The 140657-nt window shown below is 40.9% G+C and overlaps 11 protein-coding genes across 19 annotated transcripts in view; 6 read left to right on the top strand and 5 right to left on the bottom strand.

Annotated features, from left to right (window-relative positions):
• Window positions 1-2837, top strand: part of LOC122966576 (hydroxyacylglutathione hydrolase, mitochondrial-like) — a 6347-nt gene extending 3510 nt beyond the window's left edge. For all 4 annotated transcript variants that reach the window (XM_044330802.1, XM_044330804.1, XM_044330803.1 and 1 more), the window contains exons 3-9: window positions 363-427; window positions 636-753; window positions 874-982; window positions 1170-1273; window positions 1519-1620; window positions 1732-1811; window positions 1956-2837. In XM_044330802.1, the coding sequence (XP_044186737.1) occupies window positions 363-427; window positions 636-753; window positions 874-982; window positions 1170-1273; window positions 1519-1620; window positions 1732-1811; window positions 1956-2055 (678 nt within the window). In that variant the 3' untranslated portion in view covers window positions 2056-2837. The remainder of the gene's footprint in view (window positions 1-362; window positions 428-635; window positions 754-873; window positions 983-1169; window positions 1274-1518; window positions 1621-1731; window positions 1812-1955) is intronic.
• Window positions 2838-3351: 514 nt separating this feature from the next.
• LOC122967420 (hydroxyacylglutathione hydrolase-like protein) lies at window positions 3352-7737 on the top strand. 2 transcript variants are annotated; one of them, XM_044332072.1, is made up of 9 exons: window positions 3352-3478; window positions 3711-3865; window positions 4499-4563; window positions 4664-4781; window positions 4934-5042; window positions 5284-5387; window positions 5635-5736; window positions 6290-6369; window positions 6753-7737. In XM_044332072.1, the coding sequence occupies exons 2-9, from the start codon at window positions 3761-3763 to the stop codon at window positions 6901-6903; spliced, it is 834 nt and encodes a 277-aa protein (XP_044188007.1). In that variant the 5' UTR covers window positions 3352-3478; window positions 3711-3760; the 3' UTR covers window positions 6904-7737. The 2 variants fall into 2 exon arrangements, with proteins under 2 accessions (XP_044188007.1, XP_044188006.1); XM_044332071.1 differs by having other exon boundaries at window positions 3722-3865.
• A 56-nt stretch (window positions 7738-7793) lies between these two features.
• narfl (nuclear prelamin A recognition factor-like) lies at window positions 7794-12207 on the bottom strand. The gene is made up of 11 exons (XM_044332069.1): window positions 12101-12207; window positions 11239-11334; window positions 11012-11155; window positions 10775-10904; window positions 10465-10599; window positions 9971-10089; window positions 9475-9604; window positions 9315-9387; window positions 8958-9095; window positions 8611-8768; window positions 7794-8491 (listed from the first exon to the last, which is right to left on the bottom strand). The coding sequence occupies exons 1-11, from the start codon at window positions 12164-12166 to the stop codon at window positions 8250-8252; spliced, it is 1431 nt and encodes a 476-aa protein (XP_044188004.1). The 5' UTR covers window positions 12167-12207; the 3' UTR covers window positions 7794-8249.
• Window positions 12208-15283: 3076 nt separating this feature from the next.
• On the top strand, window positions 15284-21769 carry e4f1 (E4F transcription factor 1). Its single transcript, XM_044332321.1, has 14 exons — window positions 15284-15458; window positions 15716-15837; window positions 16726-16813; window positions 16898-17079; window positions 17262-17382; window positions 17483-17635; window positions 17741-17928; window positions 18082-18318; window positions 18763-18874; window positions 19027-19244; window positions 19379-19577; window positions 19684-19856; window positions 20355-20417; window positions 20584-21769. Exons 1-14 carry the CDS (start codon window positions 15362-15364, stop codon window positions 20956-20958), a joined length of 2328 nt encoding a protein of 775 aa, XP_044188256.1. The 5' UTR covers window positions 15284-15361; the 3' UTR covers window positions 20959-21769.
• A 444-nt stretch (window positions 21770-22213) lies between these two features.
• Window positions 22214-53400, top strand: grid2ipa (glutamate receptor, ionotropic, delta 2 (Grid2) interacting protein, a). The gene is made up of 23 exons (XM_044330331.1): window positions 22214-23444; window positions 25105-25358; window positions 25445-25777; window positions 25899-26053; window positions 35186-35461; window positions 36488-36573; window positions 37875-37944; window positions 40489-40785; window positions 41119-41270; window positions 41530-41691; window positions 42202-42308; window positions 42439-42586; window positions 43759-44090; window positions 44748-47192; window positions 47306-47393; window positions 47955-48044; window positions 48326-48522; window positions 48649-48804; window positions 49206-49292; window positions 49375-49504; window positions 50451-50569; window positions 50689-50853; window positions 51612-53400. Exons 1-23 carry the CDS (start codon window positions 23363-23365, stop codon window positions 51690-51692), a joined length of 6012 nt encoding a protein of 2003 aa, XP_044186266.1. The 5' UTR covers window positions 22214-23362; the 3' UTR covers window positions 51693-53400.
• A 187-nt stretch (window positions 53401-53587) lies between these two features.
• On the top strand, window positions 53588-63081 carry slc5a11 (solute carrier family 5 member 11). The gene is made up of 16 exons (XM_044330336.1): window positions 53588-53980; window positions 54628-54774; window positions 55618-55689; window positions 55926-56030; window positions 56124-56183; window positions 56265-56369; window positions 56526-56631; window positions 56754-56834; window positions 56913-57118; window positions 57605-57740; window positions 57945-58052; window positions 59476-59626; window positions 60100-60268; window positions 60484-60699; window positions 61258-61432; window positions 61551-63081. Exons 2-16 carry the CDS (start codon window positions 54628-54630, stop codon window positions 61781-61783), a joined length of 2070 nt encoding a protein of 689 aa, XP_044186271.1. The 5' UTR covers window positions 53588-53980; the 3' UTR covers window positions 61784-63081.
• arhgap17b (Rho GTPase activating protein 17b) lies at window positions 62555-88860 on the bottom strand. 4 transcript variants are annotated; one of them, XM_044330333.1, is made up of 22 exons: window positions 88688-88859; window positions 88128-88567; window positions 83682-83721; window positions 75331-75435; window positions 74490-74566; window positions 74145-74256; window positions 73752-73828; window positions 73365-73467; window positions 72874-72942; window positions 72634-72715; window positions 71876-72003; window positions 71206-71317; window positions 71023-71104; window positions 70770-70850; window positions 70053-70166; window positions 69846-69937; window positions 68999-69137; window positions 67893-68177; window positions 67169-67290; window positions 66673-67083; window positions 64358-64409; window positions 62555-63729 (listed from the first exon to the last, which is right to left on the bottom strand). In XM_044330333.1, exons 2-21 carry the CDS (start codon window positions 88178-88180, stop codon window positions 64402-64404), a joined length of 2292 nt encoding a protein of 763 aa, XP_044186268.1. In that variant the 5' UTR covers window positions 88181-88567; window positions 88688-88859; the 3' UTR covers window positions 62555-63729; window positions 64358-64401. The 4 variants fall into 4 exon arrangements, with proteins under 4 accessions (XP_044186268.1, XP_044186267.1, XP_044186270.1 ...); XM_044330334.1 differs by having other exon boundaries at window positions 63587-63729; window positions 64364-64409; XM_044330332.1 differs by lacking the exon at window positions 64358-64409 and having other exon boundaries at window positions 88688-88860.
• A 2941-nt stretch (window positions 88861-91801) lies between these two features.
• On the top strand, window positions 91802-94371 carry aqp8b (aquaporin 8b). Its single transcript, XM_044331553.1, has 5 exons — window positions 91802-92154; window positions 92501-92627; window positions 92719-92933; window positions 93123-93257; window positions 93622-94371. The coding sequence occupies exons 1-5, from the start codon at window positions 91895-91897 to the stop codon at window positions 93662-93664; spliced, it is 780 nt and encodes a 259-aa protein (XP_044187488.1). The 5' UTR covers window positions 91802-91894; the 3' UTR covers window positions 93665-94371.
• Window positions 94372-96581: 2210 nt separating this feature from the next.
• LOC122966957 (meteorin-like protein) lies at window positions 96582-104441 on the bottom strand. The gene is made up of 4 exons (XM_044331305.1): window positions 101704-104441; window positions 100782-101185; window positions 98756-98815; window positions 96582-97737 (listed from the first exon to the last, which is right to left on the bottom strand). The coding sequence occupies exons 1-4, from the start codon at window positions 101787-101789 to the stop codon at window positions 97400-97402; spliced, it is 888 nt and encodes a 295-aa protein (XP_044187240.1). The 5' UTR covers window positions 101790-104441; the 3' UTR covers window positions 96582-97399.
• Window positions 104442-104535: 94 nt separating this feature from the next.
• Window positions 104536-107457, bottom strand: cbx8a (chromobox homolog 8a (Pc class homolog, Drosophila)). Its single transcript, XM_044331304.1, has 5 exons — window positions 107178-107457; window positions 107013-107056; window positions 106529-106594; window positions 106033-106099; window positions 104536-105568 (listed from the first exon to the last, which is right to left on the bottom strand). The coding sequence occupies exons 1-5, from the start codon at window positions 107244-107246 to the stop codon at window positions 104711-104713; spliced, it is 1104 nt and encodes a 367-aa protein (XP_044187239.1). The 5' UTR covers window positions 107247-107457; the 3' UTR covers window positions 104536-104710.
• A 5471-nt stretch (window positions 107458-112928) lies between these two features.
• On the bottom strand, window positions 112929-120995 carry cbx4 (chromobox homolog 4 (Pc class homolog, Drosophila)). 2 transcript variants are annotated; one of them, XM_044331963.1, is made up of 5 exons: window positions 120605-120995; window positions 120461-120504; window positions 119676-119741; window positions 117507-117573; window positions 112929-116007 (listed from the first exon to the last, which is right to left on the bottom strand). In XM_044331963.1, exons 1-5 carry the CDS (start codon window positions 120671-120673, stop codon window positions 114550-114552), a joined length of 1704 nt encoding a protein of 567 aa, XP_044187898.1. In that variant the 5' UTR covers window positions 120674-120995; the 3' UTR covers window positions 112929-114549. The 2 variants fall into 2 exon arrangements, with proteins under 2 accessions (XP_044187898.1, XP_044187899.1); XM_044331964.1 differs by lacking the exons at window positions 120461-120504; window positions 120605-120995 and adding an exon at window positions 120186-120397.
• Between the last annotated feature and the right edge of the window lie 19662 nt (window positions 120996-140657).

The raw sequence follows: 140657 nt of genomic DNA on the forward strand, positions 1-140657 counted from the left end.
ATGTTGTATTATGTCCATGCTTCAGTTTAGGGCTGCAACAAATTATTATTTTCAGTAACCACTAATCTAGCCTACATATTATTTTTTCATCTATTTCATCCTTTTTTTAGTCTGTAAAATGCCAGAATACGTCAGATGTCAAGATATTCAATTTGCAATCATATAAAACAGAAAAAAGTACAAATCCTCACATATGAAATGCTGTAACAACAAATGTTTGCCATTTTTGCTTGAAAAATGACAACAAATAAAAACGATCATCAAAATTGTGGGTGAATAATTTTCTTTTAGTCCGACTAATTGATTAATCGACTAATCATTTCAGCACAACTTCAATTAGACCCTTTTTGTGCTTTTTACAGGTTGTGGAGGCCGTCAGAAAACATGGCGTAAAACTCACAACTATTCTGACCACCCATCACCACTGGTAAGCTACAAGTTAAATTATGCTGTTTTTAAAAATGTAGCCGAGGTGTTACAGTGGCTACCATATGCATGTTACATGCACAATAGCATTTTAAATTCACTGTCTAAACAGCCAAAAATGCCAATATGCTAAGAAACCATTATGCCTGCATGAAACTACCTTTAGTAGTAAATAACAATATCTTACACTGATCATTTTCTCTCTGTAGGGATCATGCCAGTGGAAATGAGAAGATGGTGAAGCTAATGCCGGGGCTGAAGGTCTATGGAGGAGATGACAGAGTTGATGCGTTAACAAAGAAAGTTTCTCACTCCAACAGTTTCAAAGTAAGACCATCAAACCGTGTATCCTACAATCCAAATGTGCTTTTTTTTAGATTCTACATCAGTGTTACAGAATCTGATACAAGCTTACATGTTTGCTCACTGGTGTCGTTCTTTCCTCAGATCGGATCTCTCAGTGTCAAATGCCTGTTTACACCATGTCACACAACTGGTCACATCTGCTACTATGTGACCAAAGAAAACAGCACTGAGCCTCCAGCTGTTTTCACAGGTATATATCTAATTACATTAGCCCTCTAGATCAGATGACCAGTAGAAATAAATAAGGGGTGATATCATAGCAAAACCCTTAAATCTGTCAAGCTTGACCTATCAGTATTGATGCAGCTCCTAAACAAGTCAGCACATCAGTCATGTGTGACCTTTTTAATACCCTAAGGACACTTATCTCTGTGCAGGGGACACACTGTTTGTGGCCGGTTGTGGTAAATTCTTCGAGGGAACCGCCGAGCAGATGTATAAAGCCTTGATAGAAATTCTGGGACGCCTGCCTCCTGAAACAGTAAATATGATGCAATGTGGTTAACACTCGATCTGTAGTGTCAGTGTAACTGGTATTATTGATTGTGAATCATTCTTTAAGTAACTAGTAAGAGTTAAATGTATGTTTTTGCAGTTTTTAAGATAGAAAAATCATCATCAGAGATATAAGATACATTTTTCTTTTTGGGGTTTTGAAAGTCTCTAATATTGATGAAATATATTTAGCTTGAATGATCTACTAACTGTGGTGTGTTTGTGTTTCAGCGTGTTTACTGTGGTCATGAGTACACCGTCAGCAATCTGAAATTTGCACGTCATGTGGAACCAGACAATGAAGTCATTCAGAAGAAGCTAGCGTGGGCAAAGGTATTTGATTGATGTGTCACATCCAAGCAATTATTGCCTCAGTCAGATAACTAGCAATTCACTAATGAAAATAAAAACACCTTTTGCATGCGTGTATTTATGTTTCTGCAGGAGAAATGCAGCAGCGGAGAACCTACCATCCCATCCACTTTGGCAGATGAATTCACATTTAATCCTTTTATGAGAGTAAAGTAAGTAGAACGTGATTAATACTTATTATTTCATCTATTTTGTTTCAGACTTACAACATGTACTGTAAGTGTCCAGATAGTTTGTTTAGAGATAATTACAGTTAATGTGCAGCCTGACTTACTCATTTTTTCTGTTTAATTTAGAGAGAAGTCTGTGCAAGATCATGCAAAACAAACCAATCCAATTGAAACCATGAGAAGTCTCCGGAAAGAAAAGGACGGCTTCCGCGTGCCGAAGGAGTGATGCATTCATGCCGCAACAGCTTACTGTTTCTGACCAACTGCTTACAACAACGCAAGATGTCAATTAATAGCATAGTGAAGGAAATATCTGCAAATCGTCTTCAAAGCCACTTGAAATAGATCTACTACATGCACTCTCAGTCAAGGCACAAACTTTTTATCACCATGTTCAGCCCTAATATGGCTATAAACTTATCTGTCATTATTTTAGTTGTGTTGAGCAAATGTTTGGCTGATGTTGGTGTGATAGTTTGAGGAATTTATGGCCATTAACTGAATGTTTTAAATGAGAAATCAGTTTGTTAATCTGTACATGGGGAAAGTTCTAGAATCTATTTAGTATTATGTTGTAATATATTGATGTACAAACTACTGTTTCATTCAGTGTTTCAATTTGAAAAAAGACAAGGATTCGCTGAAGTGACATATGTTGGAAAATATGTAAAAATGTAAATTGATCAAGTAATTTCTTTATCTGCAAAGAATTGTTTTATTCTGACCTGGAATGTTTCCTCGTAACATTTCTTCTAATAATTGTTTGGAAGCTGTTAATTTGTTTTTTCATTGCGTAGAATTTAGCACAAATGCTTTTTATTTTGTCCTTTTATTTAAAAGCATTCTGTGAGCAAAGCATTGCCTACTTATTAGGTGAGGTTAAATGTTATATAAATGTTAAACGTTGCATACACCTAAAGCTCTTTTGCATGTTAAGTACGATCTTACAAAGAATGTTGCATGTTCTTTGGGAAAAAGCAATAAATACATTTATTGTAAGTAAAAGTACAAGTCCTGCATTTAATTTGTACATAATCACTATCAACGAAATGAAGCAAAAGTACTCATTATTCAAAATGTTTGCAGAATCATTGGATCACTACAAAAGCACCAACATGTTACCAACATTTTAATGTTGTAGGAGATTGAGGTGGAGCAAATTTTAACTACTTTATATAGTGTTGGGTAGATCAATCTGTAACAAAGCATCATCTTTTATAAAATTATTAAATCTTTTATATGAAAAAAACATTACCTGTAAAGTTAACTAATATCTAGTTGTCAAATATGATGGAGTAAAAAGTACATTTGTCTCTGAAATATAGTGAAGTATAGAGAAATAGAAAATGGAAATATTCAAGTAAAATACCTCAAAATTGTACAATATTTGAGTAACAAGAGCATTTGGTTTATGAAGTTATTTTACACCAACAATTTTATTTATATCATTTTGTAAATCATTTTATTTTTAAAAAATAAAAAAATAAATGTCGGATGTTTCCGGCTCGATTAAAACGTCTGAGTTTTGACTTGTTGGCTCGATGATGTCGCGATAACTTGTCTGAATGCAGAAATGTAATATAAACATTTTCCAGAGCATCACAGCCGGACAAGAATATAACAATATAGTCGTTACCAGTAAACCCGAGGTAACTGTGCTTATATTTGACTTGTGTAGATTGTTTAATTTGACATTAACGTAAAGCAACAAGGTGACAAGTTAGTTTATGACACATCACCGATGGATGTTTGAAAAGAAGTGTACATTATCGTGCTTGTATTGGGTAACGTAATGCTTAGCTTACTGTTAGTCATACGGTAAGAACTGATACAGATTCTGGTTAAATAACTGACGATTTAAGTTCATATTTGCTGATAAAGCCTCTTCCTAGAGTGTCGCGCAACCTAGTGCGCATGCGTGTGTGGGTGCCATGAAGGTAAAGGTGATCTCCATCCTGGAGGACAACTACATGTACCTGGTGATTGAAGAGCAGAGTAAACAGGCCATAGCTGTGGACCCTGCCGTACCACATCGGGTGAGAGAGACATATTGTTCAGTCTGTGTGATGCACATTGAAAATTGGTCTTTTTTAAAAAAAATATTTGCACAAATAACAAAACAATAAAACATGATAAAATCATGGATAAAGTGCTGGTTAGATTAAAAGAAAAAACAAGTATGTTTAGGATGGCATTTTACCCACCCCAAAAATAAATAATAAATACATTTAGATATGATGATGAAAAGATGAAAAAAGCAAACAAAAACACACAAATAATTGTGAAACACATACTCTATGAATAACAAAAAGACAAAAGTAGAGAAAAATCAATAATTGTATGTACTGACAATGAAATAACTGTGAGATTGTTTTCATTTTTAATTAATCTGACAATTACCCAATAAATAAATTGGTATATAAAAATCTCAGAAAAATAGTGAACATCACTATTACCATAACCCCAAAGTGATGTCATCAAATTGCTTGTGTTGTCCAACCAAGAGTCCAAAACCCAAAGATATTTAGATTACTATCACATAAGAATAGAAAAGCAGAAACTAGGTAATATTTGGCACTTTTGCTTGAAAAATTACTTAGATGATTAATCAGTTCTCAAAATTGTTTCTGATTATTTTTCTGTTGATTCACTGACTTTTTTTTTAACAGCTGCTAGAAATAGTGAAGCGAGAGGGCTTGTCTTTGGTGGCTGTTCTCACCACACACCATCACTGGTAGGAGTGTTTACTTCAAGAATTATAAGAACATATCAGTGACAGAACACCCAAACTAATCACTGCTAATGTTAATGAATAACCTGTTGTCGCTGGTCAGGGACCATGCTCGGGGGAATGAGGCTCTGGTGAAGGAGGTTCCTGGACTGAGGGTGTACGGGGGAGATGATCGGATCGGGGCTCTGACTGATAAAGTCACCGATGCTCAGGAACTGAAGGTGCCCACAAAGTAAAAGGAGTAAAATGTCTTTACTTAGTCTGTGCTCCAATTATAAATTCCAAATGTAAATTGTACCAAAAAACTTCAGATTTTCTTGTTATGTCTGTTATGCCATATTGTCTTTTGATATTGTGTTTTCTCCATTCGCAGTTTAACTCCATCAATGTGAGGTGCCTATTTACTCCCTGCCATACCTCTGGTCACATGTGCTACTTTGTTTGGGAGGATGAGTGCACTGACGCCCCTGCTGTGTTCACAGGTCTTTGTTTGTAAACATAAAAGAGCTGGTGAACCAGTTGAAATCTGAGAAGTATATTTCTCCATACAGCTCATACCTATAGAGTACACCATGACATATGCTAAATTACCTCAGTTTTAAGTGGCTAGAGATATGAATCCTTGTTGACCAGCACACTATCCATTGTTCTTGTTGTATGGGAAGACATTAACTGACCAATGCCCTTTGTAAGATCCCAATTGTCCCTTCTTTTGGTTGTCAGGGGATACGCTGTTTATCGGTGGATGTGGACGGTTTCTTGAGGGTACGGCACAACAGATGTACCACAATCTCACCCAGGTGCTGGGCTCCCTACCTCAAGACACGGTACGTGGAAGCAAAGATGTTGTGTGCAGCCCTCGCGTGGTTAACGAGGGCTAACATGACATCAGATAAGAGCTGGCGCAAGACTGAGTCACAGTGATGAATAAACACACACACAATGAGGGGATTCAGTGCAGCTGGCCGGTCCTCTCTCCCTTTGTTGTACAAAGCATCACACAAATGGCCAAAAAGATACTCCACTATGTGATCTAAGTGTGAACTTTAAATAATGCTGTTTTTTCATCTATAGAAGGTGTTCTGTGGACATGAGTACACCATTAAGAACCTGAAGTTTGCCATGCTGGTGGAGCCAGAGAATGAGAAGGTTAAAGAGATGCTGAGCTGGGCCAGGGTGAGAAATATACTGAAAACTGCTCTTTCTTACTGTCCACAAATCCCATGAAAAGACCAACATCCATCTCTTAATACCTGTCGTTCCTACTGAAGCTACGTCACAAATATGTACTTTCATTTTTTAAAAATCTAAATACAGTAATTACCTAAAACAGCTGGGCATTGTAGTTTTTAGCAAGCTTTACTCAAACAGGAGTAAACAGTGCATTTGCTTGGGACTATTTTCAGCAGTGGATTAATACACATTTGGTGCTCTACTGCAGTGAGTATTTACAGTAGCAGCAGGAAGATGTATGTGGGATTGATTCAAAATAAACTACAATGCCCATGTTCATTGAAATAAAGGAGCATATCATGTGACTCACTGACACGTATTTAGGACAGCGGTGGAGTTAGCTATGTTATGACAATACTTGAATCGTTGTTGTTTTTGGTCTTTTCATGGGATTTATTTGCTATAACAAAAACATAGATAACGCCAGTCTTATCCCATAAACACAGGTGATACATATTTATTTTGCCCAGTTGTCTGAAAGTCCTTGTGTTGACAGGCAAGAGATGATGATGACAAACCCACAGTGCCATCCACCCTAATGGAGGAGTTTGAATACAACCCTTTCCTTCGCCTCTCGTGAGTTTGGATACATACAGTTACGTATGAAACATGAAAGGCTGTTCCAAGTGCAAAATTAAACAGCTGATATTGTTAATGGTTCTAACAGGCAGATTAAAGACTAAAGGGCACCTAAAAATCTCTCTTAACCACTTTTTAAATTCAGATGATCTTGTTTTATATTTATTTGCTGCTTCTTGTAGTGTTTCCAGTGCACAACTTATGTCTGTACTGGTTCGCTCTTAAAAACTCTGTATGTTACACTGGTGGAATATAAGTACGTATTTAAGTTTAAACTAGTTCATTTGGTGAGCTAATGTTTCAAGATTCTTGCCACAATTCTGTATCTCACTTTGCCTCAGTATGTGACATTTCTGTGGAATCTTTTTCCTTTACTTTAGGGAGGAAGGAGTGCAAAAGTTCACAGGGAAGACAGATCCGGTAGAGGTGCTGAGGGTCCTGCGGAAGGAGAAGGACAAATTCAAGAAGCCCAAGGAGAGACTTCCTCCCCATGCCATGTTGGCTTTAGAGTGGGGGCTCCTTAGACCCTGAAATCCAGTTTCAAAGCTCTGAACACCGGACGTGCTCAGCCAACGAGTAGGAATGGTGTGAATGAATAACTGAATGCAGCAAGACACAAAACTGCATTTTGTTGCTTTTACCCTAAATTTAACTCATTTATACTGTTGGGGGGCCTCATTGACCTTCATGGGCATATATATTATTTTAGAAATGTCTGCACAAAAGGCCAGTATAAAGCTGCTTCCATTAAATATAAACTACATTCATTTAAGGGCTGGTCTCCCAGTCTGTTATGCACAAACTAACCATGACACTAAACACCATGTCACATCTGCTAATACAGATTCCTAATGAAAAAACTTGTAAACTGTCTGTCTCACTGTGTCTAGTTTATTTATGGTAACTGGTGTTGGGAGAAAGATAAGCTTCATTTCTTTATGAATTGTTTATATCAGAATGTTTCTTTTCCCTGATATAATATGCACCTTTTTCTCTCAGTGCTGTATTGCTGTAATGTTTTATTTCCTGTCACTGCCAGTGCATTTTACCTACGTTGTAAGTTCATGCTAACGCTCTCATATAACTTTTTGACTCATTTTAGGTTGGACATACTATTTTCTACAATGGCTCTCTTGCTTGCTTTTGCAGTCAAAAGCTACAAATTTACCATCAAAACAATTCAAGTGAATTTGTCACATACTGTTGACTGCACTATTTTGGAGCAGGAATCTGATATGTTATTGCTCATAAACTGCACATGGGAGGAGAAAACATGCAGTGTACATCATTATGAATGTAAATTGCTGCTTTTCAAGTTTGCGAGAGCTTATAACTGTACAGCAATAAAACATGATTCTGAATCTATATTCTGTCAGACATGTTCTTCACATATTTTAAAAAGAGCTGACGAGTCAAACAACTACAATTAAATAATGTTTTTATTTTTCAAAAAATATATATAATCATTAGGTTAAATAAACAAGGAATGATCGTAATTTGATATTATTTCAAGTCACACTTGCAAACTGTAACAGGTGCCATACAAATTAATTACATAATATTTATGCACTTGAGTGGAAAATCAGCAGTGGTGAGGAAAATTATCAGGCCGTACACATAATTTGGTTTGGCAACAGAATTGTGTGTATTATCTATTACTTAGTAATTAAAATACCAGGACCAGAGCTTTGGATTAGCAGATAATTAGAGTGAAGGCATGTTGGCCTACATCAAACCTTATAATTTGACTTTGCCTACATCATTTTTTTTTCTGATGTAGAAAAAAAAAATTCACATTTATTTGGACGGTTCTGTAGTCAGTGTCTGACAAAAAACCTTTACAAAATAAAACTGCAAAAACATGCTGTCAAAAAAAATCACCACTTCATAACGAGTCCGTTGGTCATCTTCTCCACAGTGTGGTACTGCGTGTGCAGCAGCTCTCTGGCTCTCTCCTCGCCTACACTGTGGAGCCATGACTGGTACAGCTCGGACACGCGTGTGTCGTCTTCTGGTGCTTGGGAGAGCTCTGCTTTGTAGAGCTCCTCAACTTTCTGGAGAAGCTCTTTTTGGTTCTCACCGGGTAAGGCCTTTATCTGTCCACCACCATTTAGACAACCTGGATATAAACAAGAGGTTAGGTGAAACACGCTGGGTTTTAATTTCCTTCTAAACAATCAAAGTGTGAAGTTTAGTCTCTGGTGTGGCAAACATATGCTTAAGTGTTTCTCTCCTTACCCGAGGGACAGGCCATAACTTCCACAAAGTGATAAGGTGACTTCCCCCTCTTAAGCTTCTGCACCAGGTTCTGGATATTGCGGAAGCCGTATGTGGAGGCAAAGCAAAGTACAACTACACCATCTTTCTCCAGAGTCACCTCCTGGAAGTCTTTATTCCTGTGGCAGAGGTGTTAAGGTGGGAAAACAGGGCTTTCATTTATGCAGTGCTCCTTAACACATGTGGTACAAGAAAAGTAAGACAGTGTATTTAAACATTTTATGAACAGAGGTTTGGTCCTACATCTGTGAGCCTGCAAATGAAGAGCCTCTAATCCTCTGACATTAAAGTAGTTGAGACCGACTCACCTGAGGGTCTTGTAGGTGAGTTCCTTTACCTCCTCTCCAAACAGCTGCTTGGCAGTGTTGGTGAAAACATGATGGAGGTAACCCCCCGAACCACTACCAGCATGGCTGAGGAACTCATCCCCAATCACATTGCTGAACCTGGGTCAAGAATAATATTCAGTTAGGTCCTGATTCACCTGTTATTCTGTATATTTATGCAATGGCTTACTTTTAGGGAGGTGCTGTGCTAAACAGTGTTATTATTTTAACTGTAATATTTTAATTTCCTCGAAAGATTATGGTTATTTTCTGCTACTTTTGCTTTGCTTTTTCTCACACTGACGTTGTAAAACATTAAAACAAGGGCACAGAACTTACATTGTATCTAGGGGTGCAGGCTGCACATCATTAAGAGACATCTTCTCCTCCTCAAGCATTTTCATAACCTCTCCTATATGAGACAGAAAAACATAATAAAAAAAGAGAAGATGCAGCACATTCATGCATACTAAGAACATCATAGGAGTAGATACTGTACCGGAGGTAAGGACACAGTCCACTTCTCTGGTCTCAGCTTTGTTCAGGTAGAAGTCTGACCTTGAGGCCTCAAGTTTCTTGTCAGGACAGGGCATTACTGCCACATGGTAGATCTGCTGTGGATTCAGCCCCTAACAACACAAACAAACACAGCTAAATGGCAACTCGTTATAACTTTTCATCCATTCCTCAAGGAAACAAGTATGAAGGCAACAAGACAAGCAAATGTAGGTATTCTACACGTGCAAAAAGGTTCTGAGGAATGTTGCATGTATCAGCAAGAAAAATGCCATGAGTTAATACTTTAAAGATAATCAAAACTTCAAAGTCATATTTTTTTATTTGGTAGAATATTCAGTATTTTTGTCAATACTCCTTATTTGCTTTCATACAAAAAACTATTTTGGTAACACTAATTGGAAAAATCATAGTACTACTATTACGTTGCAGGTTAAAAAAAAGTTAAACTCTCAGATGTAAGAAAGTTGTTTTCATACCTGTTGTTCAGCAAAATAGCCTTTAACCAGAGAACCCATCATCTGCTGAGGGGAGCGGGTGGTGCTAATGTATGGGAGAATAAACTCTCCATGAGTCTTCTCTGCATAGCAGATCCAACCTGAACAGAACACACAAACACATGCACACAATGAGAAACGTCTTTGAGCAAACAGAAATTACAAGAAATGTTAACTCAAGCAACTGAACCTGCCTTAAAAGCTTGTAATGTCTAAGAATGGAAAAGATGATTAATATACTCACAATACTTTGTTATAATACTGTAGTCAGTAAAATTAACATTTTTTTCTCCTCAAGTAGTCATGGGATTTTTTATTAGAGAGTGGACAGTAGAGGGCTGACAGGAAATGATGAGAGAGAAATGGGGATGACATGTAACGAAGGTTCCTGCCCACACTGTTGTGATTTTGTGCTCAGCATCTTGAACCACTAAGACAGTTCTATGTTAGACTGATAAAGGTTTTTAATGGAATACCTGGACAGGCAGATGTCAGCATGGGAAGGGCCTTTCTGTCCTGCTCCTTCCTCTGGAAACGCTCCACAAACTCTCGCTGGCTCTCCAGCAGGCTGAAGGTCCGACTAAAGCTTGTGTCAAACACATGGTGAACCCCTGCAAAACAAGCATCATGTTTGCACGTCCCTTTGATCAGTATCTAAATTACATCAGTAATCATCTTCAAAGGTGACTGTGTCCGGCTCATCCAACCTGTCTTGTTGTCATTTCCTGCATCACTATGAGCAATATGGTTTGAACGGAAGAGAAAACAAGTGTTATTTCCACTTACCAAGACCTTTGAAGAAAGAAGTAAGCCTCCTCCCAGCCTCGCTGCTGCTGACGCCATAGCGTGCTGCCAGGGAGGCTCTGGACTGCGGTGACACCGACACCACCACCACCTTCTGCTCTGTCTCACTGGCCTGTGGACAGAGTGCAAAATTATTACTAACACATTCCAAAGGCTGCAAAACCAAATACGACCAGACACAGAAAACATATGCATTCAAACAAAGATATTCATCTCTACCTTGTTATCACGCAGCACTTTGTAGAGCTCCTCATGGCTCTGCTGTGTGATGAGGACACTCTCAGCAGAGGTTATACAACCACTACAGGCCAAGCAGTCATTCAGTGTGATCTTTGCTTTCTCCAGCTTCTGCTTCCCACCATCCTACAAAAAAAAAAAAAAACATGAGATGTAAAATTGTGCTACAATTATTCAACACACAGGTTTGGATTAGCCTCTGTACACACCTGGTTGACTTGAAAATAACTGCCATCATCTTCTATCTGGATTTTGGCCACAGATTTGCCTTGTTTCTTCTCGACTTTGACAGGTTTGATACATTCCTGCAAAACAGAGACTACAAACATGAGCCAAAGTACAACATACTACTGAGCGTGAAAGTTTATTCTTGACTTAGGAAACAGTTGTTTGACTTAGATCAAGGTCCATTAATGAGCTTTTACCAGAGCTTTCAACTGCATCACACAGCTATTAATATCAATAAATTCACATAAAAAACAAACAATAACACTGATGTAGAGGTGAACAGACTGAGGTGTATGGCCAGATTCAAAGATATTTTGCGTTTTCTTCTTTCCATAAAGCTCAAGAACGTCAGATGACAAGATTCTACATGAAATGTAAGAAATGAGAGTTCAAAATGCAAATGAACATCAGTGTCACATCATTCAAATAAGCGAATAGTAGGCCTAAATACAAATGATATAAAGTAGCAAAAACACCAGGACCTTAAACTTGATAACTCGGACACTAACTCGAGTGTTACAGCTATTTCTGCTCAGTTGCATCATTGCTAACATTAGCGGTAAGCTAACTACGTAACACACTTTCGACGGTTTAACATGAGCTGGTTTTACACTTTGCAGTCAGTAACAAAATTCCCGTTGCTTACTGACGACTGTCAGTGAAGATGGATTCATTATTTGCGGGTATTTTTTAACCGTTAGCTCAAACAACAGCGCTGACACGAGCAGTTAGTTTAACATCGTCGCTACTTAAATAGCTTTGCGGTAATAGTTACTGAAATAGTTACTTATGTCCTTTTAGAATAAATCCTGACTTGTAACACATTACAGTATGTTTCGGTACCTGAGACGGGGTGATAAAATCATCGAGATCTGTCAACTGCAGAACACCGCTAAACTGAGCAGCCATATTTACTGCCGTAAAGTGTTCGTTGTTTACTTTTGGTGTCGTGAATAGCTAACACTTTACTATAACACTTACTCGAGTCAACCATGGATGTATAATAACAGCTCTTATTATACATCCATGGTGTCAACATTCACAAACACGCCAGTTTGACTAAAGGTTGTAATAAACAATAATAATGTAAAAAGTTAAATAAATATATTGTAAAGCTTACAGTGGTTATACGATTTAACAGCTTTTTTGTTTGTACATTCAGATATTGAAGAAATGTATTATTTGATATGGACAGTCAGCTCTGAATTTGGCTTTTTGGATTTGTGAATATAAAATTTGGTCAAAATAGTAAGCAAATTAAAACAGAACTATGAACAGAGTCATATTCAGTGAATCCAAACAATACATGTTTTTCCAAAGTAATAAATGAATAGCTATCCTTGCTTTAACTTCAGCAGAGAGAAAACTCACTATCTGTTGCCTCCCTTTTCTATTCTCCACTGTATATTTATTTATTTTTTTTATCTTGTCTTTTTTGCATCTTATGTTATTTATCTTTAACTGGTTATATAATGAAGGAAGGCTGACAGTCTAAAAATGCTGATAATGACTCTTGATAATCCAAAAGAAGGATAGATACAGCTTTATAGCTTTATCTCTATAAAATGAATAAACATAATCACAGGTTTATACAGCTACACCCCATCACCCAGTTAATTGTTCTATCTAAACTGGGACTGTTTTGATTTTTATATATATGTTTCATCTCTTCTTTTTAATTATTTCATATCTATTGTAAATCGCTGCATAAATGAATGCAGAATAAGGATTTCATGGTACAGTTTGTACACTTTGACAAGCAAATAGTGTCAATATTAAGTATATTTCTGAATGGCTGAATATGCAAAAGTGCTGCCCAGACTGGCCTTCAATTGATGCCTCTCTGTGTTGTCTGTGTTGATTAATGATACCTCCTCATCATTGAATACATGCCCTCAACAATTAGAGGCCCTTTGGATGGAAAAATGCATCATGGGTCCCTAATCCCCCTCCAACCTCTGTCAGTGTTGCCAAATTTTTGACAGACCCTGTGTCAGTATGAAATGACTGGACCTATAATTGTGCAGTGGTCACTGGGTGTTTCCGGTCTTTCAACATCAGACATCCTCACCCAGGCGACCCAGCTGTGGTTGATCAGGCCACAGCTTGTGTTCAGGTGGCACTTGCTTGTCCCCATGGACCTCCTCTCTGGATCCAAAGCCACCTTGAGGCTTTCTCAGCTGTTTCGGTGGTGTTCTTGATGGCTCTGCTCCTTACTACTCCTGTGATGCCCAGTGCACTTAAAGCTTTGTGGAGTGAGTGCCCAACAAATCCTCTGCAGCCTACCTTAATGGCCATGCATCTAGCCTTCCAACCCTGCATGTGACAGTTGATGACCAGCTGTTCATAATTAGTCCTCTTCCTTTTGTGAGCCTCCACCATGGCACTATCAGCTCCAAGATGATGATGATATCCAGGAGGATATCCTGGTCCCTGTCACCTTGATTTCCTCTTCCGAAGACTTTGAGGGCAACCAGAGCTTTGTGTTGTTCCTGTAGAGGGCAATGTTTCAGCCATCCCCTGAGACAGCCACTGACCTTCCTCTCCAAGGTTTCTACAGTGGAGATGGGGACTTTGCAGACAAGTATCGGCCAGAGTATCCTTGGAAATACACCATGCTGGTCTGTCCATGCCTTGAACATGCCTGGGAGCCCTGACCGTTTGGCTGATCTCAGCCAGCTGTCCAGTTCCTGGCAAGTTGACTGAACAGGTGTGGAGTCCTTGAGGCTGCTGCCAAAGACCTTGCCCAGGCTCTTCATTGGCTTCTCTGAGATAGTTGGGATCAGTGACCTGTTCATGACTTGGCCTTTCTTCAGCCCAAGTACTTGACTTTTCCAGCTTGAAGCCCATCCAAGCCCACCGGATAGGTTTTTCCAGCCCTTGAAGGATCCACCTGCATCCTGGCACTGACTGTCTGTCAGCCAGCTTGCTACGATACTGAAGAATATCTTTCCTTCCATGCTCAGTAGTGAGATTATCCTGAATTGGATGATTTGATGGCCAGCTGTTCATACGTAATAGGTCCTCTTCCAACAATACATTGAAATACTGTAAACATTTTTTTTTATCAAGCAACAAGGTGGGTAGCTGCAGGAGGGAAGCTCACATCAGTATATATTACAGTGATAACTTCTGATTTACAAATATGTAGGTTACACTGCCTCTGCCTGCCCATTATCTTGGATCCCTGTTCGAAAGTAAAGATAGCTGGACCCTGAAAGTTTGAATGTTTTAAGGAATGCCTGTTTGTGTCTGGGACTGACTGAGATTAATTTATAATTAATCTCAGTCAATTAATTCTGCACATTCTGATTTGTATTTAAGTGTACAAAATCAATCTTCATATGAAAATGTGGATTATGGGGCCTGTATCGGTCGCTGTGAGACCCTAGATCTGTCCCACATTTATATAATATGGCTACTCCAGGTTGGCTATGCTTTAAAAACTTTAATAATTTCTGCCTTCAGTCTAATATCTAATGTCTTAAAAAAAATCTCTATGTTAAAACATAATCTTAGGCCTATTACAACTGCTGCATATATCTGAACATGCAGACTATGTTTGATAAAATAGTTTTAGCTCTGAGAGAAACACAGACATGCAATGCCACTGTCATAAAAAACAGTAAATAATAAAGTAAATAAAAGTTATTAATGGACGCCAAACTGTATATATCATGTATGAGTATAAATAAAAACCTTTCTGTTTGGAAAGGCCTTTTCATCTTAACTCTTCTTATAATAATAATAATAATCATGATAATAATAATAATCATTTATTTATGTTGTGTATTGTATGTTATTAATACTGTAGCACTTTGAGTTTCAATTATTTTAAAATTAAATTAAATGTATTATTGTTGTTATTTTTGTTATTTCAGATCGATTTTTGCATATTTTAAAAACATATTTCCAATACAGTTAATGAGCTACTGCATAAAGTTGCAGGACAAAATAGCAGGCAAGGTAAAATCACGTGTGCATTTTTCCCCTTTATAATGACAAGACACACGCACGCGCCCTATTGTTGTTATGACTACGAGGTCGTAAATCCGCCATGTTTTCCCTCCCTGTAGTGGCGTTGCGACAGAGACGGAGAACGACATGAATGTAGAAAATAATCATACGGCAGAAACAGAGACGGAGGAAACGAAGAACGGCAACGAGACGATCACCATTCAGACCACTCTCGGAGACGAAGGTTGGTCCACTCACTGACCAAAACAAGCGTGAAATGTTCATCAGTTATTGCGTTTGGGCCTAGCTAACTTCCTCCATCGTGAAATGTTGCTAGCAGCTAGCTGCCATTAGCAACATTAGCTTGTTTGCGTCCTCAGTGCAGCCTTTAGAAAATGCAGGATTATGAAATGTTTACATAGGTGAAGCTAGTAGGTAGCTTGCAGCGCCAACACGTTCAAGTTATTTATATAGTGAAAGGTGTTGTCTCTGTGCTGTCAGATGAAGATGTGCACAAGTGTGGACGCTGTCAGTCTGAGTTTTCTACGCTGGAAGCTTTCATCCAGCACAAGCTGCATCACAGCTGCAGACGAGAGGCGAGCAGCCAGGATGTCCAAAAACAGGTAGGAGCTGTGATGTGCACTTCAAATGTGTGTACATTACCATTAGGCAAGGTCATTTTTAAAAAAACAAAAAAAAAAAAACAACAAGACACAACTAAATATCTATTTTATGAATGTCAGCATACAGGATTCTTGTAAAACAATTGATCATTTTGACACTCAAACCATTCAGTTAAGCTGGAAGCCAAGGATGTAATACTGGACTATGGAAAAAGAAAATAAAAACAAAACAAAGTTCAATGGTCTGTCCATTTTATTATATTTACTGGTAAAAATTCACATCCATCAATCCAAGTTCTCAGAATCTTGTTTGATGTTTGTTTGGATTGAATTTAGAAAGTACGTACTTTGAGTCTATCCAGTTTATAAACAAAAGGAAATGTGCACATACACTTCAAATGCTCCAAGAATCTTTTAAAGAAATCGTATTTTATTGCCTACCTTTTCTGTGAAGTTATTTTTCCATTTTATATTGTTATTGTTATTGTTATTATCATTTGTAACCTTTGTCCTGTTACCATGTTGACTGTATCAATAAATAGAGAGTGAAGTCATGTAATTTATTTATAATAGTATACAGACGTTAAGTAAATTTAACTACATTTTGCTGAAAATACTGCTCTTTAACTCTTCACTTATAAGTAAAAATTTTAATGCAAGACTTTTACAATATTTTTACTGTGTGGTATTAATAGATTTACTTAAGAAAAAGTTTTGAGTACTTCTTTTAACAACATTCCCAGTTAGAGAAATGGTGAAAATAAAGCAGAGTTTGCTTGCCCCCAAATCACTAAATCCGCCCCTGTGTATACATCCAGTAATTACTATAAACAGCAAGTTTACAAAAGTTGCAGAGCAAATGTAAGTTGGATATCTCTATTTTGTCAGGTTGCTGCAGCCAACGGAAGCTCTTCTACAGAGGTGAAAACAGTGGAAGGTGCATCATCAGATGAGCCTGTGAAGACCAACACTAACGGTGGGTCTACATTTCAGCTTGGTGAATTAAATCTCCAAACGACAAGGTAATTGAATTGTTGTTGTCACTTTGTTTTCCACACAGATGAAAGCAGTGGTCTGCTGGGTCGAGGCCGCAGGAAGAAAATCACTGCATTAAAAGTCACTGAGCAGTCAGATGGAACTGAAGGATCCATATCTGACAATGCTGACAATGACAAACTCATCTACAAAGTCAACCAAGAGGGACGCTATATTTGTCAGCTCTGTGAAAAGACATTTAAAACGGCGAGTCATACAGTTCATTTTATTACATGAATATATGAATATATGAGATGGGTAACATTAGATTTTCAAATTCTTTGAAATCCATTTTAACAGTGATAACATAACATATCAAGCAGGGTAGTTATTACACTTTATGTTGCCAATCTTGTCTCTCTAATGCTTTTTTTTTTGTCTCTGAACAGACCAACATCTTGAGAACTCACATGAAAACTCATAGCGACCAGAAGAATTTCACATGTGACCTGTGTGAGACCTCCTTTCGCACTAAAGGTTCCCTGATTCGTCACAACCGTCGTCACACTGGTACGGAAGCTAGACTTAGGGGCTGTTATTGTCTTGAATTCATTGTCCTCTAATAAAGCCGACCTAATGATAACTCTACTTTCTTCCCGTCGTCTTGCAGATGAGCGGCCGTATCGCTGCACCCTGTGTGGCCAGTCCTTTAGAGAGTCAGGTGCCCTCACCAGACACCTTAAGGCTCTCACACCCTGCACGGAAAAGATCCGCTTCGTTCAGTACAAGGAGATCCTGGTCAGCAAGGACGGAGTACAGAAAGGTGACGTTTTTTCTTGTTTTTTAGCACTGGATTCAAAGTAAATTTCGAATACTTAATGAAATGATAATCCACTGAGTTACTGACAGGTCTGTGTGAATTTTTCAGGGGTCGAAGCTGATCATGCTACCGTGGCTGGCCAGCAAGAGGTGGTGGTTGTGGAGCAGCAGCCAGAGCAGCAGGAGGTGGTGGAGGCTCAGACTGCTGTCGTCAGTGTGGTAGAGGCTGGTTCCCAAGAGGTCCTCCATCAGGTCCACTTTACTATGGAGGTGGATGGCACAACACAGGAACAACAGGTGAGTGGAGAAAAGATGCAAGTTACATTACACAGATATCTTACCTGAAAGTGCTTTTTGATACATGTTTGTTATATTACAAAAATGTGGCATGGTGGAGGTGTAACTCTTGCCCAAACTCTTCTGTTGACCTGTTGCTCGTCCTCTGGCCAGGTGGTGGTGGAACAGTCTCAGGCAGAAGCCCTGGCGGCAGCTGCAGCAGCGGGTGACAGTCTCATCTGCCAGGCCATCATCAATTCTGGCATTGCACTGGAGACAGAGGAAGCGGTGGTTGAGGAGACCTCACAGGCAACTGAGGAGATAAATAAAGTGGTCACCGAGTGTCCTGATGCTGATGAGAATATCACAGAGATCCAGGTTAAAGAAGAATTTGTGGAGATGGAGGCAGAGGTGAGGGTGAGGGGAACTGCATTGTGTTTGAAGACATGTTTTGCAGTCCGTTGAAAGTGTCAGTGTGGGTTCCTTAACAGTTTTTATTGTTAATATTCTGAAATGTTTCCCGTATCTGTTTGTCCTTTCAAAAATAGTAGAATGCATTATTGTAAATGTGCTAAACATGTAATCTGAGTCTTTTAGTTATTCTTCAAGCAAAAATGACTAATACTGACTGGTTGCTGCCTCTCAAATTTGATGGGTTTTTTCCCCCATCATATATGATAATATACTGAATATCTTTTGGATTTTTGACTGTTGGTCAGATAAAACAGGCAATTTGAAATTATATAACGGGCATTTTTCACTGCTTCCTGACATTTCATAGACCTTGACTAGGCAATGACTATTTGCACACATTACATTATTTTTCAAGCAGCCTGTACATTGTTTGTTTTGCAGGAAGCAGGTGATGGAGATGAACAGACATGCTCAAAATTGTACTCATGTCCACACTGTAATCGCTCTTTCAAGGGCCTGAACTATTTCCGATTTCATGTCAAGGGTCATTTTGGTAAGTATGAATACTCAAAGAATCACTGAACTCTTCCTTCTTGATCAACTATTGTTAAAAAGTGTGGACTAAGTGACAGAAAACGAATCATTAAGGAACTTTCTGGATTCTTTTGTTTAACAATTAATTATCTTTGTGTATTCTTTATGCAGGTTACAAGCCCTTTAAGTGCACTCTGTGCCAAAGAGAGTTTCTGAGTGGTTATCTGCTTAAGAAACACATGGAACTCCATGTCAGTGAGAGGAGGTACAAGTGTGGTGAGTGTGGCAAGCTGTACAAAACCATCGGGCATGTGCGCGAGCACATGAGGGCCCACTCGGATGAAAGACCTTACCACTGTATCAGATGCAACAAGGGGTACAAGACTAAGGTGATTTGGATGTAATTTACCAGTCCTAATTATAGATATAACTCTTTGTTGTATTGAACTCTTAACTTTTAACTAATTTGTCGTTTAGAGATTTCCAGGGCCATTTCTTTACAGTACCTCTTTGTCTTGTTCAGAATGCTTTGCAGGTGCATCAGCGGACCCATGGTGATGAGAAACCTTACGTGTGTCAGTTCTGCTTGAGAGGTTTCAGAGAGAAAGGTTCTCTGGTGCGACATATCCGCCATCACACAGGAGAAAAGCCTTTCAAGTGCACTAACTGTGGACGGGGTTTCGCTGAGCACGGGACCCTCAATCGACACAGGCGTGCAAAAGGTAAGGGAGATGGACAGACAACAAAACAAAATGTTAAGAAATACACGTATTTGCAGCAGTTATACAAACAGGCCTGATGATAGATGCTTGTTTTGATTTCCACAAGGAGGCTGCCACAAGGAAGAATCCAGCGAGCAGCAGGATGAACAGGTAACAGAGGAGCAGGCGTCAGTGGACAGCCTCGCTACAGCAGCCATCATCTCATCTCATGAGGATCCTCATGCTGTCCTGGTGGAGTTCTCCTCCGTGGTGGCAGATACACAGGAGTATATCATCAAGGTGAGAGTCACAGGGGAGCTGGGCAAAGAGAAAGTGTGTACATCACAGCTTCACAGTGCATATGAGGTTAAAACACTTGTGGGTTCCAACTCCTTTATCCACACCCCAATCAGTTACAGAAGAGCAATATTAAACAGATCAAAAATAACATCTACCTTATTTATATATTTTTAGAGCCAAGGAGGAACTAGTAGTTTATAGAATTACCACAATTCAGTTTAGCTTAACACAATTTAAATACAGACACAACATAATGTGCTTTTCTTTCTTATTTGAATACATATTTAAGCATTTTCAGGCTTGGATGAAAAGGTAACTAATTCTGAAAAAATGGGTTAATGTTGGATTTTGCTAAATTTAGTAGGGCAATGTCTTATTAGCGCTTTGATTCATGCGTATATTTATTATGTTGTTAATTAAATGTTCTGTATTAACGTTTGGTGTAACATGCTGCTAGCTATTGTTATTCATTTGATCTGCTTCTGTTGTTTCCTCCAGACTCAAACAGAGGAGCAAGTGCAGGAAGAGGAGGTTACACTTATTCAAGACAGCCAAAATGAGGTCAGTATACGCAACCATAAATGAGATCATCTGTATGATCGACAGTAGTTGCAGAATGTGAGAATCACACTGTTTTCTAAAATTCAGGTTAATGAACAAGTTTTACATTGTTACATGAAAGGCTTTGCATTGTCCTGTAACCCTGTTTCTAACCTCTCCCTCCCAGATGGGCAACCACATCATGAAAGTGGTGCAGAGAATTGTCAGCCAGTCACATGGCGCCGGCGGCACGGGCAGCCACCAGATCATTGTGCGCAACGTGGCGGTGAACGAGGAGGGCGCGTCCATCTCAGACTGCGGCGACACCATCACCATCGCTACACCCGAGAGCCTGACAGAGCAGGTGGCCATGACACTGGCCTCCGCCATCAGTGACGGCACGCTCCTGGCCACAGCTGGCACCGTGGAGACGGCAGACGGAACAGTTACTATGGTTACGACAGAGGAAGTGGTGCAGGAGGGAATACAGATGGTGCAGCAACAAGAGGAATACGTCATCACCTCCCCGGAGGAGGTGGAGATTCAGACTGTCATTGTGTGATTGTAGAGGATACGAACTATGGACTGTGATGACTTTGGCTCGACTGTACCTGCGTAGTGGATTACCGTCGAGTTCGTATGAGCTTCTTGTGGGGCTGATTGAATTACAAAACTAAGGCCAAAGTGTTTATAGAGTTTAAAGTTACAGAAATAGAAAAACTTCCAAGTCATTTTTGTATGAAATGTAAAGACTGAGTGTGCATGAGGACTAGTTTTGTTTATTGATTGACTGAAATGAAGCACTGCTTTCAGATTTCAAGGTAATGTTGTAGCTTTTAAGTGCATCCGGCTTAAAAGACTAGATTATTAGTTTCATTTTATAAGGTATTAATTTAGAAGGCCCTTTTGAAGACAGATGTGATTTCTTTTACGATGTACAAACTGAACATGTTTGTCTCTGCACTGTGTTTTAGGCTTTTTCCAACTAAACCGTTTGTCTTTGCCTTCATCTGTTAGCCTCTCTTCTTTTCTACTGACAAAAAGTGAAATCCCGTCTTTCTCGTACTACCTAAAATGGTATTATTTCATTGCAGTTTTCACTTGCGCTCTCTGAAGTCCAGGTCGGCAACGGTCATATCTTGAAAGTCTTCTCTTCTTTAAAGACAGATCCAGAATTGTGCGTGTGTGTGTGCCTGCCTGCCTGAGACTATTCAGGGACACTATAAATTCCCCCGATGGTACAGTGTTGCTGTTCTGAGCTGGTCAATCATATGCATCTCTAAGCATGACAGATTCACCAGTACACAGACATAAAAATGTGGCCAGTTTACTCAAGCAGAATTTGCATCAAATAAATGCTATTTTCGTATACAGTGGACTTTTATTCGTCTGTGTTTATACCTTGTTTTTCTGATCGAGAAGATTGTCCAATCTTTCAGAATGTCATGATAGAGTGTGCCTGACATTGCTATTATATTATCATACATTGTTTTTAGTTTGCGTGTGTTTGAAAAATATTTTTTGCTGGGTTGAGGCTGATCTTGACATTGAGAAGAAACAACCACATACCAAGTATTTCTCTGTACCATTCAATGTTCGTATCTTAAGTAAGAAAAAATCTTCCTTAGTCAAAAACTCAGCTAATCTGCTTCATCAGGACTGTGTGTGTGATTTGATCAGATTTAATCAAAGGTATTCACACAACTGTCATATTTAGTGTATTTACGTGTATGTGACAGCAGCTTTTTTTCCATCTGAACTCCTCTGACCAGTGAGAAGAGCGAACCAGAGACAAAAGAGTACAGACAGTTGAATTGATTAATTCAACACTGAAACAACTGCTTTTAGCCAGTTTTGCACCACTGAGGGAAAATATGTTCCCTCTCCCTGTCACACAATGAGTTGACTGTGGCCTGTTGGTATCTGGTTGTTTCAAATCTTACAAATTCATAATGTTGTTCCAGCAAAGTCCCCTCAACATCAGTGAAAAACACCAGAATATCAGCACATTTTTTTTCCTGTGTTGCCATAGATCATGTAGTATTGTTAGTCTTTTGTCTTTGTGTTTAGCTTATTTATTTCATTTCTTTTTCCAGAAGTGTGTGGCTATAGAGTGAATGTCATCCACCATCTCATCATGGGAATACCACCTGCTTTGAAAGCACACACACCTACCAGGTAAAACACTGCTGCATCCTCTGAGATGAGAGCCCAGGCCACAAGGGTTGTACTGATTGATGTGCTGAGAGACTTAGTTAAGCTGCTAAACCCAGTATTTGCAATCTTATGCCAAATTTACTATGGCTGATTGGCTTAGTTGAAACACGGCTGTATTGGGTTCGTGTAACCTTGAGCATATCTGCAGGCTACATCTCTATCTGGTGCTGAGGTTAACACAGACGCTATAATCAGAGAAGTGTCCCTGGCTGGTACACCACACAGTTTCTGGGTCATTCCTCAGCCCTCTGAGAGGGCCCCATGCACATGAGCAACAGAGGGAGACAGAGAGAGAGGTTGGGAGAGAGAGAGAGAGGGAAAGGTATTTATAGAAAAATGGGGCTTCGCAGTACCTTTTCTTGCAAAGAACCATTTCAGGACCAAGTGTCCCAGTTTTCTGATCATCGCTCAGCCATAGGGCTTGGACTGAGGCTGAGGCTGGATCGCCTCACCCAGGATGGAGAGCCTGACTTACAGACGCTCTCCCCTCTCCTCCGGCCTCCCTCTCCTCAGCTCCAGTCCGCTGGTTCTCTGATTGAGAACAGGGGGAGGCACTGGCCTACATAATCTACAGATGTGACCCTTTAGGTGTACTCGATTTGCCTAGCTGGGTAGAAGCTTTTGGAGGCAGTGAGCTCAGGTGAGGAGCAGCAAGAGGGTGTCCGTGGACACTCTTTGGCTGCAACAACCCCCAGGTTGGGGGTGTAGGGAGGCTGGCTGGAACGTGCCCCGCTGCAAGCCGGGCAAGGATGAGGCGTTTCCTGAGCAGAAAGGGCCGCTTCTCCCTGCGCCAGAGCAAGTCTGGGACCCGGAGTGCCTCCAAAGATTTCTGTAAGTCTAATTCTCTGAATCATAATTTTTACATGATGTTCCTGAACTGTCTCATCTGCTGGAGGTAAGATAAGGAGAACTAAAAGGAGCTAAAGCTGAGATTGTGTATCTGGGTCGCAGGCTGGAGAGAATAGGACAAAAAGAAGTGACAGTCATCTGAGCGCTGCTTGTGTTCTGCTGGGGAGAAAAGATGCTGATCCACAGCTCCATGTCAGTGATTTCCCAATCTATTTTAGATCAATAATCAGCTACAGATTGATGTTTCCTTTCAGTAGACTGACACCAAGTTCTGTGTCTCTTTGAGTCTTTGGATATGTTTTATTCACTCAGCCACATCTCGCCCTGAACATTAAGCCGTGTGCTCCAGAAAGATCCCTCGCAGATTTGTCTTTCTTTGCATTGAAGCAGATCTGACATTTCTTTGAAAAGTCTTGTGCTGACCTTTATTTTTTCACTTCTTGTGTGCAGTTTTTTGTTGCTTTTCTTACTTTCTAATTTAGTCTTTCCTCTTCTCTCTTACTTTGCCCTCTTTTTCCATCTTTCTATGCCTCTGATCAATTACAAAAAGTAAAACAGTGGTTTGTTTGTTGCTGGTGGTTTGATGGATGACTGTGAAGTTGTTCATGTACCTGCAGTTATAAAATGTTTCACAGAGTGTTGTGCTATGTAATATTTTCCAATGTTTTACCTTCCATTTTTATACCTCAGGGTTAAACTGTCATATGATAAGACTTGATTAAGATCATTGTCGATGAGAGTAGCAGGGCTGCTTTGACTTGAGGCAAACATGTTTTTCAAATTACTGACACGGAATTCCAACCTAAATACGAACTAGATTCAGCGTAGTTTTTAATACTGTCATATGCAAGTATCCTTGTAACACAAATGTGAAATGTACAAAGGACAGGAGGACAGGGCAAAGAGATTGGACAATAAAACTAAAATATACAATGCTAAGGGCAAGTGCAAGTACTCAAAGATGTTTATTTTCAGTTTATGATCCAGAATAAGAAAGGGGTTTGGGGTGAGAACATCACAGAGTGGATTTACCAATCCATATAATGTCCTACATATATCTTTGACATATCAAATTGGCTGTAAATGAGAGGACATGAAATCGAGTGAGCCTGTTGGGAGACTTTGTGCAGCAGAAGAATGAGGCCAGTGACCAGGGGAAGGCCAGCAGTTCAACGTGGGCTAGATACCAGCAGTCAGAAATAACCTCCTTCACTCTATTTCCTAAAACTGTCAATCAGCTTACAGAAAAAAAAACACATCTGTTAATGTAAAAATGCAATTTGACATGAGTTCTGTCTATATATATTTATGGCTTCATTAAATGGACCAGTGTCCCTGCCGCAACAACGAGGCAGTTCCATCACTAAGGTGCCCTATTTAAACCAACGGACAATTTGACCTCCATTTCACAGCTCACAACCTGCTCGTCTGTATGAGCAGCATGCACCAGATCATAAATGTTCCTACAGGCTGACATGACATACATATCCTACAAGCAGTAAAACTGAAGGTGCAGATTTCACATCCTTGTGGAGAACAGTGTGTAAACCAATAGACCAAACTCATGCCTTCCAAAAAAACATGCAGATTTGGTTTGAACCTCTCTACATTTTCCAAGATTCACCTTCTGTCCATCCTCCAGACCTCGGCCTGCCAGCCACCAATCAGAACTGGCCTGAGGCTTTTGGCTTCCGACTGGGGGGCACTGGGCCCAGCTACATCCTGTCCGTGGTGGAGGGCAGTAGCGCCTACCTGGCAGGTCTGCAGCCAGGGGACCAAGTGGTGGACATTGAGGGCCAGGACGTGACCAACCTCAGCACTCCGGCACTCATCGCCCTGGCTCAGACCCTCAAGACGGTGCCACCCAGCATTGGAGTGGTGTCACGGATCGAACAGGTCAGCGGACACCTAACGAACCTACAGTAGATACATAACATTAACAGCATAGAGTTGGCAATTAACACACTTTTCCCCTTCTTCAGCTTGACATCACTCCTGGCCCAGATGGCCGTTTTGGCTTCACCATAGTGGGAGACAGCCCTCTCATGGTGGAGGACTGCATGCCCAACGGTCCGGCTGGTCGCACTGGCCTCAAGGCTGGGGACTATGTCATGGAGGTCAACGGCATCCCGGTGAAGCATCACGAAACAGCAGCGGCCATGATCAAAGCAGCCCAGGGTCGCCCTCTGCGTCTGGGCGTGCTCAGTATGGCCCGGCGGCCCAAGCGGCTGAGCAGCAGCATGAGAGTGCTGTCACAGAGTGGTGATAGCGTGAGGGAGAGTCGCGCCCACAAGGCCATGGAGTTCAATAAGAAGGTGGGTGTATGTGTCGAATAGATGAAGATGTTTGTTCATCAAAGTAATGTTTAATGTACATATAATCTCTTAATTAATTTGGTTATATTAAGCCATGTCTGTGCATGCATTTATCCATCAGGTGGAGGAAGTGCTCGGAGAGGAGCCAGATGTGAAGGAACAGCTGTTTGAGGTGCTGAAGCAGTATGCTGCTGAGAGGGATGTGGAGAGTCTGGCTGAGGCCCTGCCTGACATCCTGATCACAGAGGAACATCAACAGCTAATTGACAGCGTCAGGTACCCAATTAGTTGCTAAGATACATATTCAGAGACAGATTTATAAGTTAAACACTCCCATGTCAATGTTGAGTGTGTGTCTTTGAGAGTCTTTTTGCACTCCCTACGTGCTGATGAAAGACGCCTTGACACATACAAGGGAATTTCTTAAAATGATCTTTCTGCACTGAAACAAACTTTTGCCATACACGGATAAAAATAAATGAGTTCTGTTACAGTGGCAGTATTACACTTGGTTGTAATATCTGTCGCTGCCAGTGATGTAATCAGGACAGTGCATTCATGTTTTAGCTAGTAGTGCTGTTTCCAGTCCAAACTCTCAAAGGTATATGTGCTTGTGAATTTAGAGTTGCATTAAAGTCCCTTCAGGCAGTGTTGGGGAGTAACTGAGATGTTTGTTTGTAAGGGAAGTTGCTGACTGATGACCAAACAGCTGAAACTGCTCCAATTATGTCTGCAGATTTGTTTTGGTTGTGGGATGTTACGTAAGTGGTGGAATCCTTCTGTAAATGACTAGATTTCACTAACACATAATAGTAAAACATTAACAAAACAGCTCAACTACACATTACAGCTTATCCAAACAAATAACATTTTTTGACTCACAGAAAAACTTCAACTGATTGGAGATATTTATATTTAACTAACTAAACTCACCAAAATCCTTGCAATTCTTGGTTTTGTTGCACACTTCCATATCTTTTCTCATAATCTCTGTTCCTGAGAATGCTTGTAAAGTTGCACCAGGGAGTGTTATAGTCTATAGTGTCAACTGTAGAGTTCACTGTATATCACAACCTTACACAACAATAGGAGTGCAGTGAGGGGACCACAAACTCCTTAATTACCCTATTAAATCAATATTTTAGTAAATCCACTTTTCGGCACTTTACTCTAAAAGGTGGGAGAGATGTACATCAAGAGCACATATGAATGACTTTGATGTGATGTCAAGCACTTACTGCTGCCCTTAAGGCGATCTGTCACTTTGTTCTGTTCATCCAATCAGAAGTACAGCACACAAGAGTATAGTAGAAATTCACTGCTGAATATTGCATTTCTTCCTCCTCAGCATTGATCGGAAAATCAAAACCAAAAACACAATACCGCTGCACACACTTGCATTTTTTTTCGTCACTTATCCCCTCTGTCTTTTCCTCTCAGTCTGACTTTCTCTCTGTTGGTTTCTTTCTTTCCCATTTCTCTCTGTCAGCTGTGATGCACTCTTTGATATACGCACCAATTTTTTTTTTTTTTTTTTTTTGGTGGATCACATCACTGGGTCCTCTTTATTCCCTCCTCTTCATACAGCTCGTAGCTGCTACAGCCAGTTTACTGCTGGTGGTTGAAATATGCACACATGCGAAAACAAAGAAACATGCACACAGCACTTACTCTCTCACACATACACAGGGTCCTTGCTTTGAAGCTCTATGCTGGGAGAAATTATGAGCTGCTGCCTCAGGTGAGTACTGAAAAAACAATTTGTCATTGCACATTTGCAGACATTTGTAGGATGTGACTGGTCATCAAGTTTGGTGTCAAAGCGTTCACTGGTGTCTGTCTTACATAGATGAAGTAAGATACAGTACAGCTGAAGCTTTTTATAGTAACAGTCTTGTTATAATTAATTAGCATTTTTCCATTGACTCATTTTTGGTGAGTAATACTTTCTCTCTCCAGCTAAAAAACAAAGCTGTTGTCCAGCCATCTCAATTTCCTCTGACACAGCTGTCTATAACACAGCTTTGATTGCACATTTCCTTTCTTAAAAAGCTGCCTGTAAAAATGCTTTGTAATGTTTGTTTTGCACAGGAGTCCCTTTAATTATGCATTAACTGTATCCATAGAGGACTGAGAACTGTTTTCCTCACCTTTAGGCGTTAAGAAAGTTCAGTAACTCCCCAAATAAGAGTCTGAATCTGTCTTTAGATAAAATCTAACTTCAGTTAGCTGTCGTTACCCATAATTCCATCCGGGTTTGTTTTGTTCAGGTGCACTGTGACCTCAAGAGACTTTGATATGCAAAGTTGTCCCTCTTCTCTCTGCTGTGTCATTGTGTTTTTGTCATTATCAGCGCTGTTTTGTGCACCATCTTCCTTTATGCCAATTAGGCTGTGCAAATCTTACAACATATTGTTGGGTTTTCATTCTGAAGAAAGGGCTAAAAATATTATGTATATTCCACATTTGGAATAGTTTTTGATGTTTTCAGCAGTATCCGGTGATCATGTTTTTGTAGTAGGAGCCTGAGGGTGTATTGCTTCCAGATTGTTCATGAGCTATGCCTCAGGGTGGTATGGTGTAAATGGCTGCTGGTGAAAATATGTAATGTGGAAGTAGTCTCTTAGGGAAATTTGTTGCTGATGATATTTTGTGACAATCATGGTTTATAGGTGGCTCTTGAGATTTTTAGCCATGCTAGCAGGGTGGCTTTAGTAGGGATGGCAATATTGGTCTGTCAGTTGGTTGATTAGTCCACCAATTTGATCCACATTAAAAGATCTCAACAATTATTGGATGAATTGCCAAGAAATTCTGTGTTTCCCAGATGATGAATCTAAACAACTTTGGTGATCACCTGTCTTTTCCTCTCCTGCTAGCATTAACAGTACAGCCTCAAGGAGCTGCTAGCAAGGCTGTAGACTCTTTTGTTTTGTTGAAGTTAAAGGTCCAGTGTGTAGAATTTGGTGGCATATTTTTTCTTTTCGCGTTTTTTTGCAAGTTTGGCGGAGGGAAGGGGGTGAGGGGGAGGGATATTCAGTTAGTTGCAATCAACAACCTCACCACTAGATGCTACTAAATCCTACACACTGGTCCTTTAAGATACAGAGTGAGACATATTCTGAATATGTCGATATTGATTGTCTATTTTCTCTATTTAGTTTGGTTGCTCTAAAGCTCCTAATCACAGTGATTTGAACAGTTGTGCGTTGAACCACACAGCAGGAATACCAGCCACTGACTAAGATTAACAAACCAGACCACAAAATATGATATGAGAGATCTTATCTGATGTGCTTGGTCATGATCTGGGTGCCACTCTCATCAGTTGAGGTGTGGAGAATCAATGTGTCTGCCGCTGACACTGGATCTACCTCTTTTATTCACTTGCTGTCTCCTCCCACAGTTTCTGCCTGCCAATCTGTCAGTCTCTCCCTCCACCTCAACCACTGTCACTTCCTCTGCCAGTCACTCACGCGCACACAAACACATGCACACTCATACTCTCCACCAACCCTACCACAGTGCGATAATTAGAGGTCTTGTGTCAGAGGATGTGAGGTGTGCTTAACAGTGTGCGAAGTTATTTCTTCTGGGTGCCGTGTAAAACTTGACCAGCTGGGCCATGCTCGGCTCAGTCTGCCTCTGTCCCCTCTCCGATTTGCCTCTCCTTCCCACAGGATGTGTTCTATTTTTAAGCAGCCTACTTCTTTTAATAAATTCTCTCTTAGGTTTCTGACGCACTCGCCAGTGTCGATTCTTAAATGACTCTAAAACCCAGGGGTTAGGGAGTGCTTGAAACACTTGAAAGTTATGCAAAAGATTGTATATCTGGAGTGTCATTAGAGAAAAGCTTGAAACACCTATTAGCTCTTTTGTTCATTTAGTTTTGTAGAGTTATGGTAATTAAATGTAATTATTGTGAACTGTCAGCCTTTGTCTGATAATGTATCTGTACATAGACTTCAAAGCTGCAAATTAATTAGACTGATGTGTTCTCAACCCAAGATTAAGGATGTAGCGCAATTTCTTTTCATTTCTTTAGTGTGTGAATACCAGAGTGTTTCTGTCTTTGAGAAACGAGTGATTGATTGTCAAGTTGTTGAAACACGAGCACATGTCGCACAGATATGACTGTCAAAGTGTCTGTATATTCACTTATACACATTATTGCACACAGTCATTGTACTGACCTGCCTATGAAATTCCACCGGGACTCTCCTCTCTTCTCCACTTCTCTCCTCTCTCCCTCCTCACTTACTCCTCTGTTCATCGCATTCTTTCCTTCCTCCTCCACTGAGGGAAGAGAAGATTTGTCACTCACTACCTCTTGCTGCCAAATGATGAACGACTCGACAAGGATTATCCTTTAACCATGACCGACAAGACTACCTTGTGGTGACCTTGACCCTGACTTCTTTGGCAACCTGAGGAAGATAGGGATACAAGATGGGGACAAGAGAAGAGTGTGGCCCCAAAGATGAAGTTGGAGAACAGCTAATGATGTTGCCTGAGGATGTTTTGGAGGTGTGGAGGGATGTAAACCACAGCCACTCTTCTAGTTTGCTCCCTCCCTCTCTTTCATTCTCCCTCTTTCTTCATCTGGCTGCTTCCCGAGCCTGCAGCAAGCGCTTTTGAGATCCAGGACACCTTCCTACTTCTCATCTTTCTCTTCTTTCCCCTTTGTCCGGGAGAGTTGCTTGTTCACACTAGATGGAGACTCACCGAGATAGAGAGGAGGTATTTGAATTGCTTAACTGAGCTCAGGCACTTCCTCAAAGCCCCCGAAGAGCCATGGGAAGGGATAGGAGCCTTTCCAGACACTTTCGGTATGGCACTTTTCCTTTGATCTCAGCAGTGTTCGCTGTGCTTTGTGTTATTTGTGCTGACTTGCATGTGAAGTTGCTGAAGTATTGTTGTGCAACTTTTTTCTGTGTGTTAGTTATTGAGGTGTGTATTGATGATTATTTTACACTTTCTGTCAGCATACTGTATGAAAATATGAAAATGTGTTCTGTCCCTAAATTTGACTCCAGCATCTGAAACATGATGAGCAAACTTCTTGATTATAGCAAAACTCAGAGTTTGACATTTCGAACAGCTGCTAATGAGTTTTTCTTCATTTTGTTTTCTGTCTTCTCTCTGACTGATGTGTCTCAAGCTATTTTTTTGTGTTTGCAAATTCATACTTGGCCCAGCTGTCAAACTGGCTGATCAGAAGTGGGTCTGATAATAATGGTTCTTGCAATGAGTTTCCCAGCTGATTGCAGTTGTCATTCATCCCTCTGTGCGCTGTGTCCTTGATCCACCCCTCCTCCAGACCTAATTATAGACTCCTCTCGCCCTCCTTCTAATTGAGGGCATCCCAAGGCCTACATCCAACTTCAATGGAGGGAACTATGAAGTTCCAGCTCACTTGTTTTGGCCAGGTTACAAAATTTGACAAGTGAAATTTTCTTTGATTGAGATCAGAATAGGGCAGTGGTGTGAAGATGGTAGAGAGCAGTGGAAAAGATGGAAAATCAATAGTTGATTGAACGAAATAGAGCAAGAGACTGTTAAAAAAACACAACGAATGGCCTTGTTCTGTTTAGTTTTCCCTATCTGTCGATTGTCTGAGTGACCATGGTGATGTATGAGTGTTGTTTGGGAAAGTTCTGTGGCCTACATAGCCTGTAAGCACAGACTACCGCACTACATTCCCAATAGTTATATGACCCTGGCCTAGAAAGAGCTCTAGTTCTCCACTTTCTTGTCTCTGGTTATGTCATTTTTCAATGCATAAGTCTTTCTATCTATGTCTGCAACTTTCTCTGCCATTTTTCATATTATTTATCCACTTTCAGCTGTTTGCCTGCTTGTCAGTCTGTCTTTTACCAACTTCTGTCCCTTTTATTTCTCTGTTGCTCACTCTGGTTTCTGTGGTGTAGGTTTACTGACTGTGGATCTTTTTTTTCCTCTTATTTTATGTTGTCATGATATTTCTCTTGCTAGAATCACTTCAGTTTACCTCTTGCTATACAAAACTGACCCTCAAGATAGCAGTGCAGAGCAGCCTGTTGTCGCACACAAGTACATCAGAACCCTCGGGGGGAGCGTTGACTTCTTGCTGCATGAATACACTATGCACTTAATCACTGTCACCTACATACACTACTTCCCTTGGTTTTTAATTCACCATAGTACCTGGGTTGTATTGATTTGTTCTCCAAACACAAATGTAGGTCTACAGCTAACAACTATCTCCATTATTGATTTATCTTCTGATTATTTTCTTGATTAATTTTTTGGTCTATAAAATATCAGAAAATACTGAAAAATGCCAATTATAACTGCAATAACGAAGTCCAAGTTTTCGTCTTTAAATCGCTTGTTTTGTCTGATTAGTTGAAAAATGATTTACGTGATTTATCTATTATCAGCATAGTTGCTTGTTAATTTTATGTCGATTGACTAGTCAATGAATTGATCAATTGTTTCAGCTTTACACAGATGCACATGCACCTATTCCCTTAAACACACATGGATTTACATTGATTGGATTGAACTCAAGTCTAGTTAAAGCAATCTCTGCAGCTCTAGCAAAGGAGGAACTCCCATACTTCTACTACTACTATACTATTGTATAGTTTTAAGAGATAATGAATTAAGATTAGCCATCATTTTTCACTCTGGCACCAAATTCATAACCTTTGTTGCTTCATTTAGCAGTTAAAATAAAAGGCACATGTACTTGTGTATGTCCACAATATACTGAGAGAGATATATATGGTTGTATATTATGATAATGAAGTGTTTCTGTTTGATGGGTCTGAGTTTAACATAGATGTGAAATAAAAGAGGACCGACGATTGATCCCTGTGGAACGCCATATGATGAGTTAAATGTTTTTGACAAATGCACTGTAGTTGTTGAAACAATGTAACATACTACGAGAGAAACGCAGTCTGAGGCAGTAAGATGATTACAGGGTTGACCATAAAGAACTTATTCTATTATCTGTCTAAGAAAGCGGGGATTGGAAAAAGGTCTACAGTTACGATAACAGTACTTCTATCTTTATGCGTTCACATTTTGCTTCATTAAATGTGGCTTAGTTAGAACCTTTTTAATGCTGAAATTGATTTAACATTATTTTAGACACAGCCTGTTGTTGTTGTTGGCTTATGACACAGGCAGTGCTTACACAGATGGGTTAGCACACACACGTACAGTGGATCAGCAATCAGCTCAGGGATCCCGTTATGTGATTGTGGGTTGTGGTACGATTCCACAGGGTAGCCGACCAGGTTTTTTTTTTCGTAAAAGCCTGATTTGTTTTGAATGACATGGTAACTGTTTTGACTCCATTATATTTATGTATGATGAACATATAAAGCACACTAGGTGTTAACATGTTAGCTGTGTGTTAATGTGCAATATTTATCTAGAGTCTATGACTTGATGTATAGAAGAAAAGGGTTAGGGTTAGGGTACAGAGGAGCTCAACATTTCTTGTTGACTTTTAATTATAAGACTATGTCAAATAGATTGGGTTGTGATATGGTCTCAGTTTTTATTGGCTCAGTGTAAGGGAGTGTCTGGGATAGCTTATGCTTTCTTTTAGTGTCTGTGTGCTTGCAAATGCCTGTGAACTTTAGTGAGTCATAATCTTGTCTGGGAAAGAAATCTCCAGTGCAGATAAATTTCTAAGCTTCCTTCAACTTTGGATTTTTAAAATATGGTGTGGAGGCAGCTCAACATTTGCATGTCGCTCTTAATTCAAATCCAAAACTCACTGTACGTTTTTATGAAACTACTGAATGGAATATTGAATATACCGAATACGGAATATCTAATCCTTGCCTCCCTAACAGTGCTCTCAAATGTACCAGCAAAGGGACTGGGACAGCTTTGAAAACCAAACTGCACCGCTGAGCCTTCTCAAGCATTCTCAACAGTGGCGTTTGATTAAGGAGTTGTGCTGTATATCTGTATGCTCATCGGAACTGGTGCACTCTGAAAAACCCAAAGCACTCTTCTCTCCTCTGCACAGTGAAACCACCTAGGAGATTCATAATGAAGACAGGATTCAAAAAGAGAGAGGGAGGTTTGTGTTGAGGATTGAAGCAGAATCATTTTGTAGGAGGGATGCGGTGGTAGATATGCAAAAGAGAAAAGAGACAAATTAGGTGTGTGAGATGGATTTGCTTCTGTATGTATGTGCATGTCTTTAAAGAACCACAGATAAAAGAGAGAGAAACGAGGAGAAAGCGTCCTAGATTTAAAGGAAAAATACTTTATTGGCAGTGTTTCTTGCATTTCTGGGTCATTTCTGTTGTTTTGTTGCCTGTTTTTCTTGTTCTTACAGATAATTGGTGAAATATAAACCATATGCAGCAGACAGCACAGCTACAAGGGAGAAGACATATTCAGCAGTCTAAAACATCTGTGGTTTTTGTCAGGTTTCAGTGTTTGTCCTGGGAAACAAAGAGAAGAGGCTTTTTTCTTTTCTATCTGGTGCTGATTATGAACAGTCTTAAAGGGAGAATTCTGTTATTTACACCAACAAACATTATTAACTAACACTACTTGTTTCAATCTTCATTTTATTGACTATATTTTCATCTACATGTACAGTATTCCACCATCACTGGAATGCACTAAATATCACAAACTGATATCTTAGAGTGTCTAAGGGCGTGTTTTTTCCTTTAAGAAGAAAAAGGCAATAGAAGTTGATTATGGGAGGGGGAAATAACACTAGTGGGGGGAGTGGAGCGTTTTCTCCCAGAGGTGGCTTTGGTGGTTCTTCCTTTTCGCATATTAGCTGTGAGCTGTCACTGATACTGAGCACTCGTACCTGCAGCTGTCAATGTGACAGCAGCACACAAAAAAGACAAAAGCTTTACTCGTGTACTTCTCTCTCTCTCTTGCTCACACACATGCATACACTCTGAAAAATACACACACACATACTAATGTTGGACCAATCCCTTCTACCTGCCTCTCCCCTCCCATGAGACGATATGGACTGAACTATTTTTGAACCAATTAAGTGGATTCTGCTGCTGGAACAATACATATTCAGAAGAAGAATCCCTCTACATTTTTTTTTTTTTGGATACTCTGGACAATGGATGCTTTGAGAGATCAGGATAAAACATTTTGGATTTGGGGGGGGATTTTGGCTGAGATGCTTCACATCTTGTTCTGATTTGAGACTTTGTGTTAAGCTTTAGAACATTCACAGCAAAGCATGTCTGTATTTGTGATGTTGCTCTTTGTGCAAAAGTAGAAATGGTCTTTTCATTGACAGCACACAAGAGAAGCTGAACTGGATGCCTACTTTGCCTCTCCACCTCTGCTTTCATCCAGAGCTTTTCTAGTTAAAGCTGAATTTGTCTCCGATTCCATAATGTTTGCCAGGATCTTCATCCCCAAGAAGCACCGGGAGCGCTTTGACGAGGTGGTTTCCCAGAGCCTGATGAGCCGCATCAAGGGGCGTAGCTTTAGTGACCCTAGCCGTAATCGCCTTCGCCGCAGCCGGAGTGAGGATCACCCAGAACGACTTCTGGTCTCCACCCGCGCCAGCTCAGTTCCACGCACACACGCGGAAGAAGGCGTGGCCCCACCAACCCGCGGCATGCGCAAGACCACCTCACTGATCGCTGGCCACTCCAGTGGCTCCACAACCAACTGCAGGTCTGTATGAAGTGTCAATGATCCAGCCTTTAACCAGTGATAAATGGTATCACAGATTTTGATTGGGCAATATTTTCTCTGCTCATCCTGTCTTCTCATTTCCTGTGTTATTTTGCCTTTCATCAGCAGGAATGACAGATTTTCTTATTTCGCATTTCATGTCATTTTTAGATTTCAAAGAAAAGCATTTTTCCATTTTTCCTTAAATAACATCCCCCCCGCACCCATGTCTGATCACATTTAAAAAAAACACTTCAGCAGAAACATGATAACTGCTGTGACAGGTCCTCCTGTGTAAGCAATGCATGGAATTTAGGTGAATTAAGATGTATAGGAGTTTATGTGGAAAATAGACCTGTCAGTGGTGAAGCCAGTGGGAACATCAACCTGTTTAGACTGTCATGCCTGTCCTCCTGCTCGTCTCCCCTGTGTTGTTTCCTGTCATGTCTTTATGAACTGATGGCAGTTTGTTCTCTTTTTAAATATTTAAAACAAGAAATGCCATGATTGTAAAACTTGAAATTTTAGGAAGAAAGTGCCCCAAAAAACTGCTTATGTCCTCTATGGCTGTGTCTTATGAGGATGTTATGCAGCTCCCTGGGGATATACTGTCCATATTTAAGTGGGGCTGTTCAAGCAGGATGTGAATTCAAAGTAGTCTGCTGAATATGGAAATCTGTAGAAGGACCACAGTTTGACTCAAGTTGCTTCTGGATGGGCAGAAGGGCTTTTCAGTTTAATTGCAGGGGACTTTTTGAATACATTTCAGCCACAAAACTGTGCAATGAACTACACAAAGTAAACTTTGTGTGGACAGTGACCTGTTTATTAAATCTAATAGGGTGTCTATGGTAATCCATGCATTATAAACATAATCTCAATCATTAAATGTAAATTAAGCGATCACTTGAAATACATTTATAATACATAAAATACATATTTTTGAACACCTGCTTTTCATAAAACTACTTTTACTTCAGACGGCCTCAAACCAGCCATTAATAAATGCTCAATCCCTCTCTTTAGGACAGTGAGAGTGTGCAAGGGCAACATGAGCTTTGGCTTCACTCTTAGAGGCCATGCTCCAGTGTGGATTGACTCTGTCATCCCAGGTGAGTTTAAAATGAGTGCACACTTGTGTTTTATATATATATATATATATATATATATATATATATATATATGTATATGTGTGTGTGTGTGTGTATATGTACTGATCAGCCAAAACATTAAAACCACTGACAGGTGAAGTGAATAATGATTATCTCGTTAAAATGGCACCGGTGAAGGGGTGGGATCTATTAGGCAGCAAGTGAACAGCCAGTTCTTGAAGTTGATGTGTTGGAGGCAGGAAAAATGGGCAAGTGTAAGGATCTGAGCGACTTTGACAAGGGCCAAATTGTGATGGCTAGATGTCTGGGTCAGAGCATCTCCAAAATGTCAGGTCTTTTCAGGTCTTCCTGGTATGCAGTGGTCAGTACCTACCCAGTACCTAGCCCATCTGGTCCAATCCCTCAGAGGAGCTACTGTGGCACAAATTGCTGAAAAAATTGGGCATGATAGACAGGTGTCAGAACATACAGTGCATTGCAGCTTGATGCGTATGGGGCTGCGTAGCCGCAGACCAGTCAGAGTGCCCATGCTGACCACTGTCCACCACGGAAAGTGCCTACAATGAGCATGTGAGCCTCAGGACTGGACCATGGAGCAATAGAAGAAGGTGGCCTGGTCTGATGAATCACATTTTCTTTTACATCATGTGAACATCCAGGTGTTTGAATTGTTTACCTGGGGAAGAGATGGCACCAGGATGCACTATGGGAAGAGGGCAAGCCAGTGGAGGCAGTGTTATGCTCTGAGCAATATTCTTCTGGGAAACCTTGGGTCCTGGCATTCATGTTGATGTTATTTTGACCACCATGTACCACCTACCTAAACATTGCTGCAGACCAACGACCCCTTCATGGCAATGCTATTCCCTGATGGCAGTGGCCTCCTTCAGCAGGATAATGCAGCCTGTTACACTGCAATTATTGTTCAGGAATGGTTTGAGGGACATGAAAAAGAGTTCAAGTGTTGCCTTGGTCTCCAAGTTCCCCAGAACTCAATCCGATCAAGCATCTGTGGGATGTGTTGGAAAAACAAGTCAGATCCATGGAGGCCCCACCTCGCAACTTACAGGACTTAAAGGATCTGCTGCTAACGTTTTGGAGACAGATACCAGAGGACACCTTCAGAGGTCTTTTGGAGTCCATGCATCAACAGGTCACACCTGTTTTGGTGGCACAAGGGGAACCTACACAATATTAGGTTTTAATGTTATGGCTGATCAAACTCCACCGCTGTGCTGTTCCTTTAATAAGGAAATGGTCAAATTAGACACCTTTTTTCTCTGATTCTCTTTGTTCTACAGGAAGCCCAGCAGACAAGGCAGGTCTAAAACCAGGAGACCGCATCCTGTTTCTTAATGGACTGGACATGAGGTTGAATTAACTTTACAAAGTCTGTGTATATTTGTACTTAAGCTTTGCCATGTTGTTTCAAAGCAAATGGAATTAGTAAGAAACGGTTAAAAATGCAAGTAAACATAAATATGGTAATGCTGATGATGTTTCATTGTTTGTTGAGCTCACACACCTGGTTGGGAAAATCTTATTTCAGATTGTTTGATTTGATTGATTGATAGAAAAACAACTTTCTTGAAAATAGCTCAAGTTTAAAGAAAAACATTGATATGGATGTTCTCCAAAGAATTAATAAAAGTGTTGTTTACACTGTAGTAAATGTAATGACTACTGCAGAAATTGTTTTCTTTTTTATGCAGTAAAGTGAAATGACTAATTAATACATCAGAATCATCTTTATTGGCCAAGTATGTTTACAAATAAAAGGAATTTGACTCCGGTTTAGTGGCTCTCGGTGTACTTACACAGAATAACAACACAAAAATCTTTAGAAATATATACAAGGAATGACTATATACAGGTGACGCTGTTACTGTAAATGGTAAACAGGATACAAATAGTGCAAAGACGTAAAGAGTGCAAAAGAAAGAGTGAAAAAAAAGACGTTACTTTATAAACATACTGTATAGTAGGTGGTTATGTACAGCCTGTTAAGATATACAGTAGTAAGTGAAATGTATTGCACATTTTGTATTTTAGACTAAAATCAATATATATATAATTTGTAGGTACAGTGGGTATTATAGTGTTCCAGGATTATTGCACAGTGCCACAGTGAATTAAAGGGAAATTCCAACATATTCCAGTATTGAGCAAGAGCACTAGTTCATGTGTTTACTTTCTTTGACTTATAATAACAGCCTGAACCTGTCAGTGGCAAAAACAAGCACTTTTAGTAGACGTACTTTGACAGGTGCAATTGCCCCCAAGGATTATATTTTGCAGCCCGTGTCCTAGCTGAAGCTCGCTCAATACTGGAACAATTCCAAAGATGTTTGTTCCCATTAGTAACTTATACTCAAAAAGATGGGAAAATAGGGTCCAGGTTGAAAAATATGGAATTTCTCTTAAACTGTTTATAAGCGTGATGGTGAGGGGGAAGAAATTTTTCCTGTGTCCGGTGGTTTTGGTGGAACAGGTTATGTGTAGGGTATGAGTGGTCTGCAGTGATTTTCCCTGCCTGTTTCCTGACACTAGAGGTGTACAGATCCTGGATGGTGGGCAGGTCAGCACTGATAAGCTTTTCTGCAGACCTGTCCATTGTAGTCAGTGATGGAAGTGTAGAGAACAGATTCGATGACTGCAGTGTAGAACTGGATCAGCAGATCCTGAGGCAGGTTGTATTTCCTGAGCTGGTGCAAGAAGTACATCCTCTGCTGGGCCTTTTTGATGACCTTGTCGATGTTGGACTCCCACTTCAGGTCCTGGGAGATCGTAGATCCCAGAAACCTTAAGGATTCCACAGCCAACACAGTGTGGTTGAGTATGGTGAGGGAGGGCAGTGATGGGGGACCCCTCCTGAAGTCCACTGTCATCTCCAATTTTGAACGTGTTCACCTCCAGGCTGTTTTGACCACACCACAGGGTCAACTGTTCGACATCCCATCTGTATGCAGATTCCTCTCCAACTCAGATTTGGCTGTGGACTGTTGTGTCATCTGCAAAGTTGAACAGATGGGTCTCCTGAGGCGCAGTCGTTGGTGTAGAGGGGGAAGAGCAGTGGGGAGAGCACACATCCCCTAGGGGCACCAATGCTGACTGTTTGGGTGCTATATGTGATTTTTCACAACCTCACCTGCTGCTCCCTGTCTGTCAGGAAGTTTGTAATCCACTGACAGGTGGAGGCAGGCACAGAGAGCTGTGTGAGTTTGGTGAGGATGACTTCTGGAATGATGGTGTTAAATGTCAAACTGAAGTCCACAAACAGGATCCTTGCATGCCTCCCTGGGGAGTCGAGGTGATGCAGGATGTAGTGCAGTCCCATGATGATTGCATCATCCACTGACCTGTTTGCCTGGTAGGCAAACTACAGGTGGTCCAGCAGGGGGCCTGTGATGTCCTTCAGGTGGGTCAACACCAGTCTCTTGAAGGACTTCATGACCACAGATGTCAGGGTGACAGGCCTGTAGTCATTCAGTCCAGTGATGGAGGATTTCTTGGGGAACGGGACAATAGTGGAGTGTTTGACGCAGGAGGGGACTTTACACAGCTCCAGTGATCTGTTGAAAATCTGTGTGAAGAGGGCCAGCTGGTCAACGCAGACTTTCAGACAGATGCTTTCCTGAAAGAAGATGAACCAGACAGTGATCAGAGAGTGTTAAAGCTGCACGGGGAACAGAGCCATATGCATCCTTTAATATTGTGTAGCAGTGGTCTAGTGTGTTTTTATCCCTGGTGGGACACTTAATATGCTTATATATTATGCTTAATACATATTAGAAATGTATTTAAGGGATGCAGTTGTTTTTTCTACAAAATAACCAGCTCTGGTAGATGCAGTAAAAAGGCTATCATGCAGTGTGTTGGCATATGTCTTCATGCATACCATGTGTCTGCCTGTAGGACCTCCTCCCACGAGAAGGTGGTATCCATGCTCCAAGGCAGTGGTGCCATGCCCACCCTGGTAGTGGAGGACGGCCCGCCTACTTTCAGCCTATCAGAGCAGGACCTCACAGGGGGTGGCGTTCCCACAGAACGTGCCCGCTCTCCTATGCTCAGCTCCCTGCAGTGGGTGGCAGAGATTCTGCCTCCCAGTATCAGGGTGCAGGGCCGTACCTTTGGACAGCAGCTGGAGCACCTGCTGACTATCCAAGAGAGATATACCATCTGCAAGGCTCTGGAGAACTTCTTCCAGCACAGGTGAGCAGGAGGCACAGAAGAAGAGATGAATGGACAAAATCTATTGAAAAGAATTAATGAACATATTGTGTTATGTGATAACTCATTAAATTTGACTCTTTCTGTAGATAATTCAGTTAAGTGTCACAAATAACCACATGGATCAGTTGAGCACGGGGATAACAAAACTGTGTCCTATGGTAATTTTAAATGTATATATATATTATATTTGGTCACCTACAAAGTTGGCAATACCCCAGAGCTCAACTTTCCCTGTTAGCCACTAATTCCCATGACTTCTGATTAGACAACCAGGCGATCTCTGTCACCTTGCCTGTGTTTCCATGGCAACAGGAATGTTGACACTCTGATCGTGGATGTGTTCCCGGTGCTGGATACCCCAGCCAAACAGGTGATCTGGCAATTTGTCTACCAGCTGCTGACGTATGAAGAGCAGGAGCACTGCCAGAGCAAGATCTCGCGCTTCCTTGGATACAAAGCACCAGGTGAGTGCACACATTTGTCCTTTTAAATTCTTTGGGCATATGTGGCTTTTGGAGTTTATACGTGTATCAATGAAAAGGAGTTTGTGTGTGAGATTGGGAAAAGTATCACATGAATAAAAGTAACTGTCATGAGAATGTATCGTCATGGGGATCTTGAATGAATTCCCCTGTCCAGTAAAGTGCAATCAACTCCGGTGCTGCAGCCCTTCATACACCTCTGCCTCTTCCTGTGCGTTGCCACTATGTGTGTTTGTTCCAGTTCCACCACCACCACCACCTCCTCCCCCTCCTCCAGAGCCTGAGGTTGTCCCTGAGCCCCATCGCCGTAGCAGCTCCATGAGGGTGACAGGGACCACGTACAGGAGCAGTGTGAGGGGACGTAGCTCTGATGACCTGGTCATCGGCACACACTTGGGCATGGGTACAGAACCTGACTTCATTATTTTTTATCATCCTTTCTGTTTTTATCCGTAGCAGTAGTGACATTAATATTCTCATCACCATCATCAGTATTGTTATCTTCAGCATAATCCTCATTGTGGTCATAAACACAGTTAGATTATTTTTGTTTGCTCTTTTGTTTCCAGCTTTTGACTTCTTTTTACATGACCAGTGTGGCTGACATAAATTCATACTGTATATTTCACCGTATTTTATTTATTTAATAATAGTTTATTATAATCCAATACAACCAAAAGGCTTAGCACCACCCTGGACTAAATCTGGTACAACTGGATTTCAGACTAATGCCAGATTCTGACGTCACTGGTTCAAAGATAGCCTTCGTTAACCACCCTAGCCTCAGCACAAATCATCCCACAGCCTAAAACCAAATCTGACAACCATATATAAGCCAGAGCTGGCTCCCATTTAGTCCTCTGGAGTGCAATTGTGTTGTATTTAAGTTATTCTAATGCGTGGATTATCATAGGCGTCCGTGCAGAGCCAGTACTGGAGACAGGGATGAGGTTGGCTCCAGGGGAAAGACAGTCAGGAGATGGTACCTCACTTCCTGAGACTCCCAACAACCTCACCAATGTATGTACCGGCCCATCTTCATAGGAAAAAATCAATATCACAGTAGAATTCACCAATAATTGCAGCAGTTATTATGAAATTAGGGCAAGAAGTCTTACTTTGGTCTCTTTGTACATTTCCACCATACAAGCTGTCAGCAGTGTATGCTGAACTGGAGAACATGTACTCAGCCAAGAGGTCCAAGTCCCTGAAGAGTCGCCCTCCTCCTGCCCCTGAGAGTTTGCTGGATCTGGAACCTCCTTCCGGCACAGCTTCCCCTACAATACATGCTAACACAGGTAGCCAAAAGTATACATTTATACTAAACCCGTAGCAGCTGGAATGAACTAATATACAACATAAAATAACAACCTTTCTTATTTATTGTGTTTGAGTGAGTGTGTGTGTTTCAAGTGGAATGGTGAGAGAGAGGGAGGATAACAAAATATTTTTAGTACTGCAGTGCAACAATGATAAATCCCAAGGTAGCCAACCTATTTCTGACTCTGCTGACTATCCCTGAATTTTACATTGACAGAGATTTTTATGATTTCACACAAATGTACCTAAATAAGCACAGAAACAACCCTCTGCTTTCATTATTTTTCCAGTCAGGCTGTAATAATTAGTCTTTTAATAGTTTTAAATTGTGTGCATGAAGGCAGTACAGAGTCAGAGCTAACATTACACATGGGGAATAAGTTGCCATCTTTGACCTGATTCACCCATGACTTCTCTTCCAGACCTGCTCCCCCCAGATTAGGGATAGGTTGAATCTGCATCACGCAGGGTCAGACTCTCAGTTTACGGGTACATTAGATGCAAAGTGGGCTTTCAGTAGTCTTGAAACTCTTATTCTCATAAGGAGGCTATGGTGATGGTGGAAGTGGAACTAGAAAACACACAGTAAAAGACTCCCTTCAGTCAAAAATCTGTTTTCTGGTATGGTTAGTTCCTCTGGGAGACATCTTCAGCTTGGCTTTTGTGCACAGCCCTTTCTCCAAATGTGGAACTTTTCAAAATTTTTTATCATAGAGGGAAACGTCTCCTTGATTGCCCACAACTGCTATTTAAAACATCTACAAGAAATCTAGTGCAATATTGGTATTGTTTGCTTGAGATTGAATGGGGTTGGTGAGGGACTTGGGGAATTTCCTACAAATTCTCGAGAAGCGAAAGTGTGTTGATATTTAAAGTGGTCTAATGAAGATTTTGTTGAAAAAAAAAACAATATTGAACAATTTATAAAAGATAAACTGAGTCTGGATAGGACTTATGAGTATACAAACACAGAGTGAGAAGAACTGACCACACTGTCACTGACAGGAAGCCTTTTTATGTATTTCTTCTATTTATTCATAGACCTCTGAAAGTCAGCAGAAAGACATTTCTATCAGGCACCGCACACAACATGATGCTTCAGAGATTTAGCCTTCATTAAATAACTTTGTATGTCTCTTCCTAATCTTAGGTAGCCGTAAAGCCCCCCCTCCTCCTGCATCCTGGTCAGAGCCTCTTCCCAGCCCTCCTCCATCCCAGTTCTACTCATCAGGGCTGACAAGTCAGACCAGTGGGGAGTCCAACCCCTACATTAGCCTGGACAGCCCCCCACCTTCACCACCGGAGCCCCCTGACTACCCATCGAGTCCCCCCGCCCACCGCAGCAGCAAGCGCCGATACACTTTCTCCAAACCGCCTCGGTCTGAAGACACAGATCGTTTTCTGGACGCACTGAGTGAGCAGCTGGGACAGAGGGTGGCCATCGTTGATGACTTCCTGACACCTGAAAATGACTACGAGGAGGTAGATTCACATTCCTGGTCACAGGCCTGGGAAAAACAGCCTTGTAATGAAGTCTGTATTAAAAAATAATTAGCTGATCATTTGACTACTAATAATCTTTATTCAGTTTATCACATATATTGTACTGTATATAGTCAGATGTTATTGGTTTTTGTGTATTTTAAGTTAACAATCATTAATTTTAAATTATTATATTAGTCCTCAGCATCAAATAGACACCCGTAGCAGTGGAACAATTAAGTTTCAAACAGTCTGTTAACCCATTTGTGACCATAAAGCATAAAATTGGACTTAAAGGTCATTCTGTTTGGTGAATAAAGATTATTTTTTGTACAAATATGCTAGAGGCTTATAAATTGAATGATCAACTATAGTTTTTGGAAAATTTCTCTTTATCATGCTTTAAATTGTAGCTTTAAATGGTTGAAAGTAATGTTGTAGAAACACTTACATTAAATTCAAGTCCAACATTACAAATCAAGTGATTATTAAGCCGAAATGTCTGAGGTTTGGTTTAGTGTTACAGTGAAGAAAGCCAATTAAAAGAATGTAAACAAATTTTTGATCAACTCGTCCGGCTTGACAACTGTACCAAAAGAATTTCAAAGGTTTTTTGACATTGATGAGCTAATGAAGTGTAATTGGTGTTAATGCCAGGATGTTGTGCAGATGGGATTCCCAGATGAGGAGGATGAGGACAATGAAGAAGAGTTGGGGGTGGACGAAGAAGAAAATGGAGGATTTGTGGCCCCAGAACTCAGCAGCCCAAGTGATGTTCAAAGCAGCAGTGGAGAGGAGAATGCCTCTTCCCTCACCTACTCCTCATCCTCTGACCACATCCCTCCGCCCCCCATGACCCCTCCTCCACCCCCACCTGTTCAGTTCAATGATCCGCCTCCTCCCTCTCCTGTACCTGCTCAGACTCAGCCTCAGCAGCAACAGCAGCAACAGCTTAACTACACCCCTGAACACTCCCCGAGAGCATATGTGCCCATCCGCCGGAAATCTGGCCCACCTCCCCCACCTCCACCCCGCAGTAATCTGCCAACTAAACGCCACTCCCTACATAAAATGATGCCCACAAGAGAGGACATACAGGTTCATGCTACCATACAAGAGCTAAAGGCCTTCCAAGAACAACAAGTCTACCAGGAAAGACAAGCTTACGAGGAACAACAAGCATATAAAGAGAGGCAAGCATATGAAGAGCAGAAAGCCTATGAAGAACAACAACTGTTCCAAGAGCAGCAGGCCTACCAGGAGAAAATTTTCAAAGAGAGACAAGCCTATGAGGAGCAGAAGGCGTATGAGGAGCAAAAAACTTTTGAGGAGCAACAAATGTACCAAGAGCAACAAGTCTACCAAGAAAGACAAGTATATGAACAGCGTCAAGCCTACCAGGAACAAAAAGTGTATGAACAGCGTCAAGCCTACAAAGAGCAAAAAGCATTTGAGGAGCTTCAAGCCTACCAGGAGCAAAAAGCATATGAGGAACGTAAAGCTTATGAGGAGCAAAAAGCATATGAGGAACGTAAAGCTTATGAGGAGCAAAAAGCATACGAGGAACGTAAAGCTTATGAGGAGCAAAAAGCTTTCGAAGAGCGCCAAGCCTTCGAGGAGCAACAAATGCAACTGATCTACCAGAGCCACCACTCGATGCCTGCCCAGCCCACACAACAGAAATCCCACTCTCCACTCCCTCTCCAACAACTGCACCAGTCCTTACCCCCCCTCCCCTCACCAGACTCCACCCACCAACACGTTAACCATCCTCTCTACATGATACGCCAAGCACAGCAGCAACAGGTCCACCACAGTCATTACCACCGACGTCAGTCTCGCTCAGCCCCACCCCCACACCAGCCGTCACCCCAACCAACAGTCCATCCCAGCCAGCAGGGTCAGTATGCTGAAGGTATCTACCAAAGTCATCAGGGCCTAAGAACCCAGCCCCACCATTCTTCAGCGGAAATGCTTAACCAGATGCACCAAGCCCCAGCTCACCATTCCTCTGCCGAGGTGCTCCACCAGTTGCAACAATCGCAAGCCCACCACTCATCTGCTGAGATGCTGCAACAGATGCAACAAGCCCACTACTCGTCATCAGAAATGCTCCACCAAATGCATAAATCCAAGGCCCATCATTCTTCATCTGAACTCCTGCACCAAGCACACCAGATGCAGCAAATGCAGCCTCACCACTCCTCGACCGAACTTCTCCATCAAGCTCACCAGATGCATCGGGGACAAGCCCACCATTCGTCCACCGAGCTGCTCCATCAAATACACAAACCCCAGGCCCACCACTCCTCGACAGAGCTTCTCCATCAAGCTCATCAGATGCACCAACCGAAGCCCCATCACTCCTCCACAGAGCTTCTGCATCAAGTCCAGCAAGAGCCTGCCCCCCTCCAAGTTCAGCTAAACCGGGAGAGCCACTCACACCAGAGCCGCAGAAGTCTGAAAGGTCATCATCAAACCCAAGTGTCACCGCAGGGAAGACACCAAGAGCAGCAGATCCACCAAACCCATCACCCCCAGCCCACCAAACCCTCTCCCCAGAGACCCCACTCAATCCAGCAGACCCACCACCACTCCAGCACTCCTCAGATCCACCACATCCACCACATGACCCCACAGCCCCCACCGCAGGACTTCCAACACCAGATTCAAGTCATCCACCCTCCCCAGCAGCCCCACAGACCCCAGCCCCTTCTTTCTACCTTCCAGCCCCTCCAGCCGCACCAGCCCACCCTCTCCACGTTCCAGCCCCTGCCCCAACACCACCAATCCCAGCACCAAGTCCAATCCTCCACCCAAGCCACCCGTCCACAGTCCCAACCCTCCCACCACCTGCTGCAGTCCCAACACCAGCCCCAAACCCAGGCCCACCACAAACCGAGTCAGCCCCAGTCCCTCCCCCACTCTCTATCTGACCCCTCAGAGCACGTGGAGCCCCCTCCGCCTCCACCCCTGCCCCCACCTTGCTCCCCTCCACCCCTGCCAAGGCCCAGTCTCTCCAGGATGGACTCCAACCACATGAGTGTGAAGAGGTTGCGCTGGGAGCAGGTGGAAAATTCAGAGGGCACCATCTGGGGACAGGTGAGTTGTGTGAGGTTTGGAATTTCAAATTCTAAATTGGAAATTATCTATAAAACTACAAATTTTAGTGTTGAAAATGTTATTGATGTACGATTTTTGCATGTCTTTGGTAGTTGGGAGCAAATTCTGACTATGAAAAACTGCATGACATGGTGAAGTATCTGGATCTGGAGCTGCACTTTGGGACACAGAAGAGCTCCCGTGAGTACAAGTGGCTGTATGCATATCTGCACTACTTTAAATTTAAGCACAGCTAAAGATCATTAGCCAACGTGTAAAGAATTCTGGATTAATCAGTGAGTTAGCCCCATTTATGCATACATAGAGACATGGAGAAATCATTTTTAGTGCTTTAACTGGTGGTCGATTTGACATTTGATTATGCGTCATTATTTCTTAGCACATCATCATCCTGGTGCTTTGATCTCTGTATCCCCGGATTGTGATGGTTAGTCAATGGATCTATTTAAACCCCCAGTCATGTTCCCTATTCTATGTGTAACTGATCTAAAAAAATCATCTTATATTATTATTTTTCCCAGTCTTTATCTAATTTTTCCCCTTGCGTTTGTGGACTGTAAGTGTGTGTTCTAAACCTATTCTGTTGTTGTGCTCCTTGTAGTCCGCCCTTTACAAACCCTTGCCAAAAATGTCATGTAAAATGTCTTAATTTATGTTATCTTTCTCTTCCTTTATCTATATACCGTATACCATGTGCATGGTTAACATTTGAGTTTGTACTAACACTGATCCCATTTTCAGTGCCTGCTCCAGAGCCATCTCCACAGCCAGAAACTTTCAAGAAGAAAGATGTGATTGAAATTCTGTCCCATAAGAAGGCCTACAATGCCTGTTAGTATACAATTACTTAAAATTTTATTATGTGTTGTCATATGCAGTACCAGTCAAAAATTTGGACACTCATTCAAGGGAAGGGGAAGGTGTGTCCAAACTTTTGACCATTTTATTTAATTATGCTGTTTTGAAAAATTCAGTAGTAGCTCAGAAGTCAAGATGAAAGTGAAGATGATAATGCTTCATCCTTTTTCTTAGTAACCCAGATTTATGGGCTCTTTTATGGTTCAGAATTAATCATTTCAATCCTACTGGCCTTTGTTTTTTTTAACCTCTAGCCATCCTGATAGCCCACCTGAAGCTGTCCCCTGGGGAGCTGCGTCAGGTGCTGATGAACATGGCCACCGATAGGCTGGAGCAAACTCACATCAAACAGCTGCTGCTGTATGCCCCTGATGCAGAGGAGGTGAAAAAGTATGAAGAGTACAGACAGGACCCGAGCAAACTCAGCGAGCCAGACCAGTTTGTGTTGCAGGTACAGTCCTGGCAGAGTGTGGATGAGTGGGTTGGTTACCTGAGGTTGTGTCATTGTACATTTACTGCATTTTCATCATCACTCACTTCTCTTTGTGTTGCGTGATTTGTTTGTGTTTCCCACAAGATGTTATCGGTACCAGAGTACAAGGTCCGTCTGCAGAGCCTCCTCTTCAAGTGTTCTCTACAGGAGAAGACAGAGGAGCTGAGGGGAGCGTACGACTGTATATACAAGGCCTCCTTAGAGCTGAAGACAAGCAAGAAGCTGGCCAAGATACTAGAGGTAGAATACAGCTAAGTACATTAAAATTAAAAAATATCATCTTTATATAAATAAACCCCTGCTGTTATGATAATGACATAAAAATGCTGCTTTTACAGCTGTGAGATTTTGATAAGACACATAGCAACAAACCACCTCCCACTGCACTGTGGGACATGGTGTTTGTTATCAGATTAGTTATCAGAACAGTTAAGTATGTTTTCTTTTTCAAAGAACTGGAACTAGACATACAGTTTATCTTAATTTTTTACTTTGAATGTCATAAAAGAGGACTTTAATTTTAGGACAAAAATTAATACATTTAAGAGATCAAAGAATGTGTTGCAATTGTATCAAGATAAGTTTAAAGATTAGTTATTTGACAGAGCTTCAGTTCCGCTTACTGAGTTGTCTTTCTTTAGTTTGTGTTGGCGATGGGGAACTACTTGAATAACAGCCAGCCTAAAACCAGTAAGACAACAGGATTCAAGATCAACTTCCTTACAGAGGTACATCACACACCAATAGAAATGTCTGTTTTTTTTCAACCTGTTTTATTGCTCATCATGTCCCTTGTTATGTCCTCTGCAGTTAAGCACAACTAAAACAGTGGATGGGAAGTCAACGTTTCTGCATATTCTGGTCAAGTCATTATGCCATCACTTTCCTGAAGTGTTGGATTTTTCCAAAGATCTAACCATGGTTCCTCTTGCAGCCAAAGGTAAATTGACAGGGTTGGGAGGGTTACTTTAAAAATGTATTGCCTATAGACCTACAATGAAAGTGCACAACACATGATGAGCATTACAGAGAACATTCTCAGGGAAATCCTCTGACGAAACAGCGCTTGGCCCACTGGATGTGTGAAGCTATCACACAGGAATACTGTATGGCACAGCGGGGGAAGACTCCCCGCTGGGTATTCGTGCCCACTCTACGAGAGCTTCGTCCTCCTCCACAGCTCTTCTCAGAGGAATGGCAGAGGCAGACATATGTGCCGCAGTATCATGGGCTTCACTGTGTCCTTTTATTCAGTTCTATCTGCATGATACATCTGAGTTTCCTCTAACTCATTCAGTATTGAACGTACTCGACGACCAATGACACACTGTCAGCTCTGGGCATGTTAAACACACACGATCATCTCAGTGGAGAGCCGTTATGTGCACTACAAGCTGTCATATACTCAAGCTCTCTTTTAACTTATTTGTACGAGTCTTTGGGACTGCCACAGTGCATAATGACCATCCCCACGTACTCTCCCAACATAAGTTCACTGTGTGTGAAGTGTGTGTATGTGCACCCGGTGTGTGCACCTGTGCATGCCTCGTGGTATCATCCTCTACTCACAGCACCGTGGATCACTTATTTAGTTTGCCCTCTCGTTCCTGCTCTGCTTATGTTTGAGACTTTTACAGTGCATGGCAGTATATCGTTCTTTATTTTAAAATGTATTTTAATGTATTTTAAAATTGTAATCCCATAATCTCATTTTTACTAAATGTATTGGTAATCTGACTACGTCTTTTTTTTATCTGTAACAGACTACAGTTACCTTTTTTTTCTATCCTAATTACGTAACATTTGAAAATATACTGAACATTAATTCAAGATGTATTCATTATTGTCATTTTTCATATTTGTTACTGCACAAAAAACGTCTTCAGTAAACCAGAGGACTATCACATCAGATATGAATGACCTCCATACAACCATCCAGGACATTCGCTCAGCCTGTCAGAAGATGCCTGCGACTGCTGAGGACCGTTTTGCTGTTGTCATGAGTGTATCCTTCACAAATTTGCCAGAGAAACAGACCAGTGAGAAATAAATAGAAAGATGTAGATGTAGTAGATGAGATGTACTGCGTGAAAAGTTTGTCTCTCTTAACTCCAGTTTGTGTAGAACTACCTGGAAAACAGCCATCCAGCAGTCCAGTCTCTGGAGTCCCTCCAACAGAGAGCAATGGAAGAATTTTCCAAAACTGCTTCCTACTTTGGAGAGGATGGCAAAAACGCCAACACTGAGGCCTTCTTTGGTATCTTTTCTGAATTCATCAGCAAGTTTGAGGTGAGGAATAAAGATTCAACCATTCATTTATTCAAATAATCCCTTGTGTCATCTCTACAGTATGACAGTCAAAACTTCATGCATGTTATGCTCTGTTGTTCCTTCTCAGCTTTCCCCCAAACTATGAATATTATGGTCCCGAGATAACCTTCATTTTTCTTCAAATAGCTTGAAATGGTTGTAGGTAAACAATTTCACTGTGACTGTTAATGTCTAATAATTACCTCATTGCCTACTGGATTTTCCTCTCTGCCAGTGTTTTGTTTTCAGAGAGGGAGGTGGAGTGTGTTTAGTAATGAGCACAGCCTACGTTGAATAAGAAATGTGGAGAGAAAGTCTGCAAGGTCACATTACTAATAATGAGCTACTGTACATACAGCAGCAGGATCAGTATGTTGTTGTTTCTGAATGTTATTCTCAGGGAGCTTGATCTGTATAAGGAATCTAATTTGTTCATAAATGCAATTCACATTCAGTTTCTACAAAGATGATTGTTTTCGATGTAAATGTAGATGGGATGAAATTCAAAGGACATCAGTTTAAGAGCAGTTGTAATAATAAGGAATTTTAATCTCACTGTCATACTGTAAGTTTCATTAACTGTAAGTTTTTAAGGTTTTATAAAAACTATAAAATAGCTATAAAGAAAAGATACATGCAACATTACAATATATTCCACAAACTATAAAAGAACCACAGTAATAAGAAAATCATGTTTCTTTGTTTTTGTTTTTGTTTTGTTTTGTTTTTTACCACAGAGAGCTCTCAGTGATCAGCAAATTGCAGAAAACCCGAAGAGCCCCAGAAGTCCACGAATGGCCTCACCGCTGGCCTGGTAACACACACACACACATAAAGAGATGATCACATAGTTCATACAGCATGCACACATGTACACAGATACATCTACAGACGTACTGTACACATATTCTGTATATACACACACCCACATACACAGATACACACTTTTGAGCAAAAAAAAACAAGTTTGTATGTACAGTATTTATGTGTTTTTGGCCAAATTAAGGGCAATGAAGAAGTTTTGGAAAGAGGCAAAATATAAAGTCTCTTGCATCAAAGATGGATAATTTAGCTTTATGCCAGTGGTGTACTATATGTATCCTCCTGTATCGAAAACTTTAATGGCTAAGAAGACCAGTAATAGAACAACACCTTGTTTGGCCGTCAAGGTATCTCTGCTGTTTGAAAGATAGTTACTCAGCAACCTCCTATAGTTTAAGTTTTCTTTATCTAAGACTGAGTTTAGGTCATTGAATACCTCTGTAAGGGTGGTATATAATTCTACAATAAAATCTTTGTGATATATAAGAAGTAGCTTTACAAATGAAAATTTATCCTGAAATAGATGTTTAATTAAAATACCCTCACATACAGTACAGTTGGAGGTTTGGAAGAAAACCACAAAAGCAGTTTTCCTCTTAGTTTACATGTTGTGTATTTTTGTAAGCCGCCCACCACACTGAATGTAATATGAGTTCTTTACTAAGTGTAGCTTATTTTCTTGAGTAAACACTCAAATACTCAGCTGTCCTGATGGTACTTTGTAAAAATGGATTGTTTCATTTGCTGCATTGTGTCAATGAGTTTTCCAAAACTTACCATGTCAATCATAGCTGTATGAATTGTTTTCTAAATGGTAATGTATGATACTTAACTTTGAATGCTACCTACTTGTACATATGAGACAATGTCAGTGGGAGTTGGAACTTACTACTTGTTTTATAAAAGACAATTTAAACTGTTGCAAGGATCATTTTTAACCCAGCTAAAGTCATTAACACGCAATAACAGATAGTAGATTTGGGATCATGTGGAGATTACAGCGGGCAGTGTGCAATATGTGGATGTTTAGCTGTGTTCCACTTTAGATATTATACTCATTTTACTGTAACAGAGATATCTTGTGTTTGTACTGTACAGAAGGAGAGTGAATATAAAGAATACAGTCGCTACAAATACTGTATGAAGCACTTTGTTACCTTCATTTATTGCCAAAATATTTCTTTTATTGATCATATCATATGTCTGAACAGGAAGTTATACCACTGAGAGGACAGCAGTGTTGTTAAGTTTAGTGCAGCAGATGCAGTATTTTACATAATTGTCAATCTAATAATACAGCATACCAGCTTTTCAGATATGCCATTGCTTTGTGAAGCATAAAGCTTAGTCTTCAAGTGATATTTTTAAATGGTAAAGCAAATTATTATGACAAGAATAATATGTGCAGCTACAGTGGTAAATGCTTTGTTTTCTAAACTTATGAATTGTTTGATTCTGCTTGAATTATAGAATTTAAACTTCTGAAGTGTTGCTGTCTGTTTAAGGCCTATAAAGTGTTAAGTCTGTATTTTGTATTGTATCCTTACAATGCTGACAAATATAAAGAGTCATATGAAGTCTACTTTCACCTGAATGTCTGTGTTTTATGACTTCTGATGGAAAAAAAAACATCTGTAATGGTTGCTGATATGCTCATGGAAATGTGTTGTCTTACAGAGAAATAAAACCATATGAAGCATTGTATTATTGACAGTACAAAGGGAACCACATCTAAGGCTTCTTGTGCCTACATTTCCTGCATCTTTTATGCTGTAAATGCTGTCATATGTCTTTACAATTTGTTTACAACCACAGCTGAAACACTTGCTATTACTGCAACCACTTTATTTTTCCTGCTGTAGTACAATCTCAGATTAAGATGAGTTTTTGTGAGATAAGCTTGAATCTATCTGTATGTCTCTCTTCTGGACACAAACACGCAGACACACACTGGCCCTCCCTTCACCTTGCTGTGATATCACGCTGCCCATTTTATTTCAATTTAAAACTCATTCAGCAGTCTTCTAGCTCCCATTGGCTGGAGTGTGTTATGCAAACACTCTGTGAGGAGTAATAAAACCTTTACATTTTAACTAAACCTTGTAGTGCACGTGTTGGAAAGTGGAGTTTGATCCTCTGGCGAGTGGAGGAAGCTTCTAGACAAACATGAGATTCCTGGGATCGTCCTCAGGTAAATTGTGATATGCTGTATTGTTTTGGATAGACAATTCAGCTCAAAGACAGTCCGCCTGGAATGATACAAAGTGTGACAAGTTACTAAAAGGTGAGTTTATTTACTAGATAATGCTATCAAACACACAGCCTGAAGACAGTGAGAAACTTTTTGAAGTTGTAGCTTTTACTGATATCTGAAATCCTTTAATTGTTTGATTCATAATTTAAGATGTAAGTAAGTGAAGTTTATTTTTGTTTTTTAACACTAGGTGTCACAAAGTGTTTCACAAGTTAATAGTTGTGTTAAAGTGCAAATTCTGTAAGCTCAAATTAAATTATTAACAGGGTTGGACAGTTTAATGCTAACAACAATACAGCAAGTTTATTGAAAATGTCTCTAGTAACTAACAAATTTTAAAATATTTGTTAAATTCATTCAAAGTTATAGAAGACTGAAAGTTATCAAATTGTTATCTACAAAGTAGATGTCATATAAATGTGGTAGAGAAGTAGAAAGTTGCATATCAAGTACCTCAAACTGGTGCTTAAGTACTGCACACAAGTACATGTACTTTTTTTCTTATCACTTTTATCACTATACAGTAATACTTTTGTCATGACTTTGCAAAATACAACTTGATTAGGGTGTCAAGAGCCAAGATGTTCAATGTGCATGATTCAAGTGCAACTACATGTCTTTAAGTGTTGTGCTTCCAAGTTGAAAATAACAGAGTTTATTAATTTTGTGGTTTCCAGATGACTGTTGACCTCACAGTGGGGCCCCCGGGGGCCAGTATGCCCCCTTCTCCATCTCCCTCTCCAGTGGGGAAAACCACTCTGGTTACTGTGGACATAGTGGTCCTGGTAATCTACTTTTTGGTGGTGCTGGCTGTGGGCTTTTGGGTAAGCATTTTTTTTACATTTTTACCTCGTAAGACAATTGTAAACAATTCTTCTAAGTTGTTTTGAATTTAGAGGCTTCATGGCTTAAAATGTTGTGCACAGTATTTAGCACAAGTCCCTTCCTCTTTGGCATGTTGCCCCTCTCCTATCAAGCAATGCAACAAATGTCCCTCAACAAGAACAGAACAGACTTGTATCACACTCATTTTATCAGAAGTTGCTTTTTACTTTTTCATCTCACCTCTTTCAAGCCCTACTGTCTCGAGAGGCCTCTGTTAACTTCTTATTGTTTAATGACCTGTATTCTTTATACTGTAATGCACATTTTCTCCATGCTGCATGAAAAAAATCTGCACTATTCTGCTGTACATTTTCAAAATAACTGTTAAGAATGTAATTGTACATAATTGTACAGGAACTGGATGTAACCACAGTTCTCTAGAGGCAGACACACTCATGCAGTGTAGGTAGAAGATACCAGGAGCAACAAAACAGAGATGTGGCAATATGACTTTCTCTTCTTCCGCCTGTAATAGAGAAGAATGCTTGTGGTTATCATTGTGTGTGTTGCGGGTATGTGAGCTTACACGCTCATTGTGCCCTAAATGCCATCTGTCAGTCAGTGGAGCAGCTACATCAGCACAGCAACAGGAAAGCTATCAGGCTTTTTCATAAAAATCAAAATTTTGGTACATGACACAATACCTGATGGAGGTGTTCCTCCATGTAGTCAGGGATCTTGTTCATGATGCTGATAAATATCTTCTCAGGTGTTCTGAACAGACATTTCATCTTCATTTGTACCTTCAACATGTTTTCTAACATTTCTCATATTTATACCAGTCCATGTGGAGGACAAAGCGCAGCACGGTGGATGGATACTTCCTGGCAGGGAAGAGCATGACCTGGTGGCCAGTGAGTAATTTTATAAATTTCTTGTTTCCTGATCATTTCAGAAGCTCCACTGGTTTGAATTCAAGTGTGTTATTTTAACTGTCATACTGAATGACAGCCTTTATAAAAGTAGCAAGACTAAACTGGAGCTGCTATTTTGAATACTTCAGACATAAGACAGATGGAAGTAAAATGTTGCAGTTCTGTTCAAAGTGAATGCTGAGTTGATTCTGATTTTGACTCTTATCTATATTTAGGTGGGTGCTTCGCTGTTTGCCAGTAATATTGGCAGTGGACATTTCATTGGCTTGGCAGGGTCAGGAGCTGCAGCAGGAATCGGGGCTATTGCATATGAATGGAATGTAAGATATTGCATATAATTTCTTGGAACAAATGAATGAAAAAACAATTCTGGTATTAAATATTACTCATAGTTGATATTTGGTATTTGACAGGGTATGCTGATGGTGCTGCTGCTTGGATGGCTCTTCCTGCCCATTTATATTGCCTCTGGGGTGAGTTGTCTTCACATGAAATGCCACACAGACACACATATGAACATGCAGGTCATCATCTTGAATGTCTTTCTTCTCCAGGTCACAACAATGCCAGAATATTTGCAGAGGCGATTTGGTGGGAGAAGAACGCAGCTATTTATAGCCATCTTGTCCTTATTTATTTACATCTTCACAAAGATATCGGTATGACACAAATTATGCTTTCTGTGCTGTGAAAAATAAGTATTTTTGTGCCTGCATATGTGCATGTTTTTGAAGCTGGTTAGTGTAGAACAAATCCCTTATGCGAGACAACATTTGTGTTTGTATTTTCTATCTTGTATCTATCATTCTGGTCAGGTGGACATGTATGCTGGTGCTATATTTATTCAGCTAGCCTTACAATGGAACATCTACCTGGCTGTGGTGCTGCTGCTGTCAGTCACTGCTCTCTACACTGTAGCAGGTGACCTTCCTCCTTGCTGCAACACTTAAAAAATCTCTTGCTTAGACACTGTAAACATTTAGACATTAGGGTGTTCTGTGTGTAACTGGCTGTTAGACTACAGCGTGTGTTGTATGTCTCAGGTGGTCTGGCTGCAGTTATCTACACAGATGCTGCTCAAACTGCTATCATGCTGGCAGGAGCTCTCACCCTCATGGGCTTCAGTAAGTCAAATCTGACACCCTCCCATGTCTAGCCCTTTACTTTGTCAGTATATCTTACTCTTCTGCCCCCATGTTCAGGCTTTGCAGAGGTGGGAGGCTGGAATGCTCTGCTGGAGGGTTACGCTAACGCCATCCCCTCTATACGTGTGCCAAACTCCACCTGTGGCATCCCTCGAGACGATGCCTTCCACATATTCAGAGACCCAGTGAACTCTGACTTGCCGTGGCCTGGGGTCATCATCGGCATGTCTGTCCCCTCCATGTGGTACTGGTGCTCCGATCAGGTAAGAATAATAAAATTAAACCTTATTTGTTTAGCACTTTTTCAAGTAAATGAGAGAAAATTAAAGAATGCAGCATTAAAAGTACAGGTTTACTGCCTGGTAAAGCTGTAATGCAGTGAAGAAAACTGTCTGAATAGTATAAAATCAGACATTACACATCAGTATAAAAAAGCACTACTGAACCTGAGACAACAGGGGGCACAAATACTTTTAATGAGCATTTTCTGGCTTTTCATAGTTTCATACTGTACGTATTTCATTGTTTAAGTTTCAGTAACTGCATAGTCATCTAATTTGTGAGCACCTTTACCCTATCTGCATGCTCGTGTGTAATAACAGCAAACTATGCTATTTCTTATGTAATATTCATGCCACTGCAAACAGACCCCTATTAAAATTTAATTACTGCTGCAAATCGTAATTACTTATTAACTGACAGTCGCTAGGGGTTAACTGAGGGTCAGCTGTTGTTATGATTCTCTGCAGGTGATAGTGCAGCGCTCATTGGCTGCCAAAAACCTGACCCACGCAAAAGGTGGCTCCCTGCTGGCTGCATACCTCAAGATTCTGCCATTCTTTGCCATCATGTTGCCTGGCATGATCAGCAGGATACTTTATACAGGTGTGAAATGCAGCTGGAAAAAAGTGCTTGATTTACACTTATTGTCCAACTATGTATGACTTTAGATAAAAGTTTGCATTTATACAATGTTGGTGCTTTGTGAGTTTTTATATTTAAAATGATGCTATTGAGAAAACTAAACTGGATGACACTTTGTGGATATTTGAGTTTGAATGTTGTTATGTCTCTTAATGATGCGTGCAGATGATGTGGCGTGTGCAGATCCTGAGCTGTGTAAACAGATCTGTGGCAACGAAGTGGGTTGTTCAGATACTGCCTATGCCAGACTGGTCATGGAGCTGCTGCCTGCAGGTGAGACGTTCTCCCTTGTCAACACTTCCTGTCCTACCTTTGGCTCTATATAAACATACCAGACACAGGGTCGTGTCTAGATGGTAACCCTAGATTTGCTAAACTCTCGTAAGATTAGGTTGGGTGGCAGGTTAGGTCTTAACTTGCAAAAAATAGTAGTTAGCTGGATGTCACTCCAGTTCTATGAGCAATAGTGGTCTTCACTATTGGTTTACCCTACAAGGCTCTGCCTCGGCACCTGAGACAGATCTTTACACTCACCACCCAATCAGGAAGTAGCAACCGCACAGCACCCTCCCACTATAAGACCCCAGTGTCAGTGCTGCTCTTCACCCTTTGAAACTCAGCAACAACAACTGGGGCAAGCTGGGCTTGTGGTTAGAGGGCTACACAGGAACTCATAGAACTGTAGTTACATCCAGGTAACTACAATTTCTATGTCGTACGTGCTCAGCCCTCTAGCAGGCTTGGCTATTGGTGATAACCTAGGCCGGAGGCTGTTAGGGCCCATCTTGGCCCAAACCGACACTAGGCTCAGGGGGTGGGGGAGATCCACTGCCTCATAACCTCTGAAGCCCCTCTGTGCCTCCAAATAGGGAACCATAGATATGGCTCCTTTTTGAAGGAGTGTGGCTATTTCTTCTTCCATGGCCGCCCTCTCTGCAAGGATGGAAAAAGAGGTCTGAAGTAGGCGGAGGTTTGCAGCAGAACTACGGTGCATAGCCCTCCTGTAGAGATCTGTCTAGCCAGGCGGGGAGAGGGCGGCAAAGCTGCACTCACAGGGTGGCAATCTGTGAGTGGCAAAACTATGGGTTCGGCAAGGAGTGTCCCTTCCACTGCGCGAGGGAGCGCATGGGGGGCCCTGGTAGAAAGGGCCAAGAAGTAGCTAAGGCTATCAGTGATGCCGCTGCATGCCTCACTTCGTCCCCTGACGGACCGGTAACAGACAATGCAGAAAATGTATTTTTGGGGCTAGGCCAAGCCCCTGCATCCCGCCTTGGCCTGCTGTCCACAATCGATGAAGAGAAAACACTCACCTTATCGGACTGCGGGGTAGTTGGTCTGGAAAACTGCTCTGCTGCCATCGTGTTTTGGTCGTCATCTTTTCCCTGAGCCGCAAGGCTAGTCACGATAGCCTGCACCTGGCTCTCACCTCCGACATGAAACATAAACATGGAAGTGACCGGCTATCAGTGGGTCCTGGAGGGGATAGCGGCTCCACCTTGAGTCTAAGTGGTTTTTGTGCCTAAACCTAACCAGACCTTAACCACAGTGTTCTGCCATCGCTAATGCGTGCAGAGTCAAGCGCTACTGTGCTGAATCACGTGCGCATGTGCAAGAGTTTTGCAAATCTAGGATTACCATCTAGACATGACCCAAACATACTCTTTTACTTCAATCTGTTTTTTTTTTTACCTCCCAGGACTGCGAGGTCTGATGATGGCAGTGATGATTGCTGCCCTCATGTCTTCTTTGACCTCCATCTTCAACAGCGCCAGCACAATTTTCACCATGGACTTATGGAAGAGTTTCCGATCCAGTGCATCTGAGTGGGAGCTTATGATTGTGGGCAGGTATGTGCAAAAATATATACCATATACTGCAGCACTGGACTAAGTATTTGTGAAAAAGCCTCTCTGTAGAGGACCCACTACTGAGGGCTCAAGTGAATGGTTAAAACATTCTGAAGAATATTTTATTCCTAGTTGGACCAACTAGGCCTACATTTAAAGTAACCACAGATGGCATTATAATGCACTTTGGATGAAATCATCCACCAAATTGCATGTTAAATTATTACATTTTTCTCTCATGCTTACCCAAACCCTGACCCTTCAGTCCCCATATTCCAGAGTAATGACTTTTCCAAATGTTCTTTTCTAGCCTTCAAGCACACTGCTTTAAAACCAAATTGTACAGTGCTGTTCACCTATACACTTCAAAATCTGTAGTTTACTTTGATCAGATGATGAGAATGCCATGTCTTTTCAGAATTGAACTGCTTCATTTTCATTAAAAATAAACTTTTATTTTTTTTGCGCTGCAGGGTGTTTGTGCTTGTACTGGTGGTGGTGTCTGTGCTGTGGATTCCTGTTGTCCAGGCCAGTCAGGGTGGGCAGCTCTTTATCTACATCCAGTCCATCAGCACCTACCTCCAGCCCCCCGTCTCCATCATCTTCCTCATGGGCTGCTTCTGGAGGAGGACTAATGAGAAGGTAAGTTGTATAACTTCAGAGTGTGGAGTGCAAACCGCTCAGAGTGATGACAAAAAAGTGTAATTTTTAATCATTGAAAGAAATGAAAGCAGAATAAAGAGATCCTGCACGGTATCAGTGTTGGGGCATGTTTGTCACATTATAAACAGAGGCAGACAGAAACAAGTGTAACTGAATGCATCTCTAATGTGTTTGTCTTTGTTTCTCCAACACAGGGTGCATTCTGGGGCCTGGCTGTTGGCCTGTTGGTGGGCTGTATCCGCATGTTGCTGGATTTCATCTACCCAGCGCCCCTGTGCTACGAAGAGGATGACAGGCCCGGAGTGTTGAAATACGTCCATTACCTCTACTTCTCCGTCTTGCTGTCCTTCATCACCCTGGTTGTGGTGGTTGTAGTGAGCCTGGCCACAGAGGAGCCCAAACCGGAGCAGGTAAATCCACTTTTATCAGATATATAATGAAGCTGTAGGTTTATTTTTTTATTCTTTAATGTTATTTTCACTCATATTGAACATTAGAAGTTCAGAAGGACTTGTGCTTGGGACATTAATTCAAATGTAGAAAATAAAATGAGTTTTTATTTTAAACATACCCATTTGTTTAGATTCAGTGTTTCTCACCCAAACCCAATGTGTGCATCCTTAAGGCTATGGTCCACTAACACCACTGATATTACCATCCTTTGCAAATCTTCTCATTATAACATCGCTCCACAGCACCACTAGGTGTCAATAACTCCTCAGGGTACATGTTTTTAGTTTGCAGTACAGATTTAAAATTGTGACCTAACTGTTCCATTTGTGTCCTTTAGAAATTTAGTTCTGCTTATTTTAGCTGTAACTGACACAGGACATACACTTTATATAGATTTGTGGTACAGCTGAATAAATACTAATACATTTTTTAAAAATATCCCAGGAAAATAAATTCGATTTTCTCAGTTGAACTTTTCGAATTGCACGTCATGTTTTTTTGTTGTTGTTGAACAGATTAGTCGCCTTACCTGGTTTACAAGGTTTGACCCAGTGGAGCCCAAAGAGCAGGTGTTTACAGTGGAGGGGAGCAGTAAAACCTTACAGGCGGTGACTAGTCAGATGGATGAGATGGGAGTTACAGGAAGAGAACAAGAGGACAGCAATGGAAAAGCATGTCACCACAGGAAAGGTGGGTCTTTATCTTGCTTGTCAGAACACTTTTCCATTTGCCCATTTGTCAGTCATGCTGGCGAACACACCCACTCAGCTATGCTCTGTTTTTGACTTTCCCCTCCTGAATTCTCTAGACTCTACATCCTCTGTGTCCAGTGTTCAGAGCCAGTCCAGGCTGATGTCTGCCCTCTACTGGCTGTGTGGGATGGAGAGACGGGAGGAAGGAGAGAACAATCTTGTGACAGCTCCTGCACCTGAGCAGGCTATCGACTCCCTGAAAGAAAAGCCAAGTCTACGGACAATGGTCAATGTCAACCTCATCATTTGCCTCTCTGTAACTGCCTTTATCATTGGCTACTGGGCTTGATGGGTGGGGTATGACACTCTTAATGGACACATGGTGTTTGGGTTGTGTAAAAGGTGTTGTACAGATTTTAATGTTTGTTTGTATGAGAAGAAATTGAAGTTTCTTCTTGTTTCTGACACAGTAAAACTGACACAGTAAAAGGAGATACGTCCACAGGGTGATATTATTTCCTTCAAATCACATAGTTCCTTGTCATGTTTTATTTGTAAATATGACAAAATCAACTCACTTGTAGTATACTTTTTGCAACTTCTATGTGTGAAGTTAGGTCTTTTGCAGGGTTTCTTTTGGAAATTTGTTATCTGTCTGGAAACAATATTGATGTCATTTTTTTTTGTTAAAAACAGCAGGTGTTTTTTGACATTTATTACAGCTGAAAAACATCCAAACCTACCATAATGACTGAATGCAGGTGACATTTTTCAAGTTTTTTTTTTTAAGATAAATTCTTGTGAATTCAATTTTGACAAAAAGACAAAATAACTTCTGAGAATAAGCTGACAACACAGTAAAATGCTGAACAATCTTTAATCATCAAGAGTAATGATGCAATATGTGCAGAAAAACCACCATAAAAATGCTGCAAAGAAATACAAAAAAACATCATCAAAGAGCTGAAAAAATACCCCAACAAGATAAAGATTGTCAGCATCAGCCGTAGTAAAAATTATACACAAAGAATAATTATTTGGCTATATTTGGTCATAGCTTTCAGCTCGAGTGGGAGTGATCATTTATGAGCTACAGTATGTATTGAAAATACTTTTTAAAAAAATTACAATCAATTTGTTGGAAAACAAATCCCTTTGATAATAAAATGTAATCTTTGAGCTTTAAAGCTATTTTGAGTTTGGTAAATCAGGTCAGGTTGAAATCAAATAAAATGCAGATGGAAAACAAAATGTAATTCTACTGTACCTCACTAGATTATTAGATACAATGAAGTAAAGAGAAACTGCTTGAAATACCCAACACAGGTATGTATGTGCTGTGGAGATGACACCACTGAAAAACTACTGCGTTTTATATTGCACTCTTGCCAAAATATTTGGTCATTATGCAGCTATTGTATAAGCTGAGCAGCACTTAATTTTGTATTAAATTTCCTTTGGCCCAGAGTCTTCTTTGGTCTTTTACAGTGTGGTGCTGAAAAGTGTTGAACATCTAGCTAGTTGAAACTGTCAAATTAGAAAATGATAAAGAAAAATGCCAGAATGTGATTGTGCTTCATGATAAATAGATTAACACTTGCTGGCTAATACACACTCATACTGTAACTGTGCTGCTGATTTTTTTTTTTTTAAAAAAACAAACTAGTTATCAGGTCCATGTAGTCAGACCTGGCGATGGATTCACAGATTTCTGTCTCCAAAAACATTCATATCATTGAATTAATAGTATTGATAGTAAAATTTGGAAGCATGAGACAACTCAGTTCAGCTGTTATATGATTCAGGTTATATGTTAGCCTCGTGTCTCGCAAGCCTCTGCAGTCCAATCTCAAAATACTCAGCAGAATGTGGAGCAAAGAGAGTTCGATGTGAAGTCTAAAATAGAAAATGATAGCTGGAAAGGGATTTTGTGGTTTATACCGCCACTGCAAGATGAGGTTTCTAGTTGGAGTCTCAGCATAGCAGAAGAGAAGGCAGCCATTTTTTTCCAAAAATGTGAGTGGAGGGTGAAGACGTCAGGGTGATCCGTTGCTTTTGGGTTACCTGCCTGATATCGGATTAAAAACATTCAAATCGGCTGAGCGATGGAGGATTTCGATGACAACGAGCGATCCCTCGTTTTTCACAGAGCGGTGCTCTCTGACTGGATCTCAGGGACTAGGGGCGGGGGATGAGTGGCCGCGGGCTCTTGACCAGCAGAGCTCTCCCCTTGTTGGTCCACAATCACCTCAGGGATGAGGGCTCGTCCAATCCCCTTAATGACCAGGCCTCCGTCTATATAGGACAATTAGAGTCAGCGAACACATCAGCTGAGAAATGTCTTGAACTCAAAACATCGATCAAACTTAACCATAGTGACACACATACACACAGACTTTTTCAAACCAACCTGGGGAGACACACACACACACACACCACCTTTACACACTCAGTAAGACACCAAGGATTGCTCTTATTAATAACTGAAGTCAATATGGCGTTATAGTATCAGATGAGTATTTTTTCGAGGTGGATGCAGTTGGAGAGTATCCTTGGTGTGTTAATCTTAACAATTTTTCGACATAGATCTGTTCAAGAAGTGCAAGAGAACACGCAGAATAACAGCACACTGTTGGTTTAAAGTTTGTTTAGTATGTTTAGGGGCGTGTTAGTTATCACAGAAAACAGCCAGCTAGAAGCCATCCAACCTCAGCATCGGGGATGGTGCAAGACTCACAGGCGTGTTAGTTTTAGGGTTAAAGTGCAGGACAAACGCACAAATACATACCATCATACATTCATGTATCCAGTATGTGTACGGCAACAATAACAAACATGGCTGCATTCTTTGTTTCCCCCCAACACAGACACACACACATGCAGTGGACACAGAAGCAACGCCATCAGCCAGTCAGATCCTTACCATTACCTGCCTTGCAAAGCTCATCTTACAGGCAGGCCGGCAGCTCAGACATCTGCAATATTTACACACATCCTGTCATGCTTCAGATCACCACAGTCATATTTAGTGTGTGAGGCACTAAGAGACAGTGAAACCAAAAGCCCGAGAGCTAAATATGCCTTGAAAATGCCCTGAGAGGAAGCTGAGGTCACTCGATTACGGTCAATGTATCAGTAGACGATCAGCAGGTGATTTCAGTCGCTCTACACAAAGAAAATGATGTTTGACAATGAAGATGTGTTCTTGTTGATGCACCTTCATTATGTCATATTATAAGTGTTTTATAACATCTGTAATTATGAATAGTGTTGGGTAACGTTACTTTTAAAAATAACACATTACATTACAACATTACTGCCATTAAAAAGTAGCTAGTTACAGTAAATAGTCAGTAACAATGTTGCCTACTGAGAAAAGTAACATGTTCAAGTACTTTTGTGTTACCAAAAATGAAAAGCCCTTTGCTACTCCTTGCACATGTTGGTTATATATATATTGTGGCAATGCAGTGCATTCAGTGCAGAATGAGAGACAGGAAGTAGTTGTCAGTATTGTCAACCCTTCTTGACATATTACACAGAAGACGGGATCTCAGAAACAGTCACAAACAAAGCTGTGGTCAAGAAATGAAACAGCCACCTCATTCATGGTTAAAACTATAAACCGCCATGTTCTCACACATAACAAACGCTAGAAAAAAGTAACATTTGCATTTTGGAACATAACACTGCAAACTTAAACTACCCAGCCCAGCACTAGGCATTATGGGAAATGAGGGTCATGCTACTGTGCTTTTGAGTTCCTGTCCCCTGTGGTGTATGTCAATAATAACGTTGATGACAGCTGTTTCCTGTCTCTCATTCCGTGCTGCTCGCCACAATTATATAACATAAGTAATGGGTGCTTATTTGAAAAAGTAACTAGGTAACTGATTACTTGGATCACAAAACTAACGCCATACATTACTTTACAACAAAAAAGTAATCTGAGTACTCTGCTCCTACACTGATTACAAATCCTTTTATTAAAATACCTGCTCGCTGCAAAAACAGAGAACTCCTTTATTGTTTGACTGTCTGTCTTGTGTGATGTGTGCACCACAGCAAGTGACCAAATATCATTCTCTATTTGGAGTTAGATGAGTTTCCACTGGAAAAATGCGATCATACAGTACACCTGTTGTGCACACAAACACACACATGTAGAAAGGCTTCTTGCAGCAATATTTTTGTTGGCGTATAAGTACACTGAAATTTTATTATCCTTCTTTCTTGCTGCTTGGCACATTTTAGGATAAGTTCACAGTTTTTCAAGTCTGTCTTAAAACAACAGTCAGGTGCCCATATGAACACTGAAATAGGTTTTGTTCACTGTAATTATTCCTCCTGTTCATACTGACCATGAGAAGATTCCCTCCAAATGTGCTTACAATGTAAGTGATGGGGGAGAAAATCCATAGTCCCATTTCGATTAAAAAAAAGTATTTATTTGAAGATATGAGGCTTCAGCCATCTGAGCTAGTCAAATAAAGCGGATACCTTTCACAGTTATAGTCTTTTTAGTAGAAAAAATCCTTTGTGTCTTGATGTACAGCGTTTTCCTGTTCAACTGCAGTGAAATTTGGCACTAAAAAGACAGTAACTTTGAAAGATATTGACTTACTTTGACTAATCTGGACAGCCGAACCCTCATATTAGCTTCAAATAAACTTTTACAGACATTTTTGCACAGAAGGAGGGCTGTGGATTTTGTCCCCCATCACCTTCATTGGAGGTGCAATTTAAAGGTCAAGTCAAGTCAATTTTATTGTATAGCCCAATATCACAAATCACAAATTTGCCTCTGTACAGCAAAACAACATTCTCTGTCTTTAGACCCTCAATTCAAAAAAAGAAACACTCCCTAAAAAAAAAAAAAAAATTAAGAGGAAAAAATAGAAGAAACCTCAGGAAGAACGACAGAGGAGAAATCCCTCTCCTAGGACAGACAGACATGCAATATGTTGTGTGTACAGAACAGAACAAGAAAGACAAATTACAGAAATACAGCATGGAGTTATCTCTTAATGGCTAGTATGAACAGGAGGAATGATTACAGCAAGAAAAACATTTGTCAATGTTCATTTTGACACTATTGTTTTAGGACAGACTTGAAAAATTGTGAACCTATCCTTTAAATCTGATTTTTAACTACACTTGGCTATCCCTGACAATGTATTACTATAAAAAAAATATTGAAAAACAGGATCTGTAAGGCACAGGGGACAGGCATTTTACCTGTTATGATCTTGGAAGCGGAGCTGCAGATGCCACTATCATTGTCACTTCCTGCAGGTTGCGGGGGCGGCGGCATGCTGGGTCGGGGTCGTGGCCTGGGAGCCGGCCTAGAGGGGCGAGGGAGAGATCCATAGTGGGGGGCAGACAACGGGTTGGAATGGGGTCCATCATGAGGTGGAGTGTCTGGAGGGGTTGGAGTGCTGGGAGGAGAGGGCTCCGACTCCCCCTGGGCCTGGTGGGGTTGAGGAGGCTGCGGGGGTGGGTGGCTCGGGGCGTGGATGGGGTTTTCTTTGACAGTGTAGCGTCGTGGGGTGATGGGTGGGTGATGAGGGGACCCGGGTGCCTGGATACTGGACTGGGATGCGAAGGGGCTGGCCTGTTTGGGCGGGGCTGGGGCTTGCTTCTTGGTGCCTTCAGAGGTATTTTAACATTTAATACATTACATTATCGATATTAATGATACAAAAAATGAATGAAGAAATGTACATTCTCTCACCTCTGCGGACCATGTGTGGACTGGGCCCCCTGGACCCACCCTGAGAGTGCTGGGTTCCTACTGTAAGATTGACTGAACCATTCCTCTGGGGAGGTGGGGTGGACATGAGCTCGCGGGCTGGGCTGTGGAAATACAACAGATCCAAATGTTCATCTGTGATATATATTCAATGAACAAGTGCTACATCGGTGCAAGAGCTCATGCATGACACACAAAACTAATTACACTGGGGCGAGGGAGGTTATCACATGAGGAATGACTCATAAAAACAAAACAATATAAAGAGTAGAGAACAGGATGCAAAATCAGAAAACAAGTTTGTTCAAAGAGGCTGAACTAAGGTTGGTAATGTGCTGCATGCAAGATCAGACGATGCCACAAAGTAGTCAAATATCCAGACAGACACACTGACAGGTGGGCAGGAAGGAAGGCGAGTATATTTTTAAAAATGGTCCGAGTTTGGTCAATCATCACAACAAGCAGGGGGGAGGATAAAGGTCGCCTGTAAACAAAGCATCACATGATTTTTGTTGCATTACAGTCTTAATTTGTTAGAATGAAGCCAAATTTATGATATTATAGACAATGATTTTCATATTTTATGACTTTATAAAAAACAACCAATCAAACACAGGACAAACATAAAGGGCGAGTGAGCTCCGGATTGGCTGATTGGCTGCGAGCAGGCGGTGGAGTATTGTTGCTACCTCAGCTCGCTCCTTACCTGCTCTCCTCTGCGCTGAGCTGGGTTACAACCTGAGGTTGCACAGTGGCTACCTGGACCCCACCACCCAGACCACCAACACCACCACCAGCAGCACCACCAGCACCACTCAGGCCAAGCTGCTCAGCCTCTGTAGCTGGGGACAGAGCCTGGGGCTGGGGCTCAGGCTGGGTAGCTTCCAGAGGGGGCAGTGGGGGTTGGAAGGTGGGTGAGGTTAGCTGTGGCTGCTTTCTATTTACAGTGCTGGCTCTACGTGGGGTGGGCTCCGGCTGTTTGTTAACAGTGCTAGGGAGGGGGGGAGAGGGGAGAGAGTTCAGGAGGGCAAACCACACACCGTCTGACAGAGTGAAAGAGCAAGAGACCGAGAGAGACAGAAAAAGAGACAGAGAGAGAGAGAGATGGTGCGAGAGGCAGAAAGAGACTCACTTCCCGAGTTAAATGAAACCAGTCCAGAAAGAAGAACCCAAAAAAGGACATAAAACCACATGACAGTGACCTTTTAAATAGAACAACTTTGAACTGCGACGTCACTGCAGGGACAGAAGAGACAGACGCCACACCATACAAACAAAATGCAAAAGAGGAAGCCCACACAAAACATAAAACCAGCAACCTACAGGGTGACCTAAGCTTTAATTGGAAATAAAGGAGATAACACAAGAGTACACAAGAGTAACACAAGAGAATTATAAGTCTAGACAAGAAGTGGTATCCCAACAATATTGCAAAATGTTCAAAATGTCTCCTGCTTCATTTTTTCAACATTCTCTGTACCATCCTGGAGGAAAACACACTGTAAGTGATTAGTTTGTGCTGAAATTACCTAAACATGACAGAAATGTGGTGTAAAAATCACACAAAACATCATTCCCTTCTTTTACTTATCAGCAAGTGGATTCATGGGAGCTACATTGGACTACTGCACAGCTTTGAAGTCTGGACTGGGCAGATCTTCAGTGGGCGTTTCAGTGACTGTGATGGACTCGTCGGCCACTACATAGAGGGCCGACACTGCCGGACCCCGCGACTCCTGCCTGCTCAGTGTCTTGGGACGTGACGGGAGGGTGAGGGGCAGGCTGAGGCTGAGGTTGGGCCGGGACAGGTACCTGTCTTTACGGGGGGTGTGACTGTCCCCGTCCTGCCCCACCAGGCTGCCGGGGCGTTTCCTCTCCAGGCCGGGTTCAGGGTCCGGGGTTGCTGGGTGGGTGGGCATGGCAAACATGCCCGACACGTTGAAATCCACCTCTGTACGGAAGAAGGTGGGAAGCAAATAGAGAAGAGATTGATGAAGATTACATTAATGGTAATGATATTCCAATGCTTGCATACATACACTGCTAAATATCATCAGAGCGTCAGAGTTCTGGAGCTTTCAATCACATTATATGACCTTCATCAGCAGATTAGGTTTGGCCAGATGTCATTGAATTGTAGATGTTATGAGAATTTTATAGCCAACATGGATGAGAGGTCATTAAAGTGCTCAAAAAAAAAGGAAAATCAAACATCTACAATTTCATGAAAACTGGGCAAACTTAATCTGATGACGGAGGTCAAGTGAGATGACTGAAAGCTCCTATATGGACCTTGTGGTGAGGTTTGTTTTGTAAAGAATATTTTAATTTACTTTGCATTACTTTGCATTTGGTGGGCAAAAAACATCAAAAATTTAACCATTTTTTAACTTTTTTTTTTTTAATGATTAAAAGATTTTCTGCTTCTAAACTCTGCTGTAGCAGCGCTCAATATATTGAGAAAAAACACCACATACTCTTTGTTTTGGGCAGTTATCAGGAAATACAACACCAAACAACATGTAGATAATAGCTGTATTTCTCCCTAAATCATCTACTTAAGTTGTGTCTCCTTTTCTGCTTAACTTTATTTTCCTTCTTTTATGCAACACATAGAGAAGAAGTGTTATTGCAAATACACCAAACAGATATATTTTACCATCAGGGAAGAACCAATCAGCATGCTGGATAATGGGCTCGATGATGGCGACCACATGGACCGATGTAGCTGCTGCCATCTCTGCCAGAGTCCTGAGTACAACCACAGACGGACAGACAGGGAAGGGAGGAAGGTCAGTCAGCTTGATCAACCCAAGCTTCACTTTGTACTCAGAAATATGAAGTGAAGAGCGTAAAACGTTCTCACCCCTCAGTCTTTGCCCAGAGCAGGTTGGGCCCCAGGACTATGGCGATGTTGCTAGGAGTCATCTTATTAACGTCGCTGTCCTGAGCCAGTTTGGCCAGAAACTTCACCAGATACCTGCAACAGAAACTTTGCTTTACACTCTCCAAGCGTCTGCAGCTGTTTTTCATAACAGGCTAACTGATATTCTAAGCAGAGCTTGTGATCCGTTAAAGCGGAGGGACGGCCTTAGTATGGACACGAGTAGTGTCAGTTAATAAGCTGAAAACTTGAAAACTCTGAAAAAAATTTTAAGCAGCAATGAGTGCTCTAATAAAGCATCGGAATGACCTCTAGTAAGACTGGTTTCTGTTTTTCGACTTGTTAAAAATCTGCTGTATCAATTATGAAAGTGAAAAACAGAACAGAAAGAAACTCTACACATTCAGTTCTGTTTCTGAATTTAGAAACTCAGTCTAACACTGTGTGGCTGTGTAGTAACAGTATTTATGTTAATCAATCCAGCTGTCTACACAGTCCGCGTACTGGCTTGTGCCTCCTGTGTAGACACACAGATGGAGCACTTGCTGCTGCTGCTGCTGCTGCTGCTCTGCTAAATGTGCTGCTCATGCCACGCTTTCTGTGTAGACACTGTATTACTGTAGCAAAAACAGGGTGAAGTATTGCATCATCGGAGTGCCTTATACAACATGTATAGAAAACAATAGAAGATGCTCTTACCTGAGGTTGGCTTTGTGAGTCTTTGGCAAACGGTCACATGTCACCCATAAGGCCTGAAGCCTCTTGTCAGGGTCAGGAACACTGAAACCACACACACACACAAAATATTTGCCTGTTACATAAGTATCAGAATATCTGAAGCAGCCTGTGAGCACATGCTGCTTCAGGTGTGTCTTTAATGCTTATTAGCACTGAGTGAGTGTGTTTTACAGGGTATTAAAAGAGTCGTTTCTATGTGTGTGTACTGTCTTACTTGGAGGCCTGCGTCCACTCGTCGTACAGGCCATAAGTCATTAGAGGTTCAGGAAGTTCCCTGAGGTAGGACTTCAGGGCTCCTGTGTGCAAAAATATACACACACACATGAGAGAAAAGCTATGAGAAAATGATGTGGACCAGATGGTTTCACTTTTTGTAGATTTGTAGAAGAGGTTGTACCAGCAACGGCGTGGGGATCAGAGTAGAACTCTTCGAGCTGCGAGGTGGAACAGTCCAGCGCCGCCTTCAGCTTCTTCAGTTTTGAAGCTCCGGCAGCTATTCGGAAGAGACCCTGCGAGGAGCATGTAGAAAAAACGGCTGAACATTGTTTGTTTTTTTCAACAGGTACGGCAGACTGGTTTCCATCCTAAAATTAAAGAAGTGCGCCTGGGTTGGTAACAGGAAAGGAGAAGTAAAGCATAAAAAGCATGCCATTCACCAAAGTAAAGAGAGGAATTGTTTGTATTACCAATAGAGATGTGGGTCTTTCAGGATGAGTAGCAGACAGACATATAGCCAGAGTTTTGTTTCCATTTATAAAAATGTCTTAAATTGTGCACCTTGGGGAGTCCAGTGATAAGGTTTCATTTGAAGAGTGCAATGTTGAACATGCTAATGGATAACAGATGCCTGCAAACACACACACACACACACAGTGCTTATTCCTGCAGTCCCAAGGCTAACCTTGGCCCTGACCCACATCTCCCTCCAACTCCAACAGAGAGAAGCAGTTAAGTTTTAAGGTTGCAATTTATGCTCTAATCCTGATCAATTAACTTTCAACTCTGCCCTATTTTACCAAAGTTTCTCATCATCTCCCTCTCTCCTCCCTCCATCAGTACACCCGTACCTCCTCCCTCATGCCGGTCTCCAGCAGCATCATGACGCAGGCCTCTATGGGCAGAGCGATCTCACGGTTACTCCTCTTCAGGTGCTCCTCCAGGGCCGTGCCAAACGCCGGCTTCTCCATCCAAGAGTCTAGAGGAGAGGTACTCCATCAGAGTTTTTTTGTGCTAATCTTAGTCGACTTATTCTGCACATCGTAGACAGAAACTGATGTGATTAGATATGATTTCAGTCATTTTTTTCATGTGAAAGTAACTAACTTTGCTCCTCAGTCTGCTGAACAGTATTTGTGCATCTGAGATTTTAGTAATTCACTTATCAGGATCAGAGAAAAAGCAGATGTGGCATCAGATAACTAAGATAAATGAGCTCTCATCCTGATTTCACAGAGCCTGGGAAAAATTTGAGCACTTTTATGATAGAAATAAAAGATTGTCATCTCAGACATATTTAAGAGTTTAAAGCTAAAATATGCAACTTCCTTTCCCACTGCAATTGCGATAAAGGTAGAAAATCTGGAAATTGTGAAATGCTCTGCTTCCATTGTGCTAGATCTGTTTCTGTTTACTTTATTAGTGCAGTAAACCAAAACAGGTACAAACCAACAAGCTATAACAAGCTTGTTGGGTTGTGACACAGATGCATGTCAGCTCTACGACTATATTGGGGTTTAATGAGGAAGTAAAAGGGGAGAGACAATGTTGTGCTTTCTTGTTCTGTTTACAAATTTAATGAATGTCTGATTTATGCTTTGCTGTTTACCTTGCTGTAAGTGGATGGTGGGTATAGCTCCCTCCAGAGCTGCCAGAGACCTCCTGTGGTAGTCTGCCTGGGCCTCTAATAACTGGAATACATGAACACAAATCACACACACAATTCTTTGGCAAACAGGGAAGCAGGTAATCATTCTGTGTCATCAAATATTGCTGTTGTAGTGGAATATTTGCATCACATTTCCATTTTTAGTTGCAGGTCATTTACACAAAACCAAAGCGCACCTACCATGACATAATACTGTGCATACTCTCCCTCTTTGGAGGCAAAGTTGTACAAGTCTGCAGAGAGCTGGTCCTGTGGGATGAAAAAAAAAAAGTTTCCATGATGGCAACTCTAAATCTTCTGCTCCACTTTACAAAGCAACTTTTCATTAAGACACAGATGACCTCCAGATGACAAAGCGATGACCCTTTAATTACATGATCCTAATAATGTGCATAGCATGTTTGCTCTTGATCCACTCCTGTTACAAGGCCTCCTTTGTTCAGCCAGTTCATTAGATATGATCCTAACCTGATGAAGAGACCCTGGCTGGAATGTACAGCTATTAGTTTAAACATGTCTCCATTAAACACTGAACATACAGCATACTGACAACACTGTAATTAGGATTGCATTGTTCTGCTGTGTGACAAAATGTTATTTTATATCATAAATGTCATTTTAAGTAAATCAAAAAGATATGCATTGCAAGAGAAATTTAAATATAAAAATACCTTGCATATTTCTACTTTATTGAGAGCCTCGTCCATCTCATCTTTGAGAGAGTCGGCTTTAGCTGCCATGGCCTGGTTGTTGGACTTTGTTGCCTGGTACCACCTGCAGTCCAAGAAATTATTACACACGTATGTCAACATTGAGCATGAGTTTATCTGATTTGACAAGTTTACTTTTTTTTTTACTAACCCTGCATCACAGATGCAAACTTATGTTTTGTTTGCACTTAGGCTAAGACAACTTTTAAACTCATTTTCAAAAAGTCCAACATGCAAAAAAAAAAGGGCAAGTCTGCACTTAATGTTAAGATTTGTGGGTAACGCAAATCTGATGAAGACGTTACAGACCATAACATTACAAAACTGTGTGAGTATAAGCAAGCATACCTCGTCTTGGCTGAGTCATAGTCCAGAACCAGCTTGGCAAGTTGCTTCCTCTGTTTTAGTATATTGGGAATCTCCACCTGTCAGAGAAACAGTGTGGATCACAGCATGAGTAAACACAGTCAAAATCAGCACAGGGAAATACTTTCCCGTGAGAAAGTTTTCTCATATGAATCATGCAGAATGGTAGTATAACACAAAAAGATGCCAAAGGACATGGAGACTTTGGCACAATCGTGAGATTAAACACAGGATATGACTGTACAAGTGTACTGAATGTAGTTTGTCTCAGACATAAAGCAGGGTGAATTCAAAAAATAGCATCCTTGGCCACAAACAACACAAATTTCCAACAGGCAGTATGAAGGGTAGAAGGTGACAGTGTGTGCGTTTTACCTCTGCCAGCTGGTTGAGAGGATCCAAGATGTCTTTCTCAATCTGCATTTCATGCTGCATCAGTTCGGTGGCTAACCTGGTCTCTGCTTCTCCACACACATCCATCATCTTGCTGTTGGCACATACACACAAACACACATGCAGGGGTGTATATGAATATGACAGTCACCCCTACATTCCTCACAGGGAAAAAAATTATCATGTAAAGATAAAAAAAACATGAGCTCCTTTTTGGACCCTTTGCACTCCTTTCACTCCAATAATTACTTTTAATATATCCTCTTAAATGCTTCTGAAACTGGTTTTGCATGTGTTCATGTCTTGCGGTTAAGTTTTCCATCTCACCCGATCAGACTCTCGTCCCCCAGCTGACCGCCTCCCTCTTGCATTGCCTGGGATAGCATCGTCAGGGGCAGCTTTTTCTGAGGAAGGGCAAACGTAAGCAGACCAGCAAAATGAATATAGCAGATTAAGTAGTTACTGGGATAGAACTAGAGCAAAAAATACTAGAAACACTTTCTATGATATGTCAGCTTGTCTCTTCGTCTTAATATGTTTGCTTTTGTGATTTGGATTTGGCTTAACTGAACAAACAGCGCAAAGACAACCTCATGATCAGCATCTAGGATTCAGGCAATTAAATATTTTCTAAAGAAACATTGCTCATTTATTATTTTATCATATCTGCAGGCATGTCAAGCATGCATTTTGATGATTTAAGTGACAAATCAATATAAACGTGTGATAAAATAGCATATAACAGTCATTCCACAGTAGATTTGTGATTCCCTGCATGTGTGTTTGTGTGGCTGTGGTAGTAACAGAGAAACTGGCAGGTTGCCAGTGCGGAATATTTTTCTCCTGAGTCTCTCTCATATCTATGTGTTACATAAGAGGAGATGTTATGTGCTCATAGCAAAAGATAGCATGGCCTCGCTAATGCTGACAGTGATGTTAGTGATTCATCCTTATTTAATTCCTGTATGAGTTACATTCTGTGCAGACATCTTTCTTAGAACAAATGTAAAAGGTTTTGTTAGAGATCCTGACTCTGTGGCTTGTTGCTGTTGTGCTTCAATAATAAGTTTACAAAAGCACAAAGTATGAAGGTGTGTTCAGTTGTGTGTTTCCACAAAGTGCAGCTGGTGAACAAACAAGTGATAAAGAGAAATGGAGTGCTTCTTACATGTCTCTTCTCAGTGTCTGTGCCCAGTTGACCCTGCAGACAGGACACCAGCCTCTTGTGTGTGTTGTGCGACACCAAACGCACCAGCTCCATCCGCCTCTCAATCTGCGCACACACACACACACACACACACACACACACACAACCCACGCAATGCAATGTCATAAAATCAGAACAAACAAAACAGGCCTACAGTGAGCAGAGTTCAGTTGACTGATTTAAAACAGGATGAAAGAAGCTTGTGTAGTGACAGTTTCATCGTCCGAGCGCACATATTCCTGTTCGAAAGAAACAAACCAGGTGAGAGCAACAAATCAAAACACAGATGCCGCAGTAGCCAACATCCATCTCTAAACTTTCCATCCTGCTCTTGTTATCGAACGATGATGGAAGATGCTGTTTGTCTAGCTCGTGTTGCAGTCTGTTCCTCAGCGTTATTACAACAGGCAGCACTGACAGCCAGATGGAGGGAAACATGGCAGGTAAGTTATACAGACTGATGGATTGTGATCTTTACTGAGAACAGGGAACGTTTGTCTCGACACATAAAGACTCAATGCAGAGATACGATCAAGGATGAACACATCAATCATTCTGACTGCAAGCCTGATGGTGGCCTGATCTACTAGTCATACTTCAAAAAAAAGGTATTATAAGGGCCTTCTTGTGGTTTTGCATATTTAACCCCTTTAACTACAAACAGTGTACATTTTACATTGCTGTATCCCATTCTTCAGGTTGATTTTCTACTTTGAAGGCAGCGAGTGGTTTAAATTCACTTAATTATGGTGAAATTATTCCTTCACCACTTGTAGAGACTTAAAACATTCCTGAGATAGTCAATCCTTCACAAAAAATACTTTAACTCTTTAACAAATAATTTATTTTATTTGTAAAAGTTACATTATCATCACATGGTAATGCAGCAGAAAACTTTGGTGAATTAGTTGACTGCTGAAAAACACTGTATGCTACAAAGCCAAAATACAAACGACAAGGAAACGATGACACTGTAAAAAGAAATTTTTTAGAACTCAAGCTTCATTATTGTCTTTGGAAACAGCTGTTGACAGCATTTGATCAAAATCTCCAAAACAGCTACTTAATGGTCCTTGAGGTGGAATTGTTTTATCAACCACTGTTTCCAAGGTCAAGAATGAACTCTGAAAGTCAACTCTTAAGCCAACTGGGCTAACTCCATCTGCCGATGAAGACCAGGTGATATGATCAAAAGCTTCAAAACAGCTACTAAAAGAACCTTGATGTGAGAGGACCGTTTTGACAAGTACATTTTGTATTGGCTTACATCAAAAACGTTGCTGAGCGGCAACCAACTCTGTGATCTCAGAGTGTTCTTGAATGCACTTACCTTGCTACGCATCACGAGATCAAGCGAGAATCCATCTCGTAAGGCTTCAAGTTACGCGCTTGTGTCCCGACCTATCAGCGTCCTATGAGGATTCTTGTGTGATCGTGTGATCTTGCAAATGCAGCTGCGTCGCAAGGTAAAACTTTGATAGACAGATGGTTCATCCAATCACCTGTCAAGCATTTTTTTGTAAGTGCCTGCCCTTTTCCAAAGACGACTTCTCAGATGGTTCTGTGTAACAAAACATCTGGCGTGTCAGGTTGTAAATACACCACTAGAGAGAGTTTTCTGAACAGTTCTTGCTCCCAGTTGCACAAACATGTGGTGATAACATAACTTTGACAAAAAAATAAGTGAGTGACTAAAAACTGATATATTTTGGAAAAGGGTCTGAAGTAAAGTTTTATAGTTAAACTGTTAAAAACACACACAAACACTGGTGCGGTCTTTAAAACCAAACGGCAGCAAATTAAATAAGTTCAAATTGTCTGTGGTATTTCAAAAAACAGACAGGTTTCGTATGAGGCCAAACAGTGAAAACCCCATGCCTTTATTTCACAATTTGGAACTAAGTGCTGCTGTGGCTGAAGTTTAGTGGTAGCGGGATCCAAGAATAGAACGGACACGCACACACTCTGATTTTGCACCCAGTAAGCTGACTGTCATCTAAGTATTCACTTCCTCTTCCTGTTTCAGTGTAAACATCCAACTGTGTTACTACATCTGAGGGCCCCTCATTTGCTGTCTGATCCCCATCTTGGTCTTCTTCCCTTATCCTTCCCTTTTATCCTCCCTAATTTGCTCTTTACAGCATGTGAGTCTGTCCTCCTCCCTCTCCTCTCTCTTTCCTGCAGCTGTTGCTCCATGCCAGACCACAGCTGGACTTGGCTACCTCGCCTGGATCCAATTGATTCGCTCATCATTCAGCTGATCCCCAACTCTGATTAATGCATGGAAGTCTAGCTCTATCTGGTGACAGCTCGATTGGATCCAGACTTCTAACACTTGTTGCCAAGAAGGAGAGAATGAGGCCCAAGTGACTGCAGTGTGGGCGGCACAGCAGACTGGAGGCACTGGGTGATCGCATTGTCTCTGTTGATTGAAAGCATTTTCAGTGAGTGTACACCAAAAGACCCCGGAGAGTATAAAAAAAATCATGTCTTTGATATTGAAGTCTGTTTTGCACATTTCACATTTGAAATGTCTCAGAGTTTAAATATCCTTCTCGAAGTTGTTTGCTTCTCTTGACCCACATTGTTATGCGGTTGATATAGATTTAATTTAGCCACAGTTAAGGCTCATGAGTCACAGAGCTAAGCATCAGATTTTTCAAAATATAATCACCCAACGATCTTTGAAAAACCCAGAAGGTCGTTCTGCTGTTCTGAAAGTGTCTCAAGAATCCTTGAAGACTATTATAACAACTTTGGGGAAAAAATATTCTGTTTGAAACTGGATAAACAAGACTTTTAGCTAATTTTCCAAGTTGCATCTCTATTTTTCTTTTTCGTAATTTAAACAATTACAACAATTTATGTATTTCAGAAAATCAGACATTCTGTCAGTCAGTCATTTCTGACAGTGTTCCTATTATTATTTGCTATATTCCTATTATGACAAGACTGCTTTGTGGAAAAAATACATTGATGATATCATGGTCATAGAGCTGTCTGATTTTCTGAAATACATAAATTCTACTACTAACTATCTTTCTTTCTTTCTATGGAACAGCATGAAACCTTTGTTTACTTTCTAGACCTAACACTTTACAAGGGAAACAACAGTACTATTGAGTCTACAATCTATCGTAAACCCCTAAGCAGAAACACTCTTCTAAAAGCTGAGAGTAACCATCCAATTCATTCGCAACATTCCTATTGGTCAATTCTCAAGATTGCACAGAAACTGCAGCACTGTTACAGATTTCCAGTCTAAAGCTGTTGAAATGAAAGAGCGTTTCCAGCATAGGGGTTACCCTACATCATATATCTGCTAGGCCTATCATACAGAAAGGAAATCCTTGTTAGTTAAGAAAACTAGTGATACCACTACTTCCTCACAGATCACAGATTTCTCTACCAAGTACTCTATTCTGGCAGGCAGGGTCAGAAATATTATCCTTAAACATTGAAATGTCCTCAAAAGTGACCCATCTCTAAATAATATCAGCTATGTCCCTCCCCTGATCATGTTTAAACATTGCCGCAATGTGAAAGAAAGACTGGTTCATTTTGACACTAGAAAACTACCCAACACTGGTCACATCATCAACTCACTGCTCTGCAGAGAAGCATATTGGATTCACACTGTGAACACATTGGAACCCTTTGGCATAAATGAAGAACTGAATTTGTTGTGTTTCCTCTAATTTGTCACACTTGACGGATGTTTGCACTTGTACTTTTTGAACTTTTATCTTTGTATTTTTAAGAGAGGCCTATGTTCTTTTGTTTCTGACATGGTGTTAGGGGTGTGGCGCTTGGACACTGACTATAGCAACTCCCACCTTTTGATTCATTATCCAATAGATTTAAAACCATATTCAACCAATTATCCAATTGCAATTGTACACCTGGTCTAGGTTGACTATAAATGTTGTTTGCCTCATCTCTTTGTCCACTTCGACTCTGATGAAGACACAGTAGTGTTGAGACATTAGTCTGTTTGCACAATTAAAGGCTGTGAATTAATCGGTATGCTCCAGTCCCCTTTTTCCTCTGGAAATATGATTAGTCATGGTGGTATATATTGATGTTTCTTTCCAATATTTTTACATTTTTCAGGTTGATTTTCTATCTTCCAGGTAGCCAGTGGTTTAAGTTCATTTCAATACTGTGAAATTATTCCTTTATCACTTGTAGTGACTTGAAGCATGCCTGAGAGAGTTCGCCTTCATGATTTTACAAAGATCACCAGGTAAATTCTTTTTAGAAAATCAGAGGCTTAGCTCAATGACTCAAATGCAAACTGGAGCTAGATTTAATAATGAGCATCAATAGGAGATGTTGTTTTTAATCAGTTTGCCACTTTGAAAATAGTTAAACTCATCTTCAATAAAAAATATTCCATCTACAGGAATGTACAGATATTCCACTAAAAAATAAGTCTGGTGATTATTTCTGGCATTTACATCTTCAACGTTCAATTAGTCAGTCTCAATTCTCAAGAAGCCTAATTTACTTTTCTGAGATCTGGCCTCAGGGAGAAACTCAATTAAGGAAACAGACTCACACACACACACACACACACACACACAGAAACACCCTGACAAAATTAAGTCAGAGCTGAAGGGAGAAAAAAACCAGGAAAACTCCCTGATCATGGGCACAGATGAGAACACACTTTGACGATTATCAGAACAGAGACTATCCCTTCCGCCCACCTCTCCAGTTAGGGAGTTGTCCAAAGGTTTACAGGCCAGTTATTGCCATCTTTTTTTCCAGACAGAAATGAAAGCAGCAAACACAACAAGCAGGTGACCTCTGACCTGCCACAGCAGAAAATGTGGAACGTCTAGTGAGTCACAGAGGAACCGAGCGGGCGGATACAGTTTTGTTTTCTGGCTTGGAGCTACTTTGGCTGACTGGATAGCTGGTTGACTGATGGGCTGGCTGGCTGACAGATTACTAGCTGGCTGACCTTGTTGGAAGGATAGCTGAGTTGCTGGTTGGCTGATGACAGAGCAGAAACAGGATTTAAATGTAGCGATGGTCTGAATAGTCATGTTTGCTTGAAAGGGGTAGTTGGACATTTTGGGAAATACACTTATTCTCTTTTTTTATTGAGAGTTAGATAAGATTGATACCACTCTGTCTATCAGTTCATTAAATATGAAGCCATAAAGCCAATTAGTTTAGCTTAGCATAAAAACTGGAATCAGGGGGAAACAGCTGGCCTAGCTAACTAAGCAAAATCAGCCTTCCAGCACCTCTAAAGCTCAAAAATTAGCATGTTATTTATTTAAGCCATACAAAAACCGAATTGTAAAAATGAGAATTTGCCGTTTTATGGGGTTTATGTGCCAGACAATTTCTTGGCTGGGATTATAGTAACTTCTTGCAGTCGTTTTTTTGGTTGGCAAACACAAGTTACTGCCCTGGCCAAGAAATAGTCCAGCACATGAAACCACAGTGTGTCATTTTTACACTTCAATTTTGTTCATTACAAACGAGATATAACGAGTTAATTAGTGAGTTTTGGAGGTGTTGGTAGGTGGATTTTGTTACTGTGAGTCAGGCTCGTTTTCCCCTGTTTTGAGTCTTTATGCTAAGCTAGGCTAACTTTACTTTTATTTACCGTACAGATATGACAGTGGTATCAATCTTCTCATCCAACTCTTGCAAAGAAAGCAAATATGCGTATTTCCCAAAATGTCAGACTGAGCCGATGTTCTCACCGACAATGAAAACCCATTCTTGAGTTTTCTGTTTGGCTCAACAGCTGGTTAGCTAACAGATACCTGTTTAACATACAGTATCAGATATGAGTATGCTTCATTATCCACAACAATAACAGTCTATTGTGTATCCTTGGTTGTATTCAAATACGGAGATGGGCCCAGTTCCAGCCTGACTCTCTCCCCAGTATGAGGCCAGGCAGGCAGCAATACAATCCAGTCTGACAGCCTCCTCAACTCTCCCACTGAGGCAGGACGTGTCCAAACAAGATAAATGCCTTGGCCAATGCAAAAGGACTATGGAAAAATGAAAAAGAGCTACTACGACACCATGGAAATCAAAGTGTCAAATTTCAAGTTGGACTGTATAGAGCAGGGGGCGTGGGGGTGTGCTGGTGGGGGGAACAGGACAAAAAGGGAGAGGAAAAACTATTCTTTCTCTGCTCATGTTTGGAAAGAGTGAAAAACTTTTCCAGCTTGTGTGATTAAATCAAAATGCCAGCACTGATTCACAGGACTATGTCAGTAAACTGTGAGCTGCACATTTTACAGAGATGACTGTAATCAGTGAGCATATCTGAAAATGGACTGTGTGGAGCATGTGTACTGGTAAAACACAGATTCTGACAGGCAACTTGGAGCTCAAGTTGTTTTGCCAAAAGACATCCAAGCCACTTCCACTATGCTGATCGCCTGACAATCACATTCCTCACTGAGAGCTGGAGCTAAAGGAATGTCTAACACAGCACAAAGCTCCTGTCGTTCAGGACACGGACCAAAGACGAGAGAAAGCATTCTCTGGAAGGGTTGGGTCAGTCTGTGCTCTGTGCTTTTGGGACAATAGCACATATATACCTAAATTCAACTATTATCACTGTTAAAGCAAAAACCAAGCCTCAAATGTTTGTCTTGATTACAGCAAAACTGGCAACATGTATTAGTTAATAATATTTATTCAATTTGTTCACTGCTAAGTATTTGTGTTGTGTGTTACTGTATGTGCGCGAACCACCCAGGGTTCATAGTTCACTGCTTGCATGTCATAAAACTATGACTTCTATGACTGAATGAGAGTTGAAGAGGGCTTTTAACTTCACCTTTACTTTCTTTCCACAATAGCTCCTTTCTTCTGCAAAAATGCTCTGTCTTTCTCAGTTTCTCTTGTATTTATTCACACTCTTTTCCAAGCAGTGATCTCACAGTTTCACTAGCCAGAGTGCTCCCATCCCCCCAACACACACACACATACACACACATATGCACATAATGCACAGCATACATCCAGTATGATTTCAAGATAACAGAACATTGCCAGGATTTGCCTTGAGTGGAAAACCTTGAGGCACTTTTCCTACAGTTGCCAAACCCCTGAGCTGGCAAGTCATTACTGAATGAAAGGCCCCCAAGAGGAATGTTGTAATGCCAGCAGTTGTACTCCAAACTGCAGAGAGACTTGGCATCAACAACTGTTAAAGCACGATGGCTTTAACAGAGCCTTTATGGAGAACTTGTAAGTCCTTTGATTACTTCCCTGTTTTACTCTTCCAGAAAACAATTTCTAAAAGAAGAGCAGTTTTTGCACTGAGATACAGTGGTGTAAAATAAGGTGGTGTTAGACACCTGAGGACATAAAACCCTGACAGATACTAAATTACACAGTTACAACAACCTGTTCACATTTAGTGCCAGCTCTAGCTTCTACAGGTGCAATGATACAGTCAGCTCATGATTCAGTATAATACACGTGGTATATGATCATAGTTTGATGCAACAACTCTACTCTACTCTATTATAGTACAGAAAAATCCATACTTAAATGTGTTTTCAACTTTCCCCAACTTTCACCATTTTTAGATTTGTTTTAGATTCCTAATATTTTACATGATTATTTTGCCAACTGATCCCCGTTGGCTTAAAAGTAAATAGAAGAATAAAAATGTCTAAATGAGAATGTCTTCATCAAGATAGAAAAGCAAACCGTTTGAACTTGTTGAACTAACAATCTCATTAGATTGCCACAAATAGACTGTGGTTAATGTGGTTAATGTTGCTGCTCAGTCACATTTTACAAGGTGAAGTGATATTTAGAGGTTTGCAAAAAAGTTAGCAGAAGATGCTATTATGCCTCACTAGGCAGCGCAAATAAAAGAAGTGAGAGAGAACAATGATGGTCTGGCTTTGAAGAAAGGCAGTAAACACCATTACACTTCCACACCACACCACTCATACCTGCTACAGCTGCCAGTTTATGCAATTCTTTTGGAACTGCTGTCCACGATGCATGTCATCATAGCACGAAATATTGTGATGTATCTTAACACCCTAGGTAGTGGCTGAGCATTAAACCCCAGAATAGTATAAGCAGTTGGATACCAATGATGGTCTGATATTGAGGCATAATTTAAAGGCAGTAAACACCATACCAGCACTGTTGATACGATTTTTTGAAACTGCGGCCCACAATACATGTCATCAAGTTTTTATAGCATGAAATATTTCATTGCTTCAACAGACATTCAGACTGTGTCTGAGGCATCCAAACCATTTATGTACATGAACAGTAATAAAAGAGAATATCATATTCACCTGTAGGAGGTCATCACTCAGCACTTCTGTTTTCTCAGCCCTGTTGAGAGAAACACAAATCAAAAACTAAATTTAAAAGACTGAAAATGAATAAAAACCTAAACAAGCCACACATTCAACATACCGGAAATGCATGTGAATTTGAATTGAATGCTTTAAGACTATGTAGTTTTGATCATGTTGGCTAACTCTTCAGCATTGGTGTAGTGCAGTTCCATGACATACTGTGTTTTCTTACGGATCAAATGCACACATTTTATTTCAGCTAAACAAGAGCTAACTTGCTGAACTCAGCTGTAAAAGATGAGGCCATCAAACTAATGTCTATCCAGCCCAACTTGTCTGCAGTTTGCACTGTGTGAGCCTGCAGCAAAAGTTACACAGCGCACAACCTGCTTCAATCCACAATAAAATGTCGTCACATGATATACTTGTTAACAAAGTGAAATTTGATTACAGTTTATGAACCACACAATTGTGCACAAGCCCATCACCACATGTGCCTGTGGCTGTTTTCCATGATGGACCTGTCGGATTCCTCCACCCTGTCCAAAGGCACACTTCCTGTTGTACCATCTCCACCTTGTTTGTTATGGCAACAGGGGGAAGGTGTGTGTATTTGTGTGAGAAGGGGGAGGGTGGGAGTTGCCAAGTGGCTTGTTGCTGTCTGAAATGCACCAAAACACACTGCACATTGTAGCAGAATCTAAGGAAAATAGGATGGTGACATCACTCCAAAACTTGTAGGAAACATTGATAAAATATCATAAACATCTGACATAAGAAACACACTCCCCACTTTAAATATAATCTCAAACTTCCAGTGCATTTCTTCCTGTTTCTTGGTTTAAATCTTGCTGAGCTAGTGAGACCAGCAAGCAAGGCCAACACTCACCCCATCAATATCTAACAAATACACCAACCACATATGCATTACGTCTACACACACAAATCTCTGAAGACCTCTTCCCCTCCCTCTACCAGAGCAGGCATAGCCCACACTATAGATTTACATCTCACAGGGATCAATTAACCCCTCTCCCACACAAGACTTATTACCTAATACTGTTGTAAGACTCAGAAATAAGATCTTCACAAGCTACACCCTCCACATACAGGCTTACCTCACTAATGCCTGAAATGTTCCTCAATGTTAATCGAAAACACCTTTGAATGCACTCTGAAGTATCAAGACTGTACCAAGAGTAGAGATTTTTAGAGCAGTCGAGGTGACAGCAAAGATTTTTCAATTTTGGCACAAAGCTAGAAATCAAAAATTATTCAATAGATAATTTTTAGTTATAAGTAATCAATGATTTGATGTTTGGGTCTCATGTAAGCATAAGCACTGGCCTAACATATTGCAAGGGCTGGGTACTGAACATCAGTACTTTTATTGTACAGACTGTATTTTTATACAGTCACATTTGCATTGAAAACTTACTTACTTTTTCAAAGTATTTAAAGGTATTTAAAGAAGTATAGTTTGGTATCTGTGCCAAAACTCAGGTTAGTATTAAGTATTTTCAAATGATACCCAGCCTAAAGCTGCAACGAGTAATCAATTATCAATCAATCGCTTGAGAGAAATTTGATCAGCAACTATTTTGATAAGTAAATAGTTGTTTAAGCAATTATTTAACCAAAATGGCAACAGTTCACTGGTTCCAGCTTCCCAAACGAGAATATTTTCTGATTTTCATACTCTGATTATAATAAACTGAAACAAAACCACGGGCTCTGAGGACTTAGGGTGGACATTTTACTGACCTGTCTTCTCATATGTACTCTATAGTAACTGCTTTTCTTGCTATATTAAAAGGAATAACCTGCAGCACTTCCGAGCAACAAAGGGTTAATTCAGGGTAAGAGGGGAATCCTCACTAAAGTTTACAAGTATAGAAAAAAACTGTTTTTTCATGTGGTTTCAACACAGACAGAGATAAACTAAAAAAAGGTAGAGATATACTGTAGGTGACAGCCTGAGATACAATCAGCCAGAGCACCTACACACCGATCCACATGATCGCATTACACATTAGGCTGCACTGGCTCGCCAATGAAGGAAAAAGCTACATGCACAACTTTCAGATTCCTATCAATATTGAATTAGCATTGATTTGAGTGGAGTAGAGCTTTGACCTAGCCAGCAGCTATTGTTCTAAGAATAGACTCCCACAATGCTGGAGCCCAGACCCTGAAAGAAAACTGAAAGAAAACATAACAACACAGAAAACTGAAGTAGAGGAGTAACTGTGCAATGTATGATATACTCTGTTATGTACATTGACTTTTAATTCATAGAGGTCAACCACAAACACAATTAAAATGCTAAAACTTTAGCAGTGAAAACATCTGACAACATTTCCATGCGGATGTTTTCATTCCAAATTTGTTTTTTTAAAGAGAACTCTCTAAGCTTATCTCTCCTAAGTGCAGCAGAGGTATGCAAGTATTCATAAACACCGTACCCTCTTAACTCCTACCACGCTGCAACTACGTGTAAATCAAACTGCTTCCTCCTTATTAATCGCATTTACATCAAACTGGTTTCCTCTTTTAGAAAAACACCCCTCTGTGGCTGCGAGACGTCCCCCAGCCCTCCGCTGTGTCCCCGTCAACAACAACCATGGAAATGCTTACTCCACAAAAACTCTCTGTGCCTGGCCCTTCCTGAGCCAAACAGAAAACCACATCATTACAAACTGCCATGGGGGGAGACAAATTCAGCGGTTTGTAAACTAGATAGAAAGGTCTACCAGCTTTAGCTCTGTTCTTTCAAGTTTCATTTGACCTATTTGTGTGGCAGGATGGTGGGTTTAAAGCAGTTCATGGTATTGGATAACTGTTACCAGAGGATATGTGGCAGGTTAAACTCAATGCAGAGTAATCCACAGTCAGTGTGTGGTTGAAAACACTTCGGCCTCCCGGTACGCAGGCTGTCATTCTGCTCAGTTGAGTTTTACTGCTCTTACACAATATATGGAGGAATGTATGTGAGGAATCCAAGACCAGTGGCTACAGGCTATTTGGTTAGAAAAGTCATTTTGAACGAAACATTAAGAAGATGCCGTTAATGCAGTAATAACTGGAGACATCTTCTCAGTGGTGGCTGCTGATGGAGAGCAGGGGCTGGAAACCCCTGTGGGGACGGAGATGAAAGGAAAGGAGGAAAAGGAGATGGTGTAGATTGTATTTTTGTGTGCACGTCCTGCTCTACAATTGCAGAAATACCAGTAACTCCCCTATGCTGTATAGATACCTCTAGGCACTGCAGTCCCTACTGGAGTGAAAGGTGGAGACATTACAGGGGCCCAAAGCTGTAAAGGGCCCACAAATATTCCACTGGACAAGTTTTATTAGAAAGGAGTCGATATTTTTCTGAGGGCTCAAAATTTCTTCCAGATATACTGAAAGATATGATATACTGAAGAAATAATTAATCTAATTAAGACCTGAAACAATGAATCAATTAGTGGATCAACAGAAATATGGCAAATATTCACTGGTTCTCTCTTCTCAAATGTGAGGATTTGCTACTTTTCACAGTTTTATGTAATTTTGAATTAAAGTTCTTTGGGTTTTGGACTGTTGGTCTGATAAAACAAGATTTTTGATTTTTTTCACATTGACTAAGATTAAAGCTGCAGCAATTGGTTGATTCATTAATCAGTTGATAAAAAATATATATATATTCAGCAACTATTTGGACAATCGATTAATCGTTTAGAGAACAATGGTCAAAATTCTCTGGTTCCAATTTTATGAATGTGATATTTTCTGGTTTCTTTTGTCCTCTATGACAGTAAATTGAATATCTTTAGGTTGTGGACTGTTGGTCGGGACAAAACATGACATTTTAGTTCGTATGTTCGGCTTTAGGAAACGGTAATTGACATTTTTAACCATTTTCTAACATTTTATAGATTCAGTGACTAATGATTAATCGTGAAAATAATCAACAGATCAATCGATAATGAAAATATTCATTAGTTGCCGCCCTAGTTAAGATTAATCATTATAAAATAGCTGATAGGTGCAGCCCTAAATGTAATTAAGCCACTAACTTACTACTACTAGACACAATGTAAGTGCATACATTGATATTACAGTGACTTTGGATACATTGAACACATCTGTAATCCCATTTAATTTTTCACACGTTTTTACTGGCCAGCTTCAACTGAAAATTAAACATCAAATTTAATGAAAGATTTCTGCTTGACATCACTAAACTGCTACATGATGCCTCTTAAACTTTCTGAACTATGCAGGTATTGTTAGAGAAAAACGTGGCCCAGCCCTTCCGACACCGCCCACAACAAAAAGACAGATGTCAGTCAAGGGTTAACACCATAATGACAAATTATGAAAAGCAACAATGTTGGCCTACCAGAATATAAACATCAACTTACGACAATGCATGTTGTTGAAATAAACACCCACCTTCCAACTGTCTGGTTGGCAAGCTGCCTCATGCGATTAAACTGTTTCTTCATGTTTTTTTCCCTCCTCGGTGTCTCCTACAAGTCTGTAAAAGTTAGAGGCACCTCGGAGCGCTGTCGTTCATCCACCGCGGATCCAAAAGTTGCGCTACGTCGCAGCCATTGTGGCAGAGTAGGGCTGCGCTCCGACCAGTTTAGTGCGCTACAACTGAATGGTTTTCCTGGTTAAACCCAGTGACACAAGCCGTCGCTCTTACACTCCAGAAAGACGGCAGAGAAGTCAGTTGAAACGGCCTCTGTCGGACCTCTGGAGCCCCATTGTCACGAATATCTGAAGTCCTGTTAAACTGGCTAGTTTGAGTGCAACCAGTGTGGTAGGAAGAAGGAAGTGCCTTTACTTCCCTACTGTATGCTGCATGGGCCAATGGTGACATGTGATACCTTTGCAGAAAAAAAAGGAAAAGAAAAGCATTGACTCAGCTATTGGGTTGTCATGGTCATAGCAAAGTCATACATTTTTTAGTCTGTGAATGAAGAATAGGCTATAGAAAATCATATTACGTTGTTTAAGTGGGCCCATTATTTATAAGAAATTGTTGAACTAATATGGGAAAACAGGGGAAACTGTGACTAAAATCACACATTTAGCCAAAAACAATACTTGTAACAATGCAAATCAGACCCAATAAATCACAGCTGCAAAAAGTAATAAGAAGCCCTTTCAATGTATTTAACTCTCTAAGCACTGACGCAGGGTCAGTCTGGGTCTTCAAAGAGGGATAAGTGCCTCCGGATAATGTGATCTCCGGACTGACTGAGGATCAGTTCGAGATGAAACACTGAAACACTGAAACACTGAAACACTCTGGTGTTCACAGTGGTCTGCTGCCATCTTGTGGCTGCAGATCTGTCATGACATGGGCCTGACCCTCTGAGAATCAATCAGTTGTTCCTGCTAACTTGAATTTACACTACAATACATTTTATTGCCGTGATAAATGAAAAGAAAACATCTTATTGTTTGTAGTATCTGGTCATATAGATAGTTTTGGGTTTGTGTGCTGAGAAATCCACTTCTGAGATGTATACTGGCAGTCCTGTACAAAGGAGTTGAATTTTTTTTCTTTTCTGCTGCTCACTGCAGTGTTCCTGTGCTGGTAGACATTTTTCTTGGATGACCTTGTAGAGTTCATGATACTCTGCTCTTAACAACTAAAAAAATCCCACTATGTCTTTTCAGACCAGTGGCACTCCTCTGCCTTATCTGCCTTATCTAGCCTATATAAAGAGGGTAAAAACTGCAAAGGCTTACAGCGTAGTATGACCTATGAACCTGGTTTGCCATGGGACTGATGGTGTGTGTGTTATTATGTGCACAGAGTGAAGAACTCTTGAACTTTCACTTTAAAGTACTTTAACCCTGGCATGTTGATGTTAAAGAACAACTAGCACCATATCGTCACGTCTCAGTGTTTTTAAACAGCCGTGCATCCAAGTGAGAACACAAAACAGCTCTGTGAGACAACATGCTCTCCTCTGTAGGAATAAAATTGACCTTCATCTGTCTCTTAATTACCTGCACCTCAATTAATTATCAAAACCTTCCTGTCAGATGTAGCCATGGCAAGTTATGTCTTTGCAGAGCTGTTATCAAAATCCTGTCATTAATAGCAGCTTATGGAATATGCAGGCATGTTAAGTATTTTTAAATTGCACATGGCACCACAGGGCTTTGCACTATCATGTACAAAGGTTTCACAAAAAATGCATGACTCTGACTCTGTAAAATGCACTGAGATACTTGTGATTTTACACCTTAAATAAACTTACTTACTTATGCACACATTTGCATCCTAAGTAGCTCCAGTACTGTAGGTATTAGTAGAAGCAGTATATAAAGCAGCACTTTGCACCCTTGTCAGGGCCTGTTATGTATCTAGTGTGATCAACAGCACTAATAAATTAAGGGATAGGGTCACAATTTTTCAAGTTTGTCTTAAAACAATATTCAAGTGTCCATATGAACATTGAAACAGGTTTTGTTTCTGTAGTCATTCCTCCTGTTCATACTGAGCATTAGAAGATCCCCCCCAATGCTTCCAATTGACAGACTCCACAGTCCTCATTTTGAGCAAAAATCTATTTAAAGATTATAGTTTGAATAATCAGAATAATCTGAAGATAATATGAGGCTTCAGTGATCTGACTTAGTCAAATAAAGTGAATATATTCCACAGTTATAGTCTTTTTAGGGAAAAATTCCCCCTTTGTGTCTCGACAGTGTTTTCCTGTTCAGGAGGATCGTAACAAAATAAGAATTTGGTGTTTACAGTAACTTTGGATATTGACTTGAGTTGGACGGCTGAAGCCTCATATTAGCTTCAAATAAACTTTTAAATACATTTTTGCATGGAAGGAGGGCTGTGATTTTTGTCCGCCATCACTGACATTGAAAGGGCATTATGAAGGAATTTCTTAATGGCCAATATGAACAGGAGAAATTATTACAGTAAGAAAATCATGTGTCAGTGTGCATTTGGTTCCCTGAGTATTGTTTAGGTCTTGAAAATTTGTCATCCTATCCTTTAACATGACTGTTTAATTTGTTGCTTGAATAATGTTCCTGTAATCTTTGGAGGTTGTCCAGCTGATAATGTTGGACACTTGTGCAGGCCTAAAATCACATTCCCACTCCAAACTGTAAAAAACCATCTGTCCAAGATGGATGTTTAGTATTTCTATAAGGGGGAAATCCTGCAGATTCTTTGTTCAGTGTCTCCCCCTACAGGTACTGAGCATTATTTCAACTATTTCAGTCTGCTGTTATTATTCTGATTTGACCAATGGCAAACCTTTAGCATTATAGACCTTATAACCAACTATAAGAACAGCTAAGGATTCAAAATTGCTATTCTGTTTCTGAAAAGATCTAAATAAAGATCCTAGTCAGGGAGGTAATGTGTACTCTAGTACCACTTATTCCATGACATGAGGGTTTTTCTTGTTTGTTTGTTTGTTTTTTGTCATTTAATGTGTGATCATTAAATGACATGAATATCAATGATCAGTGATAAGACATAAGTAAGAATGACTCATAAGTATCTGCTATATCATTAAAATACACAATTTAAATTAAATAATCTTTTTCCCAATTGGAAAAAAGGGCACAGACTTTGCTCTCAGGTAAACATTTAAGAGGAGTTCTGGCATGCACCATAATTAATGCAAATGTTTTTTTTTAAAGCAATTTTATCATCAGGATTTAAGAAACTTGACTTTACCAGCACTGAAGTCCAAAAGTATCTACACTGAAAAACAAGGGAACTGTTGCCCCTAGGTTAAGCAGTGAAGCCCAGTCTAGACATGTTTTGTCATGTGTGTCATGCCATGATTTGTCCAGCTTTGACCATGCCTTGGAAAATGTTTGAAAACCTGTTTATACAGCTTCATAGTAAATTATTAGATTTTATTATTGACAAAAACTAGCTGATTTTTAAACTGGTCATGGAAGAGTTCACAATCCTGTCAGCAAATGCATGAAATGTTTATCTTGGTATGTGAACTCTTGTAATGAGAGAGCATGTAATGGACAAGCTACTTTGGATTAATAAGACAAGGAGGTCAGTGGAGCAACACCTCTAGACTCTAACCTTACTCGCCAAAGTTCATCTGATAACCAAGAATGGAGATATTTGTATGCACACATCAGGGGAAAACACAGTCAAAGTCACATCCTCAGCTCTTACAATCAGACCTCACTGAGGAATCATGGCTGATGACAGGACAGAGATGGGCGAAGTGGGGACGTCTCTTGTGTCCTCAGATTCTAAACCATCTCCCGCCAGACCTCCTAACAAGTTTGAGAGGTTATTCCAGCCCTGTCTGGCTGAGCTGGTGGGAACGATGTTCTTTGTGTTTATCGGGTGTGTGTCAGTCATAGAGAACGTGGAGGGTCCAGGGAGGCTTCAGCCAGCTCTGGTGCATGGTTTTGCTGTAGCCGTGATGGTGGCTTGCATGGATAACATCAGGTGAGGATCATCTAAAATATGTTTTCAAATATTTGAAAAGCCAGCTTGTTTAGGCTTTTTAAAAAAAATACAAAATATGCATGTTTTATTGTTTTTTTTTTTTTATTCGTAGTTATCCTGGAATTATTTACACATACATTTTTTTACTTTAAGAAACAGGACGTCAAAAGATTTTCTCAGTTTATGGTAGCTTTAAGTACAGATTTAAATAGGTTATTGTTTAGATAAGGTAATGACAAAAGCTGCACAATCAGTCTCAATCTCATCTGTTGTGCTGTGATTTCATTATTCCCTCACATGCATCTGTATATCACACAATTTTTCTCTCTGTTTGTGTCTCCGCCAGTGGCTCCCATTTCAACCCCCCGTTCACCCTGGCCATCTATCTTTGTGGGGGTATGGAGATGCATATGGTGGTACCGTACCTTGCATGTCAGGTGGTTGGAGGGGTGTTTGGAGCTGCTCTGGCAAAGGTGAGTCACAAAAATCATCTTAGACTCTTTGATATTTACATAAAGCAGACCTATTCTTCACCACTGAATCATTGCTGGCTGGTGTCAACAGGCAATGACCTCCAAAGAGAACTATGCCAAGGCCCAGGGGGCCGCGTTTGCTCTGCTTCAGGCTGACAGTGAAATAGGTGGAGCTCTGATTGGAGAGATCGCCATGACCTGCCTGGTCACCATGGTGGTGCTGCTGGCGGCCGTCAACACCAAGACCAAAAGCCCCCTCGCGCCGTTCATGGTGGGTTGCACTGTCATCATCAACGTCTTGGCTGGGTGAGTAAATTTCTGGTTTAGATGCATTCATGGTGCTTACAAGATTTGTCCAGGTGAAAGTTTTTAAAATTTCATATCTCACTTATTCTTATTCACATTAATATCTGTCATTTTTTTTACGTCACAAATAATTGAAAACCCATTTATTGCAATACATTAAACATCTAATTTTTTTCTTTATTGTATCAGTGGGGATGTATCTGGTACCTGTCTGAATCCAGCCAGAGCCTTTGGTCCAGCCATAGTGAGCAACTACTGGGCTTATCACTGGCTCTACTGGGTAGGACCCATCACTGGAGGTGTAATAGCAGCTGCACTGGTTCGGTAGGTGCAGCACAAGATTGATAGATACTTTGATCCAGAGGTTCACAGCATTTTTGCCTTAAAGTCTTCTTGTGACACCTCATCATAGGTTATGGACATGAGTTGTGAGCATTTCAACCAAAGACAGTTTCATTTCATGCCTCTTTTAGAGGCCTGAAAAGTGGAAGGAATTCTGTGTTTCACAAGAAAAAAAAAGCAAATATTAGAAAACAAAGTCAGAAAAAAATTAACAGAATTTTGTATAAAAGATTTTTTTTGTCTTTTTTTAAACAACTGCTTTAAAAATCATGGTTGTATATTGTATGAAAATGAAAGACTTATTACTTGCTGAACATACTGTGTATCTATTTTCCTGTTTTTGCAGACTCATACTTGGAGACAGGAAGATTCGACTCATCCTGAAATGAGATCCTGTGTGCATCAACTTAAGTGAGATTAATCATCACATGGCTTTTTAAAAAATCAACAGTTACAATAAAACTCTCACTTTTTTTGGTCAACTGAGATGTTTCTGTATGATTAGATTTTCTTTGCTATATAATAAAATTAAGTTTTGTCACATCATGAAACATCCAGTGTTGGAATTTGATGATTAAAGAAGTATTTCCCCTTTCTCTTTGTACAGTATGTTACATTATGCTTAGCATTACAGATTTATTTGATATGATACTGGTTTTATTAATAAGTCCTGTCACACTATTATAGGTGAAGTTAAATTTAAACAGAGTTGTAGATAATTAGTAAACTGGGTTAACTGGTCTGGCATTCAAAAATGAATTGTCCAGTATCCAGCCAAGTTTCTTGTCTGGATATTGGACACTGGTTAGTGTGTGAAGTTGTATTTGTACACACTGCATCAGATTGTAAGTGAAAATTCATTTTCACATATCCTGATGCACAACTCTTCAGAACTTCCACACAATATATGATGTGAGCATATATATTTATCCTGCAGTTAAGAGAAATAAATGCTAAATGAGTCATTTTTGTGTTTCACTTTTAAGAACACAAAGGCATTAGAAAAATCAAATTTTCAACCAGGTGCATGAGTGATGCCAATTATGCAAAGACATTAAGGGAAAACCCTCTGCTCTAACTAGTTACTTTTTAAATTGACAAAAAAAATAAAAAAGCTAAGGCCAAAATTGAATTACTTCAGATTTTCAACTACAAATGCTGCCCACCATTAAAAAGAGACCAAATGGCAACCTTTTCAAAGCCAAGAGACATCTCTGCTTCAGCTTTGTGTTCCTGGTACCATGTCCCTGGTCTCTATAGCAGGAGCAGTGAATGCTTGTTCGGCACTGGAGGGTATCATGCTGTTTCCATATTGTACCCCTGGGCCTCCCCACAGCAGTGGCCCACATGGGAAAGCAGGCCAGGCGGTGAGATAAACCAATTACCCCCCAGTCTGTGTGGACTCCTGCCGGTGCATCATGCAGCAGCTCCGGGCTGAGCCCTCCTGGGCTCGTTCCCCATGAGAGCCTGCTGGAATTCCCAGAGTTGAGAATTGTGTGGTCTCAAAAGCCTGTAGAGAGGTTATTTTTTGCTTGGAAATTTGACATGGTGGCCCCCTGGGACAACACTGAGGGAGGAGACTTCAAACTGGGCTTCTGTTGGCCAAAAAAAAAAAGAAAACATTTGTAGAAGATTTATGGGTAAAATTCATCAAAATAATATATTTTTGCAACCTTCAACTGTGTCTTATATACAATACATAAACATGTTTTTAAATAAACTAAAAATCTTTATGACAAAAGTATTTCAGTCAGGTTCTAACGATTTTTTGCTCAGTTTTCTCTGCTCTCTGAGCAGCTTCACACAAACTGTCCTTGAGATACACAATATGTGATGAACACAGACACATGAATTAAACATTCAAAATTCACAAACAACTGAAAGCTAATACAAGAGGAGGCTGAGGAGGTAGAGGGAGTTACATTTCTTCAACAATGTAGCAGCAAGGATGCAGAGCTCACTGTTGTTGTGGACTGAAGAAGCACCAAATGTTTATATCAAGAGAAACAGGTCATGGACATAAGTGATTTCTGTGCCTGCATGAACTACTGTGAGGCTCCATTTGTCTACTATAATAATAAATGTGGTTTGAACTACACAAATGAGGAATTACATTTTTGCATAAAAAAGTCATGTTTTCAGTAGCTGAGATGAATACTGCAGGTTTATAATCAAGTTTTATCTGAAACTGAAACAGACGACATGCATAAAAAGAAGGGAAATAGGGAGAAATATCAAAGATAACAAGAACAGCAGAAATTTGGACAGGCGGAAATTAAAAAGCAGGGATCAGCCCTCCTCTGGCTTCTCGGATTCATGAGCCCTGATGGTTTCTCAATGACAGCAGCCGTGACAATGGTCATTATGTCTGCCAGAGGCCTTGTCGCTGCAGGGTCATTGTGTGGGCCCCATTCACCACACAGTCATTTACACTTTCATTGGCGGCTATTTAGTCCTCATAAAAAGTTCAACACACCAATTTGTGAGCCCTGCTCAGCCAAGGAGAAGTGTGGAATAGGCTAAGAAAGCAGTTGCTTTAAAAGTCAATTAATTGTTCCCCTCTTCTGGGGAGGGGCTGAGGGGAGGATCTCCAGGCTTTGGGGCCTCACATCTGTCCATTTGTCTTCTCCGGCCATGATGCAGGGGCCACACAACTCAAAAGAAACGTCTGACTCAGTCTGCTCAGAGCTTTGGCCATCTAAGGAGATTTTGTATTTCATTTTATGGTAGGGCTATCTTATTATCATAAGAATCTGATTACAGGGAGAAAGATGGGATGCAGAAGGAAAAGGACTAAAATAAGCTTGTAGGACACTTAGCTCTAAATCCTTTTCTTCTCATAAACCAGAGATTATGCAGCATATGATGGGAAATGGGGGCTTAAGTTCATTCACGACTTTACCAAGCCTCCTATGAAAAAAGAGCGCATTGGTCTTTAGGGGCCAGACTATTCTCCTAAGCTGAAGGACCTCATGAAATTTAGATTTTTATGCACTGTTCATGAGCTCAATTCACATCTAAACACTTCATCACTTACACATGAACCATGCAGATTCTCTGTTGTAAAATAAAATCTGCAAATAGCAATGTTCAAAAATATTATTTTGTATTTATTGTGTTAAATGTTTAAATGTTCATTTTTGTGCAGTTTATTGAAACAACCCACAGTCATGATAAATGGGTAAATAAAACTGAGGAAATGTTTTACTTCTTCTTGCAAGATTGAGAGAATTAAAATATTGAGTTTGGCAGATGAAAGACAGAGAGAAACATGCAACGTCCAGTCAAAGCTAAGCTAAGCTAGGCTAAGCTTTTAAAAGATTTAATGTAGTCTCTGATTCAAACACAAATACAAAAACTGTGTCTCTGTTAAATCAACAATTTTGAAATGTTGGAAAAATTTATTGCACCATAAAAATGGTATGTGGGAGGAAAAAATAAAACAAAGGAAAATGTAATTAACCAAAATTGAACAATACAGCAAAACATCTGTTGAATAAATGTAATACAGTGGATTCTTCAGTACATCAGATAGTTTGCATTGTAAGCACTGTTAGATACAAAAACATTTCATTCAAAGGTCTTGTGTGGTGTACAAAACATATAAATAACCAAAAAAATGAGGATTTGAAACTTTAGCAGATGATGAATCAGGATAAGAATAACTTCTTAGTCATATACAAGCCTATTCACTAAGACAAACTGGCAATTATAAATGATCGTACTTAACTCTTCCCTCCCACCTCAGTTCAGAGGGCAATTTTCACACAGAGCCAGCAAAGTGAACAACAGCCGATGTGGAAAGAAGCACAAAGAGAGAGAAGCAACCCAACCCCTTCTTAGTCTCCCAGGACCGAGGGCAGTGATGGGAGAGAGACAAAGGCTGGCCCTCTCTGAGCCTCGGGAGGCACCAGAGCAGGAGGCCCTGCTGTTTGCGCCTGTTCTGCTCCTCCAAATGTACTCTCCATCAGCCATTCAGTATATCTGTCCCTGCTGGTAATGCTGGATGCCACCTTGATGGCACAGTCCCTTTGCCATGACAACGTTACAGGGATCCCACAGTGCCAGCACAGTGGTGAGGATGTCCGTGGATAAAGACTGGTAGGGCTCAGCAGTGCACTTCCTCAGTCTAAAGGGAAGTCGCAGGAATTCCGAAGTGACGCCCGGGCAGTCTGGTAGACAGACAGGAAGTCTTTGTATCGCGGGGCACACCCTAACCAAGCTTCCCCGAAGTGTTCTGACCCCGTGAAAAGAAACTCTCCATCCCCAGGCTTCACGTAGCACTGCAGGAGTGTGTGGATGTGTCCGTGCCAAGATGGGACTGACCGAGATGACCCAGAGGCAGCCACTTGTTGCTTGAACACTCCACTGCGCTGCCAGTACACCCTCGAGGCTGACACCTCCACAAGGGATGTCTGATGTTCAGGGTGGTGGGACACATTCTTGATATAGCCTCGGACAACTGAAAGAACAAAGAGCAGGACATCAGATCATAAAAATTCCCTCCAAATCTTACTATTATCCGAATGTTTTTCTTTTCTGACTCTTTCCTTTAGCCATTTAGTTGCTTATATACTCTCCCTTATCTTAAAATTAACAAGGCAGTATTGTGAGACTATTAAGGGACAGATATAAAGCTCTGAAGACCTATTGCTTCTGCTCTATTGCTTTCTATAAAGCACTCCCATTCTGCAGCTCCATCCACATCTGTTCAGCCTCCTCTGCACAGCCAGTAGAGCTGCTGCTTTTTTGGCCTACACCCAACCATAAAAACAGTTTTTTTTTTAAAGTCCCTCTCCACTCAAAAATGTGTTTTGGTTATTTTTACTTCAAGCGGATGTTTGAGCTGCACTGTGCAGAATTATGTATGTGCAGAGATTGACATTACATGGCTGTTTTTGTAGAGGTTAAGTTTATTTACACTCACCTTAAACCTCAGTTTAAATTATGTACATATGATTTGTGACATCACAACTAGTTTTCGAATCATGGTGCAATATTCAACTCACACAAGTGCACATACACTGAAATCTTTAAACAGTTAAACTTTTGAAATAAAAAAAAAAGGCATATTCATAGATTTATAATTTTTAACATGATCATTGAACTTTAATCTTGTCAAAAAAAAAACAACTTGCTGGACACAATTATTTTCCCAACAAGTATTTTATGTCTTAAATAAATCTGGATCTTGAATCTTTATCGCACTAAGATTTAATGAGAAATGATGCCCCTTTTTGGTGCAACTTCAAGCTTCACACTTCATATGGAAACACTCACATCCAGGAACTTTTATGCATGCTGGTTGCTCAGAGAAGGAAGACTGTATCTAATAGTCTCCTCTAGTCCTTTCCAGTTTGGCTCACATTTCATTGCTTTGTAAAGAAAAGATCATGATCTTAGTCGGAATTTAATAGAAATGTGTCAATGTGTTTATATGGTATGTCTTGGCTTAATAGAGTGAGATTATGAGTACTCACCAAAATCACTGTTGCAGATGGCCATTAGAAGTTCTGTGTCATTGCAGGGCCGACATGAAGCTGCGAGTGAAGGAAATCAGTAAAAAAAATGAGAAAGTGTTTTATTACCAACTCAACTATGTGATTTATATCAACTTAAAGGATGGGTTCACAATTTTTCAAGACTGTCTTATGACCACAGTCAGGTGCCCAAACGAACATTGACATGTTTTTCTTGCCATAATCATTCCTCTTGTTCATACTGCCCATTAAGAGATCCCTTACATGCGCTTTCAAAGTAAGTAATGGGGGACAAAATCCACAGCCCTCATGTGCAAAAATCTATTTAAAAGTTTATTTGAAGCTACTATGAAGCTTCAGCCATCCAAATTAGTCAAATTATGTCAATATCATTCAAAGTTGCAGTCTTTTTAGTGCCATATTCCCTCTCTTTCCGAAACTATGCATGATGCAAAGCACCATCTAGACTGACAGTGACTGATAGATAAATGTTACTCCTCCACCCCACCACTCCAATGACCTAAAAGCTGACACACACATACCATCTCCATTCATCTCCCTCGCATCACAGAGTGAAGAAATTTGGGGTTAAATGAAGGAATGCTGCGTCTGTGTTTGTGCTCCTTTAAGTGGTCTGCCTACTACACCGCCTGCAGATCAAAAACCCAAGCTAGTCTTGACCCCATGTTTGACTCCTATTGTATCTACTTAATTGAATGACCCCGTGCCAATGAAGGAGACTGCAGGAGTCAACCACTCAGCCAGACTGGCAATACAGAAAAGATAAACCAGCAGCTGTCTATTATAGACAGAGAATGACATCACCGCATTGAGAAAGGCCCGCACACATGGATAAATGCTAATAAAAATCCATACACAATGATGAGGCATTTGCGGAATCTGCAAAGTATTTGCAGTCTCAATTCAGGCCTCTTTGGACCGTTGCCCTTCAGCCGCCCTGTGGGTCTGCTCTGTCCTCTCTGCTTTGTCCCTCGATGGAAACCAGACAGCCAGACAAAACACAAGACTGACCAGCAGCTGCATGCTCCACTCGCCATGATTGGGGTCTGTATATAATAACCACTGTTTTTTCCTAAACTAGGAATTAGGACTGTCCAGCACAGGCCATGAGTCAGTGATTTGAACCGCCTGCGAATAGTCCACAGTTCATGCAAGAAATGGCTTTGAAATGGTGTCACTTTCTTATAATCCCTTTTTAAACTGTACAATGTCTTTACTAATGGTTGATGAATAATTTGCTAATGCTTTATGTTTTATAATTCTAAGCCATTAAGAAGAACAAATATTGGGTTGCCAGGTCATGGAAATTCTCCTTTTCTAATGTTTATTCTATTTGGTAATAAGACAGTTAAAAATGCATTTGATCTAATAATAAATGTTTAGTAAGTGCTTAATATTTGGATTTTGGTCCAGATCCTCTGCAGTGTTTCTTCCAGAAGGTACATCGTCTAGAGCTGCAACCATTAGTCAATTAATTGATTAGTCGATCATTAAATATTCTGAGTAATTTTTAAAGAAAAAAATACTAAAATCTTCTTGTTCCAGTTTCTTAAATGTGAATATTTTCTATGATCACAAACTGAATATCTTTGGTTTGTGGACCGTTGGTTGGGACAAAACAAGACATTTGAGGTTGCACATTGGGCTTTGGGAAACAGTGATCTACTTTTTTTTTTTTTTTGGCATTTCATGGACCAAATGACTAAATGATTAATCGAGAAAATAAGCGACAGATTAATCAATTAATCGATAATGAAAATAATATTAGTTGCAGCCCTTAACTTGTCATAAGATCCAATCAAAGATATTTCAAAGAGGTTTCTCACAACCTAGCGACCTAAAAATTAGAATTATGATTTATTAATGATCCATAAAGAAATTAGTAAATGATTTATTGACCATAAATATAGCCATTATGTATAACTTATACACCTTTTCTAATGGGAGTCTTGTCAGAAAGTTGTACCAATGAAGCCTCAGTACCGCTTAGAGAGGGTGTACTCACTCTGCAGCCCGCTGTGGCCCAGGTTGGGTGCAGCGCTCCTGTTACCCAGCAGCTCATATCTAAAGCCCATTGCGCGTCGGCTCCAGGCTCCATCTCTCTGCGGGCTGGCCTGGAGGTAGATAGCGGGCCTATGTGGTCCATCTGCCCGGAAACAGAACACCTGCTCCGGACGCTCGCTGTCCGTCACCAGGAGCTCCAGCTTCCCGGCCCGTTCAATGAACACACTGGCTCCGCGGAAAGAGGGAGACGGTTTGATGCAGACGGTGGTGCGCCGGGCTGAAGACAGGTTGGGCTCCAGGACCACTCTGACAGCCTGGCCCGGGTAGATCCACCTTACCGAGCCCTCTGTACAGCGAAGCCGCACCTGGAGTACAATCCTGGAGTCCACACCAGCTGCAAAACCGCTGGATAAAGCGGGAAGCATCAAATGATTCTTTCAGAAAGAGGTTTCCAACATTCAAATGACCACTGTCTAATGGCTCTATCAAATGTTAAGAAATCATTTACTAATGCTTTATTGGTCAATATTAACACATTTTAGGTTCCCATTGACTGGTGTTTATAATTTATATTGGTAATAAGGTAGTTTTAGCCTATAATGTTGTTAATAAATGCATGGATTTCTCACTAATAAGCCGCAGTTATAAATGTTATGTAAGTAGTTAATAGAGGGTTTCAAATCCATTGAATCTGCAGTAAGTGTTAATAATGTGAATAAATGGATTTATGTCTCTGCAGCGGTTAGTGGTCCTGCAAAGAGTTTTCACAGCCAAGTTCTCACGTTTAACTGATATACAAAGCATTAATGGCCTATTAATACAACCATTAGTTGCAACTTATAAACCCATCATAAATGGTCCTTCAAATCTGCTCTTCAAGCCTATTGTAACAATCTTCATCAGAAATGAGAAAAGTCCCTCACCTTCCAGTCCAGTTGCACAGATCAGCCGCACAGTGCCGCAACTGAAGAGCCAGAATATACATCGAAACAATCACATTTGGCAACATCTCACCCGCGGAAAGACAAAAATCTAAAATTAAGTTGACGGCAGTGCATGGCTACAGAGAGTTTCTCTGTTTGAGAGTTATACCGAGAGTACAAGAAACCCTCTGCTGCACCGTGATGATGTGATTCAGCTTTAGGGGAAAAAAAGGATGAGGGGCGATCCACTTGTCCTCTCTCTCTCTCTCTCTCTCTCTCTCTCTCTCTCTCTCTCTCTCTCTCTCTCTCTCTCTCTCTCTCTCTCTCTCTCTCTCTCTCTGTAATTAGGACAGATCCAGTTGTTGGGGACTACTGGCCTCTGCAGGTCTTTACTCTCTAAAGAGAATCAGTTTCAAAGCCTCCAGCCATCAGTGCACAATAATTCATTCACTTCTGAGGCTGTCAGTGGTTTCTTATGTTACTTTAACCGAGTTCTGAGTTGAGTTATACTTGGCATTAATAGCCTAAATGTGAATCCTCTTTGTTTTTTTTACTTGAAAATTGCGCACTTGAAAATAACTAGACCCCCAAAAGAAAACAAATTGTGAGTCATTTTTAGCATGCTTTATGCTGTTAGAGCAATTAATCTCATTTATGACTATATCATTTCAAAAGTAGGCCAACTGAAAAAAGAAGAAAAACAAACAAAGGGAAGAAAATATAAAAGTGGCTGTGTTTCTGTGCTTGTAGCTTCATCTAGTGGCAGGATGACGCAACGCACAATCCCCCTCACATCTGGAGGGCAAAATGTAGTCTCTCGGAGGCTTTTCTGGCCCGAAGAAACCGACAGCAGGAGGCTATAACTCAACAATCGCCAATACTGTAGATAAGTAAAAAAAAAACTGGAATGCGTTACCAGCTTTCAGCAATGATTAATCCACCGATGATGAGCCGTTTCGCTCCATTTTAACCTGCAGGGGTTCCTGTGCAAAAATAATTTGGCACCGGTTCAAGGTCTTGCCGGTGGCGACATCTTGTGGAGGTAAATTAGTGGACCGTAACCACGCAGGCCACTCTAAGGGCTGATGGCTGCTGCTCTCTCAAGGTTTGCTTTTAGCCTATAGGCCCTCGGGCAGCAGCAGATCAAAGGGGTTGAGGTTTTTGATGGGTATGTCGTTGAGTAAATTACACTCATATGGAGAATTTTGGCCAGATGTTGTCTCAGCTGCAAGAAAATCCTTTCTCTATTCCATAGGGGCATCAAGACACATAAATCCTGAACTGTGGAAGAGATCCTGAATCTCATCACATGTCAAAAACTCAAATTTACAAAACTTATAGGGATATATGCAGCTGTGACAATATATTAGGGTATATGATACATTTTAGACATGGAAAAGAAACAATGTTGGCTCTGCATGAATGCTTTTTTTATGATTTTGCTTTCTAAAAATGTCTGCTTCATCATTTTCCATTAAACTACCATAAAAAATGAGGACAGTAGCCTGCACACTACTTAAATATCGCAGCGGTCTTCTTACATTTGTTGGTGAGCCAGAAACCAACCGCAGCTCCTTCGCAGGAGTACAAGACAGTCAGAGAGACAAAGCAAAGTCAAATGAATGGAGGCTTTGTGTCTGAAAGGAGCGGCCTCTTATTGGCACAGTGCGCTCTGAATCCTTGAGGCCTAATGGACCGTGGTGATGTCAGAAAACACTGTCATTGGTGGAAATAAAAAGCAGGTTACCCACATGATCATAACCCAACTCAACACGGGGTCACAGTTTCCGTAGTTCATCCTGGGTCTCTATTCCCTTTCAATAGCACTCAAATGATTAGGTTATGTCTATAAACAATCTATTAAAATCATTAATAGCTCGGTTGCCTCAATAAATTTAAACTACCAAAATAATTAATCTATATCTGCATTGAGGCCACAGACTCGCCGTCAACTTTAAGGCCTGACTTCAGACTCTGGGAGTCTAATTCGACCGCATTGATGATGATGATGAAACAAGAAGAGTATGTTTCTATGTTTCAATTAACTCCTCAGTTCTTGGATACGTTTCACGAAGCGAAACTTGAAAAACATTGATATTAAAATAAACATAAAGGCAAATAAATACTAGGACTTCCTCAACTTGAGTTCAGGCCTTCACTGCTTGAAGTCAACCGGTGCCGCTCCCAGAAAACGTTTCACTTTTTGTGCTGATTATTTTATTATTATATTGATTCTTTTTGAAATTACAACAGAAAATAGCATATTTTTCGTGGTTCCAAATAATGTGATCCGCAAGTCGTTGTTAGAATAATTATCATATATTTTTTGGCCGTGACCTCTGCATAGTAGTGCAGCCGTAAGGCCTTTAATTATGCAGTTTACAAAAATACTACATTTTGCCGTCTAATCAAGTATTTTTAGATTAATCTGAAAGCCTACAACATACATGCACAATCTTATTTCAACCTTCTAAATATGTTGATTATTTCTGAAATCAAAGATCCCATAAGCACACTAAGTGCAAGTTATTATTTCGGTTATTTTGTACGGTCCTGCTGCCTAAAAACTTTCTAATATACTTACTCTGGATGAAAGAAAAATATATTTATTTCAACCTCTCACTCGTTAGCGTTTTGGTTGATAAAATCAAACAGCATGTGAAGAAGGGAGTAATGGTAGGACTGGAAATGATGTTCAAAATCCACACTCACTTTTCCAAGATAAAACAGTCTGTACATACTCAACTGATTATTGGCCTTGTCTTTTTTAGATGTTTTAAAATGGCTGTGATACAAACATTTAAGTGTAAAAAGCGCAACAAAAGCACAAACTTACAATGTCACTTGAAATTTTAATTTTTTCAGCAGCGTATTAAATATTGAATGTACACATTTGAACGTTACATAGAAAAAATATAGTATTACAGTGGGCTTGTTAGTTTGTAGCATGTTAAACAATTATTCCGGCGTATATTCGCCTCCTCTGACCTACATCAAATGCAAATACTCATCTTTTATCTCTGAAAAAGCCTTTGTCCGTGCTGTTCTCTCTGATGGTGACTGTCAAGAAGTTCATGGTGACATCTGTAACGGTCACAGAGTCCAGGTTGGTGAAACTGGGGGTCCAAGACGAGGCTGGTCGCGTGGATAAATCCTGGATGGACTCTGACTGTCTGGAGATGGCAGCCGGTTGTTCCCGGGGCAGACAACACTCCTTCACCTGATGGCTCCGGTGTTTTGCAGAGTGCTTGCCCGGCTGAGGAATAGACATCCCGGCCAAACAAGTAGTCCTTTGACCCCCCTGATCACCTTTGCGCACATCTGGACGGAACGCGCAGGTGTAAGACAGGCCTGCGCCCCCCAAATGTCTCTGCTCGCTGCTGGATTTGGGCGTGATCGTGGTCTCCTCCTGAAACCTCTTTGTCAGCTGGATGAGGCTTGGATCTGACGTCTCTCCCCGATGATGCAAGCGTCGGGGCATTTTGGACAGACCGTGTGACACGGGCTCCTCCAGTAACCTGCTCCTTTTGGTGTCAGGTTCTGCTGAGCCGCACGCATCTTCTTCATCATAATGCAGATGAAGCTTCGGTTTGCGCCCTCTCTTTTTGGGGAAACTGGCCGGTTCTTGGACTGCGAGAGACTCTGGTGGAGCAGGTCTGGGCCTCCGTTCTGGCTCTGGTGGTCGGATGTGGACACTTTCTCCTCTGTTGACTGCGCTCGGTGGGAAGATTGTGGGAACCACGGCGCGTAAACCCTCCCGGGCCCTCGGCGTTATGACAGGCTCCGGGATAGGATAGGAAACCTGAATCCCCCTGGGAGGCTCTCTTCTAAATTCATACGTCTTTCCTTTGGCTTTGGCTTTGGCCTGAGGACAGAGCAAATACGGTTTATGTGAGGAGGTTTTCCAGAGATGAAATTTTAAAGTCTCCTGAGGAAATTTAAAGGTTTAAGAGAGGCAGCTGGAGATCTGTTAGGACGTTCAAGGCCTCGTCCTAAAGAAGATTTGTTTTTTTAAAGGAATGCACGGCTATGAAAAGAAAAATAAGTCACATACATAATTTATATTATACGTTATGGGTGCTTAAATTGTACCGTAACTTCACCTCATGAAAGTCAAACAATGAGATATTTTCTTTTGGGTTCAACTGTCATTCCATTTATCTGTAAGTCTGAATCAGAGTCCAACAGTTTCGGAATCAATCAACCAGGTAGTTGTCACATCATGGAAATTATTCATCATCTGTACCATTTATGACACGCCTAAGAGAGGCGAGAGGATGAAATGAACCTGAAAAACCCGCGAAATGCGCAATCAAAAGATTCACCAACCTTCAGGAGAAATGTCTCAGGCTTGGGTCCCCTCTTTTTCGGCCCGAACAGTTCTCGCTCGCGTTCCCTGATGGATGAAAATAATGATACGAATCATCATGACAACACATTAACAAATACGTGATTATTTGATCTGTAATTAAATCGGAAAACATTTTTCCAAGTGAGGGCCAAACTCTGCCAATAAAGTGAGATTCGTCCAATTTTCAGGGCAGTTTTTATTCTAAAAAAGTTCAATCAAAATGAAAAACGAGTAAGAATGAAACAGATAAATTGCTTGTGATAATAAGAAGATCTTGAAACTAGTTTATTTGAACTGAAAATTGAATAATCTCGCCCAACTGAAACTTGTTGTCACTTTCTTTACTGAAACTTAGATTTATGAGTCAAATCTACACTAAATGTCTTATTTGTATGGACATTTTTGAAGTACAGAATGCGCGGTGCCATCTCTTTTTCTGCAGAGAGGCCTACTGCTGCGCTGTCAAAACCTCACCTCTCCTCGAAGGCAGCGAAGAGACGTGCATCCAGAATGTTTTCCTCCGGCTCCCAAGTGCTGTACCTAATATGTCACGACAACGAAGAGGAGAGGTGTTTGGCACCACACAGAGAGCGGGTCACACGCCAACACCCTCACACACACACACGCGTTAAAATACTTTTGTCAAAGCAATCTCGCTGTGTGCGCTGCAAATACAGACGACGTAGCGGACAGTGACGCATGGTGAACCCAGCCATTGCTAAAGCTATAGTGTGGACTTTCATACATCCCAGCGGACTGATCCTCACACATATACAACACCTGGCTGTTAAGCACAGGCGACTTGATATACAGTACACACTGCACAACAGTACACAGAGCAGATGATATGGATAAAAAAACATCCACAAGCTGAATTAGGGCAGACTCTGAGGTGGTGCAGTTGTGCGAGCGGCCAGGATGGAGCGCTGTCCTTCACAGCCTCGGATATTATACTCACTTCTGAGACCAGCCCTTCCATTTCACGAGATATTCCCAACGACCCTGCAAAACAGATCCGTAACATATTCAGGTTATCAGAGGATGGCCTGTCGGCGCTGCACAATCAAACGGTTGCGTAATAGGTGTGGAGACACAGGCTGTGGGTAAAAAACGCAGCGAATACCCGTCTGATTCTCCGTTTAATGATGGACTCGGCTGCGAAGACGCTCTCACCGACAGCCGAGAGCTCCATGATCCACCATGCACCTCGTTTATTTCTGTCGCTATTATTATTTTTGGCTTCCCCGTGTCCTCTCCGGGTTGTTTAATTCCGCACATCCCATAATACGCAATCTGGAGAGGACGTCATCACGTCTTTTTTTCTGTTGCCAGGCACCGCAGTCGGTAGGACGGATCGCGGTGGAGCACATTGGCTCAGTTGTTGCTACGTGCTCCGAGTTTCTGAGTGAAGGGGCGGAGTCCCGCTGCTCTGGCTGCTGTACAGGAATGTCTGGCACAGTGGAATAAGCGGAGTCAGAGGCTCCTAGACCCTGAGACCTGGACTGGGACCCCCTGAAGTCTCTAAGGGGTGTCCATGAAGCCTAAAATGAAATAAAGAATCATTTAATTTCACTATGATTTAATTTATTATATAGAAACTCAACGACAGAAGAGGATGGTTTGTTGAATAAAATGTTTCACCCTCACCCACAGCTCATTTAAACATCTGTAAAATGTGTTTATAGCCTACATGTATGTAAAAACATGAATAATTTATCATTAACAATAATTTAGTATCTTGACAAACACAAGTTCCTGCATAAATAATGTATCAAACAGGACCATAACCGGTATATACTGTGTCTTTATTAAGGATGTTTAAGACACTGGCCCCAGACACACACTAGTTAATAGTTTTGTGATTGATTATTTAAAATAATTTTTAAAAATATATAATCTGTGTCAACATATTTTTATTTGTAGTTTCACCTGTTTCAGGTTCACAGAGCTAAATATCAAAAGAAAAGGGCCCCTGCGTTACTATGCAATGCCAAGTGAACTTTTGCACATTGTGGATAAATTCAGATTTTACGCACGAACTATCTGCCGTTTAATAAAGCCACACAACGACAGACAGAAAAACACAAACAAGTTCTTTATCATTATTTGAACCTATGTTTTTAGTTGGTCGATTCTTAATGCGGATTCCAGATAATCTACATTGCATTATATATCTAGCACCTTCAGAAGTCTGCATATTTAGACGTATATGATTAATGAAAAGCGAGAAATCATTTATTTGACAGTGATTTTTTTTTTTTTTTTTACAAGACTGTCGACTCAAATTACATGAACGGTAAATGTGGTTCCAAAATGAGCGTTTTCATATTGATTGCTCCACTCAAACGGATGCTGGATTTTCTGGAGGGTTAATTGGGAGTTTGTCAAGTTCAAGTTCTGGATGAGTTCTACGTTTAGTGAAAGCCAGAAAGCAAACGTGAGAAAGCCAAAGTGAAACTTCACATTGTATATTGGACTGAACCCAGCAGAGTATAATCTGTTTGGCAATGTCATTGAAGCTTTTTGAAATTAAATCTCAAGTTAAACCTAAAACTCTTTTGTAACTTTTGTAAACCAACCTACAAAATATGTATTTCTTTAATCAATACACAGAAACACAGTTTTGTACATCTGTAGTCAAGACAGATGTTTCATTTGATTGAAACTTTTTAATTCAATCTTCATTCCTTCTTGTATAAATCTGACCATGAGGGCCTGGTGTTGAGATTTAGAAAATAAGCATTCAGTTATTCCATTTTATTTAATTTTTAATTATTATAATTTTTTTCCTTGTTTGTTTCTGGCTGTTGTTTACCTTAAAAAATAAACGAAGTACTAAAATGTTATTGAATAAAATTGTTGTATTTTATCATTTTCTATATTATTATATTATTGTTATATTATTGTTATATTATTATTATTATTATTATTATTATTATTATTATTATTATTATTATTATTATTATAAATCCTCAGCCTTTTCTAGAATATATTTAAAAAACGATGGGATAAATTCATTCAATTAATCACAAAAAATCTAAGAACGAGAGAACTGCGGAGCATGTCATTCTCTGCAGGCCTCCGGTGTAATTTTACATCCATCAGCCATTCATCTCAGATAATTAAAAATAAAATAATAAGTAATGTGGCCCAAATTGTAAAAGGAAACATCCAGAGGAACATAAGTGTATCTCAATCCTAACAGTCTTTTACCTACCAACACGTCTAGGCCATCCACTTCATCCTCTCTAATAAACTGAATAAATGGCATTTGAAGGTTAATTAATCTATTCAAAATGCTCTAAACATAAAAGACCATTCGCACTGTACTGGAAATACATTTTTTTCCCCATTTATAGATTTCTACTCCGTTTCTTTTCTGTTTTGCTCTTCTTTATTTTTCCAGTTTGTATATTTAAAAGGAGCACATACAGAGATGCAGCCTGCGCAGCCTTGCAGTAGCCTAAGAGTTTATTCACTCAATAATACGGCAGGTTTAAAGTCCAAACATCAACTAACTTCCACCAAAAGCTTTTTGTTTATGCATTGATTAAGTGTCTGTGGACCAGTAATTTCCGTAGACCGACAACAAATTATTTGGACAATGTGGCAATTTTAAGAGTTTACAGCCTTCATATGCGCAGAGAACTAAAAGATGACATTGCAACAGGAATCCTTGTCGTTATTAAACACGATTTTAACGCGAATCTTTATTGTTATTTGAAAGATATTGCCTCAAACATTTATTTCTCTCCATTTGTTTCTTGATCTGTGCTCTTCAATATGTCCTGTAAAACTGTGAAATCTGGACAGATTCACCTTAAATTATACCAAACCAACCAACCAAATGTTCTGTTTTGCAATTAATTTTAATTATTTGCAGAGTTAATTAGATCAGGTGGGATCATGTTGCAGATGTGTAAAATGGAATCGCAACACAACATCACAAGCGCGGAGGCGTTTTGTCCGTCTTTGCTCTCGATCATGTTAAAGATAATGGATGATACATTTGCTGTTATCTGTCAGTTTCAATTCCCCCCGCTGTGGAGCAGACAAAGGCGGGCGCGCCGCGGACAAAAGATGCGTTGTAGCTGCCGTCGAAATATGGACCACCATTTTGATAGTCATAGTAGACCGACATTTCCTGTCGGTGCTATAATGGCTATGGTTTCTGCTTAGAGAGAAAGGCGGCTGGTGCGTGTTGAAGGGAGGCAGCCTCACACTGCACGCTGCTGCGGTTCTCCATATTTGGCTGCGAGTCGTTGAAAAGTGAGTCTGCAGGCTCTAGTGCGGAGCCGCAATGGCGACAGCCGTACATGAATAAACAGAGCTGGCTCTGTAGGAACATTATTGGCTCTCTGGTTTCTGGGCAACTGCTGCACACAGCTCGCTGTTCACTGTACTACTTACCGGGCGACATTTTCTGCTCAAGGTGGCTCAGACTGAAAACCACAAGCGAGAAACTGTGAAGCCGTGTGCGTCTGACCTGCAGTTTTGCCATATTTTCAGCGCATGCTTCGAATTAGAAAGCATCCTTTACAGTCTGATGCACCCCACCACAGCACCGGCTCTCATGTCTCATGCTGCATTAACTATTTGGGGTTTTTAGGTTAGATCTATTTGTGTTTAACAGTTCTGTCTTGTTCAAAAAAAAAAATGCATCCCCACAACAAAGAAATGAAAGGTCCACTGATGATATTTCCATCGCTATTTGGAAAGAAAACCAAGACTTTAAAAAATAACACCTTAATTCATGCAATTGCCTTCTATATTTTTAATCCTTAAATGTTGTAGGCCTATTAATAATTGATTTTATGAGGTGGCTCAGGCCTCCGCCGGGTCACACAGCTGGGCTTTGAATTTGCCAAATGATCTTGCGTGTTGACATGATCCTGTGAGGCTGCACACCAAACCAAGACTGAGCAGGCTGCCTGGTACGATGATAAAGGGGGAATGTGAAACATCACACTTGGTCTATAAATATGTCCCACTGCTCAACGATGTTTCAGTTTCCTACTGATGCATGACTGACTCTCATAGCTGGTTCAAAGACATGAAAAAGGCCCATATAGCTTACATAGGAAAAGAGATACAGAGAGAGAGGCATGTGGGTTGTGTGTTCATGGGTCATATCGATTGATATCAACTGAGTTTCGCAACTGAGAAAATGTGCAACGTCATTCATGTATTAGACCGCGATTTAGACACGTCCCTTAAGGGCCTGCTTAGATTAATAGATTAGTTGTCATATTTTTTTGCCCTCATTTGATGTCGGTACACAGGTTAACACTTAAAATACCTTCTTTTTTTCGTCAATTAATACATTAATTCCGATTATTAAATAGTCACTGTGAGTGATAGTTGAATTTGAAGTGAATTAACTTTCTCACTTCAGTGGATTTTTCTTATCCAACACAAGATCCTGGAGAGGAGAGAAAATGTCTGTTTTTAGAGGTGAAAATTTCGATAAAGGTTGAGAATGAGTCAGCTGTAAAGTTGAGATAAGTCTTGCGAAATTGCTGCCCAAACTGCTGATCCGTGAGATCTATACTGATCACTGATATGTAAAACTAATGTCACTTTTTTTTGACAAGTTGTAACTCTGGAGCCTTTGGTGTTCCACCTATTAGACTTGATGATATGGAAATCATTTTAATTATTTCTAAGAGAAATGACTCTAAATTGACAACAAAATCAAGATCACAGGGGAGCTCAGGGAGAAGATTTATTCAATTACAAACAGGAGAAAATGCCTGGAAACGATTTTAACCAGAATGTACATGAGGAAGGCCTTACTTATTTAAATAATATAGTGACCCCAAATAAGGCCTTGCAACAGCACTTTTTTACAGACAAATTTGCTTTTTTTTCTTTGTAGCTTCTCTGCAGCTTTCTTTTCCTCTTAAACTTGCTCTGTTGTCTGTCAACATTCTTTGATAAGCAACTCCCCTGCCTAAACTTAAGAAGACAGCACACACACACACACACACACACACACTTTCAAGGGCCTTTCTCTCATTCAATCTTTCTATCAGCCTGAGATGCTAGCAGCAACAACATAACAACCTCTGCCTTCAGTTTTCAGATCAGCTATCCTTCAAAAGACGAAAAGGTCATGATTTAAATTTCAATGATGAAAAGTTGAGCAATGTGTATCTGCAGCTTTGTGGGTCTGTCATCTTGTTATCTCAATTTTACTGCATGATAATAATATAGGGAGGAATCGCTGTGTCATAGTGACACAGGCCTGCTCAAAGACAACATCCCTTTATATAAACTCACCCTTGTGTTGGAAATGCCATGAAGCCTGTTTGGTGACACATTACATTTGAATGTCACATAATTGATGCCCCTCCCTGAAACATTGTGCTGGACTGCACACACATTTATAAGCCAATGTGGTGGCCAAATACCTACCCTCCATAAAGCCTTTCTTCTTGATACAATCTTAAGATTAACATAATAGACGTTTCTGCCCTCCTCCAGTTATTTTGCGTGTTTACATTCCTGCTTGGGGTCGAGCTGCAATAGAAAAATAATGCATGGGTAAAGTTTTGATAATACAAGTGACTGGTGCAGTTACGCAATACAGAGGGCCCTTTGTGCTGGATCATTTGTGATTATGCAACGCGATCTGTTTTTCTATTCATGGTTCACAACCAAGTTAGTGTTTCTAGTGTGTTTAATGTTCCATTCTTTGTCTCAGTAAGCAAAGATGCTTCAGATTAGCATGAACAATGATACATTAATCTCTAACATACTGAATCACTTGGGGAAACTATGAAAAGATTACCCATAAAATAAATAAATAATGTTGGTATATCAACACACAACATGCCTAGTTTGCACTCACCAAATATTAACACAAGAAATATTAGAAAGTCATTTCTCTTTCTTTATTGTTAAACATACCATCCAATAAGCTGCACCAACAGCAATAAGTCAACCAACTCCTGGTAGAACACACTTTATGACAATCATTGTGACTTTGAACCAAGTGCAAGAAAGAATCAACAAATTAAAGCAAAAGCAAAAGAAAAAAAAAGAAGCAAACAGACTCAAAAATATCTTTCATTAAAAGGACTACCTGTTCACTGGAATCACTTGCAGCTTCTGATGCAGAGAACATCTTGTAATTGTTTTGAACAACAAATGAAATGTCAATAAATATGCACTCTTCATTTTCATGATCATAGCATTTTAGCATTGTTACTGGTTTTGCATTAAATGTGCGTGGAAGGCAATTTAGACCCACATGAAGGTTACATCCAACAGCTTTGACATTTGAATTTTCAGCAGCATAAACTAAACAGCCTGCACTCATTGGATTGCATTTAACAGTATACAAAGCCAGCCTTCTCATTTAATCTGTATAACATACTTGTAAGTAACCCCGGTAGCTTTTTCCACAACAAATAGCAGTCACATGTGTTCTTCAGATTATACAATAATGAGCTTCAATAGCAAAATGAGATGAATATTGCTAATCTGTTACATTGGGAGATTCCTAACAAGACCAGCATACGTTTTAAAGTAACTCTAGCAATATGTGCGACCCACAATAAGGTAATAAATCACAACCTAATAATGGAAAGAATCAATAAGTCCTCTTAACGGGAAGTCACATGTTTGATAAATGACATCATTTTCTTAATGGTAACTGACCTCTGTGAATGTACATGTCACATTTTAATCTTTAAATGTTTGCTAAATGTGAATTGTGCAATAGATTGGGTTGCAACGGCACCCCCGCCGACAGCTTTGTTACGAAACAAAAACCTGACAAAAAGAAAAGGCTGGGGCATTGCTTAAAAGTTGTTGACACAGCTGAGTGTGTTCCGCAGTTGTTACTGTTTTTATACTCTGTTCAGACACACCCGCTTTTTAAATGTGCATGTCATGGCTAATAATCTCTTTTAAATGAGCCACAAACAAAACACTGAACAAAATATGCCAGATCAGATCGAGGGTACCAATGAAATAAGACTTAAAGAGAGCAGCAGTTTCTCCACTAGTAACGAAGGTACATGACGTAAATCAATGTATGAAAATGTAATTAAGTGCTTTCAATTTGATCTTTGATCACTGTAGACTCAACAAGTTCTTCTCTACCTTATATTAGGACCAAAATAAGTGATATTATTAATATAAAATATGTATAAACCTTCATACATCTCAGGTTATAGGTTTGGTACAGGTATGAAACAACAGCAAAAGTATCCCATTAAGCTCCATATGACAAATAAACATTTTTTTTAAGTGGAATACATCCACCTGAATGCATTCACTCAAATCCTCGAGGGCACTTTCTTGGCTACAACGTCACAGAGGAGTTACGGTATAAAACATTATAAGAAACATACTGAATTTGAATGATAAATTATAAATTTCCATATATACAAAATTCAGATGTTTTTACATATGAACATATTGACAAGGCCATTAAATCAGTCACTGGTAAGTCCCATTTTACACTTTTTTTTTTTTTTTTTTTTTTAGAAAGAAACATATTCCTTGAAGGTGACAGTGAGACTGTTTGTTGTGATGTCAGTGATGATGATATTTCCCATAAAAGGGGAGATTTTTTTAACAGATGCTTCTTGAGACTTCTCTATGGATTTCTGTGTGTCCTCTGTCACAGTAGGTGTATCTTTGATAGCAGGCTCAGGCTCAGGCTCAGGCTCAGGTTCAGGTTCAGGTTCAGGCTCTGGCTCTGGCTCTGGCTGTACATCCAGCTCCACCTGCTTCTTAGTCTTTGGGCAGCTGAGATCCATTGGCTCCTCTTGGCTGCCAGAGTCCATAACATCATATGTAGGTGCACTGCTATAGCGAGGGCCGCTACAGTGGAGGTCCATAGGTTTGTCCTGCGGTGGAGTGACCACAGTGCTGGGCACACTTAGGCTTCTGGAAGTCAGGAAGGTTTTGGAAACACTCCGGTCCTCCGCAGGATCAGAGAGTTTTCGCTTGCGGTCATTGGGAAAGGAAGGAATCCTGATGTGGTCAATAGACGTAGCGGTTGGAATGTTGGTGTCAACAGCCCAGGACGTTGGGGGTGAGCTAGCAGTCAGCTGTAGGGGCAGATCTTCCGGTAAATCAGCCTGACCCCGAGCCACTTCAGTGTTATATTCCTCTGCTGTGCTTGGCGAAGGTTTGGAGAAATGTCTGTCCTTTGGGGAACACTTTATGGGATGTTCTGCAGCAGGTGGGGAGCTGCCGTTACAGATCTCTTTGGGGATACCATTCTCCGGGTGCAACTGCTCCACCATTTTGGTTCTATGTGCTGGATTGTTTACTGATGGTTTGGTGTTTTGGGGTTTCTCTTCGCTTGATGATTCCCCATGTTTACCCTTTGCTCCATGAACCTTGTTACTGTCCATGTACTTGCTCATGACAATAACGATACGCCCATTCTTGTTTTTATTCTTGATTATCTTCATTTTGCTGCTAATAGCACTAGGGAAGGTTGCATCTTTAGGACTGGGTTTGATGGCATGTTCGCTCTCAGCCTCTTTAACAGCTGGTTTCCTCACCTCTACTGCCAGCTCTTTTACTTTGCTCAAGCAGCCAGTGTCTTTGTCACGAACCCATTTCTGCTGCAGTGCCAGCGGTAAGTTCCAGCCCGGGTTGGCTGGTTTACTAGCTGGTTCCTGAACTTTGACCACCTCTTTAAACCTAGAAACCTGTGCATAGTACATATTAGGGTCAGGTTCATAGTGGTGGTGCTTCTTGCTGTTGAGCTGGTAGATGAACTTCTTCTTGCCGTTGGTTTGCTGGTCAGCAGGGACCTCCTGGCTGCTGGGCTGGTACTGATGGTGCTTCTTGCTGTTAAGCTGGTACTGTTGTGGCCGGGAGCGCTGGACCTGGACGGGATCTGACTTGAGGCTACTCTCTGCATCCTGGGGGGTTTCCTCGAAACCTGCAGGAATACTTGATCTTCGGGCAAATGAGGGAACCTAAAAAAGAGAGAAAACACCAGGTTAACATTTCAGCCATTTTCATCAAAATCTTACTGTCAACTCAAGAATATAATCAGTTGGCCACATAAAGCCCTATTCTACTGATACAAATAAAAATTAGGCCAAATTAGGGGAGCACCTTAAAGGGTTACTCCAGCAATTTAGTGTTGCACTCCCATAAAGGTAAGGGGCTCACACGAGACAGAGACAAAAAAAAAAAAAAAGGTTAAAAATCAAAGCAAAAAAGAGAATACAGAGATATAATATATAATATACAGAGATATCCTGATTTTTAGTCCCTATATCAAGCTCCATAAAGACCAGATCCTACATTCCCCATAATGCATCAATTCTTTTGTCCCTCCGTGCCTGGTAAGTTTAATTCAAAATCTATACCCACAATTTGTAATGCATAGTTTTCTGTTAGAGGAGATAACCCTGATGACATCACTAAGACGTCATCAGGGTTATTTTCTCAGACTCGACAAAGCGCATCCAGATCCTTAGAAGATATTATGTTTTCACAGTATTATTAGTATTATGACAAGTAAATTGATTTTGTCACAGTAGCTAATCGCTATCTGCTAAAATATGGCAACTTGCATGCTAAAATTCAGACATAACTAAGGACTACAGGATGCTTAAGCGTTTCAGAAAGTGAACTAAACTATCCAATCAGGACTCTGCTTATGACCTCCCTCCCACCACCTTGTCCCCTCCCCCTTCCTGTACAGGCTGACCCCTCTGGCCGTCAGAGGGGCACTGCCGCGGAACGCTCAAGACGCTTTGGCTGTGACCTTAGGTCAGTGAAGTGCCACCAGACATGACACGCTTTATCCCTGATTGCTGGCCACGTGTGACTCTGGCAAAGTGGTATGCCTCTTAAGGAGTGACACTGCATAGCAATCAGGTCTGAGTCTCTCAAAATATATAATCACATTTGGCTTAGAATAAGGTCCTGTAAAACCCTGAGCTAAGATAGTCAAAGCATGACAGAGTGATACTTTCAGCCATCTATTTCTGTCTCTGGAACACATTCACAAACATGGAATTGAAAGAAAACATTCTCCTGATTTAGATGTAAAATGTACATATCCTAAAAATATTAAGCTCTCTTTAAAAAAAAAAAAAAAGAAGCAAGAAACTGTGTTTTGCATAATAAGCTATTTAGCATAAGGAAATAATGAACATGCAGACAAAACGAGTGCACTCAAGCAACGCTTATGTAACCTCAGGCAACAAACCCAGTTTCATGTGTGGAGAGCAATCCAGCTCTAGAACCCTGTCCTCTCTTTGCCTTTCCCCCATCTCTCTTTCTCAAAGAAACCTATAAATAACCATGACCATAATGACAGCAGCTCTAAAACACCTGACAGGAACCTTCCCCCTTTTGGCCTCTTACAGAACACTTCAGAAAAACTGACAGAAAGGCTTGGAAACAGACGCTGTTACGTTGGTGATGATTCGTTGATGATCGAGATGATGGAGACAATTACCTGGAGTAAAAGATGTTTTGGTTTCGGCCCCCGTTTGCGATATCCCATCAACTGCTCCTGCCTCTCTCTGTGAAAACAAAAGATAATTACATTTTCTTGTGCCTTCTATACACAACACCTCATTTACCAGACAATGTTCCACCTTACTACATTAAAAAAAACTAATTATATCACATATAAAATTACAGGTTTGATATTCAGAGTACTCATTCATTTTCTTCTACCTATTCAAGGTCAAAAGTGGAATTTTGATTTGGAGGACTAATGAATGCCCACACGTGACCCACTGCAAAGCATTATGGTCCTTATTTGCATAGCTCTCCATGGTAATTGTCCCATTCCATATTCTCATTATCCTGGAGAAATTCAATTAAGGCTACTGTGGGGAGAATCTCTTCTTGTCTTTCAAACATCCTCCCTCCTGCAGCACACCATTCCTCGTCTGCGCTTTCACTAACGTTCAAACTCTAATTAGGGTCATGAGGTAGGGATGAAATGGGATAAATACAACATTGTGGAGTACTTCTCGGATACACGCTGCTGTTGAAAGCATGTACACATGCATTGTGCAAGTACATTGAGAAAATGCAGGGGGATAAATGTCAGACTAACAGACTGCTCTTGGAACTGGTTGTTTTTGGCGGTGAAAGCCAACAGGAGGAGGAGTAGATAAGGTGTTACGGTGGTTGTACTGACTAGACCGAGCACTGTCTGTGAAATATTGCTCCCTGATATAAACCTTGACTCATCATTGGCTCATAAATAACCAGCCGTGGGTGAATGCCGGCTGCACGCAGGCTTCACTAGGAGTGTGTAAACTCCACACTATTGTTGGCCTTTCGCTACTGATGTTCAAACTATTGGGGCTGCCAGAAAATTGCCACAATAAAAAGTCTACAGTTTAATGCTATAATGTGTGCGATTTCAAACAGCGTCCAACGGGGTGACCCCTATTCACAGAAGATTTGGCAATTACAGCCTCCCTTGTCGGATCCCCTCCCCCATCCTCTGGGAGCAGAGAGGAATCCACACACACAGCGCAGAGGCAGCCCTCCATGACCATCAGCACTGAGCCAGACACACACAGGCAGGCAGGCAGGCTGCGGGGGAATACGAGAGCGGTACACTGGAAACGCTGGAGAGTACTGCGTGTCAATTAGCCTTTTCAGAAATCTGAATTCCTTTCCCCAGCCATCATGTCTTTACCCAGTCCCATGAGCGGCCTGATGGCCTATGGAGGGAGTATATCTCAGAGGCCTCATGGGTCCAACAACCCATACATAATATTGTCTTGCATGTGCTCATTGTGCTGTAGGGATAAAATGACAGCAGCATTTGTATTCATTAACATCTCAACCTCTGACTGACATGTATGTGATTGTGATTATTTTACACACCACTAATGGTATGACTCCTGACCTAAGATAAGAGGCAGGTTGTCAGTGAATGCATCCACTGTAAGATATTCTGTTTTCACAATAACAAAAGGCTGTAGTTGCATGCAATATGTCAAGAGTTTTGTCTTGGAAAAACACATGAAATCAGCCTGCAAAAACACAGCTCATCCTATTAGAAGATCTCACACTGGTACCATTAAAGTGATGGGAATCCTATCAGGCAGCAGCTTGGATTCCTCACATTAAACCACAACAAACCACTGAGCTTGTGTCCTGCAAGCCAAATGATAACAGTGAGGCTTTCCAGTGCAGCTGAATTAGCACCTGTCCTGTTAAAACCTTACAGCTGAGCAAATTAAACCAGTGACAGTATGGATGTGAAACAAATTAATGTCCACATGGAGAGCATTGCTGTTACATGTTTAATGGTGTATCATGTACCCTTGGGCAAGACAGACTGCTACTTCTGTTTTCTATGTGAAATTGGGTCATCCTATGTGTTGAGCCCTGATCCTGGCGTAAAATGTAATAAGATAATAATTTGTAACATTTTACATCACATCCACGCATATTTCCACCTATCCAATCCTTCCATTAGTATGATTTAGGAATTCTCACTACCAGATCTCCAGCCCCTTTCCCCAGGAGACAGTCCTGTGGGGAGGAGGGGGATCAGTGATAGAGTTACTGGAGCGCCCCTCCTCCCATGCCCATATAAGGTCATGGCTGAACTGGAGGCTGCGCGGCCTCGTCCGAAGTCCACATCTCTCACCTGTGTTGAAATGCAACGAGGAGCCGAGGGTCAAGGATGTTTTCCTCTGGTTCCCATGTGTTGTATCTGCAGAGAGGAGTAAACAACTGTCAGAGAGACAGCAGTCACGTGCAAAACTTCCTTTTTCTAACTGACACACAGGCCTCAGTCTCTGTCACAAACACACACATTCTCACACGTTCACCTATGCTGTGCACTCAGTGTAGAATAGACAGGTAAGACAGACCTTCAATTATATGTCTAACAAATGAGAATTTGGGACTGTTTCCTTGCTGCAAGATGATTTAATTTGCAAGGCCCACAAATAACAAATGGGCTACTGGTCACATTCCCGCTGCAGCAAATCAACCACCAACTGCACAACAAAAATGTCAAACAAGAAAGTGTCTGTATGTGCTCTCCAAACGGTCCTCCAGCACCAACATACAGTCGGCCATTTTAGCACCACTGTCTCGTAAATTCGCTGGCAGAGCAGAAATAATTAAAACGGGATTACATGGCTGTGCCTACCCCCTTCCCTCGCATAAATTAGTGAAGGCATCCGCGGATACACTGAAACACATACCGACCGCGCTCTCCAAGCTCTCTCTCACACACACTCACACACAAACAACCACACACAAACACACAGTAGACGCACGCCCTTGATGAATGGCATTTTTTTTAAAGTAACGACACTTCATTTGTGTTGCAAAATGTTGCAGTCTTTCACTGCAGTGGTAAGATATCCTAGATTTTTTTTTTTTTTTTTTTTTTTTTTTAGAAAAGGTTGCATGAAGACTTACTTGGGAGACCAGCCTCGCCACTTGACCAGGTACTCTATCTTGCCCTGTGATGTTAGAGAAGGAGTAAATGTTGGTGAGGCTGTTATTAAACGCAATATTTCAACGTCCGAAGCGCTTTTGCAAATATGCTCCCCTCTCCGTTACCTTGCGGATGCGTTTCTTTTCGATGCCCTCCACCGCAAAGACGTGCTCTCCGGCGGCAGGGAGCTCCATTCTCGCCTGAATCCGATAGCAGGGGACGGGGAGTAGGTGAAATGTTGGCTACGCACCGTCGATGTGCCTTCCGCTCGATGCGTGCTGTGCGCGCTTGGTAGTTTTCCAGTTGTATCCAAATCCAACTGTATTCCCTCCACCTCTCCTCGCGCTCTCTCGCTCTCTCCCTCTCTCTCTCTCTCTGTCTCTCTCTCTCTCTCTCACGCTCTCCCTCCTTTGCACACTCCACAGTCCTGGCAATGAGCATACAGATATTCACAGTAGTGCGGCTGCGAACAGCTCTTTTCGTGCTCCAGCTCGGTGCATGACGTCAGGAGGGGAGGGGGAGGTGGAGACCTTGCACAGAGGTTGGGGTTTATCCCGTGCGTACCGGACTGCAGGAGGGATATGTGGAAATTCAAATAAATCACAACGTTACTGTCACAGCACATATGCATGAAATCGACTTGTGCAGTTATATTTTTTTTCTTTTCTGTACCAAGGTTGGAGGGAACCCCTCCTCCAACATCTGATGATGTATTCACATGAGAAAACACTTTGAGTGGTTGAGTTTCTTGTGTGGATGTAATTCATAGAAAATGCGTTTGCAATAGCAGACTAATAGTATGATATTAAAACAGACTAATAGAGGACTGAAGGTTCATTTAAGTGTTTGGAGAGGGCATGAGGGTCTGTCTCAGCCTTCTGTGGATACAGTGAGGACAGCAATAGGGAGAAGATAACAGCAAGGTCACAGAAGAAGCAAAAGAGAGTATGGGTGCATACCAGAATTTGAAACTTTCTCTCACATTTATGCTTTTAAATATTATTGTAAGTGAACACAGAATGAAGGAAGTATAAGTACATCTAGTATTTTGAATGCTGCAAAACTGCACCTGGGGGCAATGAAATGCACTTTTTTTTTTTGCTGTCTCCGCAGCAGTTGAAAACAGTTTTATCAGTAAAGAAAAAAAAAATGACAGCACTGTGTCACCAGAGCTTCTGTTTATCACTTTAACTGAGGCTGACGCACTGATGAAAGAGAAGTTCCCCTTTTATTTCCGATCCCCTTAAAGCAGCAGTTTTAGATGTGCAGACGGAGGCTTACAGTTCGATCTGCTAACAGCGCCGAGCAAATATAGGTCACACATACTCTGATCGTCAAACCAGTGCCATGTCCTCTGGGCTCAACTGCCATTAATTTGACACACAGCAGAGGGTTGCTGTGCAGCCTCCAGCCTACCTGTGGCAACTTTTCTAATCGTAAACTCATTCGCTGCCAGAGCGCTCAGCTCCTTTCCACTAAATCATCATTACAGCTTGTTATTGGTTGTAATATATGTCCATCTGCATCATGACAATTTAAATCCAACAGCATAAACCACATCACCAGTGAGCTTGTACTTTGTGCTGCAAATGTCATCCGCATTAACTCACCTAATTTATGGGGACTTAATTAAAAACATGAGAGAAAACGCGCATCAGTGCGTAAAATACCTGTTTCTGTGAGTAAACTGTGATCTAGACACATGATTGTCATCAAAATGCAGCATTTCATTTGTTTATGTTGTATTGGAAGCGTAAAAAAAGAATTTTACAAGCTTAACCCGATGGGCTTCTTTTGCTCCAAAAATAATTCAGCACCACAAGGGTTAATGGAGCCTAGAAGCAGAGCGGCAGCGGCCAGCCTATTACATACAGGCACGATATATCTCTGCCCTGCCATATAAGGTAATTGACAGAAAGCGCCGAAATATCGCATTTTACACTCATGAATTCCCGAATTTGAGACCTGAAATGGGCACAGGAGAGGGTGAAGACTCTGTCGGTTGCAAACATGCTCGATTAAAGCACCGTATTTTCGCCCAATCCTTGTTTTTTCCTGTGCCCTTCAGCCGCGGCCAGGGAGCGCATACGCCCTGCTTCCCTAGCAACAGCATGAAAGAAGAGAGAGACAGACATACACATACACACAGAGAAAGACACACACACACACACACACACACACACAGAAATTTTAAGTTTCTGACAAACAAACGAGCTCCAGATAAAATGGCACCAATGAGTTGTCGTTTCCTCGAGCATTATTTCGTCTATCAAACGATCTTTTCGAATTGAAATGCGCATTCAAAAGCATGGAGGGTTTACAGCGTTATAAAGCAAAAATTTGGAGTTGGAGGTATTCTCTGTGATCTCTATTTACTCACCAGGAACCCAAAATACAAATTATGTATCATTTTTGTGTTTGCACTGACGGCAATGACGCCTGAAGTCTGCGTCAAGACAGAGATCATCATTTAGAAAACCCTCTGACTCAGCTTTTCGGCAACGTCTGATCAGAGCTCAATATAATATAGTCTGAATATATTTTGTAACACTTTCAAAGCCAGCAGACTTCATCTCAGTGGGCTTCAATCATCCGACAATACTCCAAAGTGAAACTGCGTCACCAACACACAGAAAGACGGTTCTTATTTTTAATTAATTTACAGCGCTCAGGTTGCCCAGCAAGTATGAACATTTAAGGAATTGGAAAACATTCATTCGCTTTAAAAATACATGGCCTATTTGTGTCTTTCCTAAATTGGTTCGCTGAGGGGCTGTGTGTGTTATTCCATGTTGCCCCGAAGCACCTTGGTAATTGCTGATCATCAAGGGAAGTTATCATATCCAGAGCAAATACTGGGAATCATTTCAATCACACAGATATGTTTTTGCTATAATCTGATTTGTAAATGAAAATATTTACAGTGTAATGTCGTTGCTTCACGGTCAGAGTGCCCTCTCAGGAATGCGCCCAGGTGAGCTCATGTCCCCCTTGCACTTGTTCACCCGTGACTTTAACATTTAAGATGCTGATAAACAGCGCTGACTGGATATCATCAGTTTTTGCTGGGAGGTTTCGATTGCCGATACTTAAAAGAAAAGTCTTTAGGATTAGTCGAATAAAAAACGCACGAAAGATGGCACATATATTTAACAGGGCGCTTAATTGATTAAAATCAGACAGTGTCGATCAGGTAATTTGGTCAGAAAATACTTTTAAGAACCGTTTCATCCTTCAGTCTTAGACAGAACGATGTTTAACAGCGCAGAAACCCTTTTAATAAACCTCTCCTCATTTTTCTCCTCATCTGTGCGACGTGAAAACGACTCAAAATGAACCAACAGCAAACACAGATATGTGTTAATGCTGGGGTTTTTTTTGTTAGCTTTTAAAGCTACCCTGGTCTCATACTTTCAGGGGTTCCTTTTTTTTGTAAACGTTCCATGAGTGCTTTTGCAGAAACGTTTTATTTTGTCCTTGCTGCAGCCCGTCAAGGTCAAATGAGCTGTTATCTAAAACGCGAGGATAAACTCAGGGTCAGACAGTCTGTTTTTTATCTCCTGTTTGAAGGGACTCTTTTCAAACAACCTAAGGCGTCATTTTAATTCAACAACAAGGCTGTTGTTGCTTTGTGTCAGTGCTTTATAATCACACAATGGTAAGAGAAACACATTTTTGAGACATGTAAAAAGCAGGAAATATAGTGAAGGTAACTCAATAAGTTTGTGTTTAAAGCAGGTTGTCTGATATAGTGCAATTTTTACAGAGGTGAACAGTCAAGGAGTAAGGGAATGATTTTGTGTGCATGTAAGAATGTTTATCGAGTATATTTATGTGGGTGTAAATGAGTGTGTGTGTGTGTGTGTGTATAGCAGGGCCAGGGTCAGGTTAAGTCATGATCTCTGGTCTCAGCAGGAAGCGCAGAACGCTCAGCCTTGTGACCTTTTTCCAGCACCAGTTTCTCTCTTCATTCTCCTTCTTTCTGTCTTTCCCTCATTTTCTCTCTTGCTCTCTCTCTCTCACACACACACACTGCATGCACACAGCTGGCTCACTCAGGCAATCCACAAAATGGTGGCTCAGGGGAAGCCAAGAGGCCTCCCCTTCCTTGGCACCCGCCACCCACGGTGCCAGGAGTGCCAACTGAGGGAATGGAGAGATGAGGGGAAAGGAGGAGGAGGAGGAGGAGGAGGAGGAGGAGGAGGGTGGGGAAGCTGGGAAAGTGTGATTGATGCATAGAGAAAGGAAAAGAAAGAGGTGTGGTGGAGAGAGGAAGAGAGGGAGGATGAGAGGAACAAAAAGGAGACAGAAGAGAGGAACGCGAGGTAAGGGAAAAAGGCCTCTACATTGGCCAGGCAAGCATCCGATTCATTCCTCCACAGCGACATGGAAGAAAAGAGTTGATTGGGACAGAATGCAAGGACAGGGTGGAGAGGAGAAGGAGGGGGGTATTACAAAAATGTTAAGAGGGCCCTACAGCCATTCTCACAGCGCTCAGCAGGCGGTCATTAAGCTGCACTATCAAACAGGCTGATGTAGCAAGGACATACAGATACACTCAGACTGAAACATATTCTCAAATGGCAAGACGACACAAGTAATGAAGGTTCACACTGTTGCTCAAAACAGATCATGGAAACTTACTGAATTATTGAAACAGTGGCTCTTTAATTAGCTACTATAAATATGCTGTATGATTCCAATATACACGTCTATTCAGGCTAATTATGCTGTAACAAAAGCGATCCCTTTCTAGAGCCTGCATCCCTGCTTCAGGTGCTAACACAGAAATCTCCCTTTTCCTTTGTCTGCTCCTGACATATGTTTAATTATGATAATTGTAACAAATGGAAGCTATTAGAAAGCCATTCATCTTGGCGCTGCAGATTTTAATGCACTATGAGGATGGGGTGGGGAGGTGTGTGTGTGTGTGTGTGTGTGTGTGTGTGTGTGTGTGTGTGTGTGTGTGTGTGTGTGTGTGTGTGGTGGGGTGCAGCGGAAATTCCTCCTCCAGTGTCATTGTCACGGCCATTGTTGCACCGAGGCGACAGGTCTGCAGAGAGGGGTGCTCCTCTGCCAGGGTGGGCTCTCCCCCCTCCTCTTCCCCTCTGCGCCCTACCGCCTGCTTGCCTGCAAGGCTGCCGTCGTGTGGGGTTCACCCCCACCTCCACCACCACCACCACCTCCACCACCACCACCATACGCTTCCCCCATTGATCCCATCTACCCAGGAGCCTGAGCAGGAGCGGGGTGCAGGGAGCTTGGGAGAGAGAGGGAAGAGGAGGGGGAGCCCACGCAAAGCACCAGGCTTCCGGGGAGGGGGGGGGGTGGTGGTAGGAGCGAGGGCCGAAGAAGGAGGTGGTGCAGTGGAATTCTGGCAGAATGCAGCTGAAAGCACGACTTGTCAATACTGTATTGAGCTGCGGCAATATAGGCAAAGAGGATAGCAGGGAGGTTTGACTGCTGAGAGAGCGCACAGTTGCACCATTCTGTCTTGCATGCAGCACAGTGCCACAAATCTGAATTCAGAGTGTATGTTGGAATTATTTATTCACTGCCATCAATGATAGATACTCCAACAGCTTTGTGCAGGGCCAGAAATCACAATAGTAAGCCTGTACATGAAGCACAATAGTGAGCGCACAATAGTACGCTTCAGAGAACAATAGCTGAATAATCCACAGGCAGAGACACTGAATAATTGTGTGGATTTTTCTCAGATCTGAACTGTGAGGCAGAAATGGTTCCCTCTGGACGGGATGGTGTGGTTATTTTCATTGGCATGCAAGGAGACCTTGCCGTGGCAGACACAGCTCTTCCTCTAAATGTGCCTGTGACCCAGTGTTCAGATTTAGCTCCCCTCAGTCTAATGCCATGCTAATGATGAGTGACACAGGCCCTTATCCTGAGAGCCCTTTCCTCGCTTTCCTCCTCTCTTCCCCACCCCTTCCCCAAATCTCCCGGGAACAGCTTATTTGCCTGTTTTTAATTGCGTTTTAATTTACATGTAAGCCTGGAAGCACCATGATGAGGAGCCGTCTTTTTTTTTTTTCCTTCTTCCTTTTTTTCTCACCACAGTGGAGTCATGAGCTGCAGCTTTTTTTGCAGGAGGAAGAAGAGGCTAGATTGAGCAATAAGAACATCGAGATCACAGAGCAAATGAACATAACAAACCGTGGCTCGAAAACCAGGCACTGGTTCCTATTTATGGGGTCAACACCAGTTCAGAAACAATCAAGTGTCCAGGGCAGATAGAAACACAACGGAGAGAGAGAGAGAGAGAGAGATGGGGAGGGAGTGAGGGGGGGTGTTGCAAGTAGATGATGTAGATGAAGCGGCCATCTCTCCATCAAAATGTAATAAGAGGAAGAGTGGACAGAGAGCTTGCAGATAGACAAGTTTAATGTGCTCGTCTATCTATATGGAAATTCAGCCACGCAGGCGTTCTCCCCGCTGCTCCCTTTTTTCATAATTCACTTTGGTTTTTCTGATTGGCCGTGTGGAGAGCAAAGAGAAGCGCTTCAGAGGAGGAGCTGAGAGATAAAGCGTGCTTTCTTTACTTGAGCAAAGAGCACAACAGGGATTTAAGATTTGTATTAAATTTACAGAGATAATCGAGCCGCTATGGAGTGTCTGCCATCTTTTTTGCACAAAGGTGACAATCACTTAGAAACCGCCATCCACAGCAGTTTTAAATCACAGTATACACAAAAGACTTTGCAGCTCAATATTATCTATTGTTTTCTAGTTCATGCTCTTAGTCTTTTCATGGGGTACACGTTCAAAAACTCCAACTGTTTACCCATCTCCTATACATTCATATTTCCATAAAGAACCCTACTTTATAAAAAACTTCAGATAATAAGCCATAATACCCACAGAATGTTCTTTACAGCTATGCCTGGCTGTATAATCATCTCTCACTCCCACACTGATGGCCTACGGCAAGCCTGTCAGAACCCATATAGGACTGGGCTGGGCTGGGAGCGTGCGTGTCTGTGTCACTCATCACCCTGCCACTCTTGAACGCGTGCACTAGACATCATGCACTCAACACAGGAACTCAGTATGTGTCACAGGTACTGCAGTTCGCCACATCAGAGCAAAACGGGCCTCTTCCTGAACACAACAGCACAGACAGCCCTTTGTCTGCTGTATGTCCTGTATTGTCCCCCTCTGCTGTTGGTTGACACTGCACTGTGTGTGTCAGCATGTATTAGATGATATGCCTGCACTAATACAACAAATACTCAAATACAAGAATGTATTGTTGGAAAAGAGAAGAGATTCGGATGCTGCATGTGCATGAATTGTACAAGAAGCATCACATACAAGTTTTACATATGCACATGTTCATTAAATATGTTGTTAAAACAAAAACAAAAAAAGAATCATTCTGGCATGTTTTCATGCTCCTTTATTCCACAATCTTTGGGTTTGTTTAAATAAAAATATATAAAGCCAGTTAGACAAACTCATAATACATGAATGTCCAACTAGTTCTTTTTTATTTATTTCTGAAAAAATGACAATTAGAAAATACAGGCTTTCAAACAACAATATACAGTGAGCATTGATTTGGTGATTTATAGGTAAAAAAAAATCTAAGTATTTAGGTTAAAATGCAGAGAAATTTGGATTAAAATTTTTTAGATTTTTAGATTTAGATTTTAGAATTTCATGAACTGCATTTTAATGTGAAGCTGGTCTTAAAGGATTGGTTCACAAATTTTTGAGTCTGTTCTAAAACAATAGTCAGGTGCCCAAATGAACACTGACATTCTTTTTCTTGGTATTATCATTCCTCCTGTTCATACTGGCCATTAGAAGATCCCTTCATAATGCACTTACAATGTAAGTGATGGGGGCTAAAATCCACAAACCTCCTTCTGTGCAAAAATGCATTTTAAAGATTATTTGAAGATAATATGAGGTTTCAGTCATCCAAATTAGTCAAATCAGGTCAATATCTTTCAAAGTTACTTAAGCTCATTTTTAGTGCCAAATTCCCTCTTTTTGTTACTATATGTCCACTGCAGCTCAACAGTTGTCTGTGGAGACACAGAGATTTTTTTTTACTAGAAAGACTGTAACTGTGGAAGATGCCCACTTTATTTCACTAACTCAGATGGCTGAAGCATCATATTAAATACATTTTTGCTCAAAATGAGGACTGTGGATTTTGTCCATCACTTACATTGTAAGTAGATTTGGAGCAGATCTTCTAGTGGTCAGTATGAACAGGAGGAATGATTACAGCGAGCAAAACCTGTTTCAGTGTTCATATGGGCACCTGACTATTGTTCTAAGACAGAATTGAAAAACTGTTAGCCTATCCTTCAACTACATGTTGAAATAAAGTCATTGAACTGCTGTTGAAACAATAGTTATATGTAACCTGTGTAAAAAAAAAAATTCACTTTTCAACCAAATTTAGCAACAACCACCATTTTTACAACTTTACAGCATGAGAAAGCCAATGAATGGACCTTGAGTTCAGATCCCTTTTGTCAAACTACTATTTCCAAAGTCAAAATTTAACTTTTACCCTGGAATTTGGTTTCAAAGTAGACCAGATTACCAAAAGCATGCTTACTGGATGATAATGTGAATACATGCGGATTTATTGGTGGTGCCTCTATGTGAAGAGGAATCCCACACACACCAACACACACGATTGGGGTCTCTAGAAAAGCCTGATTCAGCAAAGCTTAAGATAATTCACAAGCTTCGTCTTTGTCGGGACGTAAGAAACGCTGAGAAGATTGCCTTGCTTACACTGGGTGTCCCATGTGTTCCAATTCGATATGGTTTCTCTATGATATATCTCTCTTGTCTTCATGTGATGCTTATTTAAAGGGAGAGCCATGGATTTTCTCCCCCATACAACATAATGGCAAATCAATACACAGGCCATACGGTGAGAGTGGGCATTTCATAGAGCAGCCTAAAGGATGGGAGGCTAAATTGAACTGGAGTCTTGGCAAAAAGGAATAGATGGGTTTTTAAACTGCATTATAAAAATAAATATTTAATCATTCTTGTATCTTACAGAGATGAATGCAAAATTTCTTGGCAACACACTGTGAGATTTGCTGTCTGAAATCTATAATCAAGGAATAAATCTGCTGCATCATTTTAAATCTTTACTATATCAGTTTCATTTATTAACCGGCTTGTTTTGGAATATGTGCAGGGCAATTACAGCTGTGGAAGTGTGTTTGGTGCGTGCATACACACGTGTTGCACGTAAATGAGTAAACTTATGTGCCTGCAAGGTCCCTGTAGTGTTTGTGCACACACTTTGACACACTTGTGTGTTTTTCCCATACCTGTCAGCCAGCAGACGTCTGACATCATGCTCTGAGCAAGTAGGAGGTTTTCCACTGTCTGTGTTACTGTGTGTGTGTGTGTGTGTGTGTGTGTGTGTGTGTGGATAGGAGGGAAGGAGGAAGACGGTTGTTATCATGACTTATGGATTGGACAGCAGTTTCCTACTGGGCAGAAAAGACAGGAATGGTTACACAGAGGAATGCTGTTTTTTTTCAAAGAGGAGGGGTTTGCAGGAAGGAATGAGAGGATGACAAGAGGGGAGAAATCAAAGACAACAGGGAAATGAATCTCCACCAACCACCAGCGAAGACAAAGAAAAAAGGGGGAGAGAGACAGATGTCGAAAGACAAGACGCCTGGAGGTCCTATGTGTTTACACTTTCCATTCTGTCATTCATTGCCTCCTCCGTCGTCTTTATCTCTGACACAGCTGGCAATCCCTCAATGAGTCACCACACTCTGAAGTCCTGTGACCTGGCTTTGCTTAGGGGTGGGGGGGGGGGGATTGACAGCAAAATCCTGCTTAATCATTCCCGCCACCACCGGTGCAGATAGCCTTTGGGTATGAAAGGATGTGGAAGCCGTGGGTGGGAAATAAGGGAGTGACACTTCACATCCAGATATAATGACAGCTGAAGTAACAGTTCATGACTGTTCAGATTTACCCATGCTCCCATACTGACAAAGGGAAGGTTGTCTTCCTTGTGTCCCAAGCTGGAGTGCCCTCATCGGGGTGAAATTTTCACTAAACTCCTTAGGTCGCGGCTGGGGCTTGTTTTCAAAAGAGCCTCTTTTGTGTTCGTGCAGCCTGAGAAGACAGAATGACTAACAAACTGTCAGTGAGCTCACTAGCTCACACATACACAAACACCACACTGACTGATGAAAAGGTGATGTGTTACTTTAAAGACAGCGTTGTGACTCTACCATACCACAGAACCTAGGGTGCATTTCACACCTTTGCAAAAACTGCAAACATACATTATGTGTGTGCGTGTGTGTGCACACATGGCAAATGTACACAAAGGTAAGTCTGAATTCATACACACCACATGTATACATGGTGGTTCACTTGTGCCATAGCTAAAGTGAATTATGGAAGAGATCACAGTTTTGTGGGCTTTTCTCTAGTGCGCACACACACACTTCTGCAGATGCTGTATTGCCTGAGTTGGGTCTATCAGAGCAGTGGATGAGAGAGAGCAAGGAGGAGGAGGGCTGAGATGTATGATGTTAATCTAACACTTCTGATCTTGAGAGTGAGTGTAGTTCTCACACTTTTCCACCTTCCTGCTGAATCTGACTTATCACACATACAGGTGCATGCACTTGCTCATACAGGACATGTGTACACAGGGCTGGCTTTAACCTTTTTTTTTTTTGCTCTCAAAACCTTGAGGCTGAAAAAAACCTTTTAATGTCAGCAGGGAAAAACATTCAATAGCTGATTGAGACAAAAATATAGGGTCTGTTGTATCTGGAAGCAGCTTACAGATTGGATAGAGCAGTGTCCTGTGGTGAAAGAGGACAGCAAAACTCCAATTTTCAAACCTGACACTGAATGATCCAGGCAAACTCGCACCACACTGTGCTCACAAATCCTGCTGGATCATGGATGCAGCTGCAAACAAAACAGGCAATAAAAAAAGGTTCATGTAAGAAAATAAGGCATCAGTATCAGAGTGGCTCTGTTGCCTCACAGCAAGAAGGTCCGGGGTTTGAACCCCGGCCATCCAAGGTCTTTTCTGTTTGGAGTTTGCACGTTCTCCCCGTGTTTGCATGGGTTTACGCCAGATGCTCCAATTTCCTCCCACCAACACAGACATGTATGTTAGGGTTACTCCCGTCAGTGCCCCTGACCACTGGAACTGACAAAAAGAACTGGAGTTGGTCCCCAGGTGCTGCACCATAGCTGGCCACTGCTCCTTGTGTATAGGGTGGGTCAAATGCAGAGGACAAATTTGTTTCAGTGTATGTGAGTTCTGATGAATGACAAAGAAATCTTAATCTCTTAATGTTTGGGGGCCCCCAGGAGAGGTTGACAAACAAGACCAGCCTGCCTGAACGACTACCACCCAGTGGCACTCACCTCTGTAGAGATGAAGTGCTTTGGATGGCTGGTCAGGGATTACATCTGCTCTTCATCACCCAGCACACTGGACCCACCACAGTTTGCCTATCATCTGAACCGGTCAACGGAGGACGCCACATCACCGAGGGCCTGACCTTGACCTGATCTGAGAAAGGCAAGGCTGTTCACTGTTTCACCTCAGACGTTTGAGGAAATTCTGGGTATCCCCTCAAATACTGAGCAGTTTCTACCATCTACCATTGGGAGCGTCTTGACGGAGAACATCACTGACTGGTATGGCAACACTGAGCGAGACCACAAGACAATTGCAAGAGTGGTTCGTTCGGCTGAACATAGAATAGGCATTGCTCTATCCTGCCTAAAGGATATTTACACCAGGCACTGCAAGAATAAGGCTAGGAGAATCATTTAAGTTCCCAACCACCCGGATAATAGCCTTTTCTCCCTGCAGCAGTTGGGAAGAAGGTACCAGATACACCAGACCAGCACTGAGAGGCTCAGGATGAGCTTCTACCATCAGGCCACAAGGATCCTAAATGAGGTCACTGCCTATGACTGAGCCCACCCCCTCCAATCATACACATACACATATATTATCGCTAATTTTTTATTTATTACTAATCATTACTTGTTTAATCTATTTTATTGCACAATTTGAAGGAGTTGACAGGATTGCATTTCACTGTGATTGTGCGTGAATGATTGCATGTGACAAATACACTTGAAACTTAGGGGCCCTTAGGCGCTGCGTTATTCCACAGGCCTGCACATACAAATATTAACACGTGAGCACAATCTTTCTGGTTATCATGCAAGTGCAAACACAGACACTTGTCATCTGCTCTCACATATTCGTGCAAAAGATCATGTTGTTTATACCAGCTGAACACAGCAATCTCTCTCTCACTCCCACACACACACACACACACACACACACATCTAGATAAAAGATGAAGAGAAGAACAAGGCCATTTCGTGCCTTATACACACAAGTCCGCTCATTTCCTTCAGTATTTTGTGAAAAGACATAAACTTCCAATCAGAAAACCGATGGATACTTCACAGTTTTAAGCAAACAGAATGATTCTGCACACATGCAATTATCTCCACATTCTCTCTGGCCAAGTGAAAAACACTCAGTCAAACAGCTTCCTCAAGACAATACCAGCTCTGTAGATGCGTCCCCGAAGTCTCATAATGTGTGCTTTTTCTGGAGAAGAATTGCTTCAGAAAAATGATACTGTTAAGGGTATTAGAGGGAAAGTGCGCCTGTGTGAGCATAAAAGTAGAAAAATAAAAGAAAAAAAAACATAGCTGGAGCAGAGGGATGCAAAAATACAACTTGAAGGACTTGGAAAATATTCTGAAATGCAACGTTTGCATGTTTGTATTTATTACATAAAAGTCCGATGTGGCTTGTTTGACACTTTAAAGCTCTGTAGAGAGCATGTCTTTGTCAAAAAAATGTCAGTCTATGGAATGAAGGGTTCCTGCTTTCTTAGTTATTATATCAAAAAAGTTATTTTTTCTATGATCTTAAATGCACAACAACTTTTCATTCATGAAAAATAAGCAGAGTTTGGCCTGTTGCAGTTTTTAAAATCAAGCATGCTGCTAATGTTTATGAATCACCCTCCAACAGAGACTGCAGTCGCTACATAAAGACTAATGAATGGCCCATTTACCCCGACAAATTGCTAGTAAATGGCTGGTAAACTCCAGATAGTACAATGAATGGAGTAACAATGCCATAAAACTGATGTGAGGCCCCCAGTCACATGGCCTAGAGTTTGGCTGCAGTTCTCATGAAGGTATTGATTAAAATGGCCACATGAATGATTGCATCGGTTGGATTATTGATGGACACGCGGAGAAAGAGTGTGTAATTAAACAGTCCCCTGTGTGTACTCAGGTCACCCTGATGGCTATCAGCAGTAAACACCAGACGGACAGAGAGGTTGACTGAGATCAATGTGAGAGTGTCAGATTTCAAAACTGGAAATCATAGCATGTGATATGATATCATAGAGATTAAAGGTCCATTCTGTCATTTTTAAAAATATGTTAAGTGGAATAGAATTTGTAAATACTGGGATGTTCATCTGGAAAATGTACAAAAATAGCCAATTCCTCTTCATACAAACTGATTTTCCGTCATGTTTTCATGTCTCTCATATGTGTGAGACAAATCTTTTTCCCTCTGGGCCCGTATGTGGTGACCTCTTCCATCATCTGCAGCAGAGAATGACTTTGATTCCCATTTCATCGCTTTATCTCATCCATCTCTCGCAGCTCTCCATTGTCTGAGGCTGCATTTAAATGACAGTGATACATACGGCGCATTACAAAGACAAAAGGTCGACAAGGCCTAGTTTTTACTCGCATAAAAACCGTGACAAAACACGCCGTGGCCCGCCCTCATAGCGTTGCATAAAAAATTCACAGGGGCTGGGATTTTATCGGCCCCAGTTAGCATCCAGGAGACTTAGCTGGCTGAGGTGTGTGTGAGGATCCCATTAAAATGCACTACAGAAAATGAGATTTGGGGGAGCCCTGTGAAAAACCATGCGTGTAATCATCTCTCTTCCCCTCTCAGTTTATCTGCGAAGGATTTGGAGGAGGCTTTGGTTCCCCACCCTCCCTGCCCCTCAACCTCCCCCTGTACCACACATTAATATTCATAGAGAAGATTCTCTCCTTGCTGTCTGTTGCTGCCTGTAGCCCACAGTCTTGGCTTATTAAGAATCTAAAATATGGCGAGCAGACTCTCTGTTGGGAAAGGCTATTGTGAGTTTCATAGACTGCCTGCGTGGCACAAATCATTGTTTAGTCTTAATCTTTATAATCTTTAGTTAAGGTAAAATATCTAACTTTTTTGGCTAATTTCTAGCTGAGCAATAGTAGATTCACAGTTCCCACACTGCAGTGAGTGCACGCACTGACTGGTTGCTGTTGTGGCTTGTTTTGGTCAGAGCCATCATGGTGGAGTGAGTCAGAGTGAAACTCAGTGCTCCACTTTGCCCTTCCTACTTTGGTTCACAATGAACTTTAACGAGAGAGAGAAGTAGGTGACTCATGCCTCCCATGAACAGCCTCAGTAATTACATGTTCACAGTCATTAAGTCCACCTTGCAGATCCCTGAAAAATAAGCACCATTATGACAACATATTACTGCATTTCCTCTCCTCTTGTGGTCACTTCACAAAGCTACTTCACTAAAAATATAATTATTTGAATTTTGCCCCCTTTCCTTTTGCCCTCACTATTTCTCTTGCTCTCTTAGAGGATGAGGTGTGACAGGATGCCAGATGTTGGCCTACATGCAGTATGCAAAAATTCCAGCTGTCTTACACACTCAAAGGTGAAGCACACACACACACACACACACAAGATATTAACAAATTAAGAAGTGCTATACCTTTAAATATAAAGTAAATGACTTTTTTCATTATATATTCCTATGAACAGAGTTAATATAAATGATTATATGTGCTGTTTTTAGGTATTTTGTCTTTATTTGAATGAATGGAGAGTAATAAAAAACGATACTAACAAATCAAATTATCCTAATTATTTTGTGAAGAAGGACAATACAACCACATATGAGCTGAAAATGATCAAATTCAATGTGGACCCTGAACTGGCTACAGAGATTTCTAAGACAAGCGCTAAGGGTGACATTGGTAATGGTGTTTTTTTTGGTATGTATTCCGGTTTGATAACATTTACATTTTTCTTAATGTGCTGCAGACTGAAATAAAGCTTGGTGATGATTATCTGACACTCGAGAGAGACAGGAAACATAGGAAGGGGACAAGATAGTTCACACGCAACAATGGTCCCCAGGTTGAGATTACATGGTGTGCATCGAAAGCCACTAAGCCACAAGGAAGCCCAGTCATAGATGGTTGGCATTTACATGTATACGTAAAATAGAAACCAGTGTATAAGCTGACAAGATGTTCAATATGATATACTCTAAGACAGAGTTCAAGTCGATAACACACGTACATATAAATGGCCAAAATGTTGGTCAAAGCTTCTACAAACATTTGCCTGTGCCCTATCTGACCCTCTTCTCCAGAATACACTCAAGTGAGTGGAGTGCAGTAGAGTGTAGTCTCTCTCTCTCTCTCTCTCACCACTATCCTCTTTCACATGTAAATTAGTCTTTAATCTCCGCTGCTCTAATAGACAACCATGGCAACGGAGGCAGGCCTAATGAGGCAGAGGCGCAGGTTAAAATCTGCCTGCATGCAACCACCACTCACACAATCAACAGTTTAAATACACGCAAACTCAGTCATGCTTATACACACACACACACACACACACAACTATACCTACATCCACTCATGCATCCTAGCCCTGCAGGAGAACATTAATGTTTAAATTAGCATATTACTTACATGAATGGTAAACTTGCTCGTTGCATTAAAACCAGAACCCTGCACAATTGTTAATCTTGTAGTTCATGAATTGAGAAATAAAAGCCAATGCAGATAAATTGCTGTTTAAATTTAAAGCTGCAGCTTTTACAAGCTGTTTTTTTGTTTAAGCGTTTGTCTGGATAATTAGACATTCCCTTCAAATGAAGCATGAAATTAATCATAGAGTGACAAGAAATCCATACAATCTGTTCCAGAGTATGAAACACAGCATGAAATGTACAGAAAACGAATTATAAGGGGAAGTCGTCTTGAAAATGTGAAAGGAAAAGAATAGCCAAGGACATAACTGACCACAAACACACTTAACATACTCAACTTAGTCAACCCTAATGACTTCAAAAAAGGTCCGTGGAAAGATGCATGGAAATGAAGACGCTACACACACACACCAACTGGTAAAGCTTCGAATACAGCGTTAAAAGGCACTCAAGTAGTGCTCATTTCCATGTGAGTGGTACTGATGCTCCAGCACTCTGTTGACTGTAATTTACAGCCATATTAAATCCATTAGACCAACATGTGTTTTCAGAATAGTTCTGCCCACAGACAAGCTTTTCAGCACACTGCAGTCCCAAACCTCAAACACACAACACACATGCTTTACATAGGCAGTGAGTAAAGAAGAACGTGGGGGATGTGAGGCTGCGTGTGTGTTGCATGAGAGCTAACAACAGTGCCTTGCAGTTATTTCATGAGAAGAGCTTTGTGGTTCTAAAATCCTGTTTTACTGGTTACTTGAGGAACATGTTTTGTTTTAGCTTCACTAAATTCCTGACTGTCATAATTTGCCTACCTCGCACACATAATGTACACACAAGAATGTTTTAATCGCATTAAGGTAACGCTGTCTCTGGAATGAGAAACAGTATATACTGGATGAGATGGTGTCTGCAACACAGGGAGCCAGTTATATATACTGATACCAGAACTGATTGGTGATTTCATTGCCTTCCATTTGTTTCTGAGCTCAATTAAAATGTATTACGGATGCATCGCTGACATGCTGAGGATGTGTGTGTACATAAATGTGGTCATGGGTTTTTCCCAAACATTGCGTTTGTTCAGGGATCCCTCCCACAAAAAGTGCATTTGAATTTGATCGTTTTACCACGACTTTTCATGACTTGAAAATGAAGAAACTGGGTGGTCAGAATGTGTGCATAAGTTTCAAAACAATAGTCAGGTGCCATGTTTTTCTTGTTGTAATTATACCTTCTGTTCATACTGACCATTAGAGTATCCCTTCATAATGCACTTTCAATGTAAGTGATGGAGGAAAAAATCCACTGCCCTCCTTCTGTGCAAAAAAGTTAATTTGAAGATAATATGAGGCTTCAGCCACCCAAATTAGTCAAATCAAGTCAACACCTCTCAAAGTTACTGTTTTTTTAGTGCCAAATTTCCTCTTTTTGTTACAAGTTTGCCTAAATATCATTGTGTCATTAAGTACAATCTGTCACATTTATAAGCTTCCCTCTCAGAAACCATTTCTTTCTTACAGCCACACAGGGAGCAGATGTTGACACGCTCTTTACAACACCTCTCAATGTAATTATTCTGTGTACACCGACACAGTGCTATCACCTCACACAGGGGTCTGTTGCTACACAGGCCTAATTAGCAATTAACAATCATATAGCCATGAAAACACTGTCTGTTGGGATTCACCGGAGGATACAGCTAAATAAGAAAAGAGAGAACATTTGAACAAAATAAAAGAATGAATATCTTTTCCATGTGGCAGGCCATGCAATGAGAAATCATTTTGATATATGAAGAATGAGGCTACAGTGTGTTTTATGACTGTAACATGATTGTGTGGTTTTGTCTTGATATAAAAGGTGTAGACTGCTGAAAGACAGAACAGAACACACTCTGTGTCCCTGTCTTTGGTGCAATGTTATTTTTGCCCTGAGGCCCAACACAATTAACACCCACTGCCAACTGGTAGGTTGTGTGTTTGTGTATGTGTGTTTTATCGTGTGTTTTTGAGTGTGTGTGCATGAATTGATGTGTCTGCTCTAGATACATCACCGGGTTTAATTTGTTAATTCATTCAGGCAAAAATTACTGTGTTTTTATCTAACAAAATGTGTCTTTTGCTGTAATTATGAATGCACATACACATATGCAGATGCATCATGAGGGAAATTTCTATTTGATTGATTTCGATTTTCATCATTTCCGGCTCCTAATTAATTGCACTTTACAAGTTAATTTCTCAGTAAATGTAAAATAAACATGCAATAAAGCACTGTTTAAATTGGCTCGCAAAGAAAAAAAAATAACAGAAGCGTGTGCGCACACACACACAAAATATGCTCGGCTTGTCACACAGCATCTGTTAAAAAAACACAAATCTCTCCAGATTGATCACTCAAAAGCAAATCAATGGTGTTTGGACATTTTGGAATGTATCAGTAAATCAATTCAACCCCCTGCAACAAGAAACAATAAACCTTTCTTCAGAGGTAATAAAAGAGTAAAGCCCATTCCATTAATTTATTGCCTCCCCCTGTGTGTGTGTGTGTGTGTGTGTGTGTGTGTGTGTGTGTGTGTGTGTGTGTGTGTGTGTGTGTGTGTGTGTGAAATATGAGTGGATAATCACAGGCCAGGAATTCTTCCAGCGGTCTGGCAGGCAGGTCGGTATGCTGTGCAGAGGAATGCGGAACCTGAAAAGTCAAAACAATGTTGGGTAATGCAACGTCAGAAAAATGACGAAGGATCAGAGGAGGGTCCTGGAGGACAGGAAAGAGGGAGAGGGGAAAAAAGGAGTGGAGAAGGAGGTAAAAGGAGGAATGAAGTAGGGAGGGTTTTATCACACTGGAATGAAAATATTTCCAACCTTTTTGTGGCATCCAAATCTGTCAAAGCAATGGGAGAGCTATGAGAGCAGATTTGAGGCATAACCTGAATTTAGACTCTCGGGCAGCCCAAAAACATCCACCCTGTCTTGAGTGAACATGCTTTTCAGGAACTTAAATATGCATAAGCACTCTGTTAAGGTGTTTTGTTTATTATTGAGGCTCTGAAATCCTTCCATAAAGGGGGTTTACCACAATAATCACTCTTATTCTCCACCTTCTCCCTGCCTCCAACCTCATCCATGTTATAGCCTCCCATGCCCCATCCAGAATCTCTCTAAATCTGTGTAAATAAGGAAATGCTCCCATTTCGATGCACACTGCAGAAGAAAAGATGCATGAAAAGATGCGTGAGCCCCGTACACAATACAATTCAGAGGTGTGGAAATCTCCCCTCCTTAATCCAGAAATCAGTGCTGTGGAAAGAAGGATTTGGGGCTGTCACTGCTAAGCTCCTTGTCCCTGGTGTATTATTGGAGCAGTGGCATAGAGGAGAAACACTGGGAGGATGATGCCGCCGCTCACTGCATTGTAAACAGGTTTCAGTGTTTGGGAGTAAGCATCTTGCCATAACCAAATTTCCAGGAGCAACGCAGGGAGAATGATGACATCGATGGCAGCAGAAGCTTATCTTTGTGCTGCATCTGCGTATATATGCAGCTATGACTCCTGAGAGTCAATCTTTAAATGCATATACTGTACGTGCTTGTATCTGGTGCAAGGAAAGTAGGAGAGAAAAAAAGTGTGCAGAATGCAAATAGGTCTACCTGTTTATTAGCAGTTTCACACATCTCGTCTTATAAGCGTTTCAGCTCGAGAGAGAGAGATAAACTGTCTGCTGTTAATTAGACAGCAGACATGTTCACATTATTTGAGCACTGTGACATATTGTGTGAATCTGCATGTTCAATGCACTATCAATATATATAAATTAAGATATTGTAGAAATATTTTTTGGAAACTAGGTGTCGTAGCAGAACTGCAGCCGTATTAACAGCAGAAATGGAGCTTGAAGTTTTCTGGCATACAGGAGCAATGCATAAGACATGAGCTATGTTAGGGAGGTGAGTGGGTCGCAGCTCCAACCCTGTGCTATTCATAGACCCTGCCGATAACAGGTTGACTTCTCTGGGAAAGCAGCAGGCAGAGAAAGGGGGGAGGGAGGGGAGGTTAGACAAGAGACAAAGGAGGGAGGTGGAGAATTCACCTGTGGAAAGAAACAGAACAGAGGCAAGGAAGAGAGGATGTTTTAGGGTTGAAGCATAGGGATAAAACAGAGGATAATGAGGTAGAGGAGGCATCCTTCCACCCACATGCACCTGCACTGCCAACAAATGACAGAAGAAAAAAGGGGGATTGCCACAGAACGGGTTGTATAAGATGGAGTGAGTGGCAAGGAAAAGACTAAAAAAAAAAAGGGACACCTGATGAAAGGGGA

This window comes from Thunnus albacares, chromosome 17, assembly GCF_914725855.1.
Source record: "Thunnus albacares chromosome 17, fThuAlb1.1, whole genome shotgun sequence".
In the NCBI taxonomy this organism is placed as follows: Eukaryota; Metazoa; Chordata; class Actinopteri; order Scombriformes; family Scombridae; genus Thunnus; species Thunnus albacares.

Bases quoted from the DNA above. Each gene is read 5' to 3' on its own strand.
- LOC122967420 (XM_044332071.1), top strand. From the start codon at position 3,395: ATGCAGAAATGTAATATAAACATTTTCCAGAGCATCACAGCCGGACAA. The intron at 5,043-5,283 runs GTCTTTGTTTGT...TTTGGTTGTCAG, and splicing joins CGCCCCTGCTGTGTTCACAG to GGGATACGCTGTTTATCGGT. The intron at 5,388-5,634 runs GTACGTGGAAGC...TTTCATCTATAG, and splicing joins GCTCCCTACCTCAAGACACG to AAGGTGTTCTGTGGACATGA.
- narfl (XM_044332069.1), bottom strand. From the start codon at position 12,166: ATGGCTGCTCAGTTTAGCGGTGTTCTGCAGTTGACAGATCTCGATGAT. The intron at 10,905-11,011 runs GTAGAGATGAAT...CTCTGTCCACAG, and splicing joins AAGTGCTGCGTGATAACAAG to GCCAGTGAGACAGAGCAGAA. The intron at 9,096-9,314 runs GTAAGTTCTGTG...TTCTTGACCCAG, and splicing joins CCTGCACCCCTAGATACAAT to GTTCAGCAATGTGATTGGGG.
- e4f1 (XM_044332321.1), top strand. From the start codon at position 15,362: ATGAATGTAGAAAATAATCATACGGCAGAAACAGAGACGGAGGAAACG. The intron at 17,383-17,482 runs GTACGGAAGCTA...GTCGTCTTGCAG, and splicing joins TCACAACCGTCGTCACACTG to ATGAGCGGCCGTATCGCTGC. The intron at 18,875-19,026 runs GTAAGTATGAAT...TTCTTTATGCAG, and splicing joins TCATGTCAAGGGTCATTTTG to GTTACAAGCCCTTTAAGTGC.
- grid2ipa (XM_044330331.1), top strand. From the start codon at position 23,363: ATGAGGCGTTTCCTGAGCAGAAAGGGCCGCTTCTCCCTGCGCCAGAGC. The intron at 37,945-40,488 runs GTTGAATTAACT...GTCTGCCTGTAG, and splicing joins CTTAATGGACTGGACATGAG to GACCTCCTCCCACGAGAAGG. The intron at 48,805-49,205 runs GTAGAATACAGC...GTCTTTCTTTAG, and splicing joins AGCTGGCCAAGATACTAGAG to TTTGTGTTGGCGATGGGGAA.
- slc5a11 (XM_044330336.1), top strand. From the start codon at position 54,628: ATGACTGTTGACCTCACAGTGGGGCCCCCGGGGGCCAGTATGCCCCCT. The intron at 58,053-59,475 runs GTGAGACGTTCT...TTTACCTCCCAG, and splicing joins CATGGAGCTGCTGCCTGCAG to GACTGCGAGGTCTGATGATG. The intron at 59,627-60,099 runs GTATGTGCAAAA...TTTGCGCTGCAG, and splicing joins GAGCTTATGATTGTGGGCAG to GGTGTTTGTGCTTGTACTGG.
- arhgap17b (XM_044330332.1), bottom strand. From the start codon at position 88,180: ATGAAGAAACAGTTTAATCGCATGAGGCAGCTTGCCAACCAGACAGTT. The intron at 71,105-71,205 runs GTACAACCTCTT...TTTTGCACACAG, and splicing joins TGATCCCCACGCCGTTGCTG to GAGCCCTGAAGTCCTACCTC. The intron at 67,084-67,168 runs GTGAGAGAATGT...ATACCTCTGAAG, and splicing joins TCCACACATGGTCCGCAGAG to GCACCAAGAAGCAAGCCCCA.
- aqp8b (XM_044331553.1), top strand. From the start codon at position 91,895: ATGGCTGATGACAGGACAGAGATGGGCGAAGTGGGGACGTCTCTTGTG. The intron at 92,628-92,718 runs GTGAGTCACAAA...TGGTGTCAACAG, and splicing joins TTGGAGCTGCTCTGGCAAAG to GCAATGACCTCCAAAGAGAA. The intron at 93,258-93,621 runs GTAGGTGCAGCA...CTGTTTTTGCAG, and splicing joins ATAGCAGCTGCACTGGTTCG to ACTCATACTTGGAGACAGGA.
- LOC122966957 (XM_044331305.1), bottom strand. From the start codon at position 101,789: ATGTTGCCAAATGTGATTGTTTCGATGTATATTCTGGCTCTTCAGTTG. The intron at 98,816-100,781 runs GTGAGTACACCC...CTTCACTCGCAG, and splicing joins GGGCCACAGCGGGCTGCAGA to CTTCATGTCGGCCCTGCAAT. The intron at 97,738-98,755 runs GTGAGTACTCAT...TTGTTCTTTCAG, and splicing joins CATCTGCAACAGTGATTTTG to TTGTCCGAGGCTATATCAAG.
- cbx8a (XM_044331304.1), bottom strand. From the start codon at position 107,246: ATGGAGCTCTCGGCTGTCGGTGAGAGCGTCTTCGCAGCCGAGTCCATC. The intron at 106,595-107,012 runs GTGAGTATAATA...GTGACATATTAG, and splicing joins TGGAAGGGCTGGTCTCAGAA to GTACAGCACTTGGGAGCCGG. The intron at 106,100-106,528 runs GTGAGGTTTTGA...TTCATCCATCAG, and splicing joins TTCGCTGCCTTCGAGGAGAG to GGAACGCGAGCGAGAACTGT.
- cbx4 (XM_044331963.1), bottom strand. From the start codon at position 120,673: ATGGAGCTCCCTGCCGCCGGAGAGCACGTCTTTGCGGTGGAGGGCATC. The intron at 120,505-120,604 runs GTAACGGAGAGG...CTAACATCACAG, and splicing joins AAAAGAAACGCATCCGCAAG to GGCAAGATAGAGTACCTGGT. The intron at 116,008-117,506 runs GTAATTGTCTCC...TCTCTTTTTTAG, and splicing joins CAAAACATCTTTTACTCCAG to GTTCCCTCATTTGCCCGAAG.